We start from the raw sequence: 137,592 nt of genomic DNA, 5'->3' as shown, positions 1-137,592 counted from the left end.
GTCATTCCAGTGAGAACAAAATGAGTTTCTCCAACCTCTCCTCATAGCTAATGCCCTCCATACCAGACAACATCCTGGTAAATCCTTTCTGTACCCTCTCCAAAGCCTCCACATCCTTCTGGTAGTGTGGCGACCAGAATTGAACACTATATTCCAAGTGCGGCCTCACTAAGGTTCTATCAAGCTTCAACATGACTTGTCAATTTTTAAATTCAATGCCCCAGCCGATGAAGGTGTGAGAAACGCAGCTCACAGTCAAACAATTTAGTCGAGTCAAGTTCCAAAGGAGAAAGATATTTTGTTTAACGTTCTTGCAAGACCGGGTGTCCAAAAAATAGGCACACCTTACATCGAGTTTAAGCAGGGGTTTTATACTATTTTTACAAGCATATTGATCAATTACACAATACGTTGTTCTCCCCTAATTGGTGGTCCCTATCCCATCTATGTGTTGTCATTCCCCTATTGGCTCAAGGTGCCCCAAGTTCCCATCCCCTCTACTCCCCTTCTAACCACGTCTCCTGTTATCACAAGAGTGCCTGTTTGTAGTGTTGATTTAATGTCCTTACTTGGTTAGTCCTTATGGGTACCCATCTGTCTTATCTAAAACTGTTTACATATCCAGTTCAGACCGGCTGTAATCAATCTATTGCTAACTTAATCACTGCTGTCCCGACTATCTCAGTGATCTTCTTCCCCTTTAGGGAGTATGCTCAGTTGTAGAAACAACACATCTTGCATACCATTTGTTTTTACAACCTGGACATTATACATTCTTACAGGATGAGGTGGCTGTGCCTCACTGCACACGGCACATCTGGTGATATTCCTTCACAACAGGCAGTCTCTTCACTGTCCCTGACTATTGCTCTGTTCAGCATCAGTGAATTTTATATCCTGTGTTTGTGACTAAAATCACAGTTGTTCCCATAATGTGGGTTAGCAATGTGCCTGACTATATCCAATCTACCTAACTTTAGGGTATTTCTCTATGGTGTGTAGATATATGTGTTAACAGCATCTTTACCTGTTGCTCACAAAGGCAAGCATGCTGTATGCCTTCCTGACGACCTTTTCTACGTGTGTTGCCACTTTCAGTGACCTGTGTACCTGTACATCCAGATTCCTCTGCCTATCAATACACTTAAGGGTTCTGCCATTTACTGTATACCTGTATTAGACCTTCCAAAATGCATTACCTCACATTTGTCCACATTAAACTCCATCTGCCATCTTTCTGCCTGAGTCTTCAACCGATCTATATCGTGTTATTTCCTCTGATGGTCCTCATTGCTATCTGCAAATCCACCAACCTTTGTGTCGTTCGCAAACTTATTAATGAAACCAGTTACATTTTCCTCCAAATCATTTATACATATTACAACAGCAAAAGTCCCAGCAGTGATCCCTGAGGAACACCACTTGTCACAGCCCTCCATTCAGAAACACACCTTTCCACTGCTACCCTCTGTCTTGGAGGTCCTATGAGGAGAGACTGAGGGATCTAGGGTTGTTTTCGTTGGGAAGAAGGCGGCTAAGAGGGGATCTTATTGAAACATATAAGATGATTAGGGGTTTAGATAGGGTGGATAGTGATAGCCTTTTTCCTCGGATGGAGAAAGCTAGCACGAGGGGGCATGACTTTAAATTAAGGGGGGGTAGCTACAGGACGGATGTCAGGGGTAGGTTCTTTACCCAGCGGGTGGTGAGGGATTGGAATGCCCTGCCTGCTGCAGTTGTAGATGCGTCTAGTTTGGGGGCGTTTAAGAGATCTCTGGATAGGTTTATGGACGAAAAGGGATTGGTATAGGCTAGTGGGTCATTGTTTTTGTAACTGGTCGGCGCAACATCGTGGGCCGAAGGGCCTGTTCTGCGCTGTAATGTTCTATGTTCTATGTTCTTCTATGTCCGAGCCAGTTCTGTGTACACCTTGCCAGCTCACCTCTGGCTTCACCTTCTGCACCATGGGGGACCTTGTCAAAGGCCTTACTGAAGTCCATGTAGACAACATCTACTGTCCTACCCTGATCACTTGCTTCGTCACTTCCTTGAAAAAACCTGATCTAATTAGTGAGGCATGACTTTCCCTTCACAAAACCACGCTGCCTCTCGCTAATACATCCACTTATTTCCAAGTGGGAGTAAATCCTGTCTCAAATAATCCTCTCCAATAATTTCCCTTCCACTGACGTAAGGCCGTAATTGCCTGGATTATTCTTGTTACCCTTCATAAACAAAGAAACAACATTGGCTATTCTCCAGTCTTCTGGGACCTCTCCTGTAGCCAGTGCGGATACAGAGATTTCTCTCAAGGCCCCAGCAGTTTCTTCCCTTGCCTCTCTCAGTATCCTGGGATATATCCCATCAGGCCCAGGGAACTTGTCTACTTTAATGCTTCTCAAGAACCCCAATACCTCCTCCTTTTTGATCTCAACATGACTCAAACTATCTACACACCCTTTCCCAGACTCACCATCCACCAAGTACTTCTCTTTAGAACATAGAACATTCCAGCGCAGTACAGGCCCTTCGGCCCTCGATGTTGCGCCGACCAGTGGAACCAATCTAATGACCCTCTAACCTAAACTATTCCAATGTTATCCATATGCCTATCCACTGACCGTTTGAACACCCTTAAAGTTGGCGAGTCCGCAACTGCTGCAGGCAGGGCATTCCACGCCCTTACTACCCTCTGAGTAAAGAACCTACCTCTGACATCCATCCTATAATTACCACCCCTCAATTTAAAGCTATGTCCCCTCGTGTTAGTCATCACCATCCGAGGAAAAAGGCTCTTTGATGAATACAGATGCAAAATACTCATTTAATAATTCTTGATGTTGTGATGATACAAGGCCAGTCTCACTCTGACTTGAGGATTCTTCCTTTCAGTTTCAGCAATATTTTTCTATCACATAACATTCTATTGCTCTGCCTCCAATTACTACAACCAGAGCTAATCCATTGCTTAAGTTGCATCTCTACGCTTCCATCTTCTGCCATCGCTGACCCCAGGTACTTCAAGCTACTCACTTTCTCTAAGTGGCACAGTTGTTAGCACTGCTGCCTCACAGCGCCAGGGACACGGATTCAGTTCCGGCTTTGGGTGGTTGTGTGGAGTTTGCAAGTAAACCCCCCTGTCGGCATGGGTTTCCTTTGGGTGTTCTGGTTTCCTCCCACAGTCCAAAGATGTGTAGGGTACGTGGACTGGCCATGTAAATGTGCAGGGTTACAGGAATAGGGCAGAGGGGAAGGCCTGGGTGGGATCCTCTTTTGGAGAGTCATCACCGATTTGATGGGCCAGATTGTCTCTTTCTACACTGTAGGGATTCTACGATTCTAAGTCTTCACCCAGTATCTGGGATCCTCTTCTCTGGGTGCAAACTGACAGCCAAACAATTAGATCCTTGGCCTACTGATCATCGCAGAATTAGGGTCAATTTAGCATGGCCAAATTACTTGGTCAATTTAACATGGCCAATCAACCCAACCCACACATCTTTGGACTGTGGGAGGAAACCGGAGCACACGGAGGAAACCCACGCAGACATGGGGAGAACATGCAAACTCCACACAGACAGTGATCCGAGGCTGGAATTGAGCCCAGGTCCCCGCTGCTGTAAGGCAGCAGTGCTAACCACTGTGCCACCATGCCCATACCCCTGTCTTCCATTACTTTTCTCCAGTTCTCCAGATATTCCTCATTGTCTCTGTCTTAGTTTGAGGTTCTCCTGTAAGAGGAAATATCCTCACAGCATTTACCCTGAGCAGGCCCCTCAGAATCTCGTATATTCAAATCAGATGTGCTCCTACACCTTTCCCAGCCAATTAGATGATGAGTGGTTCCCAGCCAATCCGTGACCCGCTAAGATAAAAGCAAAATACATTGACAGTGTTCATCAAGTGGCACTTACATCGTAATAACCTGCTCACTGAGACTCAGTTTGGGTCTGTCCAGGGCCACTCATCTCCTGACCTCATTGCAGCCTTAGATGGACAAAATAACTGAATTCAAGAGATGAAGAGAGGGAGAAACTGGCATAGCTGGCACAAAGGCAAATGGTCATGGTTGTTGGAAGTCAATTATCTCCATCCCACTGTAGGAGTTCCTCAGGATAGTGTCTGAGGCCCAACCACCTTCAGCTGCTTCATCACAAGGTCTGTAGGGGAGATGTTCACTGATCCACAATGTTAAGCACCATTTGTGACTCGTCAGATGCTAAAAAGGTCCATGACCATGTGTAGCAATTAGCAATATCCCAGGCTTGGGCTAATAATTGGCAAGTAAGATGTGTAGATTTGGTGGATTGGCCACACAGTCCTCCAAATCTACACATTTTACTTGCCAATTATTAGTGTCTAAAGACATGTAAATTAGATGGATTAGCCATGGTAAATGTGTGGGCTTACGGGGATAGGGCAGGATGGTGGGCCTAGGTAAGAAGTCCTGTCAGAGAATTGGTACAGACTTGATGGGCCAAATGGCCTCCTTCTGCACGGTAGGGAAGCTACGGTTCAATGATTCTAAGCCAGGAGAGTAATGGGATTTACCTGGATGAATGCAGCTCAAGAAGCTTCACATCATCTAGGACAAACAAACCACTCAATTGGCAAAGCAGGTGAATAGGATGGTGAAGAAGACATGTGGGACACTTGCTTTTAACAGTCGGGGCATAGAGTATAAGAACAAGGGGGTTATGTGAGTTGTACAGAGCATTGGTTAGGCCACAGCTGGAGTACTGTGTGCAGTCCTGGTCACCTCACTATAGAAAGGATGTGATAGCACTAGAGGGGGTACAGGAGATTCACCAGGATATTGCCTGGGTTGGAGCATTTAAGTTATTAGGAGAGACTTGGATGGGCTTGGATTTTTTTTTTGGAGCACAGAGTGGGGGACAGGAGGGGTGTAGGATTATGAGGAGTATTGACGGATGAATAAGAAGCAGCTGGTTGGTTAAAGGGTCAATCACGAGGGGACATATTTTTAGCGGGCGGGTGCAGGAGATTCAAAGGGAATTTGAGAATTTTCACTCAGAGGGTTGTGGGAATCTGGAATGCACTCCCGGGAAAGTGTGGAGGCCAGAAACCTTACAACCGTTAAAAAAAATTTGGATGAAGAGGCAATGTAACATAACATTCAAGGATATGGGACAAGTGCAGGAAAATGGGATTAGCCCAACTTTAAGAACATAAGAACGAAGAGCAGGAGTAGGCCATCTGGCCCCTCGAGCCTGCTCTGCCATTCAGTAAGATCATGGCTGATCTTCTTGTGGACTCAGCTCCACTTACCCGCCCACTCACCTTAGTTCCTTTACCGTTCAAAAATTTATCTATCCTTGCCTTAAAAACATTCAACGAGGGAGCCTCAACTGGGCAAGGAATTCCACAGATTCACAACCCTTTGGGTGAAGAAGTTCCTCCTCAACTCAGTCCTAAACCTGTTCACCCTTATTTTGAGGCTTTGTCCCAGAGTTCTGGTTTCACCTGCTAGTGGAAACAACACCCCTACTTCTAAGTACTCCCTTCATTATTTTGTATGTTTCTATAAGATTTCCCCCTTCATCCTTCTAAATGCCACTGAGTATAGCCTCAGTCTCTCCTCAAATCCAGAATCAACTTAGTGAATCTCCTCTGCACCCTCTCCAGTGCCAGTACATCCTTTCTCAAGTAAGGAGACTGAATTTGTAAGCAGTACTCCAGGTGTGTCCTCACCAGATGAGAAAATGCTGGAAAATCTCAGCGGGCCAGGCAGCATTTGTTAGGAGAGAAAATAGCTGTGACAAAGGGTCATCTGGACTCGAAACGTCAGCTCTTTTCTCTCCTTACAGATGCTGCCAGACCTGCTGAGATTTTCCAGCATTTTCTCTTTTGGTTTCAGATTCTAGCCTCTGCAGTAATTTGCTTTTATCCAGTGGCCTCACCAGTACCTTGTACAGCTGCAACATAACCATCCCCTCTCGCAATGTAGAACAAAATTCCATTTGCCTTCTTAATTACCTGATTAACCTGCAAACCAACTTTTTGCAATTCATGTACAAGGACACCCAGGTCCCTCTGCACAGCAGCATGCTGCAATTTTTTTACCATTTAAATAATAGTCCATTTTGCTGTTATTCCTACCAAAATGGGACAAGTGAGGAACAGTGGAGGAATTTCAAAGCGATTTTAATAAGAACATAAGAAATAGGAGCAGGAGATGGCCATCTAGCCCTTCGAGCCTGCCCCCTCATTCAATAAGATCATGGCTGATCTGAAGTGGATCAGTTCCACTTTCCCGCTTTCTCCCCATAACCCTTTATTCCCTTATCTGTCAAAAACCTATCTACCCGTGACTTAAATATATTTAGCAAGGTAGCCTCCACCACTTCAATGGGCAGAGAATTCCAGAGATTCACCACCCGTTGAGTGAAGAAGTTCCTCCTCAACTCCGATCTAAACTGCGCCCCCTGCCCCCGCGCATCCCCCCCTCCTCCCCTGCTTATCTTGAGGCTGTGCCCTCTAGTTCTGCTATCCTTTCTAATCGGGAAGAATCTCTCTACCTCTACCCTATCCATCCCCTTCATTATCTTATATGTCCCTATAAGATCCCCCCTCATCCTTCTAAACTCCAATGAGTACAGACCTAGTCTATTCAATCTCTCCTCATAGGCTAACCCCCTCATCTCTGGTATCAGCCTGGTGATCCTTCTGTGCACTCCCTCCAAGGCCAATATATCCTTCCGCAAGTGCGGCGACCAAAACTGCACACAGTACTCCAGCTGCGGCCTCACCAGTATCCTGTACAGTTGCAGCAAGACCACCCTGCTTTTATATTCTATTCGATTATATTCAATTTTTCACAGCAAAGACATATACCAGTGAAAAGGAAGGACTGTCGGAAAAAGAGACAATCAGCCATGGATAGCTAAGGAAATAAAGGAGGTATCAAATTGAAAGACCAATGCTACAGATCTCTCCTGTTCCAATATGCCTTGAAATTGTACCTCTCTTTCCTACACCAATCCTTTAGTCACTTCGCTAACTTTCTCATCCCTACGCCAATTTGCACATGTCTTGGGTAGTAATCCAGAGATTATAACTCTTGAGAACCTTTATTTTAGTTTCTAGTCCCCAAACAGGTCCCCGTTTCTGAGTTGTGCCTATGTTGTGGTAGTTATTATCGGTGCAGTCTCAGTGGGCCAATGAGCCTTTGCTGCACTGTCTGACATATAACCCTACCCACCACCTTCTTAGAAATCATAGAAATAGAAACCTTACAGTACAGAAAGAGGCCATTTGGCCCATTGAGTCTGCACTGAACACAATCCCACCCAGGCCCTACCCCGATATCCCTACATATTTACCCACTAATCCCTCTAACCTACACATCTCAGGACACTAAAGGGTGCCCGGCCAATCAAACTAACCCGTATATCTTTGGACTGTGGGAGGAAACCGGAGCACCCGGAGAAAACCCATGCAGACACGAGAAGAATGTGCAAACTCCACTCAGACGGTGACCCGAGCCGGGAATCGAACCCCGCTTGCTGGAGCTGTGAAGCAGCAGTGCTAACCCACTGTGCTACTGTGCCGCCCGAGCTGCATACATCATTGTGGCATATGCGGAAACAGGCTCTTAACTGGCAGCTATTAGGTCAATCGAGGCTCTTAAGGATAGGTGGCGGGTCTGGATGATGCCTTATTGCCTAATGTTTAACTTACAAAGCCCTACCCATTGGTATAGTTTTTTGGATGGTGTCATAAAATTTCCCCAGTGACTAACTGAACTTTGGCATTCCTTCATCAACTGTGCTTTGACATTTCTTGAGCTCATGAAAGACTCAATACAAATATAAGTTCACTCTTCACTGAGATCTTGGGCAAGGGAGAATTTAAGGTTGTTGTAGCTATTTTGAAGGTATGAATATGAGTACAGTGTTTGTGCTCCCATGTTCCTTGCCATATTGTTTGTGAATAAGGTCACCAGACTATGAAACCGTGGTGTAAAAAACACAAAAGTGCTGGAAATACCCACTCGGCTCAGTTAAAAACAAATAGGTTTATATTCTGTGTGGACTGAGCTAACTAGGAAGATTGTTACAGATAAAGCAGCTTCCTGTCCAGAACACGATGATGTTACTTTCACACAGAAACCGTTAACTGACTCAAACTTCAGAAAAAGATTTTAAATTCACAGAATTAAGTTGCAAAGTGATACGGATGCCCCCATGTTATCGTTCGAGTCTGAGTAAGTTATGACTCAAGGATTTGAAGAAATATTGATTGAAGGGAAGAATCCAAAAGGGAAATGTGGTTCCTGACGTCAGTATTCACAGTAACAACCTGGAGAGTATTTAGGAGGAAGTCGAGATGGTATTTCTGACGATAGCATTAACCCTGACTTCAGACCTGTGAATGGAATTGTTGGGAGTGAGAGTGAGGCGGAGGTGGGGGTGGGGTGTGGGAGTGGGGTGTGGTGGGTGGTGGTGCAGGATTGATGTAGCTGTCTGGATCCAATCGCACCATTGTCAGAGTACAGTACAGCAGGTTAGAGTCATAGAGGTTTACAGCATGGAAACAGACCCTTTGGCCCAACTTGTCCATGCCCTCTTCTTTTAAACACCAAGCTAGTCCCAATTGCCAGCATTTGACTCATATCCCTCTATACCCATCGTACCCACGTAACTGTCTAAACACTTCTTAAAAGACAAAATTGTACCCCCCTCTACTACTACCTCTGGCAGCTTGTTCCAGACACTCACCACCCTCCATGTGAAAAAATTTCCTCTCTTTTTGTATCTCTCCCTTCAACCTTAAACCTATGCCCTCTAGTTTTAGACTCGTCTTCCTTTGGGGAAAGATATTGACTATCTAGCTGATCTGTGCCCCTCATTATTTTATAGACCTCTATAAGATCACCCCTCAGCCTCCGATGCTCCAGAGGAAAAAGTCCCAGTCTATCCAGTCTCTCCTTATAACCCAAACCATCAAGTCCCGGTAGCGTCCTAGTAAATCTTTTCTGCACTCTGTAATATAAACAGGGCCTAGTTTTAAGGCTGATAAAATTGGATATCCTACATTAAAGAATTGGGATATTAAAAGTCAAACACAGTCAAACCTCGGGCAGGCCAGTTGTACAATACCCAAACCTGTCTGGGTCTGACTCATCAATCTCCCATCAAAGGTCGCTGCACCCTACTGATACTTAGCAGGAGATCATTGCACCCCATTGGAATGAACCGGCCTATTGTTAGAAGCCCAGATCGGGCCAGACTTCCTGTCACCGAGAGTTCCTGCAGTTGGTTTAATCCGATACCAGGTTACATGTAAGCAGCAGCGTGGAGATGGACACCTGGGGACGGACCCTGGTGTCCTGTCTGACAGACATCAAGAAACCCACTGGGTATCGGAACCCTCTCCTGGGACCTCATTGGCCGGAAGCCAGAGAAGTTTCTGGAAAGGCGAGCAGGCAGGGGATAAAGGAACACATTTTCAGACACCAGAAGCGAAGACTCAATGAAGGAGGTGACCCTTGACCCTCCGGAAGGCTGACCAGAGAAGGAAGAAGCTGCCATCGAGACTCACCTTCGTGACCACAGACCAGAGGGACTCAGAGAATCGAGCCTGCAGTTTTAACCAAACCATCTTTGCGGGTAGTATATCTGATTTTGGGGTATCCTCTTGTCTTACGTGGGTAATTTAAGGGTTAGTAGTGTTATTGTTAATAAACTTGTTGAACATTTACTTGTGTTTGTCCTTTGACCATCTTGCAAATACGGGCACCGGGGTAAAACATTGGAGTAAGCAAACTGGTCAAAAGTATCAGAGATTTTAAAATCGCAACAACTCTTTCTAGTTTAATAATGGTAAGTTAAGGTTAAAGGATGTCAGATTCATTTTACAATAGAGAGAAGAATTAAGCCCCAAGAAAGCAAGGTAGAAAGAAGCGAGTGGACAATGAATGCATTTCGTGTGTTGTCAGAGAAAACGGGGATAATTTTCTCATTCTGTCCACCGCGGGAATTGTAACGGGTGAACATAAGAACATAAGAAATAGGAGCAGGAGTAGGCCATCTAGCCCCTCGAGCCTGCCCTGCCATTCAATAAGATCATGGCTGATCTGTCGTGGCTCAGTTCCACATTCCCGCCCTCTCCCCATAACCCTTAATCCCCTCGCTTATCAAAAACCCATCAACCCGCATCTTAAAAATATTTAGCGAGGCAGCCTCCACCACTTCAACGGGCAGAGAATTCCAGAGATTCACCACCCTTTGAGTGAAGAAGTTCCTCCTCAACTCCGTTCTAAACCGCCCCCCCCCCTTTATCTTGAGGCTGTGCCCCCTAGTCCTACTGTCCTTTCTGAGCGGGAAGAGCCTCTCCACCTCTATCCTATCCATCCCATTCATCATCTTATACGTCTCAATGAAAGAGGTGAACCATGCAAAGATCCGTTAACCTCGGGCAGGATTTTCCATTTTCGAGGTGAGCAGGTCCGGAAAATCTCGCCAAGTGCCTGAGAAAGAGGGATGATGATAATGTGAGAATTCTCTGCACAGTAGAGAATGTCCTTGGTGGCAAGAATGGAAGAAAATGCCCTGGTCAGACCACAGACCTGGGGTACTCCGGTTTCCTCCCACAGTCTGAAAGATGTGCTGGTTAGGGTGCATTGGGCCGTGCTAAATTCTCCCTCGGTGTACCCGAACAGGCGCCAGAGTGTGGCGACTAGGGGATTTTCACAGTAGCTTCATTGCAGTGTTAATGGAAACCTACCAATAAATAAACTTTAAACAGGAGATTCGGTCCGCCTTGTTGGCTAAGAAGGGGCGTACACGCGGTGGGTCGCGCGAGGGCTGCTCTTGGATGTTGCTTTGAGAGTTGCCTAGTGCGTTAGTGTACGCTTAAACTGGACCAACTGACGGGCAACACGACAGCTCAGTGACTATCATTGCTTGCTGTGCAGATACATGGATTTGGGTCGGTGTCTGCGGGAGTTTGCACATTCTCCCCGTGATTGCATGGGTTTTCTCCGGTTTCCTCCCACATCCCGTGCTCTTAGGCTGATTGGTGTAACAAATTGTCCCTAAATTAGTCTTCCCTCAATCTTCCCCAACAGGCGGAGACAAAGGTCACGGGTAGAGGAGGGCACTCATAATGTTAAGATGGCGGCCTGGGCTCGTTGGGCCGAAGGGCCTGTTTCCCGGGCTGTGTTGTTCTTTAAACGAAACTTCTGTAGCTAGTTACTCCTGGGAACCTGCTGGAAATCTGAAATCGAAACAAGAACAGCTGGAAATACTCAGCAGTTAGGGCAGTATCTGTGCAGAGAGAAGCAAGGTTGACGTTTCAGATTGATGGCATTTTGCAAGAACGGACAAATGTATTCCTAGTATTTTATGTTTACCCTCCTGTCTCAATGCAGCTGCCGTGTTTCTGGGTGGTCATGATGTGGAGATGCCGGCGTTGGACTGGGGTAAACACAGTAAGAAGTCTCACAACACCAGGTTAAACCAACAGGTTTATTTGATAGTAAACTCCACAAGCTTTCGGAACGGCGTTTACTATCAAATAAACCTGTTGGACTTTAACCTGGTGTTGTGAGACTTCTTACTGTGTTTCTGGGTCCCAGGGAAACCTGGTCCGCAATCATTCAATTTCCCTCAGGCTCCCAGCTACACTGTGGGAGCCTGAATTAAATATTTGACTGGTGTCTCACCTCTCCGCACACCAGTAAAAACATGCACGGTGGTTTCGGTCAGGTTTCCCAATTTTTAATCCCTTTCTCAATATTCTCCTGCCTGTTTTTACTTTCACAAAGGAACACCATCTCCGTCAACTTGCGGAATGTCTAACTAGAATCTCTGCACAGGTCTGGGAGTGGGAACACAGAGAGTTGATTGAGGCCGGGAGTGTCAATAAGACTTTTAAACTGGCACAATTTGACATGACCTCAGTGTGAGAATGAATCGTAATTCTGCTGACTCACTTTCCCTATCTGAGCCAACACACTGTTTTCCCTAAAGAAGAAACGGGAATTTCCCCAGTGAGACTGCAAACAAGGCATTCCTTTCGCCTCAGAAGGAGCTAGCTGTGGCTCAGGTCATTCACGGGTGAAATCAGGAACACCTCTTCACGCAGAGCGGGACGGTGGAAATCTGGAACGGGTTTAGTAAAGGAATTCCAGGGCATGGGGCTTGGAATCACGGAATTGTCAGAGTGCAGCAAGAGGCCATTCAGCCCACCGTGTCTGCACCCACTCTCCAAATGAGCATCATGGCTTAATGCCTTCCCCCCAGTCCCCTGCACATTATCTCCATTCAATCTCCATTATCTCACTTAATGCCCCCTCGATTGAAGCTACCCCTCCCAGATCCCGACTGCTCACTGGGTGAAAACGATCTTTCTGCTTCTTTTGCAAATCACTTTAAATTAGAACCCTACAGTGCAGAAAGAGGCCCTTCGGCCCATCGAGTCTGCACTGAACACAATCCCACCCAGGCCCTACCCCCATATCCCTACATATTATACCCACTAATCCCTCTAACCTACACATCCCTGCACACTAAGGGGCAATTTCTTAGCGCGGCCAATCAACCTAACCCACGCATCTTTGGACTGTGGGAGGAACCTGGAGGAAACCCACGCAGACACGGGGAGAATGTGCAAACTCCACACAGACAGTGACCCAAGCCGGGAATCGAACCCAGGACCCTAGAGCTGTGGAGCAGCAGTGCTAACTACTGTGCTACCGTGCCGCCCCACATCTGTTCTCAATCCTTTTACTGGGGGATCATTTTCTCCTGATCTACTCAGTCCAACACCCTCAGGATTTTGAACACCTCTATCAAATCTCCTCTTAGCCTTCCTCTTTTTTTAGAGTTTTTTTTTGAGTTTATTCATTAGTCGCAAATAAGGCTTACATCAACACCGCAATGAAGTTACTGTGAAATTCCCCTAGTCACCTATGACATCTGTTCGGGTCAGTGCACATTTTTCAGACTGTGGGAGGAAACGGGAGCATTCGGAGGAAACCCACTCAGGCACAGGGAGAACGTGCAAACCCCACACAGACAGCGACACAAGCTGGGAACCGCACCTTGGATGTCTGGTGCTGTGAGGCAGCAGTGCTAACCACCGTATCACCCCTCTTCTTTCCAAGGAGAACAGTCCCAAGCTCTCCCGATCTTTCCTCATCACTGAAGTTTCTCAGCCCTGTAACCATTCTGTAAACCTCTCTTATATAAAGCAATGAGGAAAGGCTGGACAGGCTATGTTTGTGTCCATTGGAGTTTGGAATAACAGATTAGAAGATGGGATTAGAATGGGTCACTAATAGTTTGTTCCAGCTGGCACAGACACAATGGGCCGAATGGCCTCTTTCTTTGCTGTGATCTTTCTATGGTTCTATCATTCTAAAAGGTGACTTGAATGAAACTCACAAGATTTTGACAAGTTTGATGTGGAGAAGTTACTCTCTGAGGAGGTGGTGGCACAGTGATATTGTCACTTTTGGCAATCCAGAGACCTAGGATAATGCTCTGGAGACCCAGGTTCAAATCCCACCGTGGCAGATGGTTCAATTTTAAATTCAATATAAAGAAATCCGGAATTAGAAGTCTAATGATGACCATTGTTATAAAAACCCATCTGGCTTACTAAGGTCCTTTAGGGATGGAAATCTGCTGTCCTTATCTGGTCTGACTAATGGGTGACTCCAGAACACAGTAAAAAAAAGTCTCACAACACCAGGTTAAAGTCCAACCAGTTTATTTGATAGTAAACCCACAACTACTATCAAATAAACTTGCTGGACTCTAACCTGGTGTTGTGAGACTTCTTACTGCGTTTAACCCAGTCCAACGCCGGCATCTCCACATCATGACTCCAGAACCACAGCAACGTGGTTAAGTGCCCTCTGAAACAGCCGAGTGGGACACTCAATTGTATCCAACCACTGCAACGAAAACAAAGAGGAATAAAACCAGACAGACCACCTGGCATTGAACTTGACACCAGAAACGACAATGGCAAACCCAGCCTTGTTGACCCTGTAAAGTCCTCCTTACTAATATCGGAAGGCTTGTGTCAAATCTGAGAGAGCTGTCTCACAGACTAATCAAACAACAGCCTCATGTGGTCATAATCATGGAATTATACCTTAGAACATAGAACATTACAGCGCAGTACAGGCCCTTCGACCCTCGATATTGCGCCAACCAGTGGAACCAATCTAATGACCCTCTAACCTAAACTATTCCAATGTTATCCTATCCACTGACCATTTGAACGCCCTTAAAGTTGGCGAGTCCACAACTGCTGCAGGCAGGGCATTCCACGCCCTTACTACCCTCTGAGTCCTTACAGACTACATTCCAGACACCACCATCACCATTCCTGGGTGTGCCCTGTCTGACTGGCAGGACAGATCCAGCAGAGGTGGTGGCACAGTGGGGAGTGAGCTGCCTTAGGAATCCTCAACATTGACTCTGGACCCCTTTGAGTCCCATGGTTCCAGGTCAAACATGGCCAAGGAAACCTCCTGTTGATTACCATCTACAGCTCCCTTCCCCCCTCAGCTGGTGAATCGGTTGTCCTCCATGTTGGACACCATTTATCATAGAATATCATAGAACCCGACAGTGCAGAAAGAGGCCCTTCGGCCCATCGAGTCTGCACCCAACACAATCCCACCCAGGCCCTACCCCCATATCCCTACATATTATACCCACAAATCCCTCTAACCTACACATCCCTGGACACTAAGGGACAATTTCTTAGCATGGCCAATCAACCTAACCCACACATCTTTGTACCGTGGGAGGAAATCCACGCTGACACGAGGAGAATGTGCAAACTCCACACAGACATTGACCTGAGCCGGGAATCGAACCCAGGACCCTGGAGCTGTGAAACAGCAGTGCTAACCCACTGTGCTACCGTGCCGCTCAACATGATGAGTGCTTCAATCCCCAGGGCCGAGTCAGCTATGGACCAAGTGGTGGTAAATGGAATGAATAGAGATTGGTATTTGATGGTTGGCAGAGACATGGGGGAGTGATTCTCCCAGCCCACTGCACTGCTTTAGCAGTCTCTGGGCCCTTGCGAGTCTCCCCCACCGCCCCCCTCCTGCTCGGAGTGGTTCACCCCAGTGGGGTTTATAATATCGCTCCACCAGCAGGGAACTGGCAACCTGGCTCCCACTGCGATGAAGCGGGGCCATGAAGGTCCCCCCCCCACCTCCAGAAGGTCAGGGGTAAGGGATGGTGCTTCCTGGATATTGCCCGTTTGGCAGTGCCATCCTGGCTCCCTGGCACTGTCTAAGGAGCAAAGTGGACATCAGGCAGTGCCAAGGCGGGGGGGCTATTGGACCTAAGGTTGGTGGGGGGGGAGATCAGTGGGGCCAGGCGTTCCACTGCATTCGGTAGTGACAGAGAGAGGGAGGCCAGCGATCAAGGCTGGCCATTGGGGTGGGGGTGGTCGCCCTGCCATTCCACAAATGGGCAACAGAAGAAAGGAGCCTGGCAAATCCAGGCAGTGAAACCATTCCCTGTCTCTTTTGACCAATGAGTTTGGAAGGATTCTGACAGCAAGCAGAAGGCAGGTGGGTAGGTTTGACATCTGCCTGGAATATGTGTCTTCTTGAGTTATACAAAAATGTTTGTTCATGAGACTATGTGATGCTAAAGTGATAATGGAATTTCTGTATACCACTGACCGGAACCTGAACTGGACTACAAGAGGAGACCAGGACAGGAATAGATAGGGTGGATTCTCGGAGGCTATTTCCCAGGGCTGAAATGGTCACTACGAGAGGACACAGGTTTAAGGTGCTGGGGAGCAGGTACAGAGGAGATGTCAGGGGTAAGTTTTACACTCAGAGGGTGGTGAGTGAGGGGAATCGGCTGCCGTCGGTGGTGGTGGAGGCGAACTCGCTGGGGTCTTTTAAGAGACTTCTGGATGAGTACATGGGATTTAATGGGATTGAGGGTTATAGATAGGCCTGGTGGTATGGATATGATCGGCGCAACTTGTGGGCCGAAGGTCCTGTTTGTGCTGTAGTGTTCTATGTTCTATCAAAGGCTTAGGAATCCTACGGTGAGTAACTCACCTCTTGAGTCCCTAAACCCTGTCCGCAAGGCACGAGTGAGGAGTGTGATGGAATACTCTCCACTTGCCTGGATGGGCGCAGCTCCAATAATCTCGACACCATCCAGGACAGAGCAACCAGTTTCATCAACACCCCATTCACTCCCTCCACCACCTATGGACAGCTGTGTGTACCATCTACAAGATACACTGCAACAGTTCTCCAAGGCTCCTTCCAAACCCATGATCTAACCACCTCAAAGGAAAAGGGCTACAGGTGAATTAACACATCATCACCTGCAAGTTCCCCTCCCAAGGTACACATCATCCTGGCTTGGAAGCATGTATTTCTTTACTCGCTGGATTGAAATCCTGGAACACTTTCCCTAACACCACACGGACTGAAGGTTTAAGAAGGTGGTTCTCCATCACCTGATGTGCGGTAAATGCTGGCCAGCCAGTGACATCAACCTCCAAAATCCAACTTCTGTACCTCTGCCCTCACCCCTTCCCTCCTCTCCCAGAACCATTACAAGGCCCGCATTGAAAGGATCATCCTCTACCATATCCACCAACTCCAGCACGACGCCATCACCAAACACATTTCGCACCCCAGCTCAGCGTTCCACAGGGATCATTCATCTGTGACACCCCGGTCCACTCTTCCATTGCCCTGAATTTTTCGCCACCCCCCCACTTCCCCACGACTCCTTCCCACAGAAGGTGCAATGCCTGCCCCTTTACCTCCTCCCTCCTCACTGTCTAAGGCCCCAATCGCTTCTTTCAGGCTAAGCAACATTACACTTGCACCCCTTTCACAACACGACAGCTCAGTGACTATCACTGTTTGCTGTGCAGATGCATGGATTTGGGTCGGTGTCTGTGGGAGTTTGCGCATTCTCCCCGTGCTTGCGTGGGTTTTCTCCGGGTGCTCCGGTTTCCTCCCACACCCCAAAGATGCGCTCTTAGGCTGATTGGTGTAACAAATTGTCCCTAAATTAGTCTCCCCTCAATCTGGTTTCCAATGTGGAGTTCATAAGCGGAGACAAGGGTCATGGGTGGAAGAGGGGACTCACAATGTTGAAACGACGGCGTGGGCTCGTTGGGCCGAAGGGCCTGTTTCCCGTGTTGTGTTGTTCTTTGTTCTTTCAATTTGGTCTATTGTATTCACTGCTCCCAATGCTGTCTCCTCTACACCGGGGAGACTACCCACAGATTTCACTCAGTCCGCAAGCATGACCCCAACCTACCTGTCGCTGCCATTTTAACTCAGCATCTTGTTCCTGTACCCACGCCTGTCCGTAGCCTGCTGCAGTGAAGCCCAACGCAAACTGGAGGGGCAATCTTCCCAACAGCTTTAAATTAAGGGGTGGTAGTTATAGGACGGATGTCAGAGGTAGGTTCTTTACCCAGAGGGTGGTGGGGGATTGGAATGCCCTGCCTGCTGCAGTTGTAAATGCGCCTAGTTTGGGGGCGTTTAAGAGATCCATGGATAGGTTTATGGATGGAAAGGGATTGGTTTAGGTTAGAGGGTCATTGCTTTTCTCTTAATTGGTCGGCGCAACATCGTGGGCCGAAGGGCCTGTCCTGCGCTGTTATGTTCTATGTAATAGGAACATTACAGGACTCAACACTGAACTCAACAACTTGACATTTCCCCTCCATCTTAACCACTCACGTGTCTTGTTTTGTTTTTCTCTGCTTGTCCCAAAATAAACTCTCCCCCAGGGCCGTCTGTTAGCTTGTTCTTCAATTCTGCTTTCACTAAGCACTGATCTTTGCTGTTCCATTAACACGTTCTGCTGCCTGACCTTTCTGTCACTACCTTCCATCGGCGTCAGTGTTACCGATAACACTCCCTTTCTCTCGCGTCTGCATCTTTGTCAATCTCGACCACAATCTGACCCTTCTAATCTGCTCAAAGCAACCCTAACCCTCCCTCCCGGGACATTATTATCCCACTTCAGTTGCGAACAAGGACTGGAAATGTTAACTGTTTCTCTCTCTCCACAGACTTGCTGAGCTTATCCAGCATTTTATGTTTTTATTATAACAGCTACTGGCTTTAAGGTGCTCCATTGGCTGCCAAGTGCTTTGGGGAGTCTTGTGGCAGTGATAGGTGTTAAGATATCTTTGTCCTGTCCCCATTCCAGTTCAGTTTCTGGGGTATTCTGCATGCATATTTTTAAAATGCCACACCTCCCACCCACCCACCCTGTCTGCTATTTGCAGTTCTTAAAGATGAATTGTCCTGTCAAAGATTGAGCAACAGACAAGGCGTGGATTTCTCCAGGAGTGGCCCAGGGATGTGTCACCAGGAGGAGAGCGTTCGCCGTCTCCCTGAGACTGGAGTTAAACCCCTCCCTCCTGTCACACGAAAAAGGAAAAAGGTCAGAATCAAAACTTGGCGGGGTTGGAAAGTTTGCAGCTGCTGCAAGTCGATGGAAGGAAGAAAGTTTTGAAAAGTCCTTGAGAACTTTCGATTGCCAGATTTTTCAGAGTCAATCCACCACTTCCTGCTTCTGTGGTTGCTCATATTCACTCTCCAGGCACTGGGAATATCAGTGCATATTTATAATTTTACATTCTGAGCCTTTGCTGTGTGACTAAGTGCTCTGAGTGAGTGTGTGTGAGTGTGAGTGTGTGGGGCTGGAGTATTTAACAACACCAGATGGATCCAGTGCGTGGATTAAGGTAAGACTTTGAAGCCTCAGTTCTATCCTGTGCTAAAGTTGTGAGTTCGCGGTGGGTGGGTGGTTAAACAGCTCCTGGGGTCCTCACCCAGAGTGACCCTGAAGCTGAGACGAAACGCAATGGAAGAAATTACAAGTTTCAATCACTTTAAATTCCGCCTCCCGCTTCAGGAGCACCTGTGATTCGAAATGAAGATTTGGTTTGATTTTATTATTGTCGCACGTATACAGTGAAAAGTGCGCACGCTATACAGACAAAGCATAGAGAAGGAAAGGAGAGAGTGCAGAATGTAGTTAGGGTGTGGAGAAATTAATGGCAGGCAGGTGGAATAATGAATGCTTATTTGTCTGCATCAGGACTGTGGGGACATTACACCCAAGACTTGACACTGACCTAATGTTCCCAGTTCCAGGCATCTACCACCCTCTGTGTAAACAAAAAAGAAAGAGCTTGCCTCATACATCTTTAAACCTTGCCCCCCTCGCACCTTAAGCCTGTGCCCCCCCCCCCAGGAAAAAGCTTCTGACTATCCACTCTGCCTGCGCCCCTCATAATCTTGTAGGATTGTGAATGGGCGATGGGAACAGAAGGGGACTCATTAATACTTGACGGGGAGACTATTGTAGGACTCCTATGAATGGATTTTAAACATTCTTTCGTTGGAGCGGCACAGTGGGTTAGCACCGCTGCTTCACAGCTCCAGGGTCCTGGGTTCGATTCCCGGCTCGGGTCACTGTCTGTGTGTGGAGTTTGCACATTCTCCTCGTGTCTGCGTGGGTTTCCTCCGGGTGCTCTGGTTTCCTCCCACAGTCCGAAGATGTGCGGGTTAGGTTGATTGGCTGTGCTAAATTGCCCCTTAGTGTCCAGGGATGTGTAGGTTAGAGGGATTAGTGGGTATAATATGTTGGGATATGGGGGTAGGGCCTGGGTGGGATTGTGATCGGTGCAGACTTGATGGGCCGAAGGGCCTCTTTCTGCACTGTAGGGTTCTATGGGTGTGGGCATGGCTGGCTGGGCCAGCCTGTGTAGCTCATCCCAAACTGCCCTTGAACTGAGTGACTTGCTTGGCGATATAAAAGGCATTTAAGAGTTAACTGATATGTGTCTGGAGTCACACGTAGACCAGACAAGATAAGGATGGCAGATTTCCTTCCCTAAAGGACATTAGTGAATCAGATGGGGTCTTTTTCACAACAATCGATAAATGCCCTTTCCGAGGTGTTGCCACCGTTGTACGCTGGGCGACGCGGCAGAGTGGTCAGCACTGCTGCCTCACCAGGGACCTGGGCTCAGGTCACTGTTGGTGTGAAGCCCGCACATTCTCCCCATGTCTGCACAGGTTTCCTCCGGGTGCTCTGGTTTCCTCCCACAGTAAGAAGTCTTACAACACCAGGTTAAAGTCCAACAGGTTTATTTGGTAGCCATTGTTGGGCGGCACGGTAGCACAGTGGGTTAGCTCCACAGCTCCAGGGTCCTGGGTTCGATTCCCGGCTCGGGTCATTGTCTGTGTGGAGTTTGCACATTCTCCTCGTGTCTGCGTGGGTTTCCTCCGGGTGCCCCGGTTTCCTCCCACAGTCCAAAGATGTGCGGGTTAGGTTGATTGGCCGTGCTAAGAAATTGCCCCTTAGTGTCCAGGGATGTGTAGGTTAGAGGGATTAGTGGGTATAATATGTAGGGATATGGGGGTAGGGTCTGGGTGGGATTGTGTTCGGTACAGACTCGAAAGGCCTCTTTCTGCACTGTAGGGATTCTATGATCTATGAACGGTTTCATGGTCATCTGTATACATTTAATCTCAGATTTTTATTGAATTCAAATCTTTTAAAATTCATTCAATGGACCAGCATTTGTTACCCATCCCTAGTTACCCTTGAAACTGAGTGGCATTTCCGAGGGCAGTTGCGAGTCAACCACATTGCTGTGTGTCTGGAGTCACATGTAGGCCAGACCGGGTAAGGACGGCAGATTTCCTTCCCTAAAGGACATTAGTGAACCAGATGGGTTTTTCCAACAATCGACAATGGTCATCAGTAGATTCCTAATTCCAGATATTTTTTGTTATTGAATTCAAATACTGCCATCTGCTGTGGTGGGATTCGAACCCAGGTCCCCAGAATATTAGCTGAGTTTCTGGATTAATAGTCGAATGGGTAATACCACTGGGCCATGGTCTCCCTTACCTGTCTTCACCATCAGCCATGGTGGGATTCAAACTTGGGTCCCCAGAGCATTACCTTGGGTCTCTGGATTACTAATCCAGTGACAATACCACTGGGTCACTGCCTCCCCAATCTAATTGGGTAGGGAGTCCAAAGAGCCATTATGGGTCAAATGGCCACCTTCAGTGCTGGATGAAGGTATGATTCCAGGTTCAGCCCTGGAAGCAACGCAACTCTTGACTGAAAATGGACAAGGCAAAATGGGTTGTGGGGGGGGAAAAGATGTGCGGTCGTGTTTGAAAGCCCAGACTAGTTGCAGGGAACAGTTGGGTAGCGGTGAGTAGTGCTGGGTACTCTTCAGAGTCCAGCATAGTAAGGCACGGAACGACACTGTAAATTACAAAGGACAATAACAATGACTAATGGGGAATACATCAGATGCTAGAAAGCTGAAACGAACAATTGTCGAGCAACAGAAGAACAAAGATCGGCTGAAACCATATTGAGAAACCCCTCGCACTCCGAAGCAGGGATGGAATGCCTTTCCCCAACTGCCACGTGATTGAATTTCCCTGACCACCACCCCCCCCTGCCCCATCACTAGGAAGTTGGAGAAAATAAAGTGAAAAAGACTTGTGCTTTTCACAAATGCCTCAAAGCTAATGAAGCCCTTTCTGAGGTGTGGTCACTGTTGTACGCTGGGCGACGTGGCAGAGTGGTCAGTACTGCTGCCTCGCCAGGGACCTGGGCTCAGGTCACTGTTGGTGTGGAGTCTGCACATTCTCCCCATGTCTGCACGGGTTTGCTCCGGGTGCTCTGGTTTCCTCCCACAGTCAGAAGGCTTACAACACCCGGTTAAAGTCCAACAGGTTTATTTGGTAGCAAACAGTCCAAAGATGTGCAGGTTAGGTAGATTGGCCATGCTAAATTGCCCCTTAGTGTCAGGGGGGACTAGCAGTTAAGTAGGTGGGGTTGAAAGGATAGGGTGGGATTGATAGGTCAAATCCCTGCAGTATAGGGATTGTATGAATTCTATGTAATGTAGGAAACACAGTAAATACATTAGGATCAGCAAATTTCTCAAGCATAAATATTGGATTTTTGTGATGTTGGTTGAGGGATAAATATTGGTCAGGACATTAGAAGGAACTCCCTTAGTCTTACTCAAAATAGTGCCATGGGATCTTTTATATCCCTCAGAGCAGGCAGCTGGGGCCTCAGTTTATCATAGTATTTAAAATACAGCATCTCCAGCAGGCCTGGGGCCCAGGCAGGGGGCAGAACGGAGGCAGAGGCCAGAGCTACAGACCACTGGCTTTGAAAACAAATCGTTGCAGGCAAGTCGATTGGCTGGTATTGCTGGTTAGGGACTGAATCGAAACACCCAATGTCAAAAAACTAACTACTCATAACCTGTAACAAATGAGTAGCTGGTGAGTCATCTTCTATCTTTAAGTAAGGTTTAGGGGGAGGCGATGGCTCTTAATCCAGAAAGCTAATGTTCTGGGGGACCCGGGTTCGAATCCTGCCACGGCAGATAGTGGAATTTGAATTCAATTAAAAAAAAATCTGGAATGAAGAATCTACTGATGACCATGAAACCATTGTCAGAAAAACCCAACTGGTTCACCAATTAGGAAAGGAAATCTGCCATCCTTTCCTGGTCTGACCTACATATCATTCCAGCTCCATAGCAATGTGGTTGACTCTCAACTGCCCTCCAAGGGTAACTAAGGATGGGCAATAAATGCTGGCCCAGCCAGCGACACCCATGTGCCACGAATGTATAAAAAAAAATACTATTAATAGGGTGTATTAAACATCAGTGGGCTTTATCAGTATTAGTAACATTTCTGAATATTAGTAAGGTTTATTATGTGTAATAAGTTTTATTAGCAAGATACAAAAGATGGTGGTTTTGGTGGTTTGAGGTTAATCACCTCAGCTCCAGGACCTCACTGCCGGAGTCCCGCAGGGTTAGTGTCAAGACCCAACCATCTTTATCAATGATCTTCCGTCCATCATAAGGTCAGAAGTGGGGATGTTCGCCGATGACTGCGCAATGTTCAGAACCATTCACCACTCCTCAGATACTGAAGCAGTCCATGTTCAAACGCAGCAAGACCTGAACAATATCCAGGCTTGGGCTGACAAATGGCAAATAACAATCACATCGCACAAGTACCAGGGAACAGTCATCGAGCCATTTTCTCTTGAAATTCATTGGTATTACCATTGTTGAATCCCCCATTATCAACATCCTAAAGGTTACATTGACCAGACACTGAACTGGAGATGTAAATAGTGTGAATCATCGTCTTTAGCTCTGACGAAGGGTCATCCAAACTCGACACACTGGCTCTCCACAGATCCTGTCAGTCCTGCTGGGATTTTCCAGCATTTTCTGTTTTTTGTTTCAGATTCCAGAATCCACAGTAAGTTGCTTTCATACAGTGTTTCTGCAAAAGAGACTGGGAATCCTGCAGCGAGTAACTCACTTCCCAAACAATGAACAAAATCAGCCTGGGAAACAGGCCCTTCGGCCCAACGAGCCCACGCTGCCATCTCAACACCACCAGTCCCCCTCTCCACCCACGACCCCTGTGTAATGTTTTATGGCCATCCAGATTGAGGGAAAACTGATTTAGGGACACTTTATTCCTGCCAATCAGCCTAACAGCACATCTTTGGGGTGTGGGAGGAAACCGGAGCACCCGGAGAAAACCCACGCAAGCACGGGGAGAATGCGCAAACTCCCACAGTCACCGGCCCAAATCCATGTGTCTGCACAGCAGTCAGTGATAGTCGCTGAGCTGTCGTCTTGCCCAGTATCTGGTCCAGTTTAGGCACACACTAACGACATGAAGCACTAGGCCAATCTCGAACAACCAAGTGCAGCCCCAGTACGACCCATCGCGTGTATGCCCCTCGTTGGACACGAGGTGGACCAACTTAAAACCTGTGAATGAAACCTGCCCACCAATTCCAAGACACAAGTCATGGGTTTAATGGAATATTCTCCACCCTTCGGGATGAGAGTAGCTGCAACAACACTCGAAGCTCGATACCATCCAGCACATAGAAATGTAGAAAATAGGAGCAGGAGGCTTCCACTCAGCCTTTCGAGTCTGTCCTCCGTTCATTATGATCATGGCTTATCATTTTAACTCAATAGCCTGATCCTGCCTCCCTCCCTGTATCCTTTGATCCCCTTCCCCTCAAGTGTTAAAAGCAGCCCACCCCCTTCCACAAACATTCACTCCCTCCACCTCCATGTGCCATCTACAAGACGCACTGCAGGAACTTGCCAAGACTCCTTAGACCTTGGTGTACTGGGCACTATTTTAAACCTTGTGGATGATACGAAACATTATGAAGCTGTGAGGAGGACAGTGTCGAACTCCTGAAGGACATAGACAATTGGTGAAACAGGCAGACAGGTGACAGATGAAGTTCCATGTAGAGAAATGTGAACTAATACATTTTTGGTAGAAAGTATAAAATAAAGAGTGCAACTACAGAGGGGGTGCAGCAGCAGAGGGACCTGGTCGTATCTGCGGATAAGTCATTGAAGGTGGCAAGATAGGTTGAGAGTTAATGAAGGGAACAGTATCCTAGGCAATATTAATAAGGACAGATTGCTAGGGTGATGTTGAACTAGTGTAAGACACTAATTAGACCTCCGCTGAACTATCGTGTCCTGCTCTGGTTGCTGCCCTTTTCAGAAAGTTGTGAAGGTGTTGGCGAGGTGCAGAGAAGCTTCGTGAGAATGATTCCAGGGGTGAATAACTTCAGTTGTGAAGAAAGATTGAAGAACATAGATCATAGAACATAGAAAAACTACAGCACAAACAGGCCCTTCGGCCCACAACTTGCGCTGATCACACCCCTACCTACCAGGCTTACCTATAACCCTCTATTATTAAGTCGCTATTAAGTTAAGAAGTTAGGAATATTTTCCCTGGTGAAAAGAAGGCTGAGAGGAGATTTGATTGAGGTGTTCAAAATCGTGATTGGTCTGGAGAAGCTATTTCTACTCGTGAAAGGAACATAGAGGATAGGAGCAGGAGGAGGCCATTTGGCCCTTCAAACCTGCTCCACCATTCTTCATAATCATGGTTGATCATCCAACTCAATAGCCTAATCCTGCTTTCTCCCCATAACCTTTGATCCCATTCGCCTCAAATGCTCTATCCAGCTGCCTCTTGGATACATTCAGTGTTTTGGCATCAACTACTTCCTGTGGGAATGAAATCTACAGGCTCACCGGGTGAAGAAATGTCTCCTCATCTCCGTCCTAAATGGTCTACCCCCAATCCTCAGACCGTGACCCCCTGGTTCTGGACTCCCCCCATCATCAGGAACACCCTCCCTGCATCTACCGTGTCTAGTCCTGTTAGAATTTTATAAATCTCTATGAGATTCCCCCCCTCATTCATCTGAACTCCAGTGAAAACAATCTGAACCTTGTCAATCTCTCCTCGTACATCAGTCCCGCTATCCCCGGAATCAGCCTGGTAAACCTTCACTGCACTCCCTGGAGAGCAAGAACATCCTTCCCCAGAAAAGGAGACCAGAACTGCACACAATCCTCTAGGAGAATTTCACAGTAACTTCATTGAAGTATTAATGTGAGCCTTACTTGTGACTATTTATTAAACGTTAAAGCAAACTTTACTCTAGGTGTGGCCTCACCAAGGCCCTGTATAATTGCAACAACACATCCCAGCTCCCGTACTTGAAAAATACCAATGTACCTTCTTTACCGCCTGCTGTACCTGCATGCTTACCTTCAGTGACTGGTGCACAAGGACACCCAGATCCCTCTGCACACTCCCCTCTCCCAATTTACAGCCATTCAGGTAATAATCTGCCTTCTTGTTTCTGCGTCCAAAGTGAATAACCTCACACTTATTTGAGAACAAGAGAGCACAGATTTAAATAGAAACCCTACAGTACAGAAAGAGGCCATTCAGCCCATTGAGTCTGCACCGACTCTCCGAAAGAGCATCCCACCCAGCCACTCTCCTCCGCCCCGTTCCCCCTAACCCTGCACCTTTAGCATAGTTAATCCACCCTAACCTGCCTATCTTTGGACACCAAGGGGTAATTTAGCGTGGCCAATCCATTGGGTTGGCAAATGAGAAGCGAAAACCTTTTTCACGCAGCGGGCGTGAATGAGCTGCTTTAGAGGTAAGTTTAATTGTAGCTTTCAAAGAGGAATTAGACCATTATCGGAAGAATGTTCTGGGTTACAGGGGGAATGGCGCTAGGTCAATTAAAGAGCTGGTGTCGACACACTGAGCTGAATGGCCTCTTTCTGCACAGTTCTGTGATTGTAAGTAGGGCAGCATTCCCTCGGTACTGCGCTGGAGAACCAGCCTTGACCTTTACCCAGATTTGAGCCTTGAAGTGGGACTTGAACCCAGGACCTTGTGATTTGGAGGTGAGCGAGGCAGCAGCGGAGGTGTTACACGATTCGCAGTTTGTATCCTGGACGCTTGGCTTGTCTTTCCGCTTTTGAAGAAAACGCAGCTGGAGTACTGTGAGCAGTTTTGGTCGCCGCACTTGCGCAAGGATATTTTGGCCTTGGAGGGAGTGCAGAGGAGGTTCACTAGGCTGATACCAGAGATGAGGGGGTTGGACTATGAAGAGAGACTAAATAGACTGGGTCTGTACTCGTTGGAGTTTAGAAGGATGAGGGGGGATCTTATAGAGACGTATAAGATAATGAAGGGGATGGATAGGGTAGAGGTAGAGAGATTCTTCCCGATTAGAAAGGACAGCAGGACTAGAGGTCACAGCCTCAAGATACAGGGGCAGTTTAGATCAGAGTTGAGGAGGAACTTCTTCACTCAAAGGGTGGTGAATCTCTGGAATTCTCTGCCCGTTGAAGTGGTGGAGGCTGCCTCGCTCAATATATTTAAGTCACGGGTTTTTGATAGACAGGGGAATTAAGGGTTATGGGGAGAGGGCGGGAATGTGGAACTGATCCACTTCAGATCGGCCATGATCTTATTGAATGGCGGGGCAGGCTCGAAGGGCTAGATGGCCTACTCCTGCTCCTATTTCTTATGTTCTTAAAAGGAACAATTGCTGTGTTCTTTGGTGCTTTGTCTACCAAAGTTCCAGCACAGTGTAATTCCCTCACTAACTGCTGCCATTGATCTCTGAGACACTGTGTAGCAAAGAAATACTGCCTCGGCTCTCCTCTTCCCCTTCAAGTGAAAACTAAGGTCATTAAAAATGAGATAGTTATTAATAAACACAGTGGGGAATTCAAGGGAAACTTCTTCACACTGAGAGTGGTTAGAGTGGTTTTCAATATTTCTTTGGCTAAGGAACCCTATCATGTGTTGTGAAATTCTGTAAACCCCAACCCTCTCTCCCTCCTCCACAGCCACGGTATACATAGAAACTAGAAGCAGGAGGAGGCCATTTGGCCCTTTGACCCCGCTCCGCCATTCCTTTCGATCATCATCAAATTCAATACAAAGCACAAAGAACAACACAGCCTGGGAAACAGGCCCTACGGCCCAACGCGCCAACATCTTAACATTGTGGGTTCCCTCTTCCACCCGTGACCCTTGTCTCTGCTTATGACACTCCACGTTGGAAACCAGATTGAGGGGAGACTAATTTAGGGACAATTTGTTACACCGATCAGCCTAAGAGCACATCTTTGGAGTGTGGGAGGAAACCCGGAGCACCCGGAGAAAACCCACGCAAGCACGGGGAGAATGCGCAAACTCCCACAGACACCGACCCAAATCCATGTGTCTGCACAGCAAACAGTGATAGTCACTGAGCTGTCGTGTTGCCCGTCAGAAGGTCCAGTTTAAGCGTACACTAACGACGTGAAGCACTAGGCTACTCTCGAAACATCCAAGAGCAGCCCTCGCACGACCCACCGCGTGTATGCCCCTCGTTGGATTTTCCCCCCCCCCCCAGACCCCTTCCTCCCACATCCCTCGATCCCTTTAGCCCCAAGAGCGACATCTAATTTCTTCTTGAAATCACACAACGTTTTGGCCCCAACTACTTTCTGTGGGAGTGAATTCCACACAATCCCCACCTTCTGGGTGAAGAAATTTCTCCTCACCTCAGTTCTGAAAAATTTACTCCTCATCCGCAAACTATGTGCGGGTTAGATAGATTGGCCACGCTAAATTGCCCCTTCGTGTCCCAAGATGCGTAGATTAGGAAGAAAAATACGTGGGGTTATGAGGACTGGGTGCATGGGATTGTGGTCAGTGCAGACTCGATGGGCCAAATAGCCTCCCTCTGCACTGTAGGGGTTCTATGATGCAATAATTCTGTTAGAATTTTATAAGTTTCTATAAGATCCCCTTTCACTCTTCTAAACTCCAATGAGTATAATCCAAACTTATATAGAACACTACAGCACAAACAGGCCCTTCGGCCCACAAGTTGCGCCGATCCTATCCCTACCTACCAGGCCTATCTATAACCCCCAATCCCATTAAATCCCATATACTTATCCAGAAGTCTTTTAAAAGACCCCAGCGAGTTCGCCTCTACCACCACCGACGGCAGCCGATTCCACTCACTCACCACTCTCTGAGTGAAAAACTTACCCCTAACATCTCCTCTGTACCTGCTCCCCAGCACCTTAAACCTGTGTCCTCTCGTAGCGACCATTTCAGCCCTGGGAAATAGCCTCTGAGAATCCACCCTATCTATTCCTCTCAACATTTTATAAACCTCTATCAGGTCGCCTCTCAACCTTCGTCTCTCCAGGGAGAAGAGACCGAGCTCCCTCAACCTATCTTCATAAGGCATGCCTCCCAATCCAGGCAACATCCTTGTAAATCTCCTCTGCACCCTCTCAACAGCTTCCACATCCCTCTTGTAGCCGTCCCAGGAATCATTAATGGAAACACGGCAAAACGCTATTGAAGGAACGAGCGTTTATTTTTCATTCTGTATCGTGAAGCATTGAAAAACTTGGTACAAATATCAAATGACCCGAATTTGCAGATTGCGTGGTGGAAAACCCTTCTTGAGACACAGACTGGGCTAGAATGTGGAAGTTGTCGCTGTACAGAAAAGCTGAGTAAATGCCACATGACTGGAAGGAAATTGGAAGCCACGGTTGGTCTCGGTCTGTTTGTGCCTCGTTCCGCGCCTGATAACTGACGCGTTGAGGGAGACCCCATCCTGGATTTCAGAAGTTGCACCTCTTGTTATCGCAACCTGCTAAACTGGCCTTGACAACTCCAGAAAAGCCCCAGCACGCCATTAATGCAAGTAGACTTGAAGAAGGTGGGGGAATTCCATAGTGAGTGGGAAGAGCTATAGGAAGAGGGAAAACGGAACATCAGGATAAGGTTTCTTTTCATTCCTGGTGACTGTTTGAAAACTCCCTTATGCTCAACGACTTTTTCTGTTTTCTGAGAAAATATTTTAAAGCGGGGGAGTTCCCGTGATCTATCTAACGAAAAGGAATATTCTACTCTTTGGACTGGTGACAGAAATTTCATGTTTAGAGACTTTTGGTATCGTATTTCCCAGTATAGCCCAGCTTAGCAGGAGGTCTTTCAGGTTATTGAACCTGCACCAGCTTTTTCTGAGCTTTCTAGTTATTGTTCCCTTTGAATTCTTTTTTCCTTCTTCCAAGATTTATCCAGCTCTTTTTGAAAGTTGTCCAAAGATGTGCGGTTGATTAGCCATGCTAAGAAATTGTCCCTTAGTGTCCAGGGATGCGTAGGTTAGAGGGATTAGAACAAAGAACAACACAGCACGGGAAACAGGCCCTTCAGCCCAATGAGCCCACGCCGCCATTTTATTATGAGTGCCCTCCTCTACCTATGACCTTTGTCTACGCCTATTGGGGAAGATTGAGGGAAGACTAATTTAGGGACAGTTTGTTAACACCAATCAGCCTAAAAGCACGTTTTTGGGGTGTGGGAGGAAACCGGAGCACCCGGAGAAAACCCACGCAAGCACGGGGAGAATGCGCAAACTCCCACAGACACCGGCGCAAATCCATGTATCTGCACAGCAATCAGTGATAGTCACTGAGCTGTCGTGTTGCCCGTCAGTTGGTCCGGTTTAAGCGTACACTAACGCACTAAGCAACTCTCGATGCAACATCCAAGAGCAGCCCTCGCACGACCCACCGCGTGTTTGCCCCTTGTTGGACAACAAGGCGGACCGGATCGCCTGTGGATGTAAAAGAGAAGACATCAATAAACATACACAGCTTAGACAGACATTCACAGAACCCCCAGAAGTAAGACAAGTGAGCCATGAAATATGTTGGAAGATTAGTGGGTATAATATGTAGGGATATGGGGGTAGGGGCTGGGTGGGATTGTGTTCGGTGCAGACTCGATGGGCCGAAGGGCCTCTTTCTGCACTGTAGGGTTCTATGATTCTATAAGTGTATTGAAACTGCATCCCGTACACTCCCAAGCAGCGTGTTTCAAATCCTAACCATTTATTACATACAAAAGATTTGCTTTGTATCACCTGCAGTTCTTTGGCCGATGGTATCTATATCCTCTGATTATCCTCAGCCAAAAGAAATAACCGCTCTTTGTATACTCCAGCTAAACCTGATTTTAAACACCGCTATCTAATATCCACTTAGATTTAAAGAAAAATAATAAGAAATGTAACGGCAGAATTGATTGGAATATTCCAGCCGAAGTATTTCGTATTAGCTCTGATGAAGGGTCAGCCAGACTCGAAATCGGCCTTACAGTGTGGAAGGAGGCCACTCGACCCATCGAATCTGCACCCCACCATGCCGTATCCCCATAGTAAAAAGTCTGACAACACCAGGTTTTAGTCCAACCGATTTATTTGATAGTAAACTCACTAGCTTTCGAGGGGACTCCCTCTTCGTCAGGTGAATGGAGAGAATGGAAAGAACTCTCCATTCACCTGACGAAGAGGGAGTTCCCTCAAAAGCTTGTGAATTTACTATCAAATAAATCGGTTGGACTAAAACCTGGTGTTGTCAGACTTTATACTGTGTTTACCCCAGTCCAACGCTGGCACATCCACATCATGACTCGTATCCCCATAACCAGCTAGTCCCCCGACACTAAGGGTCGATTTAGCACGGCCAATCCACCTAACCCGCACATCTGTGGAGCATTTACATCCAAAGTCCGAGGAACACAGGCTCAACAACACTTGGAAAGAGAAATTGGGAGGGGGCGATGAAGTGATAGGAACTTTTAAGACTCCAGTGTTCAAAGGGTGGGAGGTGAGAAAATGCTTCCACTTTTAGCTGAGTCCAAAATTAGATAGAAATAGTCACAAGGAAATCCAATGGAGGATTCAGGAGAAACTCCTGGAAGTGTAGGAAATGTGGAACTCTCCACCTCTGGACGTAGGTGAGGTGAACGGTGACTTGTCAACACATTGGGGTGTCCGCTACGACTCTCACCAACTTTTACAGATGCTCCATAGAAAGCATTCTTTCTGGTTGTATCACAGCTTGGTCTGGGCTCCTGCTCTGCCCAAGATTGCAAGGAACTACAATGTTTGTCACTACACAGTGGTAATCCCCAAAGTTCAGTATTCAGACTGCTGCTGTTTTTGATCCAAATACATGGAGATCCAAGGCACAATACTGAAACTTAGAATTGACATGAAACTCGGAAGTGCCACAAGCTTCGAAGAACAGAGAAAAAGTTGACTCTATTCTCTCTCCAAAGATGATGTCAGACCTGCTGAGATTTCTCAGCATTTTCTGCTTTTTTGACTCACGTTCCAGTATTTTGCTTTTGTTTTTATATGTTTTCCACCCCTACCTACAATTCCATCTGTTTTTTTTTTAATCGCTTCCTGCCATCTTCAAAGATTCTTACCTTCCCTTTAAGTTAAGTATCATCTATTTAGCTCCTTGCCACTGAAGTGTAGCACCTCGCACTTTTCTGTGTGAAGTTTGCACATTCTCCCTACCTTTCCCCCAGGTGCTCCAGTCTCCCCCCCCACAGTTTGAAAGATGTGCTGGTTTGACCGTGCTAAATTCTCCCTCTGTGTACAAAGAACGAAAACAGCCTGGGAAACAGGCCCAACGAGCCCGCGCTGCCATTTTAACATTTACCCCCTCCACCCGTGACCCTTCTCTATTGTTTTATGGCAATCCACATTGAGGGAAAACTGATTTAGGGACAATTTATTACCTCCAATCAGCCTAACAGCACATCTTCGGGGTGTGGGAGGAAACCGGAGCACCCGGAGAAAACCCACGCAAGCACGGGGAGAATGCGCAAACTCCCACAGACACCGGCCCAAATCCATGTGTCTGCACAGCAAAGAGTGATAGTCACTGAGCTGTCGTCTTGCCCAGCATCTGGTCCAGTTTAGGCACACACTAACGACATGAAGCACTAGGCCAATCTCGAACAACCAAGAGCAGCCCTCGTACGACCCATCGCGTGTATGCCCCTCGTTGGACAACAAGGCGGACTGACTTAAAACCCGTGAATGAAAAGAGAAAAACATTATTATCATACCACATCCTTATACATTACCAGGGACGTCCCAATGCTAATGAACCTTATTTAAAACAATCTCCTATATCCTCCCATCTCCAACCCACTCGTGTGCCTGTCTAAGTAACTCCTAAACATCTCCAGGGCACCAGAATGTGGCGACTGGAGATTTTCACAATAACTTCATTGAGGCGTGAATGTAAGCCTACTTGTGACTAATAAATCGTCCCCCGGACACTAAGGGACAATTTAGCACGGCCAATCCACCTAACCCGCTGATCTCTGGAGCCATTAAATCCAAATGGCTCATAAAATCCGAGGAACACAGGCTCAATAACACACGGAAAGAGAAATTGGGGGGGGGTGATAAAGTGATAGGAACTTTTAAGACGCAGATGGTCATCGGGTGGAAGATGCCTAATGTAAATTTCAGTGTTGTGCCTTATACTTCATTAATTTGGATCAGAAACAGCAATATCATGAAATGATGCACTGCATCATTTTATAAACCCATAAACACAACTTGACCTGTAACTTCCACACTCCTGCCACCTCATCAGAAAACTTACTCTTGACAAATTCATGTTGACTTTCCTTTATTTGGCTGCGTCAGCCCCACGTGTTAAAACTTCCCCATTCCTGAGATTAAACTGCCTGTTCTCCCAGCCTCAGCTTTATTTTTCTGCCTCGTTTTTAAACAAGGGGTGTAATATTTGAAATCTTCCAGTTCCTCCCCCCCCCCCCAGCTCTGTATTAGGGGAAGATTGTGGCTTGCACATCTGGAATTTCACTCTCTCAGCAATCTGGAATATAAGCCAGCTGGACCCGTGACTTATCCAGGAGTTATGCCAGGATTCACTCGCATTTGGAAACATCTGGACTTGTTAGTGAGAGGCAGCGTGGCTTTGTGTTGGAGGAGGGTGGGGGGGGGGGTCGTGTCTCATAAACATGATTGGGTTTTTCAAGGAAGTGACATAAGAAATAGGAGCAGGAGTCGGCCATCTAGCCCTTCGAGCCTGCCCCGCCATTCAATAAGATCATGGCTGATCTGAAGTGGATCAGTTCCACTTTCCCACTCTCTCCCCATAACCCTTAATTCCCCTGTCTATCAAAAACCTATCTACCCGTGACTTAAATATATTTAGCGAGGTAGCCTCCACCACTTCAACGGGCAGAGAATTCCAGAGATTCACCACTCTTTGAGTGAAGAAGTTCCTCCTCAACTCCAATCTAAATTGCCCTCTCCCCTTATCTTGAGGCTGTGCCCTCTAGTCCTGCTGTCCTTTCTGAGCGGGAAGAATCTCTCTACCTCTACCCTATCCATCCCTTTCATTAAATTATACGTCTCTATAAGATCCGCCCCCACATCCTTCTAAACTCCAACGAGTACAGACCCAGTCTATTTAGTCTCTCTTCACAGTCCAACCCCCTCATCTCCGGTATTAGCCTAGTGAACCTCCTCTGCACTCCCTCCAAGGCCAAAATATCCTTCCGCAAGTGCGGCGACCAAAACTGCACACAGTACTCCAGCTGCGGCCTCACCAGTACCCTGTACAGTTGCAGCAAGACCTCCCTGCTTTTATATTCTATTCCCTTCGCTATAAAGGCCAGCATCCCATTCACCTTCTTGATCACCTGCTGCATCTGCAGACTGGGTTTTTGCGACTCATGCACAAGGACGCCCAGGTCCCTCTGCACCGTAGCTGCAGCTTTTCACCCTTTAAATAATAATCCCTCCTACTATTATTTCTACCAAAGTGGATAACCTCAGATTTGCCAACATTATACTCCATCTGCTAGGTCCTCGCCCACTCACTCAGCTGAAGATGATAGATGGGGGTAAGGCAGTGGATGCTGTCTACATGGACTTCAGTAAGGCCTTTGACAAAGTCCCTCGTGGCAGGCTGCTACAGAAGGTGAAGTCACATAGGATCCGCAGTGAGGTGGTAAGATGGATAGCGGCGGAAGGATGTTTTTCAGAATGGAGATCTGTAACAAGGAGTGTTCCTCAGGGATCAGTGCTGGGACCCCTGCTGCTTGTAATATATATAAATGATTTCAAGGAGAATGTAGGTGGTCTTATTAAATTTACAGATGACACATAGATTGGAGGAGAGCTGTGGATAGTGAGGAGGGGCAGGCTCGAGGGGCTAGATGGCCTACTCCTGCTCCTATTTCTTATGTTCTTATGAGGAGGATTGCCAGAGGATACAGTAGGATATAGATAGCTGGAGACTTGGGTGGAGAAATGGCAGATGGAGTTTAATCCAGACAAATGCAAGGTGACGCATTTTGGAAGGTTTAATGCAGGAGGGAATTATACAGTAACACCAGGTTAAAGTCCAACAGGTTTATTTGGTAGCAAAAGCCACTAGCTTTTGGAGTGCTGCCCCTTCGTCAGGTAAGTGGGAGTTCTGTTCACAAACAGGGCATATAAATAAGACAAATTTAATTTACAAAATAATGGTTGGAATGAGCGTCTTTACAGATAATCAAGTCTTAAAGGTGCAGACAATGTGAGTGGAGAGAGGGTTAAGCACAGGTTAAAGAGATGTGTATTATCTCCAGACAGGACAGTTAGTGAGATTTTGCAAGCCCAGGCAAGTCATGGGTGTTACAGATAGTGTGACATGAACCCAAGATCCCGGTTGAGGCCGTCCTCATGTGTGCGGAACTTGGCTATCAGTCTCTGCTCAGCGACTCTGCGCTGTTGTGTGTTGTGAAGGCTGCCTTGGAGAACGTTTACCCAAAGATCAGAGGCCGAATGCCCGTGACTACTGAAGTGTTCGCCATCAGGAAGAGAACAGTCTTGCCTGGTGATTGTCGAGCGATGTTCATTCATCTGTTTTCGTAGTGTCTGCATGGTCTCCCCAATGTACCATGCCTCGGGTCATCCTTTCCTGCAGCGTATCGGGTAGACAACGTTGGCCGAGTTGCAAGAGTATGTACCATGTACCTGGTGGATGGTGTTCTCACGTGAGATGATGGCATCCATGTCGATGATCTGACATGTCTTACAGAGGTTGCTGTGGCAGGGTTGTGTGGTATTGTGGTCACTGTTCTCCTGAAGGCTGGGTAGTTTGCTGCGAACAATGGTCTGTTTGAGGTTGTGTGGTTGTCTGAAGGCAAGAAGTGGGGGGTGTGGGGATGGCCCTGGCGAGATGTTCATCTTCATCAATGACATGTTGAAGACTCCGGAGAAGATGTCGTAGCTTCTCTGCTCCGGGAAAGTACTGGATGACGAAGGGTACTCTGTCCACCGTGTCCCGTGTTTGTCTTCTGAGGAGGTCGGTGCGGTTTTTCACGCATCGGAACTATCGATCGATGAGTCGAGCGCCATATCCTGTTTTTATGAGGGCATCTTTCAGCGTCTGGAGGTGTCTGTTGCGATCCTCCTCATCTGAGCAGATCCTGTGTATACGGAGGGCTTGTCTGTAGGGGATGGATTCTTTAACATGTTTAGGGTGGAAACTGGAGAAGTGGAGCATTGTGAGGGTATCTGTGGGCTTGCGGTACAGTGAGGTGCTGAGGTGACTGTCCTTAAAGGAAAATCCATGTGTCCAAGAATGTAACCGATTCCGGATCTGCTCAGATGAGGAGAATGTCAACAGACAGATGCCATCATCTCATGTGAGAACACCATCCACCAGGTACACCGTACATACTCTCGCATCTTGGCCAACGTTGTCTACCTGATACGCTGCAGGAAAGGATGTCCCGAGGCATTGGGGAGACCATGCAGACACTACAACAACGGATGAATGAACACCGCTCAACAATCACCAGGCAAGACTGTTGGCGAACACTTCAGTGGTCACGGGCATTCAGCCTCTGACCTTTGGGTAAGCATTCTCCAAGGCGGCCTTCACGACACACGACAGCGCAGAGTCGCTGAACAGAGACTGATAGCCAAGTTCCGCACACATGAGGATGGCCTCAACCGGGACCTTGGGTTCATGTCACACTATCTGTAACCCCCATGACTTGCCTGGGTTTGCAACATCTCACTAACTGTCCTGTCTGGAAACAATACACATCTCTTTAACCTGTGCTTAACCCTCTCTCCACTCACATTGTCTGTACCTTTTTAAGACTTGATGTTGTGTTTGTGTCTTTATATGTCCTGTTTGTAAATAGAACTCCAACTTACCTGACGAAGGGACAGTGCTCTGAAAGCTAGTGGCTTTTGCTACCAAGTAAACCTGTTGGACTTTGACCTGGTGTTGTGAGACTTCTCAAGTTACATTTCACAGGACTCGGTGTTCGAACCCTTGTTGTTTGTGTTATATATTAACGATTTGGGTGTGAACGTGGGGGACATGATTGGAAAAGTTGCAGACGACACAAAGATCGGCCGAGTAGCGTAGACGATAGCTATAATCTCCAAAGCTATATCATCCTTCCGAACTCCCTACGAGTACGTCCCTGTTCTTGTATTCTAGCCCTCTCAATATGAATGCTAACATTGCATTTGCCTTCCTAACTGCCGACTGAACCTGCTCGTTAACCTTAAGAGAATCTTAGAAACCCTACAGTGCAGAAATTCGGCCCATCGAGTCTGCACCGACCACAGTCCCACCCAGGCCCTATCCCCCATATCCCTACATATTTTACCCACTAATCCCTCTAACCTACGCATCTCAGGACACTAAGGGGCAATTTTAGCATCACCCTAACCCGCACATCTTTGGACTGTGGGAGGAAACCCACACAGACACGGGGAGAATGTGCAAACTCCACACAGAGTGACCCGAGCCGGGAATCGAACCCGGGTTCCTGGAGCTGCGAAGCAGCAGTGCTAACCCACTGTGCTACCGTGCCACCCCACAATGAACAACGACTCCCTTTGTGTTTCTGATTTCCTAAGCATTTTCCCATTTAGGAAATAGTTTGTACCACCCTTTCTCCTTCCAAAGTGCATAACCTCATGTTTTTCCACATTTTATTAGAAGACAGATGTAACTGCTCTGGAGAGGGTGCAGGGGATGTTTACAAGAATGTTACCAGGTCAGGAAAAGTGTAGCCTTGAGGAGAGATTGGAGAGTTTGTGCTTATTTTCCTTGGAACAAAAAAAAGGCTGAGGGGTGACTTGATAGAGTTGTATAACACTGTGATAGGAAGAGGTGAGAATGGTCAGGATAAAATAGTTTCCCTTGGTGGTGAATTTGAGAACCGGGGACGTAGATTTCGAGATAAGTGGCCAGAGGCCTTTCGGCCCATCGAGTCTGCACCGAACACAATCCCACCCAAGCCCTAGACCCCATATCCCTACATATTTTACCCACTAATCCCTCTAACCTACACATCTCAGGACACTGAGTGGCAATTTTAGCATCAACCTAACCTGCACATCTTTGGACTGTGGGAGGAAACCGGAGCACCCGGAGAAAACCTACGCAGACACGGGGAGAATGTGCAAACTCCACACAGACAGTGACCTGAACCGGGAATCGAACCCAGGACCCTGGAGGTGTGAAGCAGCGGTGCTAACCACTGTGCTACCGTGCCACCCTTATGTACTTATCTCTTAAAAGACCCTATCAAATCTGCCTCCACCACCACCAACGGCAGCCGATTCCACTCACTCACCACCCTCTGAGTGAAAAACTTACCCCTGACATCTCCTCTGTACCTGCTCCCCAGCACCTTAAACCTGTGTCCTCTCGTAGCGACCATTTCAGCCCTGGGAAATAGCGTCGTAGCTGACATGCCAAATTTCCTTAGTCTTCTGAGAAAGCAGAGGCGTTGGCGGGGCTTTCTTAACTGTAGTGCAGAAGGATTCAGTGCCCACTGAATCCGTACTAACAATCCCACCCAGGCCCTATCCCCATTACAATGCATATTTACTAATCCCTCTAACCTACACATCCCTGGACACTAAGGGGCAATTTCTTAGCACGGCCAATCAACCTAACCCGCACATCTTTGGAGTGTGGGAGGAAACCGGAGCACCCGGAGGAAACCCACGCAGACACGAGGAGAATGTGCAAACTCCGATGTCCCAGAGCTTACACGCACCAGGCTACATCAGTTCATCATAACTGCACACACACATTGCCTCCAGACGTAGAAGCTATTGAAAGGGTACAGAGGAGATTTACAAGGATGTTGCCTGGACTGGGAGGCATGCCTTATGAAGATAGGTTGAGGGAGCTCGGTCTCTTCTCCCTGGAGAGACGAAGGTTGAGAGGCGACCTGATAGAGGTTTATAAAATCTTGAGAGGAATAGATAGGGTGGATTCTCAGAGGCTATTTCCCCGGGTTGAAATGGTCACTACGAGAGGACACAGGTTTAAGGTGCGGGGAGGCAAGTACAGAGGAGATGTTAGGGGTAAGTTTTTCACTCAGAGGGTGGTGAGTGAATGGAATCGGCTGCCGTCAGTGGTGGTGGAGGCGAACTCGCTGGGGTCTTTTAAAAGACTTCTGGATGAGTATATGGGGTTTAATGGGATTGGGGGCTATAGATAGGTCTATGGATTGGTAGGTGTTGATGTGATCGGCGCAACTCGTGGGCCGAAGGGCCTGTTTGTGCTGTAGTGTTCTATGTTCTATGTTCCTATCATCCGCCTGGTATCTTTACCACTCTTAAGCAATGGCGAGCCTGTGACATTGAGCTAGCCTCTGCCTGCCAAGCTGGTCGATGTTAAAACTCTTTCATCCTGTGCCAGTCCTCTGATCAAACATTATTCTAAACAGATTGGGCAACGAGGCATAACAGCTCTGGGATTCGTAACATGTTGTGGCAGTTATTCCATGTCACACATAGAGAGAGAGAGAATGGGAAGGAGGGGAGGGGAGAAGATCAAGGGGTTATTTAAATGTGCTATCTTTTGCATGGGCGAAACACATCAGTAGAATAAGGAAGAGATTGAATGATAGATACAGAGAGAGAGGTTGACTGGATATGTTTTGACATTCTAGTGAGTCAAATGAGACCTTTGATGACATTTCAGGTTCTGTTTTGAGTGCAAATTGCGGTTTCTCTCAGCATGTTTTGTCACATCACCCCTTCCAAATTCCATCTGCTTTCGCAGAAGTTGATTCATCCAAAGCTAATTCGTTTCTGAGACTTGTCCAAAGAGCAAAATGAACACAGCAGAAAACAAAGAGTGGAGGGCGTCTCCATCACACCCCTGATCTGTGCTTTCTTTGATAGTTGGCCAGGGGAGTTAGGAAGTGAATTACTCTTTGCAAGATTCCCGGACACTGACCTGCTGTGGTAGCTGTGATGTGGAGATGCCGGCGTTGGACTGGGGTAAACACAGTAAGTAGACTCACAATTTAACCTGGTGTTGTGAGACTTCTTACTGCTGTTGTAGCCACAGTATTTACATGACCAGCCCAATTACGATTCCAGTCAATGGTGATCCCCCCCAGGACGTCGATAGTGAGGGATTCAGTGACGGTAATACCTAGGGGAACTAGTTAGATGCTCTCGTCTTGGAGCTGGTCCTTAACCTGACACTACTGGGGTGCAAATGTTACTTGTCAGCCAGAGGCAGGCTGTTTGGTAGCACAGTGGATTAGCACTGCTGCCTCACAGCACAAGAGACCTAGGTTCAATTCCCCTGCTTGGCTTACTGTCTGTGTGGAGTCTGCACGTTCTCCCCATGCCTGCGTGGGTTTCCTCTGGGTGCTCCGGTTCCCTCCCACAGTCCGAGAGACGTGCTGGTTAGGGTGCACTGGCCGTGCTAAATTCTCCCTCAAACAGACACTGGAGTGTGGGATTTTCACAGTCATTTCATTGCAGTGTTAATGTAAGCCTACTTGTGACCCTGGAGTTCAGTGATTAGTGGTGTGCCTCAGGGATCTGTTTTGGGGCCACTGCTTTTTGTCATTTTTATAAATGACCTAGATGAGGGATGAGTTAGTAAATTTGCTGACGACACCAAAGTCGGAGGAGTTGGAGACAGTGAGGATGGATGTTACAGTTTGCAGAGGGACATAGATAAGCTGCAGAGCTGGGCCGAGAGGTGGCAAATGGAGTTTAATACAGAAAAGTGTGAGGTGATTCACTTTGGTAAGAGTAACAGGAGTACAGAATATAGGGCTAATGGAAGGACTCTTAGTAGTGTCGACAAGCAGAGAGATCTCGGGGTACGTGTGCATAGCTCCCTGAAAGTTGGCACCCAGGTTGATAAGGTTGTTAAGAAGGCGTACGGTGTGTTAGCTTTTATTGGTAGAGGGATTGAATTTCGGAGCCGTGAGGTCATGTTTCAACTATACAAAACACTGGTGTGGCCGCACTTGGAGTATTGCGTACAGTTCAGGTCGCCGCATTATAAGAAAGATGTGGAAGCATTGGAAAGGGTGCAGAGGAGGTTTACCAGGATGTTGCCTGGTATGGTGGGAAGGTCTTACGAGGAAAGGCTGAGGGACTTGAGGTTATTTTCGTTAGAGAGAAGAAGGTTACGAGGTGACCTGATTGAGGCATACAAGATGATCAGAGGGTTGGATAGGGTGGACAGTGAGAGCCTTTTTCCTCGGATGGTGATGGCTAACACGAGGGGACATAGCTTTAAATTGAGGGGTGGTAATTATAGGACGGATGTCAGAGGTAGGTTCTTTACTCAGAGGGTAGTAAGGGTGTGGAATGCCCTGCCTGCAGCCGTTGTGGACTCGCCAACTTTAAGGGCATTCAAATGGTCAGTGGATAGGCATATGGATAACATTGGAATAGTTTAGGTTAGAGGGTCATTAGATTGGTTCCACTGGTCGGCGCAACATCGCGGGTTGAAGGGCCTGTACTGCGCTGGAACGTTCTATGTTCTAATAAATAAATCTTAAACTTTTCTTGTCCACACCAGCCCAAACACACCCAGGCGCCATTTCTAATCCCACCTTCCTGCACTTGGCTCAAAGCCCTATAGCTTACAGCACTTGAGGTGCAGATCCAGGTACTTCTTAAAGTGTTCCGCAACTCTGTCTGCACCACAAACTTGGGTAGCACTTAGAGGGTTATGGGTAAGCCTAGTAATCCCTAAGGTAGGGACATGTTGACACAAGCTTGTGGGCCGAATGGCCTGTATTGTGCTGTAGTTTTTCCATGTTTCAATGACTCACTGTAGTGGGTTTCTATGTTTATCTTGATATGATTATCTCCAAACTTTGGAATTTGAACAACAAATCATGAAAAGAGGGCAAGAGACTACAAAGATAGAGGGAGGTTGCTCATGGTGTCACTGACTAATAAATTCTCATTGAGATAGTGCAGCAGAGCCAAGCTACAGAGTGCTGAGTGCTGGCATTTGCACCCCAGGGAGTTGAGGAAGGTGGTTTTCCACATTCTCCCTGGGACAAAGTTTAATTCTAATAAGCAATTGTGCTATTTTCACCTGATTTATTAATGCCCATGTGAATTGGCATACAGCAAAAAGTATTGTTTCTTGGGTGCTATACGGGCAAAGCATACAGTTCATACAGTACATAGGGGTGAAGGAACATAGAACGTTACAGCGCAGTACAGGCCCTTCGGCCCTCGATGTTGCGCCGACCAGTGGAACCAATCTAATGACCCTCTAACCTAAACTATTCCAATGTTATCCATATGCCGATCCACTGACCATTTGAACACCCTTCAAGTTGGCGAGTCCACAACTGCTGCAGGCAGGGCATTCCACGCCCTTACTACCCTCTGAGTAAAGAACCTACCTCTGACATCCGTCCTATAATTATTACCCCTCAATTTAAAGCTATGTCCCCTCGTGTTAGCCATCACCATCCGAAGAAAAAGGCTCTCACTGTCCACCTTATCTAATCCTCTGATCATCTTGTATGCCTCAATTAGGTCACCTCGTAACCTTCTTCTCTCTAATGAAAATAACCTCAAGTCCCTCAGCCTTTCCTGATAAGACCTTCCCACCATACCAGGCAACATTCTGGTAAACCTCCTCTGCACCCTTTCCAATGCCTCCACATCTTTCTTATAATGCGGCGACCAGAACTGTACGCAATACTCCAAGTGCGGCCGCACCAGAGTTTTGTCCAGCTGTAACATGACCTCACGGCTCCGAAATTCAATCCCTCTACCAATAACAGCTCGGAAGGGAGCAGAGTCCTCGTAGAGCCTCATAATTATTATATTGGTGATGAGATCTGGAACTGAGGGCGGAAAGTCTGCCTTTGAAGTTTTGTTTTAAATCTCTGCAGCAACAGTAAGTAAAAATAATGCCGCTTTTTAGGAAAATCAATCCTTTTGGCCCAGACATCTGAATTCAGTATATTGAAAGATTCCACAAATTAAATTATAGAAGAGGAAGAGCAAAAAGGAATTCTGCTCGCGATATGTGGACCCCAGACTTACGATCTCATAATAAAGTTAACAACACAGAGAATCTGATGAACATTGTCGTGTTGATGTGGATGTGCTGGCGTTGGACTGGGGTAAACACAGTAAGAAGTCTGACAACACCAGGTTAAAGTCCAACAGGTTTATTTGGTAGTAAACTCACAAGCTTTCGGGGTTAGTCCCTTTGTCAGGTGAATGGAGAGTTCTGGCCTCAGACAGAGCATATAAAGCACAGACAGTTTACAGATTGCTGATTAGAATACGAGTCTTTACAACTAACCTGCTGTTCAAGTCTTAAAGTGGCCGACAATGTGAATGGAAGGAGCACTGATCACAGGTTACAGAGATGTGTATTGTCTCCAGACAGTACAGTAAGTGAGGTTTTGCAAGCCCAGGCAAGTCACGGGGGTTACAGATAGTGCGACATGAACCCAAGATCCCGGTTGAGACCGTCCTCATGTGTGCGGAACTTGGCTATCAGTCTCTGCTCAGCGACTCTGCGCTGTCGTGTGTCGTGAAGGCCACCTTGGAGAACGCTTACCCGAAGATCAGAGGCCGAATGCCCATGACCGCTGAAGTGTTCGCCAACAGGAAGGGAACAGTCTTGCCTGGTGATTGTCGAGCGATGTTCATTCATCCGTTGTCGTAGCGTCTGTTGTCGGTACAGGGGAGATCACCCCCAGGAAAAATTTAAATTCTGGGATAGTGGTCACAACTTTTTAGAATCATAGAATCCCCATTTTGTAGTTCCTTGTGGTCTTGGGCAGAGCAGGAGCCCAGACCAAGCTGTGATACAACCAGAAAGAATGCTTTCTATGGTGCATCTGTAAAAGTTGGTGAGAGTTGTAGCTGACATGCCAAGTCTCCTTAGTCTTCTGAGAAAGTAGAGGCGTTGGTGGGCTTTTTGGCATCAGAGTGGAGGGACAGGTTGTCGGTGACCTGGACACCTAGAAATCTCTCAACCATTTCCACTTCATCCCCGTTGATGTAGACAGGGGCACATTCTCCACTGCACTTCCTGAAGCCAATAACAATCTCCTTTGTTTTGTTGACATTGAGGGAGAGATTCTCTATCTCATTCCTGTACTCTGTCTCGTCATTGTTTGAGATCCGACCCACTACGGTGGTGTCATCAGCAAACTTGAAAATGGAGTTGGAGGGGAATTTGGCCGCACAGTGATAGATGTATAATGAGTATAGTAGGGAGCTGAGAACACAGCCTTGTGGGGCACCGGTGTTGATCGTGGAGGAGGTGTTGTTGCCGATCCTTACTGATTGTGGTCTGTGAGTTCGGGATCCAGTCGCAGAGGGAGGTGCCGAGGCCCAGGCGACGGAGTCAAATCAGTGGTGAGAAAACAGCCAAGTGCATTATTACAATTGCTAGGTTCCTCCTCCACCTACAAGGCAACACTTTACTGTGGGAGAATCCCCACGGAGCTACTAACGGGGAGGTGCCTGCAAAGCAGACTCATCCGAGAGTTCCCCAATCTCGGGGGAAAGGTGGAAATGAAACAAGGTACGGATAAAGGAGATATCCCAATTCTGTTAACTTATTGGAGATTGATGACTCAGTATTTGCCTGGGACTTGAAGGTTGTTCTAAACTTGCTGAGTGGTGATTGAGGGTTGGGTGGGTGTTGGGAGGGTGGGGGTGGGGGGTGGGGGGTGGGGGCTGGGGGGGACACGTTGGGTGGAGGTTGGTGGGGGGATGGTGGGGGCTGGGGGGTGTTGGGTGGAGGTTGGTGGGGGGGTGGTGGGGGTTGGTGGGGGGTGTTTTGTGTTGGGGTGGGGGCTGGGGAGGTGGGGGGGTGGTGGGGGTTGGGTGGAGGTTGGTGGGGGGTTGTGTTGGGGGTTGGGGGTGGTGTTGAGCGCTGGCATTTGACCCCGGGGCACTGAGGGATAAAGTGTTTGATGTCATCCTGCTTTGCACAAGGTTTAATTACTGGAAACAGCCTTGCCCATCTCGCCTTCCGAGCAGCTACTGAGCCTTTCGATAATTCCAGGATTAGAATCTGAAATCGCTCCAGCTAATGTTTCAGCTGTCACACAGCGCGGGCTCAGACACGCATTCGATCGCTGCACAGCGCAGACTGGGACTCGCACACAACTGCCGCGCGGCGCAGGCTGGGACCCGCGCTCGACTTTCGCAGAGCGCAAGCTGGGACCCGCGTTTGACTGCTGCACAGTGCGGGCTAGGACCTGTGCACTACTGCTGTGTAGTATGCTTGTTGGACATGCGCGTAACCATTGCACAGCGCGGGCTCAGACATGCGCGTAACCATTGCACAGCGCGGGCTCCGACGTGCGCGCTACCCTGCACAGCGCGGGCTCCGACGTGCGCGCTACCCTGCACAGCGCGGGCTCCGACGTGCGCGCTACCCTGCACAGCGCGGGCTCCGACCCATGTGCAACCGAGACACAGTGTGGGCTCGACCTGTGCGCGATTGCCATGCCCTTATTTCGATATTGAGAAATAATTTTGTATTAGTTACTATTTGTTCTCATGTTCCTATCTCATTACTAAATGTTCCTTTTGTTGCAAAACGCTTATCTCGATCTCGACCAGTTTAGCAGTTTCAGTTAGTTAGCACTTGTCCTCACATTTTGTTGCTCTTGGACATTACTGCCTCTTGGTAGATATTCCTTTTGTTGCCAAAGTGATTCCCACAACGTGTTCAGCAGTTTCTCTTAGTTGGCCTTTGGTTCCCACAAGGGCAGAGCTGTGGCTCTCATGGGCCTTGTGATCTGGCACTGAGGGGCTTCGGGAGAAGGCTCCCCCCCTCCCCACCATTGCCTATTTAAGGATCTTAACTGGAGGCAGAGAGGCACGGCCACCCATGGGAGTTCATAGAATAGAAGAATCATAGGATCCCTACAGTGCAGAAGGAGGCCATCGAGTCTGCACCCAGGCCCTATTCCCATAACCCCACCTATTTACCCTACTAGTTCCCCTGACAGCAAGGGGGCAATTTAGCACGGCCAACCCATCTAACCCGCACATCTTTATACTGAGAGAGAGGAAACCGGAGCAGACAGAGGAAACCCACGTGGACACGGGGAGAATGTGCAAACTCCACCCACACCTGAGGCCAGAATTGAACCCAGATCACTGGCGCTGTGAGGCAGCAGTGCTAACCACTGTGCCACCGTGCTGCCCCCCCCCCATGGAGTTGGAAAGGTAATGAAGTTTCAATAACCACCTCCCCCGCCCCCACCCCAAATGCCCTCCTGCTCACCCCCCCCCCCCCCCCCGGACCTACCCAGGTCGGATCTCCGGCTTGGGTCGGTGTCTGTGGGAGTCTGCACATTCTCCCCGTGCTTGTGTGGGTTTTCTCCGGTTTCCTCCCACACCCCAAAAATGTGCTTTTCAGGCTGATTGGTGTCAATAAATTGTCCCTGAATTGGATCTCCCTTAATCTGGCGCACATGTAATTCCCTAAATTTGCACCCCCTTTATTGTGGGGTTCCACTAGAGGTAGACAAAAGCATCGAGGAGCGACAGAAGACTTGAATAAGGCACTCACTGAGTGTTAAAATGGGCAGCACGGGTCCTGCACTGTGCTGTTTTGTTTGTTGGACTCGCTACGGGACGTTAAATTCTGGGTTTACTATCTCCCCTCACCCATCCTGCTCACTGGAGAAGGGTTTCGGAGCTGAATGATCAGGCAGCAGGGTGTGTGTTGGAGATCCCACCACCTCCCTGAAGCTCTGTGATTACGCCCGGTGTGCGAAGGCTTGCGGCTAAAGGTTTTTTTTTTGGCGGTTAGCAAACCCGTGAAGGGGCCGAGGGGGTCAGGAATCCAAGGTTCCAAACCGGCAGCAGTAACTGCATCCCATTTGGACACCTCCAGAGCTCAGGGTGGAGGGTCCACCACCAGATTTGGCTGTGGATGTCTAGAACCCCTGATACATTCCTCTGGTTGGTTGAGGAAACTGGTTGGCATGGGCGAGTTGGGCTGAAGGGCCTGTTTCCATGCTGTATATTTTTATGACTCTATGGGGGGGCGAATTTTCTCATTTGGGAATCGTTGCAGCGTGGAGCGATGAGGTGGGGGGATGGGGGGGGACCATGCACCGTTGACTTTGGGTTGGACTTTCTGGTTTTGGGGCTGTGTGTGGCTGGAAAATCCAGCTGTATGACTCGGTGGATAACTGCAGCAGGCGACGGTGCAGAGGGACCTGGGGGTCCTTGTGCATGAGTCGCAAAAACCCAGCTTGCAGGTGCAGCAGGTGGTCAGGAAGGCGAATGGGATGCTGGCCTTCATAGCGAGGGGGATTGAATATAAAAGTAGGGAGGTCTTGCTGCGGCTGTATAGGGCATTGGTGAGGCCGCAGCTGGAGTACTGTGTGCAGTTTTGGGCGCCGCACCTGCGCAAGGATATTTTGGCCCTGGAGGGAGTGCAGAGGAGGTTTACTAGGCTGATACCGGAGTTGAGGGGATTGAGCTATGAGGAGAGGCTGAATAAACTGGGCTTGTACTCATTAGAGTTTAGAAGAATGAGGGGAGATCTCATTGAGACGTATAAGATGATGAATGGGATGGATAGGATAGAGGTGGAGAGACTCTTCCCGCTCAAAAAAGACAGTAGGACTAGGGGGCACAGCCTCAAGATAAAGGGGAGGCGGTTTAGAACGGAGTTGAGGAGGAACTTCTTCACTCAAAGGGTGGTGAATCTCTGGAATTCTCTGCCCGTTGAAGTGGTGGAGGCTGCCTCGCTAAATATTTTTAAGAAGCGGGTTGATGGGTTTTTGATAAGCGAGGGGATTAAGGGTTATGGGGAGAGGGCGGGAAAGTGGAACTGAGCCACGACAGATCAGCCATGATCTTATTGAATGGCGGGGCAGTCTCGAAGGGCTAGATGGCCTACTCCTGCTCCTATTTCTTATGTTCTTATGTTCTTATAATGCATATTACAAACTATATGAACCTTTATAAACCTTGATCTCATGTCAAACTCAACTCCGGTTACTCAGGGATCAAAGTCCAAAGGTTTCAGAGCCATCCCTGGGAAATGTCAATTTCGTTGCGAAGTTATAAATATTAATAGAAATAAATACTGGTCAATGATTGTAGGATTGGGGTTTGTAAGGTTAATGTGTAAATAACACCTCCCCACTATGATATTTTAAGGGAACACTTGGAGTGTGCTCATGGCTTCAGCAGCGTAACACCTCGGAGAGGATTTCCCCCATCCCACTGTGTGTTTTTGGGTGCGAATGTTTTTCTCTTTTAATTCACAGGTTTTAAGTCAGTCCGCCTTGTTGTCCAACGAGGGGCATACACGCGATGGGTCGTACGAGGGCTGCTCTTGGATGTTTCGAGAATAGCCTAGTACTTCATGTTGTTATAGTGTGCTTAAACTGGACCAGATACTGGGCAAGACGACAGCTCAGTGACTATCGCTGATTGCTGTGCAGACACATGGATTTGGGCCGGTGTCTGTGGGAGTTTGCGCATTCTCCCCGTGCTTGCGTGGGTTTTCTCCGGGTGCTCCGGTTTCCTCCCACACCCCAAAGATGTGCTATTAGGCTGATTGGAGGTAATAAATTGTCCCTAAATTAGTTTCCCTCAATGTGGAATGCCATAAGCAGAGATAAGGGTCATGGGTGGAGGGGGGGACTGGTAATATTAAAATGGCGGCGCGGGCTCATTGGGCCGAAGGGCCTGTTTCCCGGGCTGTTTTTGTTCTTTGTTCTTTGTAGAGGCATCTCGCCATTGGCCAACGCTCCTGTTCCCCTTGACGTCTATGGTGTTTAGTTTTTGGTCTGATTTTATTAATGTCACATCTATTGGGACACAGTGAAAAGTATTGTTTCTTGTGTGCTGTACAGACAAAGCATACCGCTCATAGAGTAGGAAAGTGCAGAATGTAGTGTTACAGTCACAGGTAGGGTGTAGAGAAAGATCAACTTAATGCGAGGTAAGTCCATTCAAAAGTCTGACAGCAGCAGGGAAGAAACTGTTCTTGAGTTGGTTGGTGCGTAACCTCAGACTTTTGTATCTTTTTTCCTGATGGAAGGGAGAATATCCAGGGTGTGTGGGGTCCTTAATTATGCTGGCTGCTTTTTTTTGAGGCAGTGGGAAGTGTAGACAGAGTCAATGGATGGGAGGCTGGTTTGCGTGATGGATTGGGCTACATTCATGTCCTTTTGTAGTTCCTTGCGGCCTTGGGCAGAGCAGGAGCCCAGACCAAGCTGTGTTTGCCTTCGCCCGCCTCGCCCCATTGATGGGTAACCTGCTTTGGCAGGACTGGAAGATCCCATTGGTGGGAAGGGCTGGAAAATCTTTCCAGGTTGGTAAGGTTGTTAAGAAGGCGTACGGTGTGTTAGCTTTTATTAGTAGAGGGATTGAATTTCGGAGCCGTGAGGTCATGTTACAACTGTACAAAACTCTGGTGCGGCCGCACTTGGAGTATTGCGTACAGTTCTGGTCGCCGCATTATAAGAAAGATGTGGAGGCATTGGAAAGGGTGCAAAGGAGGTTTACCAGGATGTTGCCTGGTATGGTGGGAAGGTCTTATGAGGAAAGGCTGAGGGACTTGAGGTTATTTTCGTTAGAGAGAAGAAGGTTGAGAGGTGACCTAATTGAGGCAAACAAGATGATCAGAGGGTTAGATAGGGTGGACAGTGAGAGCCTTTTTCCTTGGATGGTGACGGCTAACACGAGGGGACATAGCTTTAAATTGAGGGGTGGTAATTATAGGACGGATGTCAGAGGGAGGTTCTTTACTCAGAGGGTAGTAAGGGCGTGGAATGCCCTGCCTGCAGCAGTTGTGGACTCGCCAACTTGAAGGGTGTTCAAATGGTCAGTGGATAGGCATATGGATAACATTGGAATAGTTTAGGTTAGAGGGTCATTAGATTGGTTCCACTGGTCGGCGCAACATCGAGGGCCGAAGGGCCTGTACTGCGCTGGAATGTTCTATGTACTAATCTCTCCCTTACGACTGGGTGACTGTACGCTGATTAGTTGTACAAAATGAGCCAGTTATTGTTTGAACATACCAACGTCTCAGTCATCACTAGACTAACAAACATATTACAATCATTTGTCATAGTTGTATTGAACGCTGGGTTAAATATTCCCCAGGCAGCAACAATCCCGTGAGCAAGCAAATAAAAGAAATGCTCGAAAGAGTTCTAAGTTTAAGTTTTATCAGGTCTTTGTTCTAATTCTTATAGTGATAAGATTACGATGGACCAAATTGTATCAAACCATATCTAATCACCGCTGTTCATTATAGTATTTCTTGGATTTTAGCTGGGCCCAAACATAAGAAATAGGAGCAGGAGTAGGCCATCTAGCCCCTCGAGCCTGCCCCGCCATTCAATAAGATCATGGCTGATCTGAAGTGGATCAGTTCCACTTTCCCGCTTCCTCCCCATAACCCTTAATTCCCTTGTCTATTAATAACCTATCTACCCGTGACTTAATATTTAGCAAGGCAGCCTCCACCACTTCAACGGGCAGAGAATTCCAGAGATTCACCACCCTTTGAGTGAAGAAGTTCCTCCTCAACTCTGATCTAAACTGTCCCCCCCTTATCTTGAGGCTGTGCCCCCTAGTCCTACTGTCCTTTCTGAACGGGAAGAATCTCTCCACCTCTATCCTATCCATCCCTTTCATTTCATTACCTTATATCTCTCTATCAAATGGAACGTGATTGTCAGAAACATTAACCTCCTGGCTTTTGGGCTAAGAAAATAATCTAAAAAAAGTGTGACTTTTATGCCAGTATTCGTACTATTTTGATGTAAACTCAGTCAGCTCCCGAACTGCGTTATGAGTAATCTTTCGAGACTGTGTGACTTGGCTGTCAGCCCCAAACAAGCTGAGTACGTTCGCTATTCCAACCAGAGTGTGACTTTGCTTCATTTTTAACCCGTGTGTTTTGAGCACTCACTTCCTTTGGGTGCAGTGACACTGTGCACGCTAACAGAATTTAAAACCAGAAAAGAAAAACAAAAGCTGGAAAATCTCAGCAGTTCTGGCAGCTGCATTTTCTCTCTTTTTGCTTTTGGATTCCAGCGTCTGCAGTAATTTGCTTCTGCAGAATTTTAAGCTGGGCTAATTTACCGAGGCAAAATGTCGCTTGGAAAGTTCCAGACCTTGTACACGGAGATAAAACCATTCCAGAGAGAGAGAGATGTTTCATTTTTATCACATTATTAATCACACATTCCCAGGGGAAATTATAACAACATTTATTTGAACTTTAAGTGGACTTTAACCTGAATTAATCCACGATGGGCAATAAACGCTGCTATGTCCATATTAATAGAAACTAAAAGTAGTATTTGTTTGAATATTTTGAAATAACAATTCCTTTTGTTTTATTTTCCTTAGGGGAAACAGACTGGTGCCTGGCCTGTTTGAATGCGGATTGATTTTGTGTTGGGGAACAGGTAAATATTAAATGTTGATTTCTAACTCGAACACCCCCCAGGTTTCCTTCATTTCGTGGACAACCAGTGTGTTTGATTCACTTTAATCTTCTGTAATACCCTTGCCCAAACTGTCAAAATACAACCTTTCCCGAGTCTTTGATAGGAAGTTTGCCTGGGGTCGGCTCTCGATCAGGACCTATTCCATTCCTTGAGTTAATGCAAGGAGGGGGAGTGGGGGGGAGGGGGCTGCTGCCAAGTTTAACGTTGGAAAAACGCTCGAATCCTTCATCAAAGAGGAAATAGTGAGGCACCTAGAAAGGAATGGTTTGATTGAGCAGACACAGCACGGATTCGTTAAGGGGAAGTCGTGTTTGACGAATTTATTGGAATTCTATGAGGATGTGACTAATGAGGTAGACAGAGGGGAACCGGTGGATGTGATGTTTTTAGATTTCCAAAAGGCGTTTGATAAGGTGCCTCACAAAAGGTTGCTACAGAAGGTTAGGGTGCATGGAGTTGGGGGTAAGGTGTTAGCGTGGATAGGGGATTGGCTGTCTAATAGGAGGCAGAGAGTTGGTATCAATGGGTGCTATTCTGGTTGGCGGTTGGTGACTAGTGGAGTGCCCCAGGGATCGGTGCTGGGGCCTCAGCTATTTACCATTTATATAGATGATCTGGAGGAGGGAGTTGAGTGTAGGGTGATGAAATTTGCTGATGACATGAAGATGAGTGGAAAAGCAAATTGCGTGGAGGGTGTGGAAAGTCTGCAGAGAGATCTGGATAGGCTGAGAGAGTGGGCGAGGACCTGGCAGATGGAGTACAATGTTGGCAAGTGTGAGGTTATTCACTTTGGCAGAAATAATAGCAGGAGGGATTATTATTTAAAGGGTGAAAAGCTGTAGCATGCTACGGTGCAGAGGGACCTGGGGGTCCTTGTGCATGAGTCGCAAAAACCCAGTCTGCAGGTGCAGCAGGTGATCAAGAAGGTGAATGTGATGTTGGCCTTTATAGCGAGGGGGATAGAACATAAAAGTAGGGAGGTCTTGCTGCAACTGTACAGGGCACTGGTGAGGCCGCAGCTGGAGTACTGTGTGCAGTTTTGGTCGCCGCACGGAAGGATATTTTGGCCTTGGAGGGAGTGCAGAGGAGGTTCACTCGGCTGATACCGGAGATGAGGGGGTTGGACTACGAAGAGAGACTAAATAGACTGGGTCTGTACTCGTTGGAGTTTAGAAGGATGAGGGGGGATCTTATAGAGACGTATAAGATAATGAAGGGGATGGATAGGGTAGAGGTAGAGAGATTCTTCCCGCTTAGAAAGGACAGCAGGACTAGAGGGCACAGCCTCAAGATAAGGGGGGGTGCTGTTTAGAACGGAGTTGAGGAGGAACTTCTTCACTCAAAGGGTGGTGAATCTCTGGAATTCTCTGTCCGTTGAAGTGGTGGAGGTTACCTCGCTGAATTTATTTAAGTCACGGGTAGATAGGTTTCTGATAGACAGGAGAATTAAGGGGAGAAAGCGGGAAAGTGGAACTGATCCACTTCAGATCAGCCATGATCTTATTGAATGGCGGGGCAGGCTCGAGGGGCTAGATGGCCTACTCCTGCTCCTATTTCTTATGTTCTTATGTAACTGATTATTGTGATTTCCAAATTAAGAGCAGGAGGTTCGGCCCCTGGAACCTCCTCTGTCATTCAATAAAAACATGGCTAATCTGACTGTGGCCTCAATCCCACTTTCTGCCCTTTGACTCCCTTCATAGAATCTCATAGAATCCCTACAGCGCGGAAGGAGGCCATTCAGCCCATTGAGAGTGCACTGGCACCAATCCCATCTGGGCTCTATCCCCATAACCCCCACATAGTAATCCTGCTAACCCCCCCTGGCTAGTTAGATCCATCCAACCTGCGCATCTTTGGAGAGTGGGAAGAAACCAGAGCACCTGGAGGAAACCCACGCAGACACGAGGAGAATGTGAAAATTTGGACCCAAGGCCGGAATTGAACCCGGGTTCCCTGGCACCGTGAGACAGCAGTGCTAACCACTGTGTCACTTTATTAGTCAAGGAGCTATCGACCTCTCTGCTTTCAAAATATCCAGTTGACCCAGTCTCCAGCGCTCTCTGGGGAAGAGAGTTTCCAAGCTTCACAACCTGCTGAGAGGGGGAAAAGATCTTCTTATCCTGTTAAGCGAGATCGCCTTTATTTTTAGACTGTGTCTCTTAGTTCTGGTCTCTCCTACAAGTCCTCTCTCCATCCACCTTGTCAATCTCAAAAACCTGCTCGTGCTTTGAGTAAAGATACAGAAAGAACGTAAGAATTAGAAGCAGAAAAAAACCATTAGATCCCTCAAGCACCAGACTAGGTTGAGGGAGCTCAGTTTTTTCTCCCTGGAGAGACGAAGGTTGAGAGGCGACCTGATAGAGGTTTATAAGATGTTGAGAGGTATAGATAGGGTGGATTCTCGGAGGCTATTTCCCAGGGCTGAAATGGTCGCTACGAGAGGACACAGGTTTAAGGTGCTGGGGAGCAGGTACAGAGGAGATGTCAGGGATAAGTTTTTCACTCAGAGGGTGGTGAGTGAGTGGAATCGGCTGCCGTCGGTGGTGGTAGAGGCGAACTCGCTGGGGTTTTTTAAGAGACTTTTGGATGAGTACATGGGATTTAATGGGATTGAGGGTTATAGATAGGCCTGGTAGGTAGGGATAGGATCGGCGCAACTTGTGGGCCGAAGGGCCTGTTTGTGCTGTAGTGTTCTATGTTGTAAGATCACACCTTACCACCCAAAAATCCATCATCCACTGCCTTGGATAACAAAGAACAAAAGCAGCCCGGGAAACAGGCCCTTCGGCCCAACAAGCCCACGCCGCCATTTTAACATTACCAATCCCCCTCTCCACCCATGACCCTTATCTATTGTTTTATGGCCATCCACGTTGAGGGAAACTAATTTAGGATACGCTCAACAGAGCGGAGAACTCCAAAAATTCACAACTCTTTGAGTGAAGACATTTCTCAATTCAATCCTAAATTATCCTGAGATTGACCCTGCAACCGAGATAAACCTGTCCCATTCCCCAACCAGGGAATGCATGTACTCAAACCTCAATCCTTAAGGAAGCTCTATTACAGTATCAGAATATTAGAATATTTTTATTAATTCATGGGATAACAGGCTGCCTGTTGCCCTTATTGCTTCAATATTACAATACCAAAGCATAGACCAGGGAGAACCTTGGCAATAGATAAGGGATACTGTGGGTTGATAATATGCTAAATCACTCCTCGGAGTTGCACCGCCTCAGTGGAGTATTCTCCCCGTGTCTGCGTGGGTTTCCTCCGGGTGCTCCGGTTTCCTCCTACGCTCCAAAGATGTGCGGGTTAGGTGGATTGTCCGGTCCAGATGGTTATAACTGACCCATTGGCTGACATTCGTCAGTGCAACACAAGTGGCATGTAACCCTTAGTCAATGAAGGAGTGAGAAAGCAGTGTGTCACAGATCGTGGAATCCCCACGGGGAAGAAAGAGGCCATTCAGCCCATCAAGTCTGCACCAGCCCCTCCCAGCCTCAATCCCCGTAACGCTAAGTATTTACCCTAGCTAGTCCCCCTGACACTAAGGGTCAATTTAGCATGGCCAATCCACCTAACCCGCACATCTTTGGAGGGTGGGAGCACCCCGAGGAAACCCACGCAGACACGGGGAGAATGTGCAGACTGAGGCCAGAATTGAACCTGGGACCCTGGCGCTGTGAGGCAGCAGTGCTAACCACTGTGCCGCCCCGTAACTTTACCGAAGTATAGAGTGAGAATGACAGGCCACTTTTTTTTTAAAATTCTCCGATTCCTTTCGTGCATTATGCAATTTTCTCCACCCAACCTGTGCCGTGTTCCAAGGGAGGCAATCGTAAATAAAGCTCAGAGGAGGCCAAACCCTGAACCTGCTTTCAACCTGTAAGATAATCCACCCATCACACTGCATTCCAAGGTGGAACATTCCATCACTTATTAACCAGACCTAATTGAGGCATACAAGAGGGTTCAATAGGGTGGACAGTGAGAGCCTTTTTCCTCGGATGGTGATGGCTAACGCGAGGGGACATAGCTTTAAATTGAGGGGTAATAATTATAGGACGGATGTCAGAGGTAGGTTCTTTACTCAGAGGGTAGTAAGGGCGTGGAATGCCCCTGCCTGCAGCAGTTGTGGACTCGCCAACTTTAAGGGCGTTCAAATGGTCAGTGGATAGGCATATGGATAACATTGGAATAGTTTAGGTTAGAGGGTCATTAGATTGGTTCCACTGGTTGGCGCAACATCGAGGGCCACAGGGCCTGTACTGCGCTGGAATGTAGATTAGCCAGTTGCGTTCTTCTTTCAGACATGACCTATTTTTTTTTAAAGAGATTGCTGAGGATTTTCTCAATTGCTTTTGGTGGAAATGTTAATTAGTCTCCTGTTGTTGCAAATCGTAGGATCCCTATAGTGCAGAAGGAGGCCAATTGGCCATCGAGTCCCAGTCAAGAGGCAGCTGGATATAGCACTTGGGGCAAATGGGATCAAAGGTTATGGGGGGGAAGAAGCAGGATTAGGCTATCGAGTTGGACAATCAGCCATCATTGTAATAAATAGCGGAGCAGGCTCGGAGCTCCTGCTCCCATCATCTATGTTTCTATGAGTCTGCACCAACTGCAATCCCACCCAAGCCTTATCCCCATAACACCCATGCATTTTACCCTCTCTAGTCCTCCTGACACTAAGGGGCAATTTAGCACGGCAAATCCACCTAACCCGCACGTTTTTCAGACTGTGGGAGGAAATGGGAGCACCCGGAGGAAACCCACGCAGACACGGGGAGAATGTGCGGACTCCGCACAGGCAGTGACCCGAGCCGGGAACTGAACCCGGGTCCCTGGTACCGTGAGGCAGCCGTGCTCACCCACTGTGTCACCTTGCTGTCCAAATAGCAACATTAGGATATATTTGCCAGATTTAAAAAAAACTTCTATTTCTTAGATCTTTCCTGCAGTCTGAAAGACGCGCTGGTTGGGGTGGATTGGCCGTGCTAAATTCTCCCTCCGTGAACCCAAACAGGCCTCCGACTGAGGGTGAAAAGGGGATTTTTACAGTAACTTCATTGCAGTGTTAATGTAAGCCTACTCGTGACACTAATAAACTTTAAACAAAGTGTTTAATTTCACTCTTTACTGCAGTAAGTCATGTCTGTGTCCATTCCATCGACCTGTCTATATTCTCTCAAAGTCTATCATTACCTTGCTCACAGTTTACAATCCTTCCAAGTTTTGTGGCAGCTGCAAATGTTGAAATGTATACTCAAGTCTAGATTAATAAAGTGGTTACTGTCGTGACTCATCTCTATCCTAAAAAAACAGTTTATTTATTAGTCACAAGTAGGCTTACATTAACACTGCAATGATGTTACTGTGAAAATCCCCGAGTTGCCACACTCCGTGTTCGGGTACACCGAGAGACAATTTAGCACGACCAGTCCACCTAACCAGAACATCTTTGGAGGAAACTGGAGCACCTGGAGGAAACCCACGCAGACACGGGGAGAATGTGCAAACTCCACACAGACAGTGACCCGAGCCGGGAATCGAACCCAGCTCCCTGGCGCTGTGAGGCGGCAAGTGCTTGCCGCCCTTCTGTTGCCATTCAGCCCACTTTCTATCTATGCTATCACTATTCCTGTTACTCCACAGGCTTCTTAGCCAGTTTATTAAGTAGCAGCTATCAAACTCCTGCTTGGAGTCCATGCTTGTTAAAACACAGCGAATTGTTGTGATCTGGAATATACTGCCTGAAAGGGTGGTGCAAACGGATTCAAAACAGGTGGCACAGTGGGTTAGCACTGCTGCCTCACAGTGCCAGGGACCCGGGTTCAATTCCCGGCTCAGCGCACAGTGGGTTAGCACTGCTGCCTCACAGCGCCAGGGACCCGGGTTCGATTCCCAGTGGCACAGTGGGTTAGCACTGCTGCCTCACAGCGCCAGGGACCCGGGTTCAATTCCAGCCTCGGGTCGCTGTCCGTGTGGAGTTTGCACGTTCTCCCCATGTCTGCATGGGTTTTTTCCAGGTGTCCCAGATTCCCCTCGCTATCCAAAGATGTGCAGGTTGGGTTGGGAGGCCATGCTAAATTGGCCCTTGTATCAGGGGGATTAGCAGGGTAAACATGTGGGGATGCAGGGGTTAGGGTCTGGGTGGGATAGTGGTCGGTGCAGACTTGCTGGGCTGATTAGCCTCCTTCTGCACTGTAGGGATTCCGTGAGAGCTTTGTCAGGCAAGCACAGAATGAACAAATGGCTTTTCTTCCCGGGGGAAGTTATCAGAAGATTTATTCGAGCTTTAGAAACTTTAAGAAGAACTTTAAGAAGGATGTGGAAGTATTGGAGAGAGTGCAGAGTCTAGATTAATAGAGTAAAGTGGCTACTGCAGTGATGGACAGGATGCTGCCTGGTTTGGAGGGTAGGTCTTATGAGGAAAGGTTGAGGGAGCTGGGGCTTTTCTCTTTAGAGCAGAGGAGAATGAGAGGCGACTTAATAGAGGTTTATAAGATGATGAGGGGGATCGATAGAGTGGACGTGCAGAGACTATTTCCTCGGGCGGATATAGCTGTTACTGGGGGGCATAACTATAAGGTTCATGGTGGGAGATATAGGAGGGATGTCCAAGGTAGATTCTTCACTCAGAGAGTGGTTGGGATGTGGAATGCACTGCCTGCTGTGATAGTGGAGTCGGAGACTTTAGGAACTTTCAAGCGGTTATTGGATAGGCACATGGAGCGCACCGGAATGATAGGGAGTGGGATAGACTGATCTTGGGTTCGGACATAGCTCAGCACAACATAGAGGGCTGAAGGGCCTGTACTGTGCTGTACTGTTCTATGTTATCCTGAATTGCATTGACTAAGTAATTCATATTTGCAATAAGTGCCGCCATTCCTGGAATAAATATCCTTGTTTCTCGATGTTTTCCCACCGCCACAGTTAAGTGGACTGGCCTATAGTTTGGATATACCCTTACACCCCTCTACAAATAAGGATGCAATACCCACAGTTGTGTAACAGCGAATACCACTATATTTCAGGAAGATAGTGGCTTGTGCCTCTGAAGTTTCATTTGCTTCTCTTGGTATCCTCTGATGCATTCCATCTGCCTGTGGTGACTTGTCGCACTGCTCCCTCACAGCACCAGGGTCCCAGCTCGGGTCACTGTCTGTGCGGAGTCCGCACATTCTCCCCGTGTCTGCGTGGGTTTCCTCCGGGTGCTCCAGTTTCCTCCCACAGTCCAAAACTCCGGGTGCTGGTTAGGTGGATTGTCTGTGTTAGATTCTCCCTCTGTGTGCCCGAACAGGCGCCAGAGTGTGTCAACTAGGGGGTTTTCGCAGTAAATCCATTGCAGTGTTAGTGTAAGCTTACTTGTGACTAATAAATAAATTTAAACTTAAGCTTGCCAACTTTTAAGTGTAGCCAGCCTCTGCAATATCTCTTTGTTCCCAGCCTCTCCCTCATTGTTTATGTCAGTTTCAGTTCTCCCAACATTTGCAAACAGAACTCTCTCGACTTTTATTCCCTAGTTCACCTGTCTACCATCGCAGTCTCAGGAATTGTTGGGGAAAGTGCCCTCCTGCCTTGCGTCAATAGCACACTGGGAAAGCATGCGAATGATGAGATCCGTGTGTACTGGCAGAGAGGGGATCAGTGCATCCGGGCGTTCTACTCGGGGAAAGAACACACCTGCCAGAATTACAGCCACAGAGCCTACCTTTTCACAAAGGGATTCAAAAGCGGCAACTTCTCCCTCCTCTTGTCTGACCTGCGAGTGAGCGATAATGCTGAGTACGCCTGTATCATTCAGATCAAACAGCCGACTGAGTACAACGTGGTTCTATTTGTCTCAGTCACGTTGCAAGTAGCAGGTAACGTTTGCCTTTCTTCTTCCCGTTCTTTTATGAGGTTACTGTCGTAACTGGGGAAGGGACAAGTGGATACGAAGGTTTTCTCCATTTTATGAACATAAGAACATAAGAAATAGGAGCAGGAGTCGGCCATCTAGCCCTTCGAGCCTGCCCCGCCATTCAATAAGATCATGGCTGATCTGAAGTGGATCAGTTCCACATTCCCGCTTTCTCCCCTTAACTCCCTTGTCTATCAGAAACCCATCTACCCGTGACTTAAATATATTTATCGAGGCAGCCTCCACCACTTCAACGGGCAGAGAATTCCAGAGATTCACCACCCTTTGAGTGAAGAAGTTCCTCCTCAAATCCGATCTAAACTGCCCCCCCTTTATCTTGAGGCTGTGACCTCTAGTCCTGCTGTCCTTTCTAAGCGGGAAGAATCTCTCTACCTCTACCTTGTCCATCCCCGTCATCATCTTGTACGTCTCTATAAGATCCCCCCTCATCCTTCTAAACTTCAACGAGTACAGACCCAGTCTATTTAGTCTCTCTTCATAGCCCAACCCCCTCATCTCCGGTATCAGCCTAGTGAACCTCCTCTGCACTCCCTCCAAGGCCAATATATCCTTGCGCAAGTGCGGTGACCAAAACTGCACACAGTACTCCAGCTACGGCCTCACCAGTACCCTGTACAGTTGCAGCAAGACCTCCCTGCTTTTATATTCAATCCCCCTCGCTATAAAGGCCAGCATCCCATTCGCCTTCTTGACCACCTGCTGCACCTGCAGACTGGGTTTTTGCGACTCATGCACAAGGACCCCCAGGTCCCTCTGCACTGTAGCATGCTGCAGCTTTTCACCCTTTAAATAATAATCCCTCCTACTATTATTCCTGCCAAAGTGGATAACCTCACACTTGCTAGCATTGTACTCCATCTGCCAGGTCCTCGCTCACTTGCTTAAGAAAGGGTGAACTTACTGAAGAAATGGGGCCTTAAAGTTTTTTACCTTCTGTTTAATAGTAGCAACTGGCTAATTTCTTTGATCCTGTGTGTTTAATGTACTTTGGCACTGACATTAGACAATGCCACACTAAACCCAGGTTCGATGACTGGCCAACAATGTGTTAAGTAGTTCGTTCAACCCCTCGAATAAATATTTATTTTCATTTTTATTCTGGGAATGTGGACGTTGGTGTCTTCTCATTAGCAACCATTCCTCCTCCTGGCAGCAGTTTCTCCCAGTCTGCCTCACCACGCCTGTAGTTTCCTGCTACCCGTCTCCCCTCCCTTTATAAAATGGGTGGCAGAGTGGTTAGCACTGCTGCCTCACGGTGCCAGGGACCCGGTGGTTCAATTCCGGCCTCGGGTCACTGTCTGTGTGGCGTTGTCTTGCGTGGGTTTCCTCCAGATGCTCCTGTTTCCCCCCCACACTCCAAAGACATAGAACATTCCAGCGCAGTACAGGCCCTTCGGCCCTCAATGTTGCACCAACCAGTGGAACCAATCTAATGACCCTCTAACCTAAACTATTCCAATGTTATCCATATGCCGATCCACTGACCATTTGAACGCCCTTAAAGTTGGCGAGTCCACAACTGCTGCAGGCAGGGCGTTCCAAAGAACAACACAGCACGGGAAACAGGCCCTTTGGCCCAACGAGCCCGCGCTGCCATTTTAACAATGTGCTTTCCTCCTCCACCCTTGACCCATGTCTATGCTTATGGTACCCCCATTGGAAACCAGATTAAGGGGAGACTAATTTAGGGACAATTTGTTACACCAATCAGCCTAAGAGCACATCTTTGGGGTGTGGGAGGAAACCGGAGCACCCGGAGAAAACCCACGCAAGCACGGGGAGAATGCGCAAACTTCCACAGACACCGGCCCAAATCCATGTGTCTGCACAGCAATCAGTGATAGTCACTGAGCTGTCGTGGTGCCCATCTGCTGGTCCAGTTTAAGCGTACACAAACGATGCGAAGCACTAGGCTACTCTCGAAACATCCAAGAGCAGCCCTCGCACGACCCACCGTGTGCATACCCCTCGTTTGACAACAAGGTGGACCGACACACCTGCGGAGTAAAAGACAAAAACATCAACACATGTAGCATTAGATTTCCAGGAACATCCCGAGTCTCTGATCTTTATTTAAAACAGTCTCCTATAACCCTCCATCCCTATTTTGCTCATGTGTCTATCTAAGTAAACCTTAAACAACTCCAGCGTGTTTGCCTCCACCACCTTACTTGGCAGAGCATTCCATACCCCCACTACCCTCTGTGTGAAAAACCTCCCTCTAACATCCGAATTATACCTTGCCCCCCCTCACCCTAAGCCCGTGGCCCCTCGTGATATTTGTCTCCAATCTAGGAAAAAGCCTGCCACTGTTTATCTATACCCTTCATAATCTTGTACACCTCTATTAGATCTCCCCTCAATGTCCATCTTTCTAAGGAAAACAGCCCCAGTTTACCCAATCTTTCCTCATAACCCAGTCCTTCCAAACCAGGCAGCATCCTGGTAAACCTCCTCTGCACTCTCTCCAGGGTCTCCACACCCTTACTACCCTCTGAGTAAAGAAGGGTGGATTGGCCGTGCTAAATTGTCCCTTCGTGTCACGAGATGTGCAAGTTAGAGGAATTAGCTGGGAGGATACGTGGGGTCACGGGGATAGGGCCTGGATGGGATGCTGTGCTGGAGGGTCGGTGCAGACTCAATGGGCTGAATGGCCTCCTCCTGACTCTACAATCCTCACTCAAAACCCTGCATGGTTTTTTGATGCTGCTCTTTCCACTCTCCATTCTGAGGACAACTCCAGTTTCTCCAGTCTCTGCACATAACCGAAGGTCGCTTACCAGTCTCTCCACATCCACCCCCCCCCCCCACCCTCTCTGAGGCATTACACAGGCGGTGGGGGGGGGGGGGGTGTTGATTTTGAGCTCACACTTTCTGTTTGTGGGACTGGGGGCACAGGCTCAGGATCCGGAGAGCGTGATTTAAGGTTGCGTGTTTCTGAGTTCTGATCTTACCTCGTTGGTGGAGCGGCGCCAAATACGGGAGGGCGGAAAGCTCCCTCCACCCCCCCCCCCCTCCCCCCCAACTCCCCCCACCGCCTCCAACAGCAGGACTACATAAACATGAACCTGGAGGGGGGGTGGTTTCAGAGGTGAGCGAGGGTGGGGGGGGTTTCGGAGGTGAGCGAGGGTGGGGGGGTAGGTTTCAGAGGCGAGCGAGGGGTGGGGGGGGAGGTTTCGGAGGCGAGCGAGGGTGGGGGGGAGTTTCGGAGGCGAGCGAGGGGTGGGGGGGGAGTTTCGGAGGCGAGCGAGGGGTGGGGGGGTACGTTTCAGAGGCGAGCGAGGGGTGGGGGGGTACGTTTCAGAGGCGAGTGAGGGGTTGGGGGGGAGGTTTCGGAGGCGAGCGAGGGTGGGGGGGGAGGTTTCGGAGGCGAGCGAGGGGTGGGGGGGGAGTTTCGGAGGCGAGCGAGGGTGGGGGGGAGTTTCGGAGTTGAGCGAGGGGTGGGGGGGGAGGTTTCGGAGGCGAGCGAGGGTGGGGGGGAGGTTTCAGAGGCGAGCGAGGGTGGGGGGGAGTTTCGGAGTCGAGCGAGGGGTTGGGGGGGAGGTTTCGGAGGCGAGCGAGGGGTGGGGGGGTACGTTTCAGAGGCGAGCGAGGGGTGGGGGGGGAGGTTTCGGAGGCGAGCGAGGGTGGGGGGGGGAGTTTCGGAGGCGAGCGAGGGTGGGGGGGGAGTTTCGGAGGCGAGCGAGGGTGGGGGGGGAGTTTCGGAGGCGAGCGAGGGTGGGGGGGAGGTTTCAGAGGCGAGCGAGGGTTGGGGGGTGGTTTCGGAGGCGAGCGAGGGTGGGGGGGGAGTTTCAGAGGCGAGCGAGGGTGGGGGGGGAGTTTCGGAGGCGAGCGAGGGTTGGGGGGGTGGTTTCGGAGGCGAGCGAGGGTGGGGGGGTAGGTTTCGGAGGCGAGCGAGGGTCGGGGGGGTGGTTTCGGAGTTGAGTAAGGGTGGGGGGGGGAGTTTCGGAGGTGAGTGAGGGTGGGGGGGGAGTTTCGGAGGTGAGCGAGGGTGGGGGGTAGGTTTCGGAGGCGAGCGAGGGTGGGGGGGGTAGTTTCGGAGGTGAGCGAGGGTTGGGGGGGGAGTTGGCATTGCCACTCTCACGCCCCACAGGCTGAGGCACCGGGTGAGTACAGAGGTGCCCCCAAGCCCAGTGGCACAGGGTGGGGGGCTCTGTGGGCCAACAGAGTGAAATTTATGGCCAAACATTCAAATGTTGGCCTATCCGCACTCGCGCCTGAGTTCACCGCACTCAGTATCCCAATTCCCTTTTACTGTTTCAATTTCCGTCTCCGTCTTATCATAGAAACCCTACAGTGCAGAAAGAGGCCCTTCGGCCCATCGAGTCTGCACCGAACACAATCCCACCCAGGCCCTACCCCCATATCCCTACATATTATACCCACTAATCCCTCTAACCTACACATCCCTGGACACTAAGGGGCAATTTCTTAGCATGGCCAATCAACCTAACCCGCACATCTTTGGACGGTGGGAGGAAACCCACGCAGACACAGGGAGAATGTGCAAAATCCACACAGACAGTGACCCCGAGCCGGGAATCGAACCCAGGACCCTGGAGCTGTGAAGTAGCAGTGCTAACCCACTGTGCTACCGTGCCGCCCTATTCTCAATTACATAATCCCGTTCGGTTTGCTTCATAACATCTTTCAAACAGAAATCGAACCTTTTCTATTTGTTTCTAGACAGGGACCTGTTTGATTAGTCATTCTGTCCTCAAGAGCATCATTTTTAAGGTGGTTTGCTTACAGCACAGCTTCCTACGTCAGAACTGACCCAAATCCAAACCACAGTTTGGGTGGCACAGTGATTAACACTGCTGCCTCACAGCTCCGGGGACCCGGGTTCAGTTCCCAGCTCGGGTCACTGCCTGTGCAGAGTCTGCATGTTCTGTGTGGAGTTTGCACATTCTCCCCGTGTCTGCGTGGGTTTCCTCTGGGCGCTCCGGTTTCCTCTGGGCGCTCCGGTTTCCTCCCACAGTCCAAAGATGTGTGGGTTAGGTTGATTGGCCATGCTAAATTGCTCTTTAGTGTCCTGAGATGCGTAGGTTAGAGGGATCAGTGGGATAAATGAATGGAGGTGGGAGGATAGGACCTGAGGTGGGGTTGTGGTCAGTGCAGACTCGATGGGCCGAATGGCCTTCTCTGGCACTGCAGGGTTTTTATGATTCTATGAACAGCGTTTCAAATATCCATTCGTGCCTATCTTATTTCTTCTTTTACAAAAAGATTCTGTTCCTACATCCATAACTATGACTTAAAGTGTGTTCTTATTTGTTCTCTCCCTTAGAATCCCTTTAAATATCTTGTTAATTGTCACCATGGTCATTCTCATCATTCATCAAGTGACTCCCACTTTTAATTTACTGCAGTGAGGCAAACAGAACTGTGCACAGTTCAGGTCACCTCGCTACGGGAAGGATGTGGAAGCTATTGAGAGGGTGCAGAGGAGATTTACAAGGATGTTGCCTGGATTGGGAGGCATGCCTTATGAGGATAGGTTGAGGGAGCTGGGATTCTTCTCCCTGGAGAGACAAAGGTTGAGAGGCGACCTGATAGAGGTTTATAAAATGTTGAGAGGTATAGATAGGGTGGATTCTCGGAGGCTATTTCCCAGGGCTGAAATGGTCACTACGAGAGGACACAGGTTTAAGGTGCTGGGGAGCAGGTACAGAGGAGATGTTAGGGGTAAGTTTTTCACTCAGAGGGTGGTGAGTGAGTGGAATCGGCTGCTGTCGGTGGTGGTAGAGGTGAACTCGCTGGGGTCTTTTAAGAGACTTCTGGATGAGTATATGGGATTTAATGGGATTGGGGGTTATAGATAGGCCTGGTAGGTAGGGATAGGATCGACGCAACTTGTGGGCCGAAGGGCCTCTTTGTGCTGTAGTGTTCTATGTTACCCTGTTCAACTATCAGCTCCCCTATAACAGCTCTGCCATCACCCTGTTCACTTGTCCACATCTGATCACATACATGATCCTTTCCTTCAATATTCACCTATCCCACTGGGTTATTTCCCTCGTTTCTGGGTCTAATAATCTGGTGGTAGGAGCAGACTTTCCCATTGAGCCCACCTTGCATCTGATATCGTTTTCAACCTTGCCGTGTTAAAAATGGTGTGGGGACGCTGGCGTTGGACTGGGGTAAACACAGTAAGAAGTCTCACAATAAACCTGTTGGACTTTAACCTGGTGTTGTGAGACTCCATTCAAAATGGACCAGGGTGTGCTCCGTGTTTCAAACCATTTCTCTCAGTACTGTGTCCGGTTCACTCACCTTTTGTGGGCGGCACGGTGGCGCAGTGGGTTAGCACTGCTGCTTCACAGCTCCCGGGTCCTGGGTTCGATTCCCAGCTCGGGTCACTGTCTGTGTGGAGTTTGCACATTCTCCCCGTGTCTGCGTGGGTTTCCTCCGGGTGCTCCGGTTTCCTCCCACAGTCCAAAGATGTGTGGGTTAGGTTGATTGGCCGTGCTAAGAAATTGCCCCTTAGTGTCCAGGGATGTGTAGGTTAGAGGGATTAGTGGGTATAATATGTAGGGATATGGGGGTAGGGCCTGGGTGGGATTGTGTTCGGTGCAGACTCGATGGGCCGAAGGGCCTCTTTCTGCACTGTAAGGGTTCTATGATGCTATGCAACTTTGAACATGAGGTGGTACAGTGGTTAGCACTGCTGCTTCACAGCTCCAGTGAGCTGGGTTCGATTCCCGGCTCGGGTCACTGTCTGCGTGGAATTTGCACATTCTCCCTGTGTCTGCGTGGGTTTCCTCCGGGTGCTCCGGTTTCCTCCAAAGATGTGCGGGTTAGGTGGATTGGCCATGCTAAAATTGCCTCTTAGTGTCCTGAGATGAGGGATTATTGGGTAAAGTATGCAGGGATATGGGGGTCGGTGCAGACTCGATGGGCCAAATGGCCTCCTTCTGTACTGTAGGATTTCTATGACCCACACCACGTGGTTCAGTTGGAATGTCTTTGGGTCAATATGGCAGTGTAACAATTCCCATCATTATCTGATGGCCCTAAAGCTGGTGCGGTTGTTCAGTAGTGGTGAATGCAGCCTCACGCTCCCCGTCCATTCTATCTTTGTAACTCCTCACTAGCTGCCCTCCCACCACCCCCTTCACCAGATTTTGATAATTGCTGCTCTATTGAAAGTACAAATAAATTCTCGACTGTCTCGTAGCTGCTGCAAAATCTTGCTTTATTATCTGGAAAACAAAAATACCTTCTGCTTGGGGCAGAATGGGTTAATTAGTCTGAACACATCTGACAAGTCAAATCGTTAAAATTTTGCAAGTCCCAGTTCCTGCATCAAAAAAACCTTCCGTTGTTAAGAAACAAGAGTTAATTGTCTTCTAGTTTCTAAAAGGGTGGAGTAACATTCTTAAATGGACATTACAATTCACCGATGGTCGGGGAATCTCTTCTCATCAACATTCTCTCTTTCCTTTTGTTCCCCAGTACCTTGATTCGGAATCCGTCCTTTCCGTCCTTCTAATTATTGTCAGGAATAAACCTTTCGACCTGACAGAAGTTTTAACCCAAGATCTATGCAACCCAGGACTTGTCATAATGATTTCAAATATCCCAATTTTTAATCAGCCGTTACAATTAAAATTATCTTAATTCTCACGTGTGAATTTGCATCTGGTTTAAAGTTCTCACGGTTTCTCCAAGTGTCCTGGAACCGTGTTTATGGCCATTGGAACGTGAATCCAGATCCTTAACTTCATCACTCACACTTCCTCTTTTCTTAAAATCTATTTAACTTAAATCATGCAGAAAACATTACATTTGAGAAACTTAACAAAGCCCCAGGGTGTCACCGTGCCACCCTGCAGCAAGACAAAGTCACAGGGAGTCACCGTGCCACCCTGAAGCCAGACAAAGCCGCAGGGTGTCACCGTGCCACCTATGAAGCCAGACAAAGCCGCAGGGTGTCACCGTGCCACCTATGAAGCCAGACAAAGCCACAGGGTGTCACCGTGCCACCCTGAAGCCAGACATCACTGCTGAAAAACCCCTTGCCATTTGTAGGGATGACTTTCTGCTTTGTCCATTGGGAGCAGCACAGTACATCATTAGTTAACATGTGTAATCGACCCTTGACCTTGCCGACTAACCTCTGGCCTTTGTGTTCCTCCTGGTTTAGCTCATTATGTGGAGCCAGTGTTGACTATGGAACCTGAGCAGAAAGACCAGGTTGGCGGAGAACTTGTGAGAGTGAATTGCTCCTCTTGGGGTGGCTATCCAAAACCAATCATATACTGGACTCCTGAGAGCTCCCTGAGCCAAAACCAGACAGTGGAGAATCACGTTCATTGCTCTGGAGAGGAACTGTGCAACATCACCTCCATCCTCTGGATCCAGGCCACATCAAACTTTGCTACCTGCTCGATATACAACCCCAAGCTCCAGGAGAATAAAACTGCAACATTGTCTTGGAGTAAGTAAAGTTAAAAATATGTCCTTTCCCTGAGGGGGGAAGGAACTCATTGGCAGCCATGTTGGAGTCCTGTACATGTTGTAACTCCGTCCCTCAGTCTGGTCAGTCTCACTGTCCTGAACTTCAGGTGACAAGAGGTTTCAATGTTATTTGACCAATTGAGGAATAAGGACATAAGAAATAGGAGCAGGAGTAGGCCATCTAGCCCCTTGAGCCTGCCCCGCCATTCAATAAGATCATGGCTGATCTGAAGTGGATCAGTTTCACTTTCTCACTCTCTCCCCATAACCCTTAATTCCCCTGTCTATCAGAAACCTATCTACCCGTGACTTAAATATATTTAGCGAGGCAGCTTCCACCACTTCAACGGGCAGAGAATTCCAGAGATTCACCACCCTTTGAGTGAAGAAGTTCCTCCTCAACTCTGATCTCAACTGCCCCCCCTTATCTTGAGGCTGTGCCCTCTAGTCCTGCTGTCCTTTCTAAGCGGGAAGAATCTCTCTACCTCTATCCATCCCTTTCATTATCTTACACGTCTCTATAAGATTCCCCCTCAACCTTCTAAACTCCAACGAGTACAGACCCAGTCTATTCAGTGTTTCTTCATAGTCCAACCCCCTCATCTCCGGTATCAGCCTAGTGAACCTCCTCTGCACTCCCTCCAAGGCCAATATATCCTTGCGCAAGTGCGGCGACCAAAATTGCACACAGTACTCCAGCTGCGGCCTCACCAGTGCCCTGTACAGTTGCAGCAAGACCTCCCTGCTTTTATATTCTATCCCCCTCGCTATAAAGGCCAGCATCCCATTCGCCTTCCTGATCACCTGCTGCATCTGGGTTTGGGTTTTTGCGACTCGTGCACAAGGACCCCCAGGTCCCTCTGCACCGTAGCTGCAGCTTTTCACCCTTTTAAATAGTAATCCCTCCTACTATTATTTCTGCCAAAGTGGATAACCTCACAGTTATCACGGATACTTTATACTTTAGCATTTAAGTAAATTTCTAATCACAAGAGTAAACCCCACTCTGCTAATCACTGCTACCCTAAATCCAAAGAGTAGATAAGAAAATGTATTAGCTCGTGCATTCCTATTTAAGATCTGACTGATATTTTTGTTTTTGGACAGATTCCTCACGGAATGACACCATCCTCGCCATCAGCAACACACATCACAGGTGGATTATTCCAATAGCCTTAGTTACACTAATCATTGCCGTGTCGCTGGCAGTTTATTTGTCAATGAAATTCAGGACTTTACTGAATGGTAAGTGACTTATCAACCTTAGTTTACTTACCTAACGCTTAGGTACAAGACTGGGTGACCTTTTGTGTGTGAGTGCGACAGCCCTACACTGACTTTGAACCGAGTTGTCTTTGATGTGTAAATGGGTTCCATTCTGCCTATTATAAAGACCTTTTCCCAAACTGTATCAAACATTATTCATTCGACGACTGTGTGCATGTGGGAAGCGCCAACATTCAGTACCCGCTAGTATTCAGAGTAAAGGTACAGTATAGTTACCATAATCCTAGATGACCAAAGGCTGCTCTCCCCTTTGAACGGTGATGATTTAACCTGAGGATCACCACACGTTAGACTGTAACCAGTTTAGCTTTGTACTGGATGTAATGTGACCAATGGGAACAAGCTGTAAGGGTCAGCTGACCCAGTAAACCAATTACAGAATGATGTGATGGTCAGCTGACTCACTATCAATAAGAACCTGTTGGGAATTGTGGGAAGCTTGGAATGGCCCAGGGCGAGGCCTCAGGTTTGGAGTAACTTTATAAGACCCTTGTCAGACACCACTTGGAGTACTGTGTGCAGTTCTGGTCGCCTCACTACAGGAAGGATGTGGAAGCTATTGAGAGGGTGCAGAGGAGATTTACAAGGATGTTGCCTGGATTGGGAGGCATGCCTTATGAAGATAGGTTGAGGGAGCTGGGACTCTTCTCCCTGGAGAGACGAAGGTTGAGAGGCGACCTGATAGAGGTTTATAAGATGTTGAGAAGAATAGATAGGGTGGATTCTTGGAGGCTATTTCCCAGGGCTGAAATGGTCACTACGAGAGGACACAGGTTTAAGGTGCTGGGGAGTAGGTACAGAGGAGATGTCAGGGGTAAGTTTTTCACTCAGAGGGTGGTGAGTGAGTGGAATCGGCTGCCGTCGGTGGTGGTAGAGGCGAACTCGCTGAGGTCTTTTAAAAGACTTCTGGATGAGTACATGGGATTTAATGGGATTGAGGGTTATAGATAGGCCTGGTAGGTATGGATATGATTGGTGCAACTTGTGGGCCGAAGGGCCTGTTTATGCTGTAGTGTTCAATGTTCGATGTAAAGTTACCATAATCCTAGATGACCAAAGGCTGCTCTCCCCTTTGAACGGTGATGATTTAACCTGAGGATCACCACACGTTAGACTGTAACCAGCATAGCTTTGTATTGGATGTAATGTGACCAATGGGAACAAGCTGTAAGGGTCAGCTGACCCAGTAAACCAATTACAGAATGATGTGATGGTCAGCTGACTCACCATCAATAAGAACCTGTTGGGAATTGTGGGAAGCTTGGAGTGGCCCAGGGCGAGGCCTCAGGTTTGGAGTAATGAAGTTTCTTTATTAAACCCCTTTCTTTGATTTATAAGTTGGAGTAAGTTTTGTTGTATTTTTAATCATCTGCAATCGAAGAGTTCCTTCTGAAGAAACAAGGCAAGGGGGAAGGTTGGGAAGTTAACGAATAACCTTGGTCAGTACGGGAATTGAACCCATGCTGTTGGCGTTGCTCTGCATCACTAACCAGTGGTCCAGCCAACAGAGCTAAGCAGTGCCACCAGGTTGTGGGAAGGAGGGGGAGGTGATGGGAGGCGGGAAAGGCATTGTGAAGAATGCTTTCTGAGCTTGGTGCTAGTGAAGGGGTTGAATTGCAGTCCATGTTCAGTATCATCTTGATATTGATATGAGAGATGAAATACAGAGCAATGTCCCGACTCATTAACATTCCTTACGTGTGGAAGTGTAGGCGAGCCTCGCAGCATCATTACCACGCAGAGGTGTCCCATCCTGTGGCATCTCGCTTTAAACCAATCCGTTAATGGTTTTGTGAAGGGGAGGTCGTGTCTCACTGACTTGTTTCTCAAGGAAGTGACGAAGATGATTGATGAGGGTAGGGCAGTGGATGTTGTCTACATGGACTTCAGTAAGGCCTTTGACAAGGTCCCTCATGGCAGACAGGTGCAGCAGGTGAAGTCACACTGGGATTAGAGGTGAACTGGCTCGGTCATAGAAGCCATGATATGGAGATGCCGGCGTTGGACTGGGGTAAACACGGTAAGAAGTCTCACAACACCAGGTTAAAGTCCAGCAGGTTTATTTGGTAGTAAACGCTTTCGGAGCGCTGATCCTTCGTCAGGTGAATGGAGAGTTCTGTTGACATGAGAAGTCTCCACTCACCTGATGAAGAAACAGTGTTGCTGCATCCCGTTTAGAATCGTACCCTTTCTTTAACAATGCCTGTTTGCATTCTTCCCATCAAAATCAATCACTTCACACATCTCCATGTTAAATTTCATCTGTTCCTTCCCCACCCTTTCTAAACTGTCCTCCTCGTTGTCCACAATGCTTCCAAGTTCTTTGTCATCTGCCATATGTTCTATGCACGGTAGCACAGTGGGTTAGCACTGCTGCTTCACAGCTCCAGGGTCCTGGGTTCGATTCCCAGCTCGGGTCACTGTCTGTGTGGAGTTTGCACATTCTCCTCGTGTCTGCGTGGGTTTCCTCCGGGTGCTCTGGTTTCCTCCCACAGTCCAAAGATGTGCGGATTAGGTTGATTGGCCATGCTAAAATTGTCCCTCAGTGTCCTGGGATGTGTAGGTTAGAGAGATTAGTGGGTATAATATGTAGGGATATGGGGGTAGGGCCTGGGTGGGATTGTGTTCGGTGCAGACTCGATGGGCCGATGGGCCTCTTTCTGCACTGTAGGCTTCGATGATTTCACAACGACACTGCAGTTGGACTTGTAACAAATTGTTGTGTGGTTACAAACTGCTTTCCTGCCTTGGCACAGGGGAGTTGGGTAAGACATCGACTAGCTCATCCATCTGTGGGCTTGTTGATGCCTCCAAGTGGCCAATTATTCCGTTTTAAGGGCCTAATTCTATCTGTGCAGCTGTAATACCCCGGCTGGTGGAAGGGACTGACCTGATGAAGGGGCAAACCCCCAAAGCTAGTGGCTTTTGCTACCAAATAAACCTATTGGACTTTAACCTGGTGTCGTGAGCCTTCTTACTGATGGAAGGTGGGCCAGTGTGGGGAGGTCACCTTTTCACTGGACCTGGGGACAGGACGCTGGTTAACTGCTCTGGGGGATGTAGTAACTCACAGCTTTCTGCCTCCTCACCTGCCCCTCACCCTCGACTCCCCGATCACTCACTCACCTTCCTCTTCCATGTCCTTCGCGCCTCAGGGACCTCTTGCAGTCCCAGCAGTGCCCATTACTCAGCTGTGGCGCTGTTGGCACTGCAACAGCTGCTGGCCAATCAGATTGGCTGGCAGCTCTCGAGGGTGGGAGTCCCTTGGACTGAGGACTTGAGGTCCAACCCTCAGCTTGTGAAAGCTTCCCTCCAGCTTGTTACCGCCGCAAACAGTCTTATTTAAAGTCGCTTGCTTTGGGACCGATGTATCTTGTGGGGAAAGTGAACAGTGTACAGCCCACCCGCTCCCCCTTTTAAAACTCAGTCCCATTAAACACTCCACTGGGGCATGAGCTCAATGCAAAATATCTGCCTGAAAATCTCTCCCGTGGTAGGTAAATGCACAACATGATGTGTTGCTGAGTCACGTAAAACAGGAAACCAGAAAACTGGATCTCCGAGTTAGTTGGCTGGCACAGTGGGTTAGCACCGCTGCCTCACAGCGCCAGGGACCTGGGTACAACTTCCAACTGTCTGTGCGGAGACTGCACATTCTCCCCATGTCTGAGTGGGTTTCCTCCGGGTGCTCCAGTTTCCTCCCATCGTTCAAAAGGTAGTACAGCACAGTACAGGCCCTTCGGCCCTCGATGTTGTGTCGAGCTATGTCCAAACCCAAGATCAGTCTATCCCACTCCCTATCATTCTGGTGTGCTCCATGTGCCTATCCAATAACTGCTTGAAAGTTCCTAAAGTCTCCGACTCCACTATCACAGCAGGCAGTGCATTCCACACCCCAACCACTCTGAGTGAAGAATCTACCTCGGACATCCCTCCTATATCTCCCACCATGAACCTTATAGTTATGCCCCCTGGTAACAGCTACATCCACCCGAGGAAATAGTCTCTGCACATCCACTCTATCTATCCCTCTCATCATCTTATAAACCTCTATTAAGTCGCCTCTCATCCTCCTCTGCTCCAAAGAGAAAAGCCCCAGCTCCCTCAACCTTTCCTCATAAGACCTACCCTCCAAACCAGGCAGCACCCTGGTAAATCTCCTCTGCACTCTCTCCAATGCTTCCAAATCCTCCTTATAGTGAGGTGACCAGAACTGCACACAATATTCCAAATGTGGTCTCACCAAGGTCCTGTATAGTTGCAGCAATATAGATGTGCTGGTTAGCTGGATTGGGCATGCTAAATTCTCCCTCAGTGTATCTAAACAGGCGTCGGAGTGTTGCGACTAAGGGATTTTCACAGTAACTTCATTGCAGTGTTAATGTAAGCCAATTGTAATTAATAAATAAAGTTAACTAATTTCAGCCAGTTTGATATCGGTTAGGCTACAATCAATCTTAGGATCTTGGGTTAAAGGGAAATAATCTTCCAGATTTTCTCTTCCTGATCATTATCCACCAATGGGATGCAGGAGTACAATATCAAGGGTAGGAGTCTAAGCAGTGTTGAAGAGCAGAAGGATCTTGGGGTCCGGGTCCATAGGACTCTTAAATCAGCCTCGCAGGTGGAGGATGTGGTCAAGAAGGCGTATGGTGTACTGGCCTTCATCAATCGAGGGATTGAGTTTAGGAGTCGGGAGGTAATGCGGCAACTTTATAAGACCCTTGTCAGACCCCACTTGGAGTACTGTGCGCAGTTCTGGTCGCCTCACTACAGGAAGGATGTGGAAGCTATTGAGAGGGTGCAGAGGAGATTTACAAGGATGTTGCCTGGATTGGGAGGCATGCCTTATGAAGATAGGTTGAGGGAGCTCGATCTTTTCTCCTTAGAGAGACGAAGGTTGAGAGGCGACCTGATAGAGGTTTATAAGATGTTGAGAGGAATAGATAGGGTGGATTCTCGGAGGCTATTTCCCAGGGCTGAAATGGTCGCTACGAGAGGACACAGGTTTAAGGTGCTGGGGAGCAGGTACAGAGGAGATGTCAGGGGTAAGTTTTTCACTCAGAGGGCGGTGAGTGAGTGGAATCGGCTGCCGTCGGTGGTGGAGGCGAACTCGCTGGGGTCTTTTAAGAGACTTCTGGATGAGTACATGGGATTTAATGGGATTGAGGGTTATAGATAGGCCTGGTAGGTAGGGATATGATCGGTGCACCTTGTGGGCCGAAGGGCCTGTTTGTGCTGTAGTGTTCTGTGTTCTATGAGTTTAGCAATATTAGAAGATATTTAAAGAGGCTGTACGAATATTATGAACTGACCCAAGCAGGATGATCCTTGATTACATTATGAAAGATTTAAGATCTCCATCACTTCCATGTTTACCAGGTCAATGTCATATTCTCCCAATCCATGCCCTATCTGGAAGGATTGGTGTAAATTCTCCTTGGAGAGAAATGTTTAATGAAATACCAGGATTTTCGGGCTGATTTGCTGGGCAGTGGGTTAGCTTGATTGGCCGTGCTAAATTGTGTCAGGGGGACGAGTAGGGTAAACATGTGGGGAATAGAGGCTGGATAGGATTGTGGTCGGTGCAGACTCGATGGGCCGAATGGCACTATAAGCAGCGAGGAAACAAAGAGTAGGAATTAATGGGTGCTTTTCAAATTGGCCGGCAGTAACTAGTGGGGTGCCACAGGGATCGGTGCTGGGACCCCAGCTATTCACAATATATATTAATGATTTGGATGAGGGAACAAAATCTGAAAGTTTACAGATGATACCGAGTTGGGTGGGAGGGTGAACTGTGACGAGGATGTAGAGATCCTTCAGTATGATCTGGACAGGTTGGGTGAGTGGGTTAATCAATGGCAGTTGCAGTATAATTTGGATAAATGTGAGATTATTCACTTTGGAAGCAAAAACAAGAAGGCAGATTATTACCCAAATGGATGTAAATTGGGAGAGGGGAGTGTGCAGAGGGATCTGGGTGTCCTTGTGCACCAGTCACTGAAGGTAAGCGTGCAGGTACAGCAGGCGGTAAAGAAGGTAAATGGTATGTTGGCCTTCATTGCGAGAAGTTTCGAGTACAGGAGCAGGGATGTGTTGTTACAGTTATACAGGGGCCTTGGTGAGGCCACACCTAGAGTATTGTGAGCAGTTTTGGTCTCGTTTTCTGGGGAAGGATGTTCTTGCTCTCGAGAGAGTGAAGGTTTAGTAAATTTGCTGATGACACCAAAATTGGAGGTGTGGTAGATTGTGAGGAAGGGTGTCATAGTCTGCAGGGAGACTTAGATAGGTTGCAGAGCTAGGCCGAGAGGTGGCGGATGGAATTTAATGCGGAGAAGTGTGAGGTAATTCACTTTGGTAGGAGCAACAGATGTGTTGAGTATAGGGCTAACGGGAGGACTTTGAATAGTGTGGATGAACAGAGGGATCTAGGTGTGTGTGTACATAGATCCCTGAAAGTTGGGAATCAAGTAGATAAGGTTGTTAAGAAGGCGTACGGTGTCTTGGCGTTTATTGGTAGGGGGATTGAATTTAGGAGTCGCAGTGTAATGTTGCAACTGTACACTACTCTAGTGCGGCCGCACTTGGAGTATTGTGTGCAGTTCTGGTCCCCGCATTACAAGAAGGATGTGGAGGCGTTGGAGAGGGTGCAGAGGAGGTTTACTAGGATGTTGCCTGGTATGGTGGGGAGGTCCTATGAGGAGAGACTGAGGGATCTAGGGTTGTTTTCGTTGGAAAGAAGGCGGCTAAGAGGGGATCTTATTGAAACATATAAGATGATTAGAGGTTTAGATAGGGTGGATAGTGATAGCCTTTTTCCTCGGATGGAGAAAGCTAGCACGAGGGGGCATGGCTTTAAATTAAGGAGGGGTAGCTACAGGACGGATGTCAGGGGTAGGTTCTTTACCCAGCGGGTGGTGAGGGATTGGAATGCCCTGCCTGCTGCAGTTGTAAATGCGTCTAGTTTGGGGGCGTTTAAGAGATCTCTGGATAGGTTTATGGACGAAAAGGGATTGGTATAGGCTAGTGGGTCATTGTTTTTGTAACTGGTCGGCGCAACATCATGGGCCGAAGGGCCTGTTCTGCGCTGTAATGTTCTATGTTCTATGTTCTATGTTTACCAGGCTGATTCCAGGGATGGCGGGACTGATGTACGAGGAGAGATTGACTGGGTTAGGATTGTTTTTGCTGGAGTTCAGATGAATGAGGGAAGGATCTCATAGAGATTTATAAAATTCTAACAGGACTGGAGAGGGTAGATGTAGGGGGGATGTTCCCGATGGTGGGGGGAGTCCAGACCCAGGAGTCACAGTCTGAGGATTCGGGATAGACCATTTAGGACGGAGGTGAGGAGACATTTCTTCACCCGGTGAGTCTGTGGAATTCATTCCCACGGGAAGTAGTTGATGCCAAAACATTGAATATATTCAAGACGCAACTGGATATAGCACTTGGAGCGAACGGGATCAAAGGTTATGGGGAGAAAGCAGGATTAGGCTATTGAGTTGGATGATTAGACATGATTGTGGTGAATGGTGGAGCAGGCTCGAAGGGCCAAATGGCCTCTTCCTGCTCCTCTATGCTTCTATCTGTCGAACTCAGCCTCGGATATATACAATATCCCAGCCTCCACTTCCTTCTGGGGTGAGAATTACAGAGATTAACGACCTGCTGACAAAAGAGATTCCTTCCTCATCTTCTTACTCTGGAATTGTGCCCCTAGTTCTAGATTTCTTCCAAGGGCAAACATTCAGTGTCCACCCTCCTCCAAATCTATTGTGTTTCAATATCTTCACCTCTCCTTCCTCTAATATCCGGTGTTGGCCCAACCTGCTCAACCTTTCCTCATAAAACAACCCCATCATAGAACACTACAGTGCAGGAGAAGGCCATTCGGCCCATCGAGTCTGCACCGACCACCATCCCACCCAAGTCCTATCCCCACAACTCGATGTATTTACCCGAGCTAGTCCCCCTGGCACTACGGAACTTGGCCAATCCACCTAACCTGCACTGATAGGTTGAGGGAGCTCGGTCTCTTCTCCCTGGAGAGACGAAGATTGAGAGGTGACCTGATAGAGGTTTATAAAATGTTGAGAGGAATAGATAGGGTGGATTCTCAGAGGCTATTTCCCAGGGCTGAAATGGTTGCTACGAGAGGACACAGGTTTAAGGTGCTGGGGAGCAGGTACAGAGGAGATGTCAGGGGTAAGTTTTTCACTCAGAGGGTGGTGAGTGAGTGGAATCGGCTGCCGTCGGTGGTGGTGGAGGCGAACTCATAGATCATAGAACCCTACAGTGCAGAAAGAGGCCCTTCGGCCCATCGAGTCTGCACCGAACACAATCCCACCCAGGCCCTACCCCCATATCCCTACATATTATATCCACTAATCCCTCTAACCTACACATCCCTGGACACTAAGGGGCAATTTCTTAGCATGGTCAATCAACCTAACCCACACATCTTTGGACTGTGGGAGGAAACCGGAGCACCTGGAGGAAACCCACGCAGACACGGGGAGAATGTGCAGACTCCACACAGACAGTGACCCGAGCCGGGAATCGAACCTGGGACCCTGGAGCTGTGAAGCAGCAGTGCTAACCCACTGTACCACTGCATCCCAGGAATTGGCCTAATCCCTGTAATCAGGTGTTGTAAATGCTATTTTTACTCTGACAACTTGACCCTGTGCTAAAAAAGAAGGAAGAGCAGGAACTGGGGCACCAGTGAGCAGAGATGGGATAGTTCCTGGGGTGGCAACGGCCAGAGAAACAGAGAATAAAAATAGAAATATCGTGCTAAAACTATACAAGGCACTAGTTAGACCACTCTTGGAATATTGTAAACAGTTTTGGTCCCCATATCTAAGGAAAGGTACGTGTGACATTGGCAGCCATCCAGAGAAGGTTCACTAGGTGGATCCCAGGTATGGAGGGGTTTTCTTATGAGGAGAGGTTGAGTAGTCTGGGCCTGGACTCACAGGAGTTTAGTAGAAGGAGAAGCCACCTTATTGTGACGGATTCTCAGGGGGGATTGATAGGGCAGAGAACTGAGCATCTGGGACCAGAGGGCAGAGTCTCAGAGTGAGGGGGTCACCCATTTAAGACAGAGACGAGGAGGAATTTCTTCACTCAGAGGGATAGTGAATCTGTGGAATTCTTTACCGCACAGGGCTGTCGGGACTGGGTTGTTCAAGGCTGAGGTAGACAGATTTTTAACCAGTCAGGGAATCGAGAGTTATGGGGATAAGGTGGGAAAGTGAAGTTGACTATTTCGTTATCATGATCTCATTGAATGGTAGAACAGACTCGATGGGCCGAATGGCTCTGGCTCCTGTGTCTTATGGTGTTACGGGGGTAGGAATGGGCGGTGATGGGATGGTGTCTGGGGCGGCAGCAGTAATGGCGTAATATTGGAGATTGAAAAGCAGCTACGGTCACACCCTCAGTGTCAGTGGGAGCCAAGATATGAAGTCTGTGTACCAGCAGTCAACATCGAACACTACAGCACAAACAGGCCCTTCGGCCCACAAGTTGCGCCGATCATATCCCTACCTACCAGGCCTATCTGTAACCCTCAATCCCATTAAATCCCATGTACTCATCCAGAAGTCTTTTAAAAGACCCCAGCGAGTTCGCCTCTACCACCACCGACAGCAGCTGATTCCACTCACTCACCACCCCCTGAGTGAAAAACTTACTCCTGACATCTCCTCTGTACCTGCTCCCCAGCACCTTAAACCTGTGTCCTCTCGTAGCGACCATTTCAGCCCTGGGAAATAGCCTCCGAGAATCCACCCTATCTATTCCTCTCAACATTTTATAAACCTCTATCAGGTCGCCTCTCAACCTTCGTCTCTCCAGGGAGAAGAGTCCCAGCTCCCTCAACCTATCTTCATAAGGCATGCCTCCCAATCCAGGCAACATCCTTGTAAATCTCCTCTGCACCCTCTCAATAACTTCCACATCCTTCCTGTAGTGAGGCGACCAGAACTGCGCACAGTACTCCAAGTGGGGCCTGACAAGGGTCTTATAAAGTTGCAGCATTACCTCCCGACTCCTAAACTCAATCCCTCGATTAATGAAGGCCAGTGCACCATACGCCTTCTTGACCACATCCTCCACCTGCGAGGCCGACTTAAGAGTCCTATGGACCCGGACCCCAAGATCCTTCTGCTCCTGTTATAACCAGAAACCGGCAAAAATATCATACTGCTTCTATCTCTTCGTGTGTCCTTTAACAAATGTTACCAAACTTTCCTTCTGTCAAAAATGAATTACATTTAACTCTGTGAGACGTATGATGAGGGGGGAGAGCAGCTCTGCTCGGTAATAGATGGGCCTGTCAGTTGGACACGATTCCAAAAAGTAGAGAAAACATTTTGCGAGGCAATGGAGTGTTTCCCCTTTCCTGCAGGGAGCTTGGAGTAAGAATATTTCGCTGCAGTTGTATTGGACAGGGATGAAATCACACCTGGGACTAGGGTGGGAGGCTTGGAGGGGATTTGAGGAAATACTTTTTTACCCAGAGGGTGGTGAGGGTCTGGAATGCGCTGCCTGGGAGGGTGGTGGAGGGGGAATGCCTCACATTCTTTAAAAAGTATCTGGGTGAGAACTTGGCACATCATAACATTCAGGGCACTGGGCCAAGTGGGATTAGATGGGCAGGTTTTCATGCATCGGTACAGACTCAATGGGCTGAAGGGCCTCTTCTGCACTGTAGTATTCTGTGAACAGTTTTTGGTGTCCTTACCCAAGGATCAGAGGATTGGATAGGGTGGACAGAGAGATGGTGATGGCTAACACGAGGGGACATAGCTTTAAATTGAGGGGTGGTAATTATAGGACGGATGTCAGAGGTAGGTTCTTTACTCAGAGGGTAGTAAGGGTGTGGAATGCCCTGCCTGCAGCAGTTGTGGACTCGCCAACTTTAAGGGTGTTCAAATGGTCAGTGGATAGGCATATGGATAACATTGGAATAGTTTAGGTTAGAGGGTCATTAGATTGGTTCCACTGGTCGGCGCAACATCAAGGGCCGAAGGGCCTGTACTGCGCTGGAATGTTCCATGTTCTAAGGAGGGATATAGAACATGGAACCCTACAGTGCAGAAAGAGGCCCTTTGGCCCATCGAGTCTGCACCACCCACAATCCCACCCAGGCCCTACCCCCATATCCCTACATATTATACCCACTAATCCCTCTAACCTACACATCCCTGGACACTAAGGGGCAATTTCTTAGCATGGCCAATCAACCTAACCCGCACATCTTTGGACTGTGGGAGGAAACCGGAGCACCCGGAGGAAACCACGCAGACACGAGGAGAATGTGCAAACTCCACACAGACAGTGACCCGAGCCGGGAATCGAACCCAGGTCCCTGGAGCTGTGAAGCAGCAGTGCTAACCTCTGTGCTACCATGCCATCCACGTACTTGCCATTGAGGGAGTGCAGCAAAGGTTTACTAGACTGACTCCCGGGCTGTTTGGATTGACCTATGGAGGAGAGTGAATCTATAGGCTGGGCCTTTCCTATTCGATCGTGTGGGGGGATGTATCGGTCCAGTCACAAACCCATGGACCATTCGAGATACCAAAGGATCTCGGTGTTGGGCGAGGCTCAGATCTGAGCCATAATCCCTGGAGATTAGAGGAATGAGAGTTGTTCTCATTGAAGTGTAGAGAAATCTGGGCCGGATTACTTGTGTCTCGCAGACGATCCCCTCAACTTCAGCCAGAGAAACTCTTGACCCAATGTTACACCGACGGGTCTGAAGAGCTGATGTACCCCTCTCCAATGGAAAAAAAGTAGCTGTTACTATGGCCATCGTACAGATAGCTTTAAAACCAGATTATAATTTCCTGTACATTATTACAGTCCGGGTAAAAACTCCTTGATAAGGTATTTCCTCATCTTACAGAGTCAGGTTCTTGAGTTAGTCATAGGGGAGAGTATGTGAGATGATAATAAATTCAAAAATGTATAAAAGTTTATTAAAGAATCGAATGTGGTGTCAACCGTCAATCGCAATGTTAAATTGGTTTGAGAGGAAAGATAAAACTATCTAGGGCGGCACGGTGGTTAGCACTACTGCCTCACAGCACCAGGGTCCCAGGTTCGATTCCTGGTTTGGGTCACTGTCTGTATAGTTTGCACATTCTCCCCGTGTCTGCGTGGGTTTCCTCCGGGTGCTCTGGTTTCCTCCCACAGTCCAAAAATGAGCTAGGTAGATTGGCCGTGATAAATTGCCCCTTAGTGTCAGGGGGATTAGCAGGGTAAATGCATGGGGTTATGGGGATAGGGCCTGGGTGGGATTGTACAGACTTGATGGGCTGAATGGCCTCCTACTGCACTGTAAGGTTTCTATGATTTTATTTCTGGCAGAGAGTCCAGGTTTACCTTTCAATTGTTACTGTGTAAATATTTTAAGTGAAAATATGAAATATTTATCTTAGCCCCTGAGTGAATTAATGACCTCCTGAAGCTAGTTAAGACTCTCTTTGTTGCTCCATATTTAAAGATGGGGGTGATTTTTGATCCTGTTCAACACCAACTCAAATCCCATAATGGCTGGAAACTCTGAGGAGAATCCCACAACGGGATTGGAGCCTGGGAGATCTCAGGATGAGATCTTCCCCACTCCTCGCTGGTGATGTCATCCTGACCCTGACTACCATTCAGTCAAATATATTTAAATATTCAAAACCCCAGCTTAACGCCGTATCTCCCCAGAAAGATATGTTCCCACTTGCTGGAATGACGTCACGCCCGTGGGAATCACTCCAAAAGCGGAGGCCTTGCTGAGTGTGCCGAGGGCTCAGAGACCAGGGTCACAGACATGGCAGGACAGTGGGGCCAAAGGGGTGGGTGAGGTGGCAGAGGGTAGTGTGGGTGAAGGGGATGGGGGTGGGAGGGGGTGTGGGTGGAGGGAATGGGGGTGGGAGGGGAGTGTGGGTGGAGGGGATGGGGGTGGGAGGGGAGTGTGGGTGGAGGGAATGGGGGTGGGAGGGGAGTGTGGGCGGAGGGGATGGGGGTTGTGGGGATGGGGGTTGTGGGTGGGGGAAATGGGGGGGTGTGGGTGGAGGGAATGGGGGATGGGGGTTGGGGGCGTAGGGGATGGGGGGGGTGGGTGGAGAGGGGGGGGTGGGTGGAGAGGGGTGGTGGGGGCGGAGGGGATGGGGGGGTGGGTGGAGAGGGGTGATGGGGGCAGTAGGTGGCTTGTAGGCATCCATAGTGGGGGTTTGCTTCATGTGGGCAGGGGCCTGATGACTGGGGGAGGGGGGGGGGTTTTTAATATAGTTTTTCAAAAAAAAGGCAGCCCGGTCTCTGTGGGTTCAGCGTACCGTCATCCTCAGGCCCCTCAATAACCCCCCCCCGAACAGAACCCCCCCCCCGAACAGAACCCCCCCCGCCCGAACATACCCCCCCCGCCCGAACATACCCCCCCCGCCCGAACATACCCCCCCCGCCCGAACATACCCCCCCCGCCCGAACATACCCCCCCAGAACATGACTCCCCCCCAGAACGTAACCCCCCCCCAGAACGTAACCCCCCCCCCCAGAACATAACCCCCCCCAGAACATAACCCCCCCCCAGAACATAACGCCCCCCCCAGAACATGACCCCCTGATTTAAAACAGCAAAGTGTGGGAGGCTCTGGATGGAAATCTGGGGGGGACCCAGGCCAGTTCTCGGTCTGAACCTGACACCTCACCGGGACATCTCACTCCGTGCTTTGAGCTACATCATTGATTCCTTAGACACATTCTGTGATTAGATCGCAATCCTTTGTGTTCTGGGTTGGATTTTGGCTCCTGTTCGTTTCCCCTGAGAAAACAGACCCTTCTTGACAAGCAATGGTTCGATTCTAAGGAAGCCACGCTTACAAAATATTTACTTCCATAAACCTGCTTCTTAAGATGGGGATTGTCACAATTTGTAGCCTGGTGTGGTCTCCTTATCAGTTCCCACATTGTCTTCCTGTCGTTTGAGACTGGTGCTGGTGTTTTGGTATCTTTCCTGATCAGTTGACACATATTGCTGTAAAAGATACAAAACCGCACTGGTCATTTACAATCTAAGTATCGTTAACTCTTTACCCACTAACAAAAACGAATCCTTTAAATTCTTTCGGGAAAATATAACCCTTTATAACTGTTCATCCTGTCTGTGTTTCTTTACACGGATTCCTTCACAGACGTCCCTTGGTCTCACTTGTTCCGAAACCATAAAATCCCGCCCAAGGTGGATGAGCCTCTCTGTTGTCCGCCCCCTCCGATTCCCCTGGTAAAATTCCAGCCGTTATCTCACATGAAGGGTTAGCCACCTCAGGCTGAAGGTGAGACGTTTCTCCACTGAGAGGACTTGTGAATTAGTGGAATCCTCCACACCAGAGGGCCGTACGTGCTGAGATAGGTCTGATCTCTGCCTTGAATAAGGGCAAGAACGGTAGCACAGTGAGTCAGCACTGCTGCTTCACAGCTCCAGAGTCATGGGTTCGATTCCTGGCTCGGGTCGCTGTCTGTGTATGGAGTTTGCACATTCTCCTCGTGTCTGCAAGGGTTTCCTCCGGGTGCCTCCCACAGTCCAAAGATGTGTGGGTTAGGTTGATTGGCCATGCTAAGAAATTGCCCCTTAGTGTCCAGGGATGCATAGGTTAGAGGGATTAGTGGGTATAATATGTAGGGATATGGGGGTAGGGCCTGGGTGGGGTTGTGTTTGGTGCAGACTCGATGGGCCGAAGGGCCTCTTTCTGCACTGTAGGGTTCGATGAATGGTTGGATTCTCTATGAAAAAGAAGGGAATTGAGTGACTTGGAGATGCGGTGGGAAAGTGATGAGGTTTTTTTAAATTCATTCGTGGGACATGGGCGTCGCTGGCTGGCCAACATCTATTGTAAAAGTCTCACAACACCAGGTTAAAGTCCAACAGGTTTATTTGGTTGTAAACACCACTAGCTTTTGGAGCGTGTTTACTACCAAACAAACCTGTTGGACTCTAACCTGGTGTTGTGAGACTCCTTACTGTGTTTATCCCAGTCCAATGCCAGCATCTCCACATCACAGCATTTATTGCCCATCCCTAGTTGCCCTGGGGAAGGTGGGGGGTGAGCCGCCTTCTTCAGTCGCTGGGTCGTACGAGGGCTGCTCTTGGATGTTTCGAGAATAGCCTAATGCTTCACGTCGTTAGTGTGCGCTTAAACTGGACCAGATGCTGGGCAACACGACAGCTCAGTGACTATCACTGTTTGCTGTGCAGACACATGGATTTGGGCCGGTGTCTGTGGGAGTTTGCACATTCTCCCCGTGCTTGCGTGGGTTTTCTCTGGGTGCTCCGGTTTCCTCCCACACCCCAAAGATGTGCTCTTAGGCTGATTGGTGTAACAAATTGTCCCTAAATTATTCTCCCCTCAATCTGGTTTCTAATGTGGGTGCCATAGGCGTAGACAAGGGTGAAAGAGGAAAAGCACATTGTTAAGATGGCGGTGCGAGCTCGTTGGGCCTGTTCCCCGTGCTGTGTTGTTCTTTGTTCTTTGACGTGAAGCACTAGGCAACTCTTGAGGCAACATTCAAGAGCAGCCCTCGCACGACCCACCGCGTGTATGCCCCTCGTTGGCCAACAAGGCGGACCGAGGCCCCTCCTGACTTGTTGTCTTAAGAGTTCAGTTGATGGGTGATGAAGCAGACACACGAGCTACACTTACTCATGTTTGGACTGGATTGTCAATGTGAACTGGGGTTGGTCTGATCATTGTGTGTGTTTACTTACTTCAGAGCAAAGATGTTGCGTTCAGGATGGACAAGTCACGTCGAAATTCAGCTACTGACCGAAGGACCGGAGACCAAGAACATAAAGGAGAACGGCTGAAAGATGAGGGGAAGATGCCGTGGACAATGCAATCATACGCTTTCTGTGTATCTGATAGGTTAGACTGGATTTACTGGTGAAAGCAAGTAGTGAGAAGTGCTTCAAACTCCATAACGTGTGAAAAAAAACTCCCATTGCCATCAACGGCGCGACATATATTCTTACTTTCTTCTGTTTCACGATGAACCTTGGGCAAATTAGGTGGGCACCAGTCCAAATTATTTTCTAACTAGAAGGCAGGGATTGTGGAGGTGCAGAGAGATGTCGGGGTTCATTGTTCAGACTAAAAGCGAGCAGGTAGGTAACCATCGAGAGTTTAATAGTTTATTTATTAGTGTCACAGGTAGGCTAACGTCAACACTGCAATGAAGTTACTGTGAAAATCCTCCGGTGCTGAGGGAGAATTTAGCACGTCTTTTGGACTGTGGGAGGAAACTCGACTGATGGGATTAATCTCGAGCTCAGGGAGGTTCGAATCCAGAAAGGTGCATATTCTGTTGTAGCTGCGGTTAGATTCCGTTTTGGATATTGAGTTTGGTTCTGGGCGTCACTCCACGGGGAAGGTTTGGAGGGACAGGGCCAAGAAATGGGAGGGAGGAGGAGGGTTAACACAAGGTGCAAAACACTGAGGCCCATGTCCTGGATTTCACTTCCACCAATGTGTCAGATTCCTCAATCCCTCCTTGTGAGGAGGGTTACGTTTGGTGGATGTTAGTGGTGGGTTTTGTTGGAGACCTGAGCAAGCACTTTCTTCAAACCTGGAACCTCCTGTTGACAAAGTAAAATGGGTGCCTCTACCCCGGGTTCAGGCCCTCTGGAGGATCAGATTCAGCAGCACGGAAATAGGATGGAAATATCGAGTGGAGGAGGATGAGAGGCGACTTAGTAGAGGTTTATAAGATGATGTGGGGGATCGATAGAGTGGACACGCAGAGACTCGGGTGGATGTAGCTGTTACAAGGGGGGCATAACTAGAAGGTTGATGGTGGGAGATATAGGAGGGATGTCCGAGGTAGATTCTTCACTCAGAGAGTGGTTGGGGTGTGGAATGCACTGCCTTCTGTGATAGTGGAGTCGGACACTTTAGGTTATTGGATAGGCACATGGAGCACACCAGAATAAAAGGGAGTGGGATAGACTGATCTTGGGTTTGGACATAGCTCAACGCAACATTGAGGGCCGAAGGGCCTGTACTGTGCTGTAATGTTCTATATTTTCTATATGACATGCTTGCCTTCATTGAGTATAAAAATTGGCACGTTATGTTACAGTTGTATAAAACATTGGTTAGGCCACATTTGGAATGGCGTGTCCAATTCTACCACACTACCAGAAGGACATGGAGAGCGTACAGGGTCACCCTCCATACCTGGCATTCGCTACAAGGAGGGATTGAATAAACTGGGATTCTTTCTCCCTGGAAAGATGGAGGCTGGGGGGAGGGGAGGAGGTGGGGGGTGGGCAACCCTGATAGAAGTTTATAAAATGATGAGGGGTATGGATAGGGTTGGACACTTTTTCCCAGGGCAGGAATGACAATTACAAGGGGGCCACAAGTTCAAGATAAGGGGGGAAAGGTTCGGTGGAGATGGACGGGGAAAGTTTTTTTTATACAGAGGGTGGTGGGGGCCTGGAATGCACTGCCAAGCGAGATAATTGAGGTAGACACATTTAAGACTCATCTGAACAAACGAAGGTTAAAGCGATATAACCAGTTGGTCTAGACGGGACAACATGATCTCTGCAGCTTCGAAGGGCCTGTTCTTTGTACTTTGAACCACTCAAACCAACATAAACTAAAATTGGAGCTTGGCTTTAGGGCTGATCTGAGCAAACGCTTCATCACACGAAACCTAATGGAGATCAGAAAGCCTCGACCCAAACAGCTACTGGAAGCTGGGAGTCAATTGGAAGTTTCAAAATTGAGGTTGCTGGGTGTAAGGTAATTAAGGGTTACAGCATCGAGGGGGTTAAATGGAGCTCAGAGACAAATCAGCCGTAATCTAATCAAATCGAGCTGTGTTAGCCCACAACTTGTATTTATAAAGTGTCTTTAAGATGATAAAATATTCCAGGGCCCTGGACAGATGATCATATGCTTTATCAAACAATTTTTAAGCTGTGTCTTAGATAATAAAGGAGAGTTGGCGAGGGTGTGGTATTTCTAAGTAAAAAGTCTGACAACGCCAGGTTTAATTAATTCTTAATTAATTATTTCTAAGTGTCAGGCTACACAGCTGAATCCACAACTGCCAATACTGGGGAGATTAAAATCCAGGATTCTCCAACAGAAGCCCAAATATTTTGAAGGGTTGCGGCTTGAAGGAGATTACACAAAATAGGGAGGGGTGAGGATCACAGTTTCAAAATTGAAGCTTTACTTAACGCGGAGCTAATGTGGGTGAGCAAGTAGAGACCTGACGGGGGAAAACAGGATTTGGTGCACATTAGCAGCAACTGAATTTAAGGAGGGTGGTTTTGAGAGGCTAGCAGAGAATACACTGCAATAGTCAAGTATTGAGCTAAAGAAAGCCTGGTGTGAGTTTCAGTGAGAAGTCTCACAGCACCAGGTTAAAGTCCAACAGGGTTATTTGGTAGTCAACACCACTAGCTTTCGGAACGCTGTTCCTTCATTAGGTGAGTGGAGAGTTCTGATCACAAACAGGGCATATAAAGGCACACACACAGTTTACAGATTACTGATTAGAATGTGAGTCTTGAATAACAGGTTAGAGTGTGTGTCTTTACAGCTAATCTGTTATTCAGGACTCACATTCTAATCAGTATTCTGTAAACTGTGTGCGCCTTTATATGCCCTGTTTGTGATCAGAACTCCCCACTCACCTGACAAACAGTGTTCCGAAAGCTAGAATCATAGAACCCTACTGTGCAGAAAGAGGCCCTTCGGCCCATCGAGTCTGCACCGAACACAATCCCACCCAGGCCCTACCCCCATATTATACCCACTAATCCACGCATCCCTGGACACTAAGGGACAATTTCTTAGCACGGCCAATCAATCTAACCCGCACATCTTTGGACTGTGAGAGGAAACCGGAGTACCCAGAGGAAACCCACGCAGACATGGGGAGAATGTGCAAACTCCACACAGACAGTGAACCAAGCCAAGAATCAAACCCAGGGCCCTGGAGCTGTGAAGCAGCAGTGCTAACCACTGTGCTACCATGCCGCTAGTGGCGTTTACTATCAAATAAACCTGTTGGACTTTAACCTGGTGTTATGAGACTTCTTACTGTGCTTACCCCAGTCCAACGCCAGCATCCCCACATTGTTGGTTTCAGCAGCAGAGATACCGCGAGGCAGAAATGGAGTCAAAAATAGGGGGTTTTAGCGATGGTGCAGATGTGTGTTCAGAAGCTCATCTTAGGTTTAAATATAACATCAACGTTGTGAACTGTCTGGGTCACCCTCAGGCAATGAACAGGGATAGTGTGGGAATTGAGTTTAAAACAGGAATCAAAGACAATGGCTTCAGTCTTCCCACCGTAAAGTTTAGAACATTCTGCTCCTGCAAGAACGGCAGCCTTGTCAGAGAGAATGGAAGAATTGAGAGAAGTGGAGGTTTGAGCTGGGGATCTTCAGTGGAAACCCAACGCATGTTTTCTCAGGGTTTCCATGTTCCTAGACCCAAGAAGCCCAAGTGTGGTTCACCAAAGAATACTGGGCTGACTGTTCCATTGTTGATGCTGTGATAGCTGGAACATTAATCCCACACCCAGGGACAGTGAAGCTGTTTCTGCTCCCACAACAGATAGTAACGTCCCTATCGCAAGCCCCAAACTGAGATCAGCACAAAACCAACTGTGTCGTAGGTTTCTAGTTTGATGTGTATACTTTGAGTAATTACTGTAACTACGTTTGTGACTTAAGTTTCATGTATTTAACTGGATTTGATGACTGTGAGAAACCTTGCTGAGATTCGGCGCCTTGGAAATGGTACAAAGTGGACTTGTGAACGATGCTTGGAAGGGTCGCTGAAGATCTGTACCAGCCAGTGAACAGATGGTGCTGACATCTCAAAGGGAACTTTTGCTAATTTCAAGGCTGGACAGGACTAATTGAGGGTTTGATTTGATACGTTATTGTCACGTGTATTGGGATAGAGTGATAAGTATTGTTTCTTGTGTGCTACGTGCTGATGATGCCTTAGCCATTTCAAACATTGCAAATAACTAATGGACAACGACCCTAGGAATCTTGTGACTCGATGGCACGTGTTGAACTGTTCAGAACGAACGAAAACTGTGAACCTTATTCAACATTAAATATTGATTGTTGCTAATTTAAACCAGTGACTATGATTGGGGCAAAACTATACTAGCAGAGTTCCAATGGACCAACGCATTGTAATCCACAATATCTGACAGAATTTTAATAGCTTGATGAGCTTTCTATTCATTATCAGCTTGTAGAACGTGCAAACCCATCATTTACAAGCCATTGAAGAGGATTCCACAGCAGTTGGTGTGGGACCTAATTCCTGATGTTGCAGGTCAGTCTCCAGGCTGCACCCTTCCAGATGTGGCAATCAAACAGGAGTCTTCCCCACAGTCCTCAGACATGGGTAACACTGACCCCAAAACAGAAGGTGATCAATTTTGCTCAGCGCAGAATCATGAATTTGAAGGAGAGACCAGCTGTGATTTAATGGAATGGTCGATTGAGCGGCTGAATGGCCTGTTCCTTTTTCCATTATATAAAAGTTTGAAGGAATTCTGTTGCCTCTCTGAGTGCTGTTACTCTGCCGTGACTGTACTGGGAGCTGCCTGACCTGGTCACTTCTTGTTAAACCTGGCGTTCGAATCGGAATCCTAGCTGGGGAGTAGAGACCATGTCCACGGGCACACAGGAACAGGAAGGTTAGGTTAATGTTAATAACAAACTCTGGCAGCAATGGGTAGGAAATAAAGATGAAATTAGGGAGATTGGGAAGGGGATAGAGCGGGTAAACATGTGAGAGGCGAGGGAGATATACAGATTCCCCCTTTCTTGTTTATTTCTTTTCTGTCCAGATTTGATTGCGCCGTTGCCTGTTACTCCATCAGTGATGGAGAGCCTGGTAACCAGCCCTTCTACCACTGGAGGCATCACGCCTGGCTGCACCTAATTTCCACACTCATTTTCCAGCAGTGTTGCTGGATAACCGTCAGGAAGGTTATGGCTATGTTTTGCTCTCTCTGAAGATTTAGCCCAGCACGGAGCAAAGGGCAGGAAAGATCCTGCTTGCTTTCTGCCTCCTTACACTTTTACCACAGGTGAATTCAGAATGGGGACGGTAACGGAGAGGACATCCCCACCTTTGTGAACCCAACCATTAAAAATGACGGCCCACAGTGCCCTCTGCGGAATGGGTTGTGAGGCAGCTGGGTGTGGAAGCTGGCTGCGGGGAGGGCCTACCTCTCTGCTTTGGCACTCCTCCCTATCCAGGCCCCCCACGGCCCTTCCTAGTCCCTCTGACACAATACTGCCAAACCATGCCAACCTGTGCCTCCCTTTTCCCCACCCCTTGCCCTTCACTCCATCCCAACTCACTTAATATCATAGAATCATAGAACCCCACAGTGCAGAAAGAGGCCCTTCGGCCCATCGAGTCTGCACCGAACACTATCCCACCCAGGCCCTGCCCCCATTTCCCTACATATTATACCCACTAATCCCTCTAACCTACACATCCCTGGACACTAAGGGGCAATTTCTTATCATGGCCAATCAACCTAACCCGCACATCTTTGGACCGTGGGAGGAAACTGGAGCACCCGGAGGAAACCCACGCAGACACGAGGAGAATGTGCAAACTCCACACAGACATTGACCTGAGCTGGGAATCGAACCCAGGACCCTGGAGCTGTGAAGCAGCAGTGCTAACCCACTGTGCTACCGTGCCGCCCCAATACCCTTGGACAGCTTTGATAGTTTCATGAGGTTTATGCACTTTTTAACCACAATCATGTTCATTTTTAACTTTAGCTTTCTCAAATGTGCTCCTGGATCACAGAATGCCTACAGTGCAGAAGTAGACCATTTGGCCCATCTAGTCTGTACTGATCATAATCCCACCCTATCCCCATGTATTTACCCTAGCTAGTCTCCCTGACACTAAGGGGCAATTTAACACGGCCAATCCACCTAACTATACATCTTTGGAGTGTGGGAGGAAACCGGAGCACCCGGAGGAAACCCACGCAGACACGGGGAGAACGTGCAAACTCCACAAGCACTATGCCACCCAAAATGAAAGCTTAGCTCTCCCAAGAGGTATCCTGGCCATCCAAACAAAGGCATAAAGCTCCTGACCCACCACAATCCCACTTCAGCTGATGTTTCTGAAGCTCAGCAGTCTCTGAAAACTGCACGTGCACGACCCCCGAACCCTGGCCCAACTCCAGCCCCGTCCCCTCACAAATAGCTAAACGTTTGGGGCATAACTCGGGATTTCCAGGCTTGACGGCCACTTTGTGCCCAGCGGAGAGGCTGAAGGAATCGGTGTGGAAATTTTCACCCAATATAGCGTTAGTCTGGAGAAGGGATTCTTTCTTGAGTTTTTGCTCAATACATTTGCATGGCAAATAAACTCTGGGCTGTTTTAAAACAATTTGTCCAAAAAAAATAAAAATTGCCTTAAAAATAGTCCTTACTTTAAAAGGGCAGTAACCTAGTGTCTTTTAATATAACTGAAAATGGGTTTCACACTAAAGAAATATTTTTAATTGCAGCAGTGTAAAATTATCAGCTTAAATAAACCATAGGTCATAGGTAGAAGAGGGCACTCACAATGTTAAAATGGCGGCATGGGCTCGATGGGCTGAAGGGCCTGTTTCCTGTGCTGTGTTGTTCTTTGTAAACCAATCTTCAATAACTGGGCAGCACAGTGGTTAGCACTGCTGCCTCACGGCTCCAGGGACCTGGGTTCGATTCCCGGCTTGGGTCACTGTCTGTGTGGAGTTTGCACATTCTCCTCGTGTCTGCGTGGGTTTCCTCTGGGATCCTCCCACACTGTGAAAGATGTGCGGGTTAGGTTAATTGGCTACGCTAAGAAATTGCCCCATAGTGTCAGGGGATTAGCAAGGTAAATACATGGGGGCTATGGGGATAGGATCTGGCTGGGATTGTGGTTGGTGTAGACTCGATGGGCCAAATGGCCTCCTTCCGCACTCTCAGATTCTATGAACTGAAAGTTACTAATTATATTGGGATGCAGAACAAAGAACAACACAGCACGGGAAACAGGCCCTTCGGCCCAACGAGCCCGCGCCGCCATTTCAACATTGTGTTTTTCATTGGTTCCCTAAAAAATTGAATCTGTATAAAATGTTTTAAAATGTGACGTTGTTGTACCAAAAAGCAGCAATGTAAATTGGGAGTGTGTGATCATGCACAATTATCAGAAACTCCCAGTGGATTATAGAATGTAGGCCTGATTCTTTCTCAGGCTGTCACAGATTTGTGGGCAGGTTTGATTTTTTAGTGCAACACATTATAAACTCTTGCAAAAGACTGTAGACACTGGAATTGTGCTTGAATGTAACAAGTGTTAGAAAATTCATAATCTCCCGTGCTCATTTTCCTGGAACCTCTACAGTGCAGGGGGCGGCCATTTGGCCCATCAACTCTGCATCAACCACAATCCCACCCTACTCCTGTAACCTCACATACTTACCTCGCTAATCCTCTGATACCAAGGGGCAATTTAGCATGGCCAATCAACTTAACCCGTATGTCTTTGGACTGTGGGAGGAAACCGGAGCACCCGGAGGAAACCCATGCATTCATGGGGAGAATGTACAGACTCCACACAGATGGTGACCCAAGCTGGGAATCGAACCTGGGTCCCTGGCACTGTGGGGCAGCAGTGCTAAGCAAATCCACCCAATTTTGTTGATTCCAGTTGAATTCTACTGAAAAACCCCCCAGTGTGACTGCAGTGTCAATGATGGGCTCAACTGGGCGAAATCTATGTTGGATTAACTCACAGATGGATCATTTCCCAATAAAAGCAAATACTGCGGACGCTGGAATTGGAAACTAAAACATAAAATGCTGGAAAATCTGAAACACCATAGTGGATCTAATCCTCATCTTATTTCAAGTTCTCTTTAGCTCTGATAAAATCATCCAGAAAGCAGAGACTCTGTTCTCTCTCCATGGATGCTGTCAGACCTGTTGAGATTTTCCAGCAGTTTCTGCTTTTTCAGTGTCCAGGTTGATTTGGTCAGATGAATAAGCAGCAAGCGGTGAGGATTTTGCTTCAAAGACTTACTTCTGCAGCAAGCAACTCACCTCCCGACTCCCCAAAGCCTGTCCACCATCTCTGAGGCTCAAGTCAGGAATGTAATGGAATATTCTCCACCTGCCTGGATGGCCGCAGCTTCAAGGCCGACACCATCCCGGACAGCGCAGCCTGCTGGAACGGCACCTCATCCACCACCTTTAACATTCACTCCCTCAACCATCAGTGCACTGTTCACAAGATGCACTGCAATAACTCAATAACTCCTCCTACAGCATCTTCCAAACCCAAGATCTAGAGGGTCAAAGGCAACTGAGAACTGGGAACATCACCTCCCGAAGTCATACGTCCTGACTTGGGAAAATATCACCAATTCTTCACTGGGTGAAATCTCTCCCTAACTGCACCGTGGGTGTGCCTACACCACATGGACTGCAGCGATTCAAGGGGGCAGCTCAACCCTCTCAAGGGCAGCGAGGGTTGGGCAATAAATGCTGGCCCAGCAGTTCCCATGGAGCGTGTTAGAAGGTTGGTTTCCTTCTCCCATCTCCTCAAGCATGAAGAACAGGTACTTAAATCCAAACGTTCAATGTGATTGGTTTTATTTTACCTGGGACACAATCTATTCTACTGCGCAAATCAAATCTCTCAGCTGTACATCCTGGAATATGAATGAATAAGTAACCAAAATAGGTTTCTGAATTTTTTTTATATAAAAGATATAGATAGAAAATTCCTTGCTTGGCTTTAAGTGATTTTAACTTCTGCAAACTTCCTCAAATAAAAACAGTTCTCGTCCATCATCAACATTTTGACACATTTCTGACCAATTTTGTTTTCTGCTTTCTTTCTCCACCGCCCCACAGCGGACGGTATTGGTCCTTGCTGGGTGAAGTGACCACCCAGTGTTGGTGCTGGCACTGGAGATACGCCACCCACTGCAGAATCTGATCAGGGTGGCATCTACTCAAACACTCGCCTGCCCCCACCCCCCGCCGAAAGGGATGGGTAGCAGGCAGTCCCTCGCCAGGGAGCTGTGCTGCACGCGAGATGGTTAAAAGCAGAGCGGCTGGCAAGCTATTGACCTGTCAGAAGATGCCAGCCGCATCTCAATATCCAGATGACCAGATAAGCAATCCGGAATGGGAATGGTTTCTTCCTCCCCCCCCCTCCCCACCGCACACCGTCGAGTCCAGGAAAACTGGGAGCAGTCCGTCTTGCTGAGTCCGAGCTCCCCACCCTGCAGTGAAACTGGAGAAGTTGTCTGGCCTGAACGAGCGAGTCCGTGTAGAGTTCCGCACCCACCTCCTGAACCATCACAGCAGCAGCTCCCGCTCTGCATCGCTCTAACTTCAGCCAACCGGGCCTTTCTCGGCGGGGGGCGTGTGGGGAAAGCAGGATCGCTTGGGGAACATTCTTCACAGGCTTTCCGGCCCGACCTCCGCGTACACCACGTCACTGGCTGCCCCGCCTTTCCGATTTCCCACTGGCGATAAGTTCACAGCAGAGTAGCACACCTCTTCCTCAGGACGATTCTGGGGAAAGAAGCAGAAGAGTTTCACTGACTGAACATGGAGCGTTGGGCGCGGCACGGTAGCACAGCTGCTTCAGGGCTCCAGGGACCTGGGTTCGATTCCCGGCTCGGGACGCTGTCTGTGTGGAGTTTGCACATTCTCCTCGTGCCTGCGTGGGTTTCCTCCCACAGTCCAAAGATGTGCGGGTTAGGTTGATTGGCCATGCTAGGAAATTGCCCCTTAGTGTCCAGGGATGTGTAGGTTAGAGGGGATTAGTGGGTATAATATTGGGGGGGGGGGGGGGGGGTAGGGCCTGGGCAGGGTTGTGGTCATTGCCAGCTGGATGGGCCGAACTGTAGGGATCTATGACTCTATGATCCACGAAGCAGGAAGTTCGGGTGAGTGAGTCCCGGCTTGTGACTGAGGGGGAAGATCCCACGTTAAAAAAAGTGATTGGTTGGAATTCTCTGGCCGTTCACACCAGCGGGATTCCCTGCCAGCAGTGCACCCCTCCCACAGGTGGCATGGGGGTGACACTAATCCCACTGATAGGAAACCCCATCTCTAGGGAACGCCATGCCCCCCCTTCCACACGCAGCTCGGGGGGAGGGGTTGTGAAGAGATAAACTCAACAAGACTTGGAAACGTTGTCCACAAAAGTTTGCCAATCCCCTCCCCACCACCAATCGCCAATTCTCCCAGATACCAGGGCTGCTATTTCTAATTCCTCCCTCCAGAGCTCTCCTGGGAAATTTGTGTGAAACCTGATTCATAGAAACCCGTCGGTGCACAAGGAGGCCATTCGGCCCATTGAATCTGCACTGACTACAATCCCACCCAAGATTCCTATTCACTTAGCCCCACACATTTATCCTGCTAATACCTCTGACACCAGGGGCAATTTATCATTGAACCCTACAGTGCAGAAAGAGGCCCTTCGGCCCATCGAGTCTGCACCGAACACAATCCCACCCAGGCCCTACCCCCATATCCCTACATATTATACCGACTAATCCCTCTAACCTACACATCCCTGGACACTAAGGGGCAATTTCTTAGCACGGCCAATCGACCTAACCCGCACGTCTTTGGACTGTGGGAGGATACTGGAGCACCCGGAGGAAACCCACGCAGACACGAGGAGAATGTGCAAACTCCACCCAGACAGTGACCCGAGCCGGGAATCGAACCCAGGACCCCGGAGCTGTGAAGCAGCAGTGCTAACCACTGCGCCGCCCGTAAATTTGGAGTGGAGATTTTCCACTCCCGTCGCCAATCCTGCCCAATAAAAACAGGTGCGGGAAAGTCACTCTTGTCCCACATTGCGAGAGAATGAAAGATTTCAATATCTGGTGACCCCCTCCCTGGAGATATTTTTTCCCTAACGCCACTGTCATAGTTAAATTGAGAACATTTGATCAAATATGAAGTCTGCAGAACTTGTTTTATGAAACCTGCAACACCTACACAGTGACTTTACCAACATGTAGCAACTCTGCTATTAAAACATAAAGTTAAAAAAAGACAATCTTGTGTTTAAAAACAGAAAGAGTGGTTTTACCACGGCATTAACCTAGGTTTCTACTGCGGTTGACTGGTTGACAGGAAAACATTATTGATGTGAGAATGTAACGTTCCAACTGCCTCAGGAATTCAAGTCAAAGCTACTGATGTTATTGTGTGATAAATGTGAGGTGATGCATTTTGATAGATTGAACCAGGCCAGGACTTACTCAGTTAATAAGAACATAGAACATAAGAAATAGGAGCAGGAGTAGGCCATCTAGCCCCTCGAGCCTGCCCCGCCATTCAATAAGATCATGGCTGATCTGTCGTGGCTCAGTTCCACATTCCCGCCCTCTCCCCATAACCCTTAATCCCCTCTCTTATCAAAAACCCATCAACCCGCGTCTTAAATATATTCAGCGAGGCAGCCTCCACCACTTCAACGGGCAGAGAATTCCAGATATTCACCACCCTTTGAGTGAAGAAGTTCCTCCTCAACTCCGTTCTAAACCCCCCTCCCCTTTATCTTGAGGCTGTGCCCCCTAGTCCTTCTGTCCTTTCTGAGCGGGAAGAGTCTCTCCACCTCTATCCTATCCATCCCATTCAACATCTTATACGTCTCAATGAGGTCTCCCCTCATTCTTCTAAACTCTAACGAGTACAAGCCTAATGGCTGGGTGTTGGGGATAGCTACAGAACAAAGAGATCTAGGGTACAGGTTCATAGCTCCTTGAAAGTGGAGTCACAGGTGGACAAGGTGGTGAAGAAGGCATTCAGCATGCTTGGTTTCATTGGTCAGAACATTGAATACAGGAGTTGGGATGTCTTGTTGAAGTTGTACAAGACATTGGCAAGGCCACACTTGGAATACTGTGTGCAATTCTGGTCACTCTATTATAGAAAGGATATTATTAAATTAGAAAGAGTGCAGAAAAGATTTTCTAGAATGCTACCGGGACTTGAGGGTTTGAGTTATAAGGAGAGGCTGGATAGACTGGGACTTTTCTCCCTCGAGTGCAGGACGCTGCAGGGTGATCTTATAGAGGTCTATAAAATAAAGGAGGGTCGATCAGCTAGATAGTCAACATCTTTTCCCGAAGTCTAAAACTGGAGGGCATAGGTTTAAGGTGAGAGGGGAGAGATACAAAAGTGTCCAGAGGGGCAATTTTTCCGCACTGAGGGTGGTGAGTGTCTGGAACGAGCTGCCAGAGGTAGTAGTAGAGGCGGGTTTTTAAAAAGCATTTAGACAGTTACATGGGTATGATGAGTATAGAGGGACATGGACCAAATGCGGGCAATTGGGATTAGCTTAGTGGTTTACAAAAAAAAGGTACGGCATGGACAAGTTGGGCCGAAGGGTCTGTTTCCCTGCTGTAAACCTGTATGACTCTGTTTCCATAGAGATTGTTAACAAAAGGAAAAACGGAGGCGGAGGGGAGACCCTGATAGAGGTCTACAAAATTACGAGAGGCATAGACAGGGACAATAGGATTTTTGGTGGGAACAGTAGGTCAGCAGGAGATCTAACTGAGGGAGAGGTATGGACTGAGGCCAGCAGGATTAGAGGAAGAGCAGGCAGGGAGTAGTTATTGAACGCAGCGGAACTGGTGGTCTGAAGTTATTAGTGATAGACAGCATGGTTTTGTGAATGGGAGATCGCGCCTCACTAACTTGATCGAGTTTTTCGAAAAAGTGACAAAGATGATCGATGAGGGAAAGGCGGTGGATGTTGTATACATGGACTTCAGTAAAGCCTTTAACAAGGTACCTCATAGTATATTGGTATGAAAGGTGAAGTCACATGGGGTCAAAGGAGAGCTGGCAAGGTGCATACAGAACTGGCTTGGCCATAGAAGACAGAGGGTAGCAGTAGAGAGGTGCTTTTCTGAATGGAAGGCTGTGACTAGCGGTGTTCCACAGGGATCAGTTCTGGGACCTTTGTTGTTCGTAGTGTATATAAATGATCTGGAGGAAAATGTAACTGGTCTGATTAGTAAGTTCGCTGACAACACAAAAATTGGTGGAGTTGCGGATAGTGAGGAGGATACAGCAAAATATAGACCGGTTGGAGATTTGGGCGCAGAAATGGCAGATGGAGTTTAATAAGGACAAGTGTAAGATAATGCAGTTTGGAAGGTCCAATGCATGAAGGAATTATACTGCAAAGCAGCAGTGCTAACCGCTGTGCCACCCACTCATTCATTTGTGGATTTTGCTAAATGCAAATTAGTGGCTTAAATAATGACTGCAATTCCAAAGTAATTATTAGATGTAAATGGACTTCTTGTGGGTTAGTGTCCCTGCCTCTGAGCCAGAAGCTCTGGGTTCGAGTCCCACCTCAGCAATCAATGGCCAAGGAAAGTAGCCAAACAAGTTGAGAATCACGCGGGAAATTCGTTCCAAACACACACCAATGTCAGGCGGTGAGGGTGGGAGAGATTCCTGGTCAGACATGTGATGGGAAGAGCCTCGACAATCACTGTCCATAGCTCCAAACTACAGCACGCACAGGAAAGTTCACGTTTCCATCACAGCTTGGACTGCCGAGGGACTGGAACACCTTCTCAAATGTCCAGTGGATGTGGCAAGACGCTATACGAATGCAAACTAAACAAGGACTGGATAGAGTGGACGTGGGGAAGATGTTTCCATTAGTGGGAGAGTCTAGGGCACAGCCTCAGAGTAAAAGGGTGACCCTTTAGAACTGAGATCAGGAGGAATTTCTTCAGCCAGAGGATGGAGAATCTGTGGAATTCATTGACACGGAGGAGGCCAGGTCGTTGAGTGTATGTAAGACAGAGAGTTTTGATTGGTAAGGGGGGGGTCAAAGATTATGGGGAAAAGACAAGAGAATGGGGTCGAGAAACTTATCAGACTTGATTGAATGGTGGAATGGACTCAATGGGCCAAATGGCCCAATTCTGCTCCTATATCTTACGGTCTTATTCCTTTATTACCTCTCTGAGGGTTGCACTCCGGTCGGCTGACACCTTATTCCCAGTCAGTGCGAGAGCTCGACCTGATGGATTGAAATAGAGGGGATCAGTAAGAGGGTAAAATGGGGTTAGTGGAAAATATCAGTTCCGTTAGAGCTCAGGGTAAAAATAAGACACTGCGGGTGCAAGAAATCCGAAATCAGAACAGAGAAAACTGGAAACGTTCAGCAGGTCTGGCAGCGTTTGTGAAGAGAGACAAGAGTGCTCCCCTCCACACCCCCTACCACGTGTTTTGTGGGGGCAGAGTCAGCCCGTTATTGGCTGGTGGCTGCATTTTCCAGCCCCGCCGCTGTCAACAGGGTTTCTGTAGCTCGCACCCTCCGTCTGCCACTGGGAAACTCAAGATAAAGGGGGGGGCGGTTTAGAACGGAGTTGAGGAGGAACTTCTTCACTCAAAGGGTGGTGAATCTCTGGAATTCTCTGCCCGTTGAAGTGGTGGAGGCTGCCTCGCTAAATATTTTTAAGACGCGGGTTGATGGGTTTTTGATAAGCGAGGGGATTAAGGGTTATGGGGAGAGGGCGGGAATGTGGAACTGAGCCACGACAGATCAGCCATGATCTTATTGAATGGCGGGGCAGGCTCAAGGGGCTAGATGGCCTACTCCTGCTCCTATTTCTTATGTTCTTATGTTAAGAATTGATCTGGAGGAGGGACGAATGGTGATTACAAACAAGAGGAAGATGCCATCTGTTCTTCTGACAGAGTCCTGACAGAGGGGGTGGCACAGTGGGTTAGCACTGCTGCTTCACAGGGTCCTGGATTCGATTCCCAGCTCGGGTCACTGTCTGTGTGGAGTTTGCACATTCTCCTCGTGTCTGCGTGGGTTTCCTCCGGGTGCTCCAGTCTTCTCCCACAGTCCAAAGATGTGTGGGTTAGGTTGATTGGCCATGATAAGAAATTGCCCCTCAGTGCCCTTGGATGCTTAGGTTAGAGGGATTAGTGGGTATAATATGTAGGGATATGGGGGTAGGGCCTGGGTGGGATTGTGGTTGGTGCAGACTCGATGGGCCGAAGGGCCTCTTGCTGTACTGTGGGGTTTCTATGATTATGATTTCTATGATTCCTCACTCATAGGGGTAATTCTAATCAACGAAATGGGGGGCTTTACGATTCCTGACCCAAAGCAGTCTCTAACTCACTCAGTTCTGGCTTTAACTCCGTCTGGAGTGCCAGGGCACGCACCAAGGGAGGGGGTGGGCTTTTTAAATAAGACACTGAAGCTGCCACCCCCGATTCATTTAACTTTTCAACTCAAAGACTTTGGCCAGATTTCCCAAGCATCAGGTAACGGCGGCTAAACTCCAGGCTGGATCAGGGACTCCGCGTCTTCACCCTGTCTGAGGAATCCCCATCATTGAGCAGCAACCCCCTCTGTGACCCCAGCCAACACGCCTCCACTCCGATCCTGTCCAGTCCCCTCAGGATTTTCCATATTTCAATAAGATCACCTCTCAATCTTCCAAACTCCAATGGGTACAGGCCCAACCTTCCTCATCCCAGGGATCAGTTGAATGAATCTTCTTTGTAGGTCTTATGAGGAAAGGTTGAGAGAGCTGGGACTTTTTGGAGCAGAGGAGGATGAGAGGCGACTTAATAGAGGTTTATAAGATGATGAGGGGGATCGATAGAGTGGACGTGAAGAGACTATTTCCTCAGGTGGATGTAGCTGTTACTGGGGGGCATAACTAAAAGGTTCATGGTGGGAGATATAGGAGGGATGTCCGAGGTAGATTCTTCACTCAGAGAGTGGTTGGGATGTGGAATGCACTGCCTGCTGTGATAGTGGAGTCGGAGGCTTTAGGAACTTTCAAGCGGTTATTGGATAGGCACATGGAGCACACCAGAATGATAGGGAGTGGGATAGACTGATCTTGGGTTCGGACATAGCTCGGCACAACATTGAGGTTAGTGGTCTCTACTTTGAGCCAGAAGATCCAGGTTCGAGTCCCACCCCAGGACTTGATATCCAAGGAGGTGTGTTCAAAACACATTGAAAATCAGCCTGTAAAATCCTTCCAAACACACACCAATGGCAGGCAGTGAGAGTGGGAGAGATTCCTGTCAGACAGGCTTGATATGGAGTGGTGCATTTCAAGCTATGGAATCAGTGGCACAGTGGGTTAGCAGTGCTGCCTCACAGCGCCAGGGACCCGGGTTCAATTCCGGTCAATGGACCAAATGGCCTCCTTCTGCCCTTGTAGGGATTCTACAACCTGCCCCAGGAAACCAAGCCTGGTGAAAGACAGACAGGATTGGGGGATTGGCCATGCTAAATTGGCCTTTTATGTCCCAAGATGTATACGTTTCAGGGAAATTAGCATGGCCACAACTAAACTATTGAGTGCAGTTCTGGAATCCACATTATCAGAGGGATGTGAAAGGGCTCAGAAGAGATTTACCGGGATGTTGTCTGGGCTGGGGTGTTTCACAGAGATTGGATAGATTGGAGTTGTTTTCCTTGGAGCAGAGGAGACTGAGATGTATAAATTTATGAGAAGCATGGAGAGAGTAGACAGGGAGAAACTTTTCCCCTGGGTGCAGGGATCAATGATAGGGGTGCTTAGATAAGGCAAGGGGGCAGGAGGTTTAAAGAGAACGCGAGGGGGGGTCAAGAACTCACTGTCTGAAAGGGTGGTGGAGGCAGAGACCCTCACAACGTTGAAGAAGTATTTAGATGTGAACTCGCGATGCCAAGGCCGAGTGCTGAGAAACTGGATCAGAATAATTGGATGGTTTGTCTTTGACCAGCACAGGTGCAATGGGCCGAAGGGCCTTTTTCTGTGCTGTAGGCCTTGATGACTCTGACTCTAAATGCCACCCTGCCTTGTCACATTCCTGTTGTGGGGTGACCACGTCCGAACCCTCGGGGTTCTCCAGCCGACGCTCAAACTCTGGAACCCGGCCATCAAACCAGTGCCATTTCCTGCAAATGTGATCACCCAGACTGCAAGGAGCGCCTAGGAATCCCCACATTCAGCAGGGCCGCGCAAACCACAGACCGAGTTCCCCAGGCAGACGTCTGTTAAAAGACTCAATGCCAATGAGAAAATTGGTTAAGTCACTTTTAAAAAAGCTCGAACTTTTGCCTTTCCTTATTGGAGCTTTAAAATAGGAGAAACTTACCTACTACCCACCAATCTCTCTCTTGTTGCCTCTATCCCTGTAAACAGGGCAAGACCACTTTGGGAAGATGAGAAAGTTAGAAGGAACCAGAGACCTTATTCCCATTTGCACCAAATTCCCACTCTGCCCCTCAGGCTGAGTCAGATATTGTTTATAAACAGTTATATATCCGTACGTTTCAGAGGGATAAGGCTAATTCCTATCACTGCACCCCAAACTGACCAGGAAAGTTAAAGTAAAGTTTATTTATTAGTGTCACAAGTAGGCTTACATTAACACTGCAATGAAGTTACTGCGAACTTCCCCTAGTCACTACATTCCGGCACCTGTTTGGGTCAATGCACCTAACCAGCACGTCTTTCAAACAGTGGGAGGAAACCGGAGCACCCGAGGAAACTCACACAGACACGGGGAGAATGTGCAGACAGTACCCCCCCCCAAGCCGGGAATCGAACCCAGGTCCCTGGTGCTCTGAGGTAGTGCTAACCCACTGTGCCACCATGATGCAGCATTACACAACAGGGCAGAGATTCTACATTCACCGGATTCCTGTCTCCCTAATCTTTGCAGCTAGTTTACACAGTGGAACTCACCAGCAGCTCCCCACAGAACCCATGTCACCCAACACAAACCAATCACCCATCTAGACGGACAAGAGCAGCAGATACCTGGGAACACCACCACCTGGAGATTCCCCTACAAGACTCACCATCTTGACTTGGAAACATATCGGCCGTTCCTTCACTGTCACTGGGTCAAAATCCTGGAACTACCTCCCTAACAGCACTGAGTCAGAGGTTTACAGCACGCTGCCCTTTTTTTTAAAAACTCCTAAGCTAGTCCCAACTGCCCGCATTTGGCCCAAATCATTCATATCCATCTCATTCACGTAACTGGGAATGCTTTTTAAAAGACAAAATTGTAACTGCCTCTACTGCGACCACTGGCAGCTTGTTCCAGACACTCACCACCCTCTGTGTGAAACAATTGCCCCTCTGGATACTTTTGTATTTCTCCCCTCTCACCTTAAACCTATGGCCTCTAGTTTTAGACTCCTCCAGCTTTGGGAAAAGATATTGACTATCTAGCTGATCTATACCCCTCGTTATTTTATAGACCTCTATGAGATCACCCCTCAGCCTCCCATGTTCCAGAGGAAAAAGTCCCAGTCTATCCAGCCTCTCCTTACAACTCAATCCATCAAGTGCCGGCAGCATCCTAGTAAATGTGTTCTGCAATCTTTCTAGTTTAATAAGATCCTTTCTATAATAGGGTGACCAGAACTGCACACAGTATTCCAAGTGTGGCCTTACCAATGTCTTGTACAACTTCAACAAGACGTCCCAACTCCTGTATTCAATGTTCTGGCCAATGAAACCAAGCATGCCGAATGCCTTCTTTGCCATTCTGTCCACCTGTGACTCCACTTTTAGGGAGCTATGAACATGTACCCCTAGATCTCTCTGTTCTGTAACTCTCCCCAACACTGAGTAAGTCCTGCCCTGGTTCAATCTACCAAAATGCATCACTTCGCATTTATCTAAATTAAACTCCATCTGCCATTTGTCAGCCCACTGGCCCAACTGATCAAGATCCCATTGCAATCCAAGATAATGTTCTTCACTGTTCACTATGCCACCAATCTTGGTGTCATCTGCAAACTTACTAACCATGCCTCCTAAATTCTCATCCAAATCATTAATATAAATGACAAATAACACTGGGCCCAGCACTGATCCCTGAGGCACACCGCTGGCCACAGGCTTCCAATTTGAAAAACAACTCTCTACAACCCACCCTCTGGCTTCTGTCATCAAGCCAATTTTGTATCCATTTAGCTACCTCATCCTGGATCCTGTGAGATTTAACCTTATGCAACAACCTACCATGCGATATCTTGTCAAAGGCCTTGCTAATGTCCATTTAGACAACATCAACTGCACTGCCCTCATCTACCTTGGTTACCCCTTCAAAAAACTCAATCAAATTTGTGAGACATGATTTTCCACTCACAAAGCCATGCTGACTGTCCCTAATCAGTCCTTGTGTCTCTAAATGTCTGTACATTCTGTTTCTCAAAATACCTTCCAACAGTTTACCCACCACAGATGTGAGGTTCCCTGGCCTGTAGTTCCCAGGCTTTTCCCTGCAGCCCTTTTTAAACAAAGGCACAACATTTGCCACTCTCCCACTATCGATGATTCAAATATCTCTCCCAGGGGACCTGCTATTTCCTCCCTAGCCTCCCACAACATCCTGGGATACACGTCATCAGGTCCCAGGGATTTATCTACCTTGATGTGCTTTAAGACTTCCAGCACCTCCTTCTCTGTAATATGTACACTCCTCCAGACATCACTGTTCATTTCCCCAAGTTCCCTAACATCCTAGTTTTGACAAAGGGTTATCTGGACTCGAAATGTTGCCTCTATTCTCTCCTTACAGATGCTGCCAGACCTGCTGAGATTTTCCAGCGTTTTCTCTTTTGGTTTCAGATTTCGGCATCCACAGTATTTTGCTTTTCTCAACTGTAAATACTGATGAGAAATATTCATTTGGGATCTGACCCATCTCTTGTAGATCTGCAGATAGATGACCTTGTTGATCCTTGAGATGCCCTACTCTCTCCCGAGTTACTCTTTTGTCCTTTATGTATTTGTAGAAGCTCTCTGGATTCTCCTTTGCTTTATCTGCCAAAACAATATCGTGTCCTCCTTTTTGCCCTCCTGATTGTGGGTGTACCTACATCACATGGACTACAGCGGGTTCAAGAAGGCAGCTCACCACCGCCTTCTCAAGGGCAACTAGGTACGGACAATAAATGCAGGTCTAGCCAGCGACAGCCACATCCTGTGAGAAAATCATAGAAATCTTACAGTACAGAAAGAGGCCATTCGGCCCATCGAGCCTACACTGACCACAAACCCACCCAGGCCCTACCCCCATATCCCTACATATTTACCCACTAATCCCTCTAACCTACACATTTCAGGACACTAAGGGCAATTTTAGCATGGCCAATCAACCTAACCCGCACATCGTTGGATTGTGGGAGGAAACCGGAGCACCCGGAGGAAACCCACACAGACACGAGGAGAATGTGCAAACTCCACACACTGACCCAAGCTGGGAATCGAACCCAGGTCCCTGGGGCTGTGAAGCAGCAGCGCTAACCACTGTGCTACCATGATTATTCAAACTAAACACAATGAGAAATGACACTAACCAGCGTTATTTGTTGGATTCAAAAGGGCACTAAAAAAAATCAGTTTTGGGCAGAAGGAAATTATTCAGCACTGTTGAAAATCTTTTAAATATATTCTTAGATAATCTTTTAAACATATTTAGGAACTGACAGCTACACCTCAATATAACCAGAAAAAGCAAATTTTTAAACAGTAATTGTCAATCATTTAAAATGGAACTGTTCACAGGTGAAGGATAGATTCACACTAATTTCAGATTTATATTGTTAAATCTTAAGCACAAAGGGATTTGGGAGTTCTGGTTCAGGGTTCTCTTAAGGTTAACATGGAGATTCAGTCGGCAGTTAGGAAAGCAATTTCAATATTAGCATTTATTTCTAGAGGGCTAGAATACAAGAGTAGGGGTGTACTGCTGAGGCTGTATACGGCTTTGGTCAGACTCCATTCGGAGTATTGTGAGCAGTTTTGGGCCTCATGTCTAAGGGAGGATGGGCTGGCCTTGGACAGGGTACACAGGAGGTTCATAAGAATGATCCCCGGAATGGTTTGTTATATGAGGAGCAGTTCAGGAGTCTGGGTGTATACTCAGTGGAGTTTAGAAGGGTGAGGGAGGGAGGGAGGGATCTAACTGAAATTTACAGAATACTGAGACGCCCAGATAGAGTGGACGTGGAGAGGATGTTTCCACTAGTGGGAGAGACTAGAATTTGAGGGCACAACCTCAGAGTGAAGGGACGGTCCTTTAAAACAGAGATGAGGAGGAATTTCTTCAGCCAGAGAGTGTTGACTCTATGGAACTCTTTGCCGCAGAAGGCTGTGGAGACCAGGTTGAGTGTCTTTAAGACAGATAGGTTCTCAGAGAGTTTGCACATTCTCCTCGTGTCTGCGTGGGTTTCCTCCAGGTACTCCAGTTTCCTCCTACAGTCCAAAGATGTGTGGGTTAGGTTGATTGGCCGTGCTAAGAAATTGCCCCTTAGTGACCAGGGATGTGTAAGTTAGAGGGATTAGTGGGTATAATGTGTGGGGATATGAGGATAGGGCCTGGGTGGGATTGTCTTCGGTGCAGACCCGATGGGCCAAAGGGCCTTTTTCTGCACTGTCGGGTTCTATGATTCTATGATAATTAATAAGGGGATCAGGGGCTATGGGGAGAAGGCAGGAGAACGGGGATGAGAAAAATATCAGCCATGATTGAACGGCAGAGCAGACTTGATGGGCCGAGTGGGCTAATTCAGCTCCTGTATCTTATGGTCTTAGCCGTTTTTAATTACATTAACCAAATGGCACCGAGTTATTATTCTTAAATATATTCAGGAACATTTTTTAACAGCAAAGTGTATTTTTAACAGGATATGCTTTAAACATGTTGTGTGGGCTCAGGGAGATTTTATATTTGGCGATATGTTTCTGCAGAAACGGGAGCGGGGAAAAGAAGTACTTCAGAAAGCTGGCAGAACTGTGGCTAAGATTTACGGCTGGTCTGTCCCCACGTGGAACCTTTACGCAGTAGGATAGATAGCAAAACTTGAAGTTCTTTAACTAAGACCCTATCGCGTGGTAACCAGCACTCAGAATCCTGATCACTTTACAACTAAAGAAATTAAACAGCTTTATCCAATTTGAAAAACATTCTGTTCTTTGCAAATAACTGAAGGGCAATTAATATCAAAAATCAGGCAGTATAACACCCTTAACTATAAAGTTACAACAAAGGTTTGCATTCACATACAGAATGCTCCCATGGTATCAGCAACCTTGCACAAAGTTATGTGACCAGCTGCCAGTACACGAGCAGAGGAATGTTCCGGACTTTTCTAACTAGGTTTTCCCATCCTGCCAATGTCAACGCCTTACCGATTTGTCTAGACCCCGCCCCTGCCACGTGCCGAGGGCAATACGGTGGCACAGTGGGTTAGCACTGCAGCCTCACAGTGCCAGGGACCCGGGTTCGATTCCCTGCTTGGGTCACTGTCTGTGTGGAGTCTGCACATTCTCCCCATGTCTGCGTGGGTTTCCTCCCACACTCCAAAGATGTGCGGGTTAGGCGGATTGGCCGTGCTAAATTGCCCCTTAGTGTCGGGGGATTACCCAGGATAAATGCTAGGGGTTACGGCAATAGGGGCTAGGTGGGATTGTGGTTGGTGCAGACTTGATGGGCTGAATGGCCTCCTTCTGCACTGAGAGGACTGGCAAATTCCATCCATAAAGTTAGAGCAGCAGATATTTGGTGAGGGAGGGGTATTTTATCTCTGCAGAAAGGTTGGAGACTGGAGGTTTCCTGTAGAAGCCCTGCTGATTATATCAGGGGTGGGGCCGGGCGACCACATGTAGCAAGGCTGACTGTCACTCAAAGCTGGCAGGAGATGGAGCCTAGACGGACAGGGTAGATTGCGAGTCCTTCCATCAAACACCACGGTGCAGAACTCACTTATTAACTGCCGAGGATATAATTATACAGTTCAGAGAACATAGAACAGCACAGTACAGGCCCTTCGGCCCTCAATGTTGTGCCGAGCTATGTCCAAACCCAAGGTCAGTCTACCCCACTCCCTATCATTCTGGAGTGCTCCGTGAGCCTATCCAATAACCGCTTGAAAGTTCCTAAAGTCTCCCACTCCACTATCACAGCAGGCAGTGCATTCCACACCCCAACCACTCTCTGAGTGAAGAATCTACCTCGGACATCCCTCCTATATCTCCCATCATCAACCTTATAGTTATGTCCCCCTAGTGACAGCTACATCCACCCGAGGAAATAGTCTCTGCACATCCACTCTATCTATCCCCCTCATCATCTTATAAACCTCTATTAAGTCGCCTCTCATCCTCCTCCGCTCCAAAGAGAAAAGCCCCCGCTCCCTCAACCTTTCCTCATAAGACCTACAAAGAAGATTCACTCAACTGATCCCTGGGATGAGGAAGGTTGGGCCTGTACCCGTTGGAGTTTGGAAGATTGAGAGATGATCTTATTGAAATATGGAAAATCCTGAGGGGACTGGACAGGATGGATGTAGAGATGTCTCCACTTGCTGAAGAACAAGGGGACACAGTTTAAAAATAAAAAGGTCTCCCACTAAAGATGGGGAGGAGGAGAATATTCCACTGAAGATTGTACATGTTTGGAATTTGTTCTCCAGAGAGCGGGCCAATGAATTATTTCCAGATAGAGGTAGGCCGATTCTAGACTAAGGGAGTCAGTGGTAATGGGGAGGGAGTACAACTGAGACCACAATCAGTTCAGCCATGATCTTATTGAGCAAGCTTGAGGGGCCGAATGGCCTACGTGTGCGCATGTCCAGAAGCAACGACACCCAGGTGACTTTTATTTTTCAGAAAGGTTTACTCACTTTGCCACTTCTACGAGGTGTTCCTCCAGGAGAGGTAGTGAAGCAGTTGACCGGAGGCTGCTGTGACTGATCCTGGGATCCTGGAGATGTTCGTGACCGCTGACCTCTGGGAATTGGAGCCCGCGAGGGAATGGTCACGGGTCGGGGCAGTCCTGCTGCCGCCTGGCCCAGGTGGCTGTCGGGCACTATGTCGGGTATGGGTTGAGGGGGTGGCGAGACAGCATCGGTCTCCTGAACGAGGGTGCGCCCGTCGGGCTTTGCCCCCTCACTCCCACTGATCTGAGGGAGAGCAGATTGGAGGAGACGGGAGACCACTTGGAAGCCCTTCCCCACACAATCCGCGAGATTATCCATCCGGCCCACCAGCCTCTCCAAGGTCGAGCAGATGTTGGAGTCCAGCGTCTGGATGGCAGCCGTCTGAGCTGCTATCAAAGCCTCAATAGTTGGCGGGGTGGGCTCCTGCGGCGGGGGCTTGCCCGCAGACCCCCTGGAGGTGGTCGCACTTTCCAGGGTAGTTTGCAAAGTGGAGACCACGTGCGACACCACGGCAGAGGTGGACTCCTCCATACCGTCAGACACGGCGCCCAGAGTCTTGGGCAAGCCCTCCACCACCTCGTAGAGCCGCTGATGTGCCTCCAGCATTTTCCGTTTGATTGCCGGATCCCGGAGGTCCGCATCTCGGTGCCACTCCGCAGAGCTGGGACTGGACCAGGCCCTGCGGCGAGATGTCACCGGGCCGGGCCCCACCGCCAGCGGCTGGCCTGGCTCCCCCTTGCTGTGCGTTCCAGCAGCCCCCTCCGGTTCCCCTCCTGCTGGCTCGCGGGTGGGGATCTCCGCACTGCTGCTCTGGCGGGACACGGCAACTGACTGCACTCCCTCCGGTGGGCCATCCTCCTCCGAGCTGTCCTCTTCCCGAGGAGGTGGAGGCGGCTCGGGCGCACCTGAAGGAGAAAGAGGGGCAAGAGTCAGGTTTGCAATGACGGGAAGGAATTCCGACAGCGGGGGTTGAAAGTCGCCGGTTGAAGCTTGACCGTACTGGCGGGGGTTTTGACGTTGACGGGAATCGCTTGCGGTGCGCGGAGGGGTACCACTGGAAAGGAGTCGCCGTTCTTAGAGAAACCACCAGCCTCGCCGTCTCCAATACTGAGCCCCCTCGATGTCCCACTGATATCCATTGCTGACTGTTCCACAGGGGTGAGAGCTACAATGTCCGTTGTCCCTCCACCCGTCCTGTTTCTCTCCCTCATATTGTGAGCTGCCTTCTCCTGCAAAAAAACAGAAGGAGACAGAAATCGATAAATAATTCACCATGGCGGCCGCTACCAAATTTTAAGACTGATACAAACAATCAAAAGAAAAATACAGGGTGGCTTCGGTCATCCGTAAAATCCTGCCCCAGGTCAACAGACCTTTCCGTCGTCCACCCCTCGCCCGCTCCGATTCCCGTGGTGGGCGAGGCGGCAAACTTCTGGCCGGAATATCACATAATAAGAAAGGATTGCGCGCTTATTAAAATTTCAGCAGACAAATGACTTTACAAAGTGCAGGTCTCTTTAATTTCTGGGACAGGAATGAAACTGATGGTGTCAGCGATGGGGAGAGATCGGAGAAACTTGGTTTGTTCTCAGTGGAACGACAGAGGCTGAGGGGTGGTGACCTGATAGAAGCCTACAAGATTACGAGGGGCATGGACACAGCGGATAGAAGCTTTTTCCCCAGGGTGGAAGTCAATTACTAGGGGGCATAGATTTAAGGCGCGAGGTTTAAAGGAGATGCACAAGGCAAGTTTTTTTTTTACAGAGAGGGTGGTGGGTGCCTCCATTCTTGCTGGAACTCACTGCTGGGGGAGGCAGCGGAAGCAGATACGATAGTGAGTTTTAAGGGCTGCCTGGACAAATCCATGAATAGGATGGGAATAGAGGGATATGGTCCCCGGAAGGGTAAGGGATTTTAGTTCAGTCGGGGGCAGCATGGTCAGTGCAGGCTTAGAGGGCCGAAGGGCCTGTTCCTGTGCTGTAATTTTCTTTGTTCTTTGTAGTGTTTTGTGTTAAAGTTCACAGCTGATATGCTGTTAAATCATTATATTCCCAATCATTTACATCGTATTTTAGACTTTTATGAAGTACGGATTTGAACTTAGTTCATTTGTAGAATCTTTTCCTGCCTTAATTCCATCGTACATTTACTTTGTGTGTGGTTTTGGTTAGAAACCATTGCAATGGGAGGGATTCAAGAGGTTTCTAACAGGTTTGTCTTTCTTCAACCTCTGAGGGAAGACACTCATTTGATTTGAGAGATTTCGTACTGAGTTCCAGCAGGCTAGATACTCGAGTGTGAAAATTCCACATCAGCCAGCTGAGGGGGGAACGGAACAAGCTGCGAAGCAATAGGATTGTCACAACTCGGCCATCGAAGACAGAGGGTAGCAGTAGAGAGGTACTTTTCTGAATGGAAGGCTGTGATTAGCAGTGTTCCGTAGGGATCAGTTCTGGGATCTTTGTTGTTTGGAGTATATAAAAATGACTTGGGAGGAAAATGCAGCTGACCTGATTAGTAAGTTCACACAGAACAAAAATTGGTGGAGTTGCGGGTAATGAAGAGGATGCAGCAAGATATAGACCGGTTGGAGACTTGGACGCAGAAATGGCAGATGGAATTTAGATAATGCATTTTGGAAGGTCCAGTGCATGTAGGAATTATACAGTAAATGGTAGAACCCTTAGGAATATTGACAGGCAGACAGATCTGGGTGTACATGTCCACCGATCACTGGAAGTGACAACGCAGGTGGATGAGGTAGTCAAGAAGGCGTACGGCATACTTGCCTTCGAGGATTGGGGCATTGAGTATAAAAATTGGCAGGTCACGCTGCAGCTGTACAGAACCTTAGTTAGACCTCATTCAGAATATTGTGTACAATTCTGATCGCCACACTACCTGAAGGATGTGGGTGCTTTGGAGAGGGTACAGAAGAGGTTTACCAGGATGTTGCCTGGTCTGGAGGGTATGAGAAGAGGTTGGATAAACTCGGTTTGTTCTCACTGGAATGACTGAGCTTGAGGGGTGACCTGATAAGTCTATAGGGTTGAGGGACATAGACAGAGTAGATAGTCAAACGTTCTTTCCTAGGGTAGAAAAGTCGAGTACTCGGGGACGTAGGTTTAAGGTGCGTGGGGAGAACTTTAGAGATGTGCGAGCAAGTTTTTTTTTAAAACACAGAGGGTGGTGAGTCTCTGGAACGCGCTGCCCGGGGAGGGGGTGGAGCGGGTACGATAGCCGCATTTAAGGAGCAACTAGATGAATACATGAATAGGATGGGAATGGAAGGATAGGGACTCTAAGTGTATACGGTTTTAGTTTAGGCAGGCATCATGATCAGCGCAGGCTCGGAGGGCCGAAGGGTCTGTTCCTGTGCTGTACTGTCCTTTGTTCTTGTGTAGTTAAGGAGCATGGAGGAGAGAGACAGCTATAGCTGGCTGCAGATTTAAATTTGTTTTCTCTTTAGGGTTTTGAAAGGACTTGATAGAAACATTTTACCCGCTGGTGGGAGTGTTAAAATCAGGAGTCGGGCACCCCAGCTAGAAATTCAGAAATAACTCTTCACACCGAAACTGGGGGAAATGTGAAAGCCCTTCTGATTAAAAAAGCAGCGGACACTCAGTTAAATTCATTCAGGGGATGTGAGCATTACTGGCTGCGGCAGCATCGAGGATTACCCTTAAACTGAGTGGTTTACTGGGCCATTTCAGAGGAGTAATCACATTGCTGTGGTCACCTTTGAGCCAGTTTTCCTAAAGGACACCAATCTCAAAGGTTTTATTTAAAATTTATTAGTTACAAGTAAGGCTTACATTAACACTGCAATGAAGGTACTGTGAAATTCCCCTAGTCGCCACCCGTTTGGGTCAATGCACCCTAACCAGCACGTCTTTCAGAATGTGGGAAGAAACCAAAGCACCCGGAGGAAACCCACGCAGACACGGGGAGAACGCGCAGACTCCACACAGACGGTGACCCAAGGCAGGTTCTTCACTCAGAGGGTAGTAAGGGTGTGGAATGCCCTGCCTGCAGCAGTTGTGGACTCGCTAACTTTAAGGGAGTTCAAATGGTCAGTGGATCGGCATATGGATAGCATTGGAATAGTTTAGGTTAGAGGGTCATTAGATTGGTTCCACTGGTCGGCGCAACATCGAGGGCCGAAGGGCCTGTACTGCGCTGGAATGTTCTAAGCCGGGAATTGAACCTGGGTCCCTGGCACTGTGAGGCAGCAGTGCTAACCACTGTGCTACCCTGTCGCAGTAAAAAGTCTGACAACACCAGGTTTTAGTCCAACCTATTTATTTGATAATATACTCACTAGCTTTCGGGGTTACCCCCTTCGTCAGGTAACCCCGAAAGCTTGTGAGTATATTATCAAATAAATAGGTTGGACTAAAACCTGGTGTTGTCAGACTTTTTACTGTGTTTACTAGTCCTGTGACAGTACCACCGTGTCACCACCTCCCCATAACAATCATTTGAAATCTGAGCGACAGATTTTTGTTTGCTAGTCTCGAGGGGATTGAGGGAGAGCGAGCAGATATAGCTCAGGCCTGATCTCACTCAACAACAGAACGCACTCGAGGGGCTGAATGGCGGGCACATGTTCCCAGATGAGTAAAAGACATGCCGTTAAGGGGAAGCAGTTTGTGGCAGGAGAGGTGGGGTTGTATGATTGCTGGTAAGTGGGGGCATGGGGATTTCTGATATACAGCCTGTTGGGGAGGTATATTTATTGCCTGCGGTGTGTGTGTGAGAGGAGTGGGGGGGGGGGGCTAGATTTATTGCCTGTTCTGTTATTTCTCACATGGGGGGATATATTAATTACACAGGGGTATATTCAACACACACAGGGGTATATTTAACCCCCAGAGGGGTATGTTTCTCCCACAGTTGATATATTTCTCACTCACAGGGGGTATATTTATTACACAGCGGGTATATTTCTGGGGGTCTATTTCTCTCCCACACAGGGGGAGTATCTTGATTACATGGGGGTGTATTTCTCACACAAGGGTATATTTCTCACACAGAGGGTACATTAATTACACAGAGATATATTTCACACACACGGGAATATATTTATCTCAAAGAAGGGTGTACTTATCCCACAGGGGGGCATGTTTCTCCCACAGAGGATAGATTTCTCAGTCACAGGAGGTATATTTCTGGAGGTATATTTCTCTCCCATGCAGGGGGCATATTTATTACACAGGGGGTATATTTCACTCCCCCACAGGGAGTGAATTTCTGGGGTATATTTCTCCCAGGGGTATATGTCTCCCACAGGGGGTATATTTCTCTCACACAGGGGGTATATTTTTGGAGTATATTTCTCTCACACAGGGAGTATATTTCTGGTGTATATTTTTGGGGGTATACCTCTCTCTTCCCCACAGGGGGTATATTTCTCCCAGGGGGTATATTATTGGGTGTATATCTCTGGGTATATCTCTCTCTCTCCCCCACAGGGGGTAAGGTTGTATATTTTTGGGGGGTATATTTCTCCCAGGGGTATATTTCTGGGGGTATATATCTCTCTCCCCCCCCCACAGGGGGTATATTTCTGGGGTTATATCTCTTCCCCCCCCAGGGGGTAAGGTTGTATATTTCTGTGGGTATATTTCTGGAGGGTATATCTCTCCCCCCCAAAGGGGGTATATTTTTGGGGGTATATTTCTCACACAGGGGGTATATATTTTGGGGGTATATTTCTCTCACACAGGGGGTATATTTTGGGGTGTATATTTCTGGGGGTATAGCACTCTCCCCCCCCCAAAGGGGGTATATATTTTTGGGGGTATATTTCTCTCACACAGGGGGTATATATTTTTGGGGGTATATTTCTGGGGTGTCTATCTCTCCCCCCCAACAGGGGGTATATATTTTTGGGGGTATATTTCTGGGGTGTCTATCTCTCCCCCCCCACAGGGGTTATATTTTGGGGTGTATATTTCTGGACGGTATATCTCTCCCCCCCCACAGGGGGTATATATTTTGGGGATGTATATTTCTCTCACACAGGGGGTATATTTCTGGGGGTACATTTCTCTCACACAGGGGGTATATTTTTGGAGTATATTTCTCTCACACAGGGAGTATATTTCTGGTGTATATTTTTGGGGGTATACCTCTCTCTTCCCCACAGGGGGTATATTTCTCCCAGGGGGTATATTATTGGGTGTATATCTCTGGGTATATCTCTCTCTCTCCCCCACAGGGGGTAAGGTTGTATATTTTTGGGGGGTATATTTCTCCCAGGGGTATATTTCTGGGGGTATATATCTCTCTCCCCCCCCCCCACCCCCACAGGGGGTATATTTCTGGGGTTATATCTCTTCCCCCCCCAGGGGGTAAGGTTGTATATTTCTGGGGGTATATTTCTGGAGGGTATATCTCTCCCCCCCAAAGGGGGTATATTTCTCACACAGGGGGTATATATTTTGGGGGTATATTTCTCTCACACAGGGGGTATATTTTGGGGTGTATATTTCTGGGGGTATAGCACTCTCCCCCCCCAAAGGGGGTATATATTTTTGGGGGTATATTTCTCTCACACAGGGGTATATATTTTTGGGTGTATATTTCTGGGGTGTCTATCTCTCCCCCCCCCCCCCACACAGGGGGTATATATTTTTTGGGGTATATTTCTGGGGTGTCTATCTCTCCCCCCCAACAGGGGGTATATATTTTTGGGGGTATATTTCTGGGGTGTCTATCTCTCCCCCCCCACAGGGGTTATATTTTGGGGTGTATATTTCTGGACAGTATATCTCTCCCCCCCCCACAGGGGGTATATATTTTGGGGGTGTATATTTCTCTCACACAGGGGGTATATTTCTGGGGGTATATTTCTCTCACACAGGGGGTATATTTCTGGGGTGTATATCTCTCCCCCCCCCCAAAGGGGGTATATATTTCTGGGGGTATATTTCTGGTGTCCCCCCCCCAGGGGGGTAAGGCTGTACTCACCCTGGCTGAGCGGCTCAGGTCATTGAACCTTTTCCGGCACTGGGCCCAGTTTCTGGGGGTGATGCTGAGCCTGCTGACCTCCTGGGCCACCTCCTGCCAGCCCCGCTTGGCCAGGCCGCTCTGAAGCTTCTTGTTGCCGGGGGGGAAGAGCAGGGCGGCCCGGGCCCGCACCGCCGCCACCAGCACCTCCAGAGAGGTGTCGGAGAACCGGCGAGCCACCCGGCCCCGCCTGCCGGCCATGGCGCCCCGCTCAAAATCCGGCGGGCGGGCGGGCGCGGCGGCGCCGGAAGATCCGCACGTCCCGGGGCGGGACTGCCGCCGGAAATTGCGCGCGGAAGGTGGGCGGGCGGCCGCTCCGCCAATCACCGGTCAGGGCCGCGGGAGAACTCCGGACCCGAGCGCCGGTATTCCGGTCCCGCCGGCATTCCCGTCCCGCTGGTATTCCGGTCCCGCCGGCATTCCCGTCCCGCTGGTATTCCGGTCCCGCCGGCATTCCCGTCCCGCTGGTATTCCGGTCCCGCCGGCATTCCCGTCCCGCTGGTATTCCGGTCCCGCCGGTATTCGGGTCCTGCTGGTATTCCGGTCCCGCCGGCATTCTGGTCCCGCCAGCATTCCCGTCCCGCCAGTATTCCCGCCCCGCCGGCATTCCGGTCCTGCTGGCATTCCCGTCCCGCTGGCATTCCGGGTCCCACCAGCATTCCGGTCCTGCCGGCATTCCGGTCCTGCTGGCATTCCCGCCCCCCCCCCCCCCCCCAGCATTCCTACACCGCCGGCATTCCGGTCTCGTCCTGGTCCCGCTGGCATTCCCGCCCCATCCTGGTCCCGCCATCATTCCAGTCCTGTCCTGGTACCATCGGTATTCCTGCCCCCCCTCAACATTCCCATCCTGACCTGTTTAAAATCGATCCTGGTCCCGCCGGCATTCCCACCTTGGTTAAAATTGCAGCCGGTCCCACTCTGTCCCAGGGGAAGAGTCTGGATCCAATGGCTTGTACAAACACACAAGACGTTTCTCACACTGAATCATTCCCACCCAGAATCCACCCGGACAATCAGCACATTCTCCGCATTCTCCCGCTTTTCCAGTCCCGCTCCCACCTTCTCCCAGCTGCCAGGCACATCCAGCCGGCGCCAGCACCGTAACTCCAGCAAGGAGCAGCAGACAGGGCCAGCAGGAGGGGGTAGAGGGGCAGAGTGGACACTCGGAAATGCTGGTCGGAGATGGGGCAATGCTGGAATCTTCCAGACCCGAAACCCAAACACAATCCCATCAGTTACACTGCCACCCCCACCCCCGCCCCCAGAGGGAGGGGGGGGTTCAGGACAATAACACCCCCCTCTACCCCCCCCCCCAGAGGGAGAGGGGGTTCAGGACAATAACACCCCCCCATCCCCTGGGATATCCAGATTGCCTCTATTACAAACTTTACCAAACTTCAATACAGATGTTCCAGCTGTTTTTACACATCTCCCCGGGGAGAATGCCCCCTTTCCAGAGGGAACAGCACAGTAACGGGCTGTATTTAGAGATATTCTCCGATTCCCAGTTAGCCTCGGATGGGAACAATTATATTCCGCTCGGTACTGAGGGTATTTTCAATCATTTCTGCTCTAACTAGCCACCGCTGGCAGTGCAGTGAAACCGGGGCCAGTTGTCCCAGTGTTTAACCAGCCAAATAACCATTCAGATGGATTAGACTCCAACCGAGACAGATACGTTCATGTCTGACTGTGAAAACCCACCTTCTGGGTTCTGTAAACCCCAATCCCACTCCCCCGTACTACTCCCCCTCCCCGGATCTTGCCTTTGGCTTTTTTGGATTTGATTCGTGTCAGATCCTTTCTAGAAGCTTCCACCCCTTCGAGGTTAAAGAGTGAAAATGCTTGGACTTTGTGTCGGTGACATTCACAACTGGACCCTAACCTTAACCTGAGCATAACCTTCCTTAACCTGACCATAACCTTCCTTAACCTGACCATAACCTGGGCATAACCAGACCTTAACCTTCCTTAACCTGACCATAACCTTAACTTAACCTGAGCATAACCAGATCTTAACCTGACCATAACCTTAACCTGACCATAACCTGGGCATAACCAGACCTTAACCTTCCTTAACCTGACCATAACCTTAACTTAACCTGAGCATAACCAGATCTTAACCTGACCATAACCTTCCTTAACCTGACCATAACCTGGGCATAACCAGACCTTAACCTTCCTTAACCTGACCATAACCTTAACTTAACCTGAGCATAACCTTCCTTAACCTGACCATAACCTTCCTTAACCTGACCATAACCTGGGCATAACCAGACCTTAACCTTCCTTAACCTGATCATAACCTTAACTTAACCTGAGCATAACCAGATCTTAACCTGACCATAACCTTCCTTATCCTGAGCATAACTGGATTTTAACCGGACCATAACCTTAACATAACCTGGGCATAACCAGACCTTAACCCGACCATAACCTTCCTTAACCTGACCATAACCAGACCTTAACTTGATGATAATCTTCCTTAACCTGAGCATAACTAAACTTTAATCTGACCATAATCTTCCTTAACCTGAGCATAACTAAACTTTAATCTGACCATAATCTTCCTTAACCTGATCATAACCTGGGCATAACCAGACCTTAACCTTCCTTAACCTGACCATAACCTTCCTTAACCTGATCATAACCCTAACTTAACCTGAGCATAACCAGACCTTAACCTTCCTTAACCTGTCCATAATCCAAATTTAACCTGACCCTAACCTTTCTTAACCTGAGCATAACCTTAACCTAAGCATAATGTTTCTTAACCTGATCGTAACTTTAGCTTAACCTGAGAATAACCTTAACTTGACCTGAGCATAATAAGACCGTAATCTTCCTTAACCTAACCTGAGTACAACTGGGCCCTAATCTTTCTTAACCTGACCTTAATCATAACATGACTGTAACCTTGGTTTAACCTGACTGTGACTGTATTTATTTAGGTGAGTCACGACTGGTTGAGGTTTTGTTTGGAAGGTGTGTTACAGAAAACTGGCCAAGCAAGAAGTGAAATACTTTATAAACCCCATCAATAAGGTGGAAATGATGGAGGGTTTAATAAACAAAACCTGGTAACATTATGATCTGTGGCTGTTAATATAACATCACTTTATTCTGTAAATTGCATTTTGTAATTATTTGTATCATAATGTGCAATCCTTTATTATTGTTGACTATTTTTAATGATGGGCGATAAGAATTTTATAATTGATCATTTATTGATTATATTGCTGAGGGTGCTGTGGTATCGTCACTGGACTGGTTATCCAGAGAGCCAGGGTAACACTCTGGGGACCCGGGTTCGAATCCCAGCACGACAGATAGAAATCTGGAATTAGATGTCTAATGGTGACCTGGTTCAGTAGGAGACCTGCTGTTACCCAGTTTGGCCCAGATGTGACTCTAAATGCACAGCAACGTGATTAACTTTTAAATGTCTTCTGATCATGGTATGGTGACACAGTGGTTAGCGCTGCTGCCTCACAAGTGCTAGGAACCCCAGTTGGATTCCAGCCTCGGGTCACTGTCTTTGCACATTCTCCCCGTGTCTGCATGGGTTTCCTCCAGGTGCTCCGGTTTTCTCCCACAGTCCAAAGATGTGCAGGTTAGGTGGATTGGCTGTGCTAAAATTGCCCCTTAGCTTCCCAAGATGCATAGGTTAGGTGGGTTGGCCGTGCTAAAATGTCCCTTAGCTTCCCAAGGTGTGTAGGTTAGGTGGGTTGGCCATGCTAAAATTGCCCCTTAGCTTCCCAAGATGTGTAGGTTAGGTGGATTGGGCATGGTAGAATTGCCCATTAGTGTCGCAAGGTGTATAGGTTTATAGATTAGATGCATTAGCCATGGTAAATGCATGGGATTACGGGGGATAGGGCAGAGGGGAAGGTCTGGGTAAGATGCTCTTTCGGAGAGTCAGTGCAGACTCAATGGGCCGAATGGCCTCCCTCTGCAATGTAGGGATTCGGTGGTTCAAGGAACAGTGCAATGAGCGCTGGCCAGCAACACTCAGGGATAAAGAATAGCACCTACTTACATCACGGTATTTCAATATTGCTTTTAGTAATTTATTATTTCCAGTGTTATTTGTTTGGGGGGGGGGTGGGTGAGCAACAAGTACTGGCCAAGGCTCCTGCAATTCCTCAACAGGGGAAAAAGTAATATTTGAGATCCTACTTTAAATGCGTCGCTCTGAAACGATTAAACACCCAAATCTGTGAAGTGAAACTGTGAATCTACCTGTTTCAAACAACAACAATAAGCTGCATTTGTGTAGCACCTTTCACATCGTCAAATGCTTCACGGGAGCGCTATCAAACATCCAGTCACATTAGGCCGGGTGAACCACGGACGTGATCGAAGAGTTGAGGTTTTAAGGAGTGTCTTAAAGAAGATGGGCGCAGCAACAAGTCTCACAGCACCAAGGCCAACAGGTTTATTTGGAGCTTTGGGAGTGCGGCTCCTTCGTCAGGTGAGTGGCTCGTGAAACCCAGCAAGCCTGTTAAAGGAGGAGAGATAGGTGGAGAGATGGATTGCATTGTCTGCAGCCCGCTGTCAATGGCTGCAGTAGGTTAGTGCTGCTGCCTCACAGCGCCAGGGACCCGGGTTCAATTCCCGGCTCGGGTCACTGTCTGTGTGGAGTTTGCACATTCTCCCCATGTCTGTGTGGGTTTCCTCTGGATGCTCCAGTTTCCTCCCACGATGCGCAAGACATGCTGGGTAGGGTGCATTGGCCGTGCAAAATTCACCCTCAGTGTACCCAAACAGGTGCCAGAGTGTGGCATCTAGGGGAATTTCACAGTAACTTCATTGCAATGTTAATGTAAGCCTTACTTGTGACTTTAATAAATAAACTTTAATTTTACTTTAAAGAGGTGGGGAGGCAGAGAGTGAGGAAGAGAGAGAATTTGAGAGGTGGAAACTGAGATCGCTGAAGGCTGCCAGTGGCTATGCCACGTGAGCCGCTCTCTCAGTGTTGCTGAATGGTGTATTTTCCTCTTTGACCTGAGATTAAAAATGAGCTGTGTTCACAGGGACAGGGTGTACAAATCTCTAAACAAGAGTGAAGATATGGGCAGCACAGTGGATTAGCACTGCTGCTTTACAGCTCCAGGGTCCTGGGTTCGATTCCCGGCTCGGGTCACTGTCTGTGTGGAGTTTGCACATTCTCCTCGTGTCTGCGTGGGTTTCCTCCCACCGTCCAAAGATGTGTGGGTCAGGTTGATTGGCCGTGCTAAGAAATTGCCCCTTAGTGTCCAGGGATGTGTAGGTTAGAGGGATTAGTGGGTATAATATGTAGGGATATGGGGGTAGGGCCTGGGTGGGATTGTGTTCAGTGCAGACTCGAAGGACCTCTTTCTGCACTGTAGGGTCCTATGGTCTATGGACCAGAACTGGAGGGGCACAGAGACCTCCGAGGGTTGGAGGAGATAGCGACGGAAAGAGCCCAGAAAAGCTTGAAAACAAAGATAAGAATTTGAAAATTGAGGTGTTGCTGAACTGGGACCCAATGCAAGCTCGGAGATAATGGATCAGTGCAAATCCATGCCAGATAGAGTGTGGGCAACCGGTTTGGTTCTGTTGAAGTTAATGCTAAAATTATGGAATAATTTTAAAAAGCCTTTTGACCCAGTGTACCCATGCCAGCCCTTTCAGAGAGCTTCATCCTATCCTCCTACTCCTTTACCAGAGCCGGGAATTACTGTTCCCCCTTCCGTGAATTGTCCAATTCAGTTTTGAGCGTTGCTATTGAATCTGTTTCCACCGCAGTTCCACAGGGTATGTTCCAGATCGCAAGTCACTTTGCAAGTAAGATTTCTTTCACAACTGCTGCTTTGGAAAGGAAGTTACTGCAAATAAACCAAAGCTGATTCTGAAGCTCTAAAGGTCACGCTGAATTAATCACAAGAGATCTATATTTAAGAACAAAAACAGTCCCCCCTCCACCCATGACCCTTATCTATGCCTGTGGCATTCCACATTGAGGGAAAAACTAATTTAGGGACAATTTATTACCTCCAATCAGCCTAATAGCACATCTTTGGGGTGTGGGAGGAAACCGGAGAACCCGGAGAAAACCCACGCAGGCACGGGGAGAATGCGCAAACTCCCACAGACACCGGCCCAAATCCATGCATCTGCACAGCAAACAATGATAGTCACTGAGCTGTCGTGTTGCCCAGTATCTGGTCCAGTTTAAGCACACACTAACGACATGAAGCACTAGGGCTACTCCCGAAACATCCAAGAGCAGCCCTAGTACGACCCATCACGTGTATGCCCCTCGTTGGACAACAAGGCGGACTGACTTAAAACCTGTGAATTAAAAGAGAAAAGCATTAGTATCAGACCACATCCTTATACATTACCAGGGACGTCCCAATGCTAATGAACCTTATTTAAAACAATCTCCTATATCCACCCATCCCCAACCCACTCATGTGCCTGTCTAAGTAACCCCTAAACAACTCGAGTTTACCATAAATACTTGTGTAAATGTCAAATTTTTATGAGCTTTTTTTTAGAATGAATGCCATGTGATTGACCTTTCCACAGGTGATGTTCATAAGTAATAGCTCAATGTGCTTAATATAGGAATAAAATAAAAACTGCAAACACTGAAGAATTCAGGCTGATTATCCTTGGCTGAGAAATCCTTGCTTTAATAATTTGAATAAACAAAAGCAAAACTTTAAAGTATTTGAAGTATCAATCATAGAGTCCCAACAGGAGGCCATTCAACCCATCGAGTCTACACCAACTCCCTGGTAGGACATCTTACCCAGGCCCTATCCCCACTAATATGCCCCCAACCTTAGAATCATAGAACCCTACAGTGCAGAAAGAGGCCCTTCGGCCCATCGAGTCTGCACCAACACAATCCCACCCAGGCCCTCCCTCCATATCCCTACATATTATACCCACTAATCCCTCGACACTAAGGGGCAATTTCTTAGCATGGCCAATCAACCTAACCCGCACATCTTTGGACTGTAGGAGGAAACCGGAGCACCCGGAGGAAACCCACGCAGACATGAGGAGAATGTGCAAACTCCACGCAGACAGTGACCCGAGCTGGGAATCGAACCCAGATCCCCGGAGCTGTGAAGCAGCAGTGCTACCATGCCGCCCACCCTTGGGACACTGAGGGACAATTTAGCATCAGCAGTCCGCCTAACCTGCACATCTTTGGACTACGGGAGGAAACCGGAGCACCTGGAGGAAACCTACACAGATACGAGGAGAATGTGCAGACTCCACACAGACAGTGACCCGAGCTGGGAATCGAACCCAGGACCCTGGAGCTGTGAAGCAGCAGTGCTAACCCACTGTGCCATGGTGACTTACTGATATACAAACTGAACAACGAACACCTCCAGGCTTATACTTTGGTTCAGAAATTTTGGATTTTGACCCTCGAATAATTTGGTTGAACTTTTACAAAAGTGCACACAAGTTTAATATCTCAGCTCAGGATATGTTTAGACGTCATTTACTGAAAATGATCCACATTTTGGCTTCTCTTCCTACTCTGAAACTTGTCTAATCCCTTTGCCTTCTAGCAGAGAGTGGAGTCACAAGTTAAAAAATTTATTTTCTTCAATGGTTAAATAAGATGTTGTGAAGAAATGCCCCATAAACCAATTAATATCCACATCAGCTCAAGAATGCTTTAAGGATCATTATATTTGAATACCGTCTCTCACAGTGGCCAGCATTGCTGCCTCACAGCTCCGGGGACCTGGATTCGAATGTCGGCTTGGATCACTGTCTGTGTGACGTTTGCACATTCTCCCCATGTCTGCGTGGGTTTCCTCCGGGTGCTCCGGTTTACCCCCACAGTCCAAAGATGTGCGGGTTCGGCCGTGCTAAATTGCCCCTTAGTTTCAGGGGATTAGCAGGGTGTGGGGTTATGGGAATAGGGTGTGGTCGGTGCAGACTCTGTGGGCCAAATGGCCTGCTTCTGCCCCGGTAGGGGGTTATTCTATGACTAACATTCAAACATTAATTTTGCAAAGAAATATAAATCGCTATTATCTCCTTGTGACAAGAATAAACACAGGTGGAAATACAGAGGGAACCAACCTGATTTTGTAGAGAGAGAATTTATAGACTTAAGGTTTTATTTTCTCTATATTCTCAGGTATGGACCAATATGATCTCTGTGTTGGAAAAAAGATCTGTTATTTTTGGTTGGGTAAATGGTGCAGGTTCTCCATCAGTTCTGATAATCTGATAATGCAGTTTGGGTGCCATGTGGAGAAAAGTCAGAGGCATATTAAAGATCGAAACAAGAAGTCATATAGACCTTCAAGCTCGCTGCACCGTTTGACAAGATCATGACTGATCCAATCGTGGTCTCAACGCCACATCTTACCCGGGTCTAGGTCCTTGGTGCTGCGAGGCAGCATTGCAGTGGCGCTGTGCCACCATGGAAATTTTATCCCTCGTTCGAGATTGGACAAATTCCTCTTCAACTCCATTTTCAAGTTCGCTGATGACACCTCTGTAGCGGGTCGGATCTCAAACAATTGTAGTGAGACAGGGAAGAGCGAGAGAATCTGGTACGATGACAATAATCGCCCCCTCAATGTCAGTAAAATGAAAGAGATAGTCATCCACTTCAGGAAGTGTAAAGGTGAACATGTCCCGGTCTACATCAATGGGAATGAAGTTGAGAGCTTCAAGTTTCTAGGTGTCCAGATCATCGACAACTTGGCCTGATCCCTCCATGCTAACACTATAGTTAAGAAAGCCCCACCGATGCCTCTACCTTCTTAGAAGACTAAGGAAATTTGGCATGTGCACTATGACGCTTACCAACTTTTACAGATGCACCATAGAAAGCATTCTTTCTGGTTGTATCACAGCTTGGTATGGGCTCCTGCTCTGCCCAAGACTGCAAGGAACTACAAAATGTAGCCCAATCCATCACATAAACCAGCCTCCCATCTATTGACTCTGTCTACACTTCCCGCTGCCTTGGAAAAGTAGCCAGCATAATTAAGGACCCCACACACCCCAATATACTCCCTTCCCTCTTCCACCTTCTTCCGTCGGGAGAAAGATACAAAGGTCTGAGAACATGTACCAACCGACTCAAGGAAAGCTTCTTCCTTGCTGCTGTCAAACTTTTGAATGAACCTACTGTACATTACCATATATATTGGGAAATTATTAAATCTATTATTTGGTTTATGGTAAAAGTTAAAGTTATATTTATTAGTCACAAGTAGGCTTACATTAACACTGCAATGGAATTACTGCGAGAATCCCCAAGTTGCCTTGTTGACCAGCGAGGGGCATACACGCGGTGGGTCGTACGAGGGCTGCTCTTGGATGTTGCTTTGAGAGTTGCCTTGTGCGTTAGTGTACGCTTAAACTGGACCAACTGACGGGCAACACGGCAGCTCAGTGACTATCACTGTTTGCTGTGCAAGATACATGGATTTGGGTCGGTGTCTGTGGGGGTTTGCGCATTCTCCCCGTGATTGCGTGGGTTTTCTCCGGGTGCTCCGGTTTCCTCCCACTCCCCAAAGACGTGCTCTTGGGCTGATTGGTGTAACAAACTGTCCCTAAATTAGTCTCCCCTCAATCTTCCCCAGTAGGCGTAGACAAAGGTCATAGGTCGAGGAGGGCACTCATAATAAAATGGCGGCGTGGGCTCGTTGGGCCGAAGGGCCTGTTTCCTGTGATGTGTTGTTCTTTGTTCTTTGTCACACTCCGGTGCCTGTTCGGGTACACTGAGGGAGAACTTAGCACGGCCAATGCACCCTAACCAGCGCGTCTTTCGGACTGTGGGAGGAAACTGGAGCACCCGGAGGAAATGATTGAAACCAGCACCATTTCTTAAAAAACCAGAGGGCCATGGGGGTTTGATCCCATTTATTTCTCCAGCGCTATTTCTTTATTGATGTTAACTTCTTCAAGTTCCTCATTCTCGCTGGGACTCATATTTGTGTCTTTCTGAGCTAAAGACCGATCAATAATGTCTGCTAATGTCACTGCCATTTCCTGATACTGAGTTATCAATTTCCTCCGTTGCTGCTTCCAACGAACTCGTGTTTACTTTTACGTTTTACAATTCAATGAGAAACTTTAGTAATCTCATTTCCCGTCTCTGGATAATTTCCTCTCCTTCTTTCTTGATTATTTAATCATTCATCATTTGCTGATTTTCAAAGTTCTCCCGGTTCTCAGTCTTGCTTTATAAATATCTTCTAATGGGATTTATGAGTTATTTTGTTATCTACGGTTCGACCACCTTTCCTGTGGGGAATTTTATTCCTTCATGTGTAAAAATATGCTATTGTTTGTCCAGCATCATTTTAATTTATTTAATGTAATTTCCCAATCTACATTAACAGACTCAACCCTCGGACCTGAGCAGATTGTTTGGCTTTCAATAAATAACTCACAAGCGATATAAAATCCCAACATGTTATGATCACTCTTTCCTAGGGGTCTTTATCATTTCATGAAAAACTGCAGCAGGCGACGGTGCAGAGGGACCTCGGGGTCCTTGTGCATGAGTCGCAAAAACCCAGCCTGCAGGTGCAGCAGGTGGTCAGGAAGGCGAATGGGATGCTGGCCTTCATAGCGAGGGGGATTGAATATAAAAGTAGGGAGGTCTTGCTGCGGCTATATAGGGCATTGGTGAGGCCGCAGCTGGAGTACTGGGTGCAGTTTTGGTCGCCGCACTTACGCAAGGATATTTTGGCCTTGGAGGGAGTGCAGAGGAGGTTTACTAGGCTGATGCCGGAGTTGAGGGGGTTGAGCTATGAGGAGAGGCTGAATAAACTAGGCTTGTACTCGTTAGAGTTTAGAAGAATGAGGGGAGATCTCATTGAGACGTATAAGATAATGAATGGGATGGATAGGATAGAGGTGGAGAGACTCTTCCCGCTCAGAAAGGACAGTAGGACTAGGGAGCACAGCCTCAAGATAAAGGGGGGGCAGTTTAGAACGGAGTTGAGGAAGAACTTCTTCACTCAAAGGGTGGTGAATCTCTGGAATTCTCTGCCTGTTGAAGTGGTGGAGGCTACCTCGCTAAATATATTTAAGACGCGGGTTGATGGGTTTTTGATAAGAGAGGGGATTAAGGGTTATGGGGAGAGGGCGGGAAAGTGGAACTGAGCCATGACAGATCAGCCATGATCTTATTGAATGGCGGGGCAGGCTCGAAGGGCTAGATGGCCTACTCTTGCTCCAATTTCTTATGATACTAGATCTAAAGTGACCTGTTGTTAGTTCCTCAGGATTCTGACCTAGAAAACAGTCTTGTATACTATGTCAGCGGCACGGTAGCGCAGTGACTAGCACTGCTAATTCACAGTTCTGGTCGCCGCTTTATAAGAAAGATGTGGAGGCATTGGAAAGGGTGCAGAGGAGGTTTACCAGGATGTTGCCTGGTATGGTGGGAAGGTCTTATCAGGAAAGGCTGAGGGACTTGAGGTTATTTTCGTTAGAGAGAAGAAGGTTACGAGGTGACCTAATTGAGGCATACAAGACGATATTTGGCCCATTGTGTCTGCGCCGACCACAATCCCACCCAGGCCCTACCCCAATATTCCTAACACATTTACCCACTAATCCCTCGCACCTACACATCTCAGGACACTCAGGGGCAATTTAATCATGGCCAATCAACCTAACCCGCACATCTTTGGACTGTGGGAGGAAACGGGAGCACCCGAAGGAATCCGACAACCAGAGGAAACCCACGCAGACACGAGGAGAATGTGCACACTCCATACAGACAGTGACCTGAGCCAGGAATCGAACCTGGAGCTGTGAAGCAGCAGTGCTAACCACTGTGCCACTGTGCCGCCCTTGTATCAAACGCTACGAGCATTCAGACAAAGTCCTCTCATACTAGTTTTTGTACCTTCTTTTCGAATTCTATGACTAAGGGTAGCTGTATATTGGGTAGGGTCTGTGGCCTTGAGTTCCATGTCAATAAAGCTAATGTGTGAGTTTGGGAGTATTGATATTGTTCCTGTGGCAAACTGTGAGTAAAATGTTGATTTTATCCATCCTGGGCTGATTTATCTAACTAAGTCAAAGAACAAACAACAGAGAACAGTACAGCACAGGAAACAGACCCTTCGACCCTCCAAACCTGCGCTGCTCATTGGTCCAACTAGACCATTCTTCTGTATCTCTCCATTCCCGGTCTGCTCGTGTGTCTATCTAGATAAGTCTTAAACAATCCCAGCGTGTCTGCCTCCACCATCTTACTTGGCAGTGCATTCCAGGCCCCCATCCCCCTCTGTGTAAAGTACGTCCTCCGCATATCTGAGTTAAACCTCGTCCCCCTCACCTTGAACCTGTGACCTCTCGTGTTTGTCACCTCCAATCTGGGAAAAAGCTTCCCACTGTTCACCCTATCTAAACCCTTCATAATTTTATACACCTCTATTAGGTCTCCCCGCATTCTCTGTCTTTCCAGGGAGAACAACCCCAGTTTACCCAATCTCTCCTCATAGCTAAGACCAGGTAACATCCTGGTAAACCTCCTCTGCACTCTCTCCAAAGCCTCCACGTCCTTCTGGTAGTACGGCGACCAGAACTGGACGCAGTACTCCAAATGTGGCCTAACCAACGTTCTATATAGCTACAACATCAGATGCCAACTTTTATACTCTATACCCCGTCCAATAAAGACAATCATGCCATATGCCTTCTTCACCACCTTCTCCACCTGTGTTGCCACCTTTAAGGATCTGTGGACTTGCACACCCAGGTCCCTCTGTGTGTCTATACTCCTGATAGTTCTGCCATTTATTGTATAGCTCCCCTCTGCATTAGATCTACCAAAATGTATCACTTCACATTTATCTGGATTAAATTCCTTCTGCCATTTCTCCACCCAATTTTCCAGCCTATCTATATCCTGCTGTACTCTCTGACAATGTTCATTGCTATCCGCAACTCCAGCAATCTTTGTGTCGTCTGCAAACTTACTGATCACACCAGTTACACCTTCTTCCAAATCATTTATATATATCACAAACAGCAGAGGTCCCAGTACAGAGTCCTGTGGAACACTAGTCACAAACCTCCAATCAGAAAAAAACCCCTCCACTGCTACCCTCTGTCTCCTGTGGCCAAGCCAGTTCTGTAGCCATCTAGCCACCTCTCCTCTTATCCCATGAGATTTAACCTTTTGCACCAACCCGCCATGAGGGACTTTGTCAAACGCTTTACTGAAATCCATAAAGACAACATCCATGGCCCTTCCCTCGTCAACCGTTTTTGTCACCTCCTCAAAAAACTCCACCAAATTTGTGAGGCATGACCTCCCTCATACAAAACCATGTTGTCTATCGCTAATGAGATTATTCCGTTCTAAATGCGCACACATCCTATCTCTAAGAATCCTCTCCAACAACTTCCCTACCACGGACGTCAAGCTCACCGGCCTATAATTACCCGGGTTATCCTTGCTACCCTTCTTAAATAACAGGACCACATTCGCTATCCTCCAATCCTCACCTGTGTCCAATGAAGAGACAAAGATCTCCGTCAGAGGCCCAGCAATTTCATCTCTCGTCTCCCTGAGCAGTCTAGGATAGATGCCTTCAGGCCCTGGGGATTTGTCAGTCTTAATGTTCCCTAAAAAACCCAACACTTCCTCCCTTGTAATGGAGATTCTCTCTAACGGGTCAACACTTCCCTCTGAGACACTTCCAGTCAACACATCCTCCTCCTTTGCGAATATTGATGCAAAGTATTCACTCAGGATCTCCCCTATTCCCTTGGGCTCTAAGCATAATTCCCCACCTTTGCCCCTGAGAGGTCCAATTCTCTAAATATTGTTTGATTTCAGTATTAAAAGTTGCTTCATGCAAATCAGAACAAAAACTAAATAAAAATATTCTACCAGCTTAGAAGCATAAAATCCCTACAGTGCAGAAAGAGGCCACTTGTCCCATCAAGCCCGCACCAACCGCAATCCAGGCCCTATCCCTGTAACCCCACATATTTACCCCGCTAATCCCTCTAACCTACATATCCTGGGACACTAAAGGCCAATTTAGCACGGCCAATCTACCTTACCTGCGCATCTTTGGAGTGAGGGAGGAACCCGGAGGAAACCCACGCAGACACGGGGAGAATGTGCAGACTCCACAGACACAGTGACCCCCCGAGGCCAGAATTGAACCCGGGTCCCTGGCACTGTGAGGCAGCAGTGCTAACCCACTGTATCACCATGCCCCCCCTCCATAGAACATGGAACAACCTAATGAACTGAGTGTTATTGTTACACCTTGAGAAATTACACACAGTCTAAATGTTTAGACACCGCAATTCTGGGCAGAGATACCAAACCCAAGCTCAGGAGGTTTAGAAGGGGCCTAATGCCCTGTATAGGGCATTGGTGAGGCCGCAGCTGGAGTACTGTGTGCAGTTTTGGTCGCCGCACTTACGCAAGGATATTTTGGCCTTGGAGGGAGTGCAGAGGAGGTTTACTAGGCTGATGCCGGAGTTGAGGGGGTTGAGCTATGAGGAGAGGCTGAATAAACTAGGCTTGTAATCGTTAGAGTTTAGAAGAATGAGGGGGGATCTCATTGAGATGTATAAGATGATGAATGGGTTGGATAGGATAGAGGTGGAGAGACTCTTCCCGCTCAGAAAGGACAGTAGGACTAGGGGGCACAGCCTCAAGATAAAGGGGGGACGGTTTAGAACGGAGTTGAGGAGGAACTTCTTCACTCAAAGGGTGGTGAATCTCTGGAATTCTCTGCCCGTTGAGGTGGTGGAGGCTGCCTCGCTAAATATTTTTAAGACGCGGGTTGATGGGTTTTTGATAAGAGAGGGGATTAAGGGTTATGGGGAGAGGGCGGGAATGTGGAACTGAGACACGACAGATCAGCCATGATCTTATTGAATGGCGGGGCAGGCTCGAAGGGCTAGATGGCCTACTCCTGCTCCTATTTCTTATGTTCTTATGACCTTTAACAAATGGCAGGATACAGTTAGCAATAAACAAGGCAATTCTGTTCACAAACATCATATTATCGCGAAACACGCACGGGTTATTTATCATTTTGTTTAAACCTTTTGTCTGGACATTGGAAAAATTAGTTAAAAAGAACAATAAAAATGACAAGAATAATCTTTTCCAATAATTTGCTGGGAAAAGACAATAATGCTGCCATCTGGTGGCTCTGATCTATAATTACATGGGAACAGGCCCCAATCCAGGCTGGATTAAATTGGAACCCAGGGAACTTCTATTGGAAAAAGTAACATAAAGAAGTGACAAAATTAGCCTCCCCTCAATCTGGTTTCCAATGTGGAGTGTCATAAGCGTAGACGAGGGTCACGGGTGGAAGAGGGAATGTTAAGATGGCGGCGTGGGCTCGTTGGGCTGAAGGGCCTGGTTTCCCGGGCTGTGTTGTTCTTTGTTAAAAGTGTAAGGAGAAGCATTGTGGATGTTGTAAAGTTGTTTCGCGTCTCACTAAGAGGGCTGGAGGCGTGCATATTTGTTCATTAACAGCTCGTACATCTTCAAGATACAGAGAGTCCTGTCTAGGTGTTGTCCACTTGCTGCTTTCTCTTAGCCTCTCTCTCTGCACACAGTCCACTGTCTCACGACTCTCTACGTTGGATCCCCTGCCCCACGTTAACCCGGGTCCCCGGCGCTGTGAGGCAGCAGTGCGAACCACTGTGCCCCATGCCAAGTCTCTCCTGACTCTCCAACAGGGCATTGTACCCAGTCCCCTCTCCACCCTAACTCCATGTATTTACCCCATTAATTACCCCTAATCCACATGTCTTGAGACACTAAGGGATGATTCAGCATGGCCAATCGGCCTAATCTGCAAATCTTTGGACTGTGGGAGGAAACTGGAGCACCCGGAGGAAACCCACGCAGACATAAGAACATAAGAAATAGGAGCAGGAGTAGGCCATCTAGCCCCTCGAGCCTGCCCCGCCATTCAATAAGATTATGGCTGATCTGAAGTGGATCAGTTCCACTTTCCCGCTTTCTCCCCATAACCCTTAATTCCCTTGTCTATCAGAAACCTATCTACCCGTGACTTAAATATATTCAGCGAAGCAGCCTCCACCACTTCAATGGGCAGAGAATTCCAGAGATTCTCCACCCTTTGAGTGAAGAAGTTCCTCCTCAACTCTGATCTAAACTGCCCCCCCTGCTTATCTTGAGGCTGTGCCCTCTAGTCCTGCTGTCCTTTCTAAGCGGGAAGAATCTCTCTACCTCTACCCTATCCATCCCCTTCATTATCTTATATGTCTCTATAAGATCCCCCCTCATCCTTCTAAACTCCAACGAGTACAGACCCAGTCTATTTAGTCTCTCCTCATAGCCCACCTCAACTCAGTTCCTCCTCAACTCAGTCCTAAATCTGCTCCCCCTTATTTTGAGGCAATGCCCCCTAGTTCTAGTTTCACCCACCAGTGGGAACAACCCCCCTCATCTATTCCCTTCATAATTTTTATGGTTCTATAAGATTCCCCCCCTTGTTCTTCTGAATTCCAATGAGTGTAACCCCAGTCTCCTCAGTCTTTTCTCATAAGCCAACCCTCTCAACTCCGAAAACTTACCAGGTTTAAGAAGGTTTTCCAGGCTGAGAATGGTGGGACTGATGTATGAGGAGAGATTGGCTAGGTTAGGATTGTTTCCGCTGGAGTTCGGACGAATGAGAGGGATCTCATAGAGACTTAGAACATTGAACACTACAGCACAAACAGGCCCTTCGGCCCACAAGTTGCGCCGATCATATCCACACCTACCAGGCCTATCTATAACATAAGAACATAAGAACATAAGAAATAGGAGCAGGAGTAGGCCATCTAGCCCTTCGAGCCTGCCCTGCCATTCAATAAGATCATGGCTGATCTGTCGTGGCTCAGTTCCACTTTCCCACCCTCTCCCCATAACCCTTAATCCCCTCTCTTATCAAAAACCCATCAACCCGCGTCTTAAATATATTTAGCGAGGCAGCCTCCACCACTTCAACGGGCAGAGAATTCCAGAGATTCACCACCCTTTGAGTGAAGAAGTTCCTCCTCAACTCCGTTCTAAACCGCCTCCCCTTTATCTTGAGGCTGTGCCCCCTAGTCCTACTGTCTTTTTTGAGCGGGAAGAGTCTCTCCACCTCTATCCTATCCATCCCATTCATCATCTTATACGTCTCAATGAGATCTCCCCTCATCCTTCTAAACTCTAACGAGTACAAGCCTAGTTTATTCAGCCTCTCCTCATAGCTCAACCCCCTCAACTCCGGTATCAGCCTAGTAAACCTCCTCTGCACTCCCTCCAAGGCCAAAATATCCTTGCGCAGGTGCGGCGCCCAAAACTGCACACAGTACTCCAGCTGCGGCCTCACCAATGCCCTATACAGCTGCAGCAAGACCTCCCTACTTTTATATTCAATCCCCCTCGCTATGAAGGCCAGCATCCCATTCGCCTTCCTGACCACCTGCTGCACCTGCAAGCTGGGTTTTTGCGACTCATGCACAAGGACCCCGAGGTCCCTCTGCACCGTCGCCTGCTGCAGTTTTTCGCCCCGTAAGTAATAATCCTTCCTACCATTCTTCCTACCAAAGTGGACCACCTCACACTTGCCAACATTAAATTCCATTTGCCATTTCCTGGCCCATTCGCCCAGCCTATCTAGATCCTTCTGCAGACTCTCCACACCCTCCGCACAATTTGCCTTTCCCCCAATCTTGATGTCATCAGCAAATTTCGACACCATACACTCGGTTCCCTCCTCCAGATCATCTATATAAATGGTAAATAGCTGAAACCTCAATCCCATTAAATCCCACTTATAAAATTTACTTACAAAATTCTAACAGGACTGGACAGGGGAGATGCAGGGAGGATGTTCCTGATGGTGGGGGAGTCCAGACCCAGGGGTCACAGTCTGAGAATTGGGGGTAGACCATTTAGGACGGAGATGAGGAGACGTTTCTTCACCCGGTGAGCCTGTGGGATTCAGGAAGTAGTCGATGCCAAAACATTGGATGTATCCAAGAGGCGGCTGGATATAGGGAATAGGGGTCAAAGGTTATGGGGAGAAAGCAGGATTGGGCTATTGAGTTGGACAATCAGTGATGAATGGTGGAACAGGTTCGAAGGCCTGAATGGTCTCCTCCTGCTCCTATCCTCTATGTTTCTTTGTTTCTACGTCTATCGGTAGCACAGTGGGTTAGCACTGCTGCTTCACAGCTCCAGGGTCCTGGGTTCGATTCCAGGCTCGGGTCACTGTCTGAGTGGAGTTTGCACATTCTCCTCGTGCCTACCGGAAGGACGTGGAGACTCTGGAGAGAGTGCAGAGGATGTTTACCAGGATGTTGCCTGGAATGGAAGGACTGGGGTATGAGGAAAGATTGAAGAAATTGGGGCTCTTTTCCCTTGAAAGACGCTGACTGAGGGGGGATCTAATAGAGGTATATAAGATTATGAAGGGTATAGATAGAATAAACAGAGGGAAGCTATTTCCTATGATAGAGACACGTAGGACAAGGGGCCATGGACTTAAGGTGGGGGGGGAGAGGTACAACACAGATATTAGAGGGAGGTTTTTCACACAGAGGGTTGTGGGGGTATGGAATGCTCTGCCCAGTAAGGTGGTGGAGGCAAACACGCTAGAGTCCTTTAAGAGTAACTTAGACAGGCACATGAGTGGGTTGGAGATGGGTGGATATAGGAGAACCTTTTAAATAAGGGTCTTTAGCATTGGGGCATCCCTGGTAATGTAAATGGGTATAGTATGATAATAATGTTTTTCTCTTTTCATTCACAGGTTATAAGTGGGTCCACCTCGTGTCCAACGAGGGGCATACACGCGATGGGTCGTACTGGGGCTGCTCTTGGTTGTTCGAGATTGGCCTAGTGCTTCATGTCGTTAGTGTGTGCCTAAACTGGACCAGATACTGGGCAAGACGACAGCTCAGTGACTATCACTGATTGCTGTGCAGACACATGGATTTGGGCCAGTGTCTGTGGGAGTTTGCGCATTCTCCCCGTGCTTGCGTGGGTTTTCTCCGGGTGCTCCGGTTTCCTCCCACACCCCAAAGATGTGCTCTTAGGCTGATTGGCAGGAATAAATTGTCCCTAAATTAGTTTCCCTCAATCTGGATGGCCATGAAACATTAGACAGGGGTCGTGGGGGGAGAGGTGGTGTTGAGATGGCGGTGTGGGCTCGTTGGGCCAAAGGGCTTGTTTCCTGGGCTGATTTTGTTCTGATGAATCATGTAATAATGTGGAATGGGAGTGAGGGGAATGAGTCAATTTAAGTTGGAAATCTTTGAATGAGCGACTGTTGGTGTTGGAATGCAGAAAGAGGTTTTGAGTTTATCAGACACGCGAGCGTTCAGCATCCACTGTGATTTCCTGTAATACTGGAACCCCAGTTGGCCTCCTCAAAAAGATATTTCACCATGAAACATGTAACGTTTTTTTACAAAACATTCCCACTGCTAAATGACGGGAAGGGTGATAAAATCCAGGATGAGACAGTGAGAACAGCATTGACAAAGTCTCCCTCACGGCAGGGGTGGGCTTGCAAATATCTCCCCCTTTTCGTCACTGTGTGTGTGTGTGTGTAACATAACAGGAAATTCAACCTGGGTTACACTACGGTTATTTCATCAGTTGGTGACTCAATTCAACACATTTTATCTTGAAAGGTACAAGAACCCAGCTTGAAATTTCACTATCGGATTTGTTCTGACACAATATCTTTTCCCAAAAAGGTAGGGGAGTCTAAAACTCGAAGGTATAGGTTTAAGGTGAGAGGGGAGAGATGCAAAAGTGTCCAGAGGGGCAATTTTTTCACACAGAGGGGTGGTGAGTGTCTGGAATGGGCTGCCGGAGGTAGTCATAGAATCATAGAAACCCTACAGTGCAGAAAGAGGCCATTCGGCCCATCGAGTCTGCACCGAACACAATCCCACCCAGGCCCTACCCCCCATGTCCCTACATATTATACCCACAAACCTACACATCCCTGGACACTAAGCGGCAATTTTAGCACAGCCAATCAACCTAACCCGCACATCTTTGGACTGTGGGAGGAAACTGGAGCACCCGGAGGAAACCCACGCAGACACGAGGAGAATGTGCAAACTCCGCACACAGACAGTGACCCGAGCCGGGAATCGAACCCAGGACCCCGGCGCTGTGAGGCAGTAGTGCTAATCGTGGTGCCAGACTGTGGGAGGAAACCGGAGCACCCGGAGGAAACCCACGCAGGCACGAGGAGAATGTGCAAACTCCGCACACAGACAGTGACCCGAGCCGGGAATCGAACCCGGGTCCCCGGCGCTGTGAGGCAGTAGTGCTAATCGTGGTGCCAGACTGCGGGAGGAAGCCGGAGCACCCGGAGGAAACCCACGCAGACACGGGGAGAATGTGCAAACTCCGCACACAGACAGTGACCCGAGCCGCGAATCGAACCCGGGACCCTGGAGCTGTGAAGCAGCAGTGCTAACCCACTGTGCTACCGTGCCGCCCATAGTCATAGGAGCGGGTACAATTAAAAAGCAGTTAGATGGGTACGATGGGCGCCGAGGGATATGGGCCAAGTCGGGATTAGCTTAGGGGTTTGAGAGAAAAGGGTGCCATGGACAAGTTGGGCCAAATGGCCTGTTTCCGTGCTGTAAACCTCTATGGCCTGAGTTGGACAGATGTCAATCTATCACCCAGATTTCATAATCTCAGTCCAATCTAGAAACCGCACTGTCCCTCACCAGCTCATTGGGGTATTTATTACCTGCAGGAACAGCATATTAGTGCATCGTGTTAGTGTGACAGGTTGTTGTGGTCGGAAACTGAGCGAAACCACATCGTCCAAAAGGTTACTGGGCAAAAGCAGCAGAGCGTTGAAGCATTGTCGAAGGAGGCTGAGATGGGTAGCTTGCTTTGGCTCCTATTGATGTGGCTAAATTGTAAGTACTTTATCTAGATTTGGTTGTACTTGTTTCTGATCCATCTCTTTCTCAGTTCTCTTCTCAAAGGCAAATCGGACCCAGAGCACCTCAACCTCCAGCCAGGTCCCGAGTGCACCCCAGCTGGATTGACTGGGAGCCTGTGGTGTGCCTCAGGGATCAGTGCTAGGCCCATCGCTGTTTGTTACTTGGGGCGGCACGGTGGTTAGCACTGCTGCCTCACAGCGCCAGGGACCCGGGTTCGATTCCTGCCTTGGTTCACTGTGAAGCTTGCATGTTCTCCCCGTGTCTGCGTGGGTTTCCTCCTGGTGCCCCGGTTTCCTCCCAGAGTCCAAAAGATGTGCTGGTTAGGGTGCATTGGCCGTGCTAAATTCTCCCTCAGTGTACCCGGATAGGCGTTGGAGTGTGGCGACTGGGGGATTTTCACAGAATGTAAGCCCGCTTGTGACTAATAAATAAATAAAAATCTATATCAATGATTTGGACAAGAATATACAAGGCATGATTAGTAAGTTTGCAGACGGTACTAAGATAGGTGGTGTTATAGACAGTGAGGTTATCGAAAGCTTATGAGGAGAGATTGAATAGACTGGGTCTGTACTCATTGGAGTTTAGAAGGATGAGGGGGGATCTTATAGAGACGTATAAGATAATGAAGGGGATGGATAGGGTAGAGGTAGAGAGATTCTTCCCGCTTAGAAAGGACAGCAGGACTAGAGGACACAGCCTCAAGATAAGGGGGGGGGACAGTTTAGATCAGGCTGAAATGGTCGCTACGAGAGGACACAGGTTTAAGGTGCTGGGGAGCAGGTACAGAGGAGATGTCAGGGGTAAGTTTTACACTCAGAGGGTGGTGAGTGAGTGGAATCGGCTGCCGTCGGTGGTGGTGGAGGTGAACTCGCTGGGGTCTTTTAAAAGACTTCTGGATGAGTACATGGGATTTAATGGGATTGGGGGTTATAGATAGTTCTAGGGCCTGGTAGGTA

General features: G+C 48.2%; 2 protein-coding genes across 3 annotated transcripts; one reads left to right on the top strand and one right to left on the bottom strand.

Annotated features, from left to right (window-relative positions):
• The first annotated feature begins 18,419 nt into the window (after nt 1-18,419).
• LOC145361499 (CD276 antigen-like) lies at nt 18,420-85,763 on the top strand. Its single transcript, XM_080217310.1, has 6 exons — nt 18,420-18,753; nt 51,024-51,082; nt 58,660-59,001; nt 67,210-67,503; nt 68,631-68,768; nt 84,588-85,763. Exons 1-6 carry the CDS (start codon nt 18,731-18,733, stop codon nt 84,638-84,640), a joined length of 909 nt encoding a protein of 302 aa, XP_080073436.1. The 5' UTR covers nt 18,420-18,730; the 3' UTR covers nt 84,641-85,763.
• A 7,778-nt stretch (nt 85,764-93,541) lies between these two features.
• On the bottom strand, nt 93,542-115,887 carry LOC145361606 (uncharacterized). 2 transcript variants are annotated; one of them, XM_080217462.1, is made up of 4 exons: nt 115,634-115,887; nt 109,659-109,887; nt 108,623-109,563; nt 93,542-94,464 (listed from the first exon to the last, which is right to left on the bottom strand). In XM_080217462.1, the coding sequence occupies exons 1-4, from the start codon at nt 115,871-115,873 to the stop codon at nt 94,348-94,350; spliced, it is 1,527 nt and encodes a 508-aa protein (XP_080073588.1). In that variant the 5' UTR covers nt 115,874-115,887; the 3' UTR covers nt 93,542-94,347. The 2 variants fall into 2 exon arrangements, with proteins under 2 accessions (XP_080073588.1, XP_080073589.1); XM_080217463.1 differs by lacking the exon at nt 93,542-94,464 and adding an exon at nt 98,907-98,968.
• Between the last annotated feature and the right edge of the window lie 21,705 nt (nt 115,888-137,592).

The sequence above is a fragment of the Carcharhinus amblyrhynchos genome, chromosome 35, assembly GCF_965287045.1.
Source record: "Carcharhinus amblyrhynchos chromosome 35, sCarAmb.v2.hapA, whole genome shotgun sequence".
Lineage (NCBI taxonomy): Eukaryota > Metazoa > Chordata > Chondrichthyes > Carcharhiniformes > Carcharhinidae > Carcharhinus > Carcharhinus amblyrhynchos.
This window is presented reverse-complemented; position numbering and strand designations above follow the sequence as displayed.

Bases quoted from the DNA above. Each gene is read 5' to 3' on its own strand.
- LOC145361499 (XM_080217310.1), top strand. From the start codon at position 18,731: ATGGATCCAGTGCGTGGATTAAG. The intron at 18,754-51,023 runs GTAAGACTTTGA...TATTTTCCTTAG, and splicing joins GATCCAGTGCGTGGATTAAG to GGGAAACAGACTGGTGCCTG. The intron at 67,504-68,630 runs GTAAGTAAAGTT...GTTTTTGGACAG, and splicing joins AACTGCAACATTGTCTTGGA to ATTCCTCACGGAATGACACC.
- LOC145361606 (XM_080217462.1), bottom strand. From the start codon at position 115,873: ATGGCCGGCAGGCGGGGCCGGGTGGCTCGCCGGTTCTCCGACACCTCT. The intron at 109,564-109,658 runs GTACGGTCAAGC...TTTCTCCTTCAG, and splicing joins CAACGTCAAAACCCCCGCCA to GTGCGCCCGAGCCGCCTCCA. The intron at 94,465-108,622 runs GTGAGTAAACCT...TTCTTTCCCCAG, and splicing joins CACCTCGTAGAAGTGGCAAA to AATCGTCCTGAGGAAGAGGT.